Raw genomic sequence first — 144,179 nt, forward strand, 5'->3', positions numbered from 1 at the left:
ATATATGAAAAGGTAAAACATTCACCTATACTTCAACAGTTTGATAAGTAAAACATACATCTATATAAAGAACATTTACCAGAGTCATCTGATCTCAGTGGAAGTCTGTCTTCATTCACATAAGAGGCTTCTAGAATGAAGACCAGGAATCTCAGAATAAACCCACACAATTTGTGCTATTGTCTTGATCCCCTCATTGCTTTTATTTAAGGTCGAAAATCCCCAATGCTTTTTGAATAAAATAATCTGTTCATTTTTTAACTTAGGTTAGTCTTTGAGTGATAAAAATTAACTGACCTGTGAGAGAAGGTGATTCTGAGGGATTGCAACATAACTTTGGAAACTGGAGAGTGTAGAGCCCATGGTGTAGTAGAAACTGATTTCCCTAGAGAAACCCTGTTTCTAATGTCTAAAAACACTAAGTAGGAAGCATGAATTGGCCAACTAGCAATCTTTCTGTTTTCTTTCCCCCCACCAGGCCATACAATTATTTTGCCATTTACTTCTAGAGAGTTGAATGGGAGGAGGAGGCGGAGAGAGAGGGAGAGAGAGAGGGAGAGAAACATCCGCAAGAAAGAGACACATCAATTGCTTGCCTCCCTTATGTGCCCTGACATGGCCCTAGTATTCAACCTGAAACTGAGGTTGCCCTTGACCGTAATGGAACCAGAGACCATTCGCTCCTGGAGCCAAAGCTCTAACCACTGAGTTAACTGGCCAGGTCTTGTAGTCTATCAATGCCTATCAATGATTCTTTCTCATCAGTGATATTTCTATGTCTCTCTCTTCTCCTAACCTCTCTGAAATCAATAAAAACATTTTGAAATGTATTTTTAAAATCAGTAATATTTAAACAAAACTTTAAAGAAATATGTAACACCTGCATTTCCCAATTATTTTACTATTTTATTATAAACTGGAGGCCTGGTTCACAAAATGCATGCATGGGTAGCGTCCCTAGACCTGGCCAGCAATCACGGCTGATCGGGGCCTTCTTTCATTCCATGCCGCCCCCTGATGGTCAGCACATATCATAGTGAGCGATCAGTCTCCCAGTCAAACTCTCCTGGGGACAATTTGCATACTAGGCTTTTAGATATATAGATGTTTTTGCGGATACCGACTGCTACCTTATCATATGTGGGAAATAAAATATGATGATTTGCCTACTGAAATATCTTTTTTTTCAATTATAACTTTTTTTACAATTATAACTTTATTTTCTATATATTTTTATTGATTAAGATATTACATGTGTCCTTATCCCCACGTTACCCCCTATGCCCCCCCCCCCCCCGCTCATGCCCTCATCCCCCCCGTTGTCGGTGTCCATTGGTTAGACTTATATGTTTGCATGTAAGTCATCTGGTTAATCTTTCCCCTTCCCCCCCACCCTCCCCTACCTTCCCTCCAAGGCCCTACAGTCCGATCAATGCCTCTCCGTCTCTGGATCCGCCCTCGTTCATCAGTTTATGTTGTTCATTATATTCCACAAATGAGTGAGATCATGTGGTATTTATCCTTCTCTGACTGGCTTATTTCACTTAGCATAATGCTCTCTAGTTCCATCCATGCTGTGGCAAATGGTAACAGTTCCTTTTTCTTCTTCCTCTTCTTAAAGGATACCTTTCAGCATTTCATATAATGCTGGCTTGGTGGTGATGAACTCCTTTAGCTTTTGCTTATCTGTGAAGCTCTTTATCTGACCTTCAGTTCTGAATGATAGCTTTGCTGGATAAAGTAATCTTGGTTGTAGGTTCTTGCTATTCATCACTTTGAATATTTCTTGCCACTCTCTTCTGGCCTGCATGGTTTCTGCTGAGAAATCAGCTGACAGTCGTATGGGTACTCCCCTGTAGGTAATTGACTGTTTTTTTCTTGCTGCTTTTAAGACTCTCTCTTTGTCTTTTGCTCTTGGCATTTTAATTATGATGTGTGTTGGTGTAGTCCTCTTTGGATTCCTTTTGTTTGGGGTTCTCTGCGCTTCCTGGACTTGTAAGTCTATTTCTTTGACCAGGTAGGGGAAGTTTTCTGTCATTATTTCTTCAAATAGGTTTTCAATGTCTTGCCCTCTCTCTTCTTCTGGCACCCGTATAATTCTAATGTTGGTACGCTTGAAGTTGTCCCAGAGGCTCCTTACACTATCTTCATATTTTTGTATTCGTTTTTCTTTTTTCTTTTTCGCTTGGGTATTTTTTGTTTCTTCGTATTTCAAATCTTTGACTTGATTCTTGGGATCCTCTTGTCTGCTGTTGTATCTCTGTATATTAAACTTTTTCAGTCAGTGTATGCTTAATTTCTAGTTGGTCTTTTTTCATATCCTCCAGGGTCTCACTAAATTTATCGGCAGTTTCCATAAAATTCTTGAAAAACCTTATAAATGTGATTTTGAACTCTATATCCAGTCGTTCTCTTTCCTCCATTTCTGTCATTTGTGACCTGTTTCTTTGTCTCCGCATTTTGTATGCTTCCCTGTGTTGGTAGAGTGGTTTTGTGTGCTAGGTGTCCTATAGGGCCCAGTGGCTCAGCCTCCCCAGTTTCCTGAGGTGGACACTCTTGGTGCACCCCTTTGTGGGCTTTGTGCACAGTGTTGTGGTAGTGATGCCTTGATTGTTATAGGTATCATTGGGAGGAATTGACCTCCAGGCCAGTTGGCAGTGAGAATCAGCTGTGTCTGCAGTGGGAGAACTTCTGTGCTGAAGACACCCTTCTGGGGCAAGACTTGCTTCAGTGGGGCTTTGGTGATCACTGAGTCTGCCCCCTGAGTGTGTCCCTTATGGATCTGTGGCATTATAATCTGGATGGTCACACTGTGACCACTGGGTACACTGGCTCTTGGATCTAAGGAGGTGCTAATTTAGCCTCTGCCTGAGGTTACCCAGCAGGAGCTAGGAAGAGATCTGCAGATTCCCCTTCCTTTTTTGGGGGTTTGGAGGTGCCCAGATGAGGCCCAGCTGTGAAGCAATGCAAGCTGCTGTGTGGCCTTGGGCCTTCTCTTGGAAGTTCTGGGTCTGTCTCGCCCAGCTGCAATTTGTTAGGTAATTTTCAGGTTGCAAAAGTCCAGGACATTCATATGCAAAAGCCTCTGCCGCAGCCTGGGGGGGTGGGGGGTCTCAGGGAATCAAAGGGCAGAGCAAGCAGCTATGGTTGATCTTCAGCCCTGCCCTAAGGGGCCGTGCATCTCAGTGTCCCGGTAATTGCTCCAAGCACCTCTGAGGGAAAGCCGCCCTCAAGTTCCGAGTTCTGCCTGCTGCTAGACAGTCCAGTTTCTCCCCGTATGAGCCCTGGGTCCCAGGAAACTTCCTGGAACTGGAGTTCAGAGCAGTCGGGAGCTTGTGACTCCTTCCCGATTCAAAAAGGCAGCCGCGTCCTAAGGTACCAGCCCCTTTATGCGCACATTCGAGCCTCCCCTTTCCGCATGCACTCGAGCCTCCGTACCTCTGCACTTTACTTCCCCAGCTCCTCTGAGTCTCAGGGTGCTTTTCTCTTTTCTTCTACTTGTAGAATTAACACTCAGCCAGCCTTCCTGTACTTCTGGATGATGTCCATTTTGTCTTTTCGTTGTATTTTTGAAGTTGTTGTGGGAGGCAGCAATTTCCGGTGTTTATGCCGCCATCTTGGTTTCTACTGAAATATCTTATCATATCCTTATTCAGTGCCATCATTTTGGCATTTTGAAACTAACCACAACGAGGGTATTTACATGAGGGAAGTTAACAAAGATTACAAACCTAGACTTCACTTAATGTATTACTGAATGCTTATACTTAGAAAAGTGTGGTGGAGAATGTGAACAATGTATATAAAACCTGTAAGTATATGGTACATGTGGATTTAAATTGTACATAGGTTAAAAATTGAGAAAAACATTTTGCTTACAGTATTCAAAACCCATAGTTCCATACAGCAAGAGGTCATTCAGTTATTTAGGAATGAGTGAAATTCAAATATATGTCTTAGATTGTGAACTGTCCGGATATTGGTTAAAATAATAAGTAATTTTAAAAATAGGCAAATTTATAAGCCAACATCTCAACAGAGGAGATAAAGAAAATGAAAGTAAATGTACGAAAAAATGTTAACCACCAGAAAGTCTTAGGAAATGAAATGAAAGCAAAAGCAAGTTCATATATAGATAATTCCGGACCTACTACTTAAAAAGATTAACCATTGCCTGTCCTCGCACGGTTGAACAAAACTGGAATTTTTATATGCTGGGTATGGGTGGGAAGGCAAAGTGCATGACAATTTTAAATCACAGTTCTGCATATGTTAAAATGTGAAATATCCACGTACACTACAATAGTTTGATTAGTAGAATGCATGTCTATAAAGATAACTGAATGCAAATATTGCAAACAGATTTATCTCTAATACCCCAACCCTGAAAATAACCAATTTTATAGACAGATCAATAGATGTGGTAGTTATTCATAGAATGCAATACTAATCAGGAACAAAACAAATTCAATATTCACATAAGCATTTGTGTTGAATCTCAAAATATCTGTGTATCCCTGGCTGGTTTGACACAGTGGATAGAGAAACAGAAAGAGATAACAAATACTCTCATGTGTACAGCCAGACAGCACAAGTAGCTTTCACTTCACACAGACTCTCATCTTATATTCATACACCAGACAGTCCGAGTTTTTGACTTCCACCAATTTCTGACTAATTGCCTAAGGGAGCTCTATGGTTTCCCTGGAGGTGATCAAGCTCCCCTTCCACTCGCTTGGAGTGGGCCTGACTGATAGGGGGTCGACAAAGACGACTGACCCTAACCCATTTAGACAAAGACAAAGACAACAAAGAACAAAGACAAAACAAACTAGACAAATGCAACCGAAGGTTGTCCAGAACCTGCAGCTCGCTCTTTGAAGGCCTGCAAATTTTTCAAAAAACATTGCAGCGGGGTTCACACAGAACTAGATGATTTTTTGACAACAAACACCAAAATAACAAACACCAGACAGACAAACCCTGTCTAGTCTAAAGGCGCACAAACGAGAGACCCGGAACACCGTTGTGGCCGTGTGTCAGAACCAGGAGTACCGCTGCGTCCAGCACTCCGTATAGGTCCTTCCATGGGACGTCCCAATTCCTGTTTAACGACTGGTCTTCCTTACCTCTCTCGAGAGTCCAGGTGGCTCGGTTATCGAATTGAAAGTTTTGGGTGGAGTCTCCTCCGCCTTCCTGGAACCCGCAACAGAAACTGGAGGCCTCCTTGGTAGTTGTTCCCAACAGGGAATTGGGGTATCTCGCTGGGACCTCCAAATGTTATGGGTTCACTCAGCGAGACAGACCACTGACTCAGAATTTAAATTTAAGAGCTTTTATTTAGCTGGCCAGCTGGCTACAGTTACAGCACCCTGCCGAAGCAGTGGCTGAACTGCAGCCCCGAATTCCATGAGCAGCGACTAAGGTTACAGCACCCTGCCGGCGGAGAGGCCAAACTGCAGCCCAGACTACAAGAATTGCAGCATTTTCATTTGCAAAAAACACAAAGTTACAAAGCTTTGTTTACATAATTACTTCTCCACACAGTATATCATCATACAGTGACTACCTTCCTATATATGAGTTCTAGGAACAGAGAGTACAGAGTGCCGGGAAGGGGCCATGAGACCACATCTCAAGGCCTGTCCTGATGTCAGTACCTTCCTATCTATGTGTTTTAGGAACAGGCAGCACAGCGCGCCCCTTCTGGCCGAAATGCCAGATATGCAGCCCAGTACAGTGAGGGTTTGCACTGAAACAGATGTCTCCAACACGTGCATCACTACAGAATGCTTTCTGCTGAAAATATGCTACATCTGACTCAGTCAGGTGCAAAATATGTTGTAACACAGAGAAACACCGCTTACACAGAAGGGTCTTCTGGGTGGCTGGAGGTGTCTTAGAAGCCCTGACCTGTGACTCTCCTTCTATAGATACACTTTGACCAGAACAGGCCTCCTTATCACCCATGTTGTGCCAACAACCTGAAAAGTGAGAAAGGGTGAGGAAATGAATGTTCAATGTGGAGACAGGGGGAATTCCCATTGCAAAGTTTTGTTACACATCACAGTTGGTACATGCAATTCTACGAAAATAAGAGATGTGCAGGAAGGATTAATAAGAGGCTCTTGAAACTTTCTGGGCTAATGAAGATCACAAAACAGAAAGGCCTCGTCAGAAATATGACACAAAAATGGCAAACACCACATGGATTAGAATATGGAGCTCCGGGTAATCCTACAACGAACAGCATTCAAAAGGGCTTGTTGACTGGGGAAGGGGGTAAGCTGAGCAAGAGGTTGGTTCCCTGAAACTCCAAGTAATATTCAATAAAGGAGTAGCTGGTTTCGCGGACTAATTTCCACATATGTGCACCACATAACACATGTGCACGTCAATGTTGCAGATGATTGCAGAGGCACCAGTGAAGAAAAACAGGTCATGAAGAGGTGAGCAGTCATTACTGGGCCAGAGCTACACAGCTTGCTATAGTATTCAGGGAAGAGAATATTACAAACAATTGAATGAAAGCCTTAAAAGAACAGCCATAGTTCTTGTAAGTGAAGACCATAACATGACCCAGGTTGCCACAAAGAACCATTACCCAGAGAAAGAGTACAGAAGTTGAAGCCATGCATATGGACACTGTCAGCCTCCCATGAAGAGAAAGTACAAGCTGGGAACTATTAAGTTCACTGCAAGACTCCCTGACTCTCTGTTTCCTCTACTTTAGAGGAACCAGATGTTAGGGATGTTCATGGAGTCCTTTATTCAGGGCTCTCCATCCAGCTCATACCTGGCAGACACAGCACATTTGACAAGGCAGTGGGGAAAATTAATATTAGCACAGGCCATGTTCCCACTGTGGGAGAGAGAAAGCTCTGCCTGAGGAATAAAGGAAGAAAGGTCATCCCCTCAGGACACTGGGAGAACATCAAGGTCTTACCTACAGATGACACAAGTGCAAACACTTCCAGCATCATATCATAGTACAAAAGTCTCTGAGCCTCATCAAGGAGCCCCCATTCCTCCTGAGAGAAGACAATGGCCATGTCCACAAAGTTCATATCCCGTCATAATGGGGACAGTACAGCCCAAGATCAGCTTCACTCCTAAGATTCTTAGTCTGACATACTCCCCACCCTCCACATCCATCTGCTCTGTCCACTCCACATCAGAGAAAATACCAGGCCTTCATCCCATGAAAGCCATTGTCTTCTTATATTCCTACTGACATTTTGTCTTCCCACTATAATAAAGGCAGGTAAGACACCTGAGCTATGGACTCCTGTGTACACCACACTGACTTTTATCAGCAGAGTGGGTGTCAAAACCATAGGTTAAAGAGAGATGCTGGCCATAAAGATAGTGTGAATGATTTGATACTGCTCTTGTCAGGCAATCTCATAATATTGTTTCTCAAAGACACCAAATACATGGCATCACACTGCACCCTCTTGACCCCAATCCCAAGGTACTGAGGCCATGGCTTTGCACTACCTGTTGCACAGAGTTCTTTGAACCACACTTCTCACACACAGCTTCATTTTCAGACGCACAACTTCAAAGGTAATGGAAAATTGTCGTGGTGAGGACAAATTACTTCCTAATCACTTTTTTTCCAAAATTATAGTTCACTACATCCATAATCTCTTACCCCTTACCCTTCTCCCTTACCCATTCCGTGGAGATTTTGAAGCCTGGGTAATACTGATGTAGGCTAGCTCATTCCTATCAATCAGTGTGTCACCCCCAACAACAAAAGACAGATGGTTAGTGAAATGGCAACGAAGCTCTGTACCTAGAATGTAGCACCAAAACACCCCTCTTTACAGGCAATCACCCTAAAAGTCACTGTATTGGATCATCCAGACACCACCAGAAATGGACTCTCTCATCATTCACCCTTATGTCAATGTCAGGGTGCTGTGGCCATCAATTCACATTCCCTCTTCAAGTGCACATCACTCTTTTCCATACGTGGTTCACACCTGCACTCCCTCAGCCCAAGCCCCCATAGTGCTCTCCTTGTCCTCTGAGTTAACTCAGCATTTGTTGTCCAGACAATGCTTGCCAACATCTCTCACTTAACCGCAACTCAAGTCCCACACCCGATGGCGTTCTGACCAGGCCCAGTGAGTTTCACAGATGACCACTCAAGCCTCTAAGCTAATCCACAAGACTGCCTGCAACTCGACAAAACCAGGCCACACCAAGGGTCACAACAAAATCCTGGTGTTTAGAGAAGTTAATATATACCAGCCCTAGTCTCACTTCGTTTGAATAACTCTTCAGCCTCTAAATAATATCAGGTCCACTCTCTTTTAAAGGCCTTGGCCACTGCAAAATGATTACCTCTCCCCCACACTCTACATGACAACTTCTATCTCTCGGCTGTGTTGTGATACCCACCTTCCACAGTGGCCCCAGCAGGAAAGCTAGATCTCAGGCTCACACTGTCCCTTCTGAGCTACTACTACTGGTACCAACCTGACCATGATTTCCTATATATTTTTTAAAATATATTTTTATTGATTTCAGAGAGGGAGAGGGAGCGAGAGATAGAAACATCAATGATGAGAGAGAATTACTGATTGGCTGCCTCCTGCATGCTCTATACTGGGGATCAAGCCTGCAACCTGGGCATGTGCCCTTGACCAGAATTGAACCTGTGAGCCTTCAGTCCACAGGCCAATGTTCCATCCACTGAGCTAAACCGGCCAGGGCTCCTATATTCAAGTGATCTACAGTCCTGGCTGTTGTGTCTCAGTTGGTTGAGTACAGACCAGTGATGGCGAACCTATGACACGCGTGTCAGAGGTAACACGCGAACTCATTTTTTTTGGTTGATTTTTCTTTGTTAAATGGCAGTTAAATATATAAAATATCAAAAATATAAACCTTTGTTTTACTATGGTTGCAAATACCAAAAAATTTCTATATGTGACACAGCAGCAGAGTTAAGTTAGGGTTTTTCAAAATGCTGACACGCTGAGCTCAAAAGGTTCGCCATCACTGGTATAGACCCCATGCACTGGTGAAGTCACATGCCTTGGTAGGAGGCTAGATCCACAATAGGGGTTGTGCAGGCTGTAACCAATGCTTGTTTCTTGCTTATCAGCGTTTCTCTGTCCCTCTCCCTCTCCCTTCCTTTCTATATGGAAAATTTACACACACACACACACACACACACACACACACACACACACATATATATATTTAAGTATCTGCCAGTTCGTAAATAAGCTCACTCTTCCCTACAAGCCTTTGCACAATCTGTAACCAATGCCCTGCAGGACCTACCACTCATTACACTGGTTGCTAAATACAAGGTCACTACATGAAGCCCTAGGCATGACCTTAGGAGTCTGGGCTTAGTGTCTGTCACAGTCCCCAGGTGCAAGGGATACAAGAGCAGCGGGACAGCCCCTGGACACAACTATCTCAGAGGCCACAAGAGTATGAAGCCCTGAAATTATCTTCACCGTCCGGTACACCCAACTCATTCTGCATTTGTAGGAATTCTTGTAAAGAAAATGGTCTTTTGAGAGCCTGGCAAACACCGCCAACATCTATGGGCTCAGTCCTCAGTGCTCACTCTTGCCAGTTACCTGACCATTGACAGGACGTCACCTTCCTGTCCTCTGTCTTCTAGTCTGTCCTACCTCTGCGCAATATCAGGAAAAGTTAGAATCTTACCCCACAAAATGTCCCTCCTTTGTTCACAACCATCTATGCTCCGAGTGTTCTGAGAGTGAAAGTAAAACTCCTCGTGCAAAACCACACCTCATCTCTTTGTTGCCTTTAGACCCAAAACAGGCCCGGGTTTCCTAATCCTCCTGCCTCAGCCCCACCACCGTGTTCTTAGAAGGTGGCACTGCAGTCTGTAGCCCTCATCCCCCATCACACCCTGTGTCACCCAGGAGAGACTCACTGTTCTGGATGCGGCTTCCTGGGCGGCGGCACCTGAGAGGCGCAGGTCCCCAAGGCTGGGGGTTAAACGGGGTCAGGCTGCGGGGACGCTGTGGGACGAGAGGAGTCCCGGAGGCACGGAAGCCCCAATCCCGGCCTGTTGGTGCTCTACCAGCCTCAGACACACCCCGCACAGCAAGGACGCTGCCTCCTAGACCTCCTCCTACTCACGTCCAGTGAGCTGATGCCTGTGAGTCCTTGAACTGAAGAGGTCAAAATGCCCGCCAGGAGGAGGAAGGTGGAAGTCCCGCCCTAACGGGATGCACTGAAGCCAAAAACACCTGTTAGCTCCGCCCACGTGGGCCCATTCCTTTCTGGGTAATGTAGTTTTCTCAAACGCCAAGGGGAGGGCTAGCATCCAGGCCAATGACACTAGTGAATAAAGGTGATGTGGTTCAGCAAGTGGCCCTGGGGAAGGACAAGATGGGGCCAGAGGCCTGGTTAACTGGAACAGACTGGCAGATCTCCCAGGAGCGGGGCGTGGGGAGGACTGGGAGAGATCCCCCAAAGAATATATGCACAGGGGAAAATGGGAGACATCTGTAAACTAGCAACAATGAATACATTGTTTTTTTATTTTTATTTTTAAATAATATAGCGCAGCTGGTGTGACTCAATGGTTGATCGGCAACCTATGAACAGGAGGTCATGGTTCTATTCCTGGTCAGGGAACATACATGGGCTGTAGGTTCAATTCTCAGTAAGGGGAGAGGTACGTGCAGGAGGCAACTAATCAGTGATTCTCTCTCATCATAGATGTTTTTATCTCTCCTTCTCCCTCCCTCTCTCTAAAATCAATAAAACTATATTTTTAAAGAATAATCACATATGCATAGCCCAAGGACAGAGACAATAATGTGGTGAGGGCCTAGAAGCAGTGGGGGCAGGGTAGAGGGAGGCAAAGAGGATGGAGATGGGGGAAATTGGGAACATCTGTAATGGAGTCAATAATCAATAATAAAAAGAATAGTTTGCCACATGGCATGGTTCAGTGCTTGGACGTGGACCTATGAACCATGAGATCACTGGTTTGATTCCAGGTCAGGCACATGCCCAGGTTGGAGAGCTCATCCCGGCAGGGGCATGCATGAGGCAACTGATCAATGATTCTCTCTCATCATTGATGTTTCTCCATTTCCCTCTCTCTCTAAAAAAGCAATAAAAACATTTAAAAAAGAATAGTGTTAAGATTCATTTGATTCAACAACACCAAAGTGAAGAGGCACTTTTCATCTAATTCACTGCAATCTTTCACACTCACTATGAATGCAGTGTTTCTGTCGTACGGGTGGTAACATTTAAACCTCAGAGTCATACAAAAAATGACACCAGAGCCCAGTTGATAGAGCATCAACCTGCAGAATGAAGGGTCCCAGGTTCAATCATGGTCAGGGGCACACACCCGGATTGCAGGTTTGATCCCCAGTAGGGGGCATGCAGGAGGCAGCCAATCAATGATTCTCTCTCATCATTAATGTTTCTATCTCTCTCTCCCTCTCTGAAATCAATTAAAATAATAGATATAAAGACTGACACCAGTGTATGAAATTTCATACATCACAGGACATGGCTCCTTTAGTGTATGTGGGGAACAATTCCCCTAAACATTGTTGAGAATTATGAAATAATAATGTGACCAGAGACTATAATTAATATTTTGCACAGACACACCTCAGCTGGGTGGGTATCTTCCAGTGCACTGACACGTCCTGGTTCAATTCGAGGTCGGTCACAGCCACACCTGTGGCCCCAGTAGGGAGTGTGCAGGAGGCAGCTTATGTATTTTTATCTATCTATCTCCCCCTTCCCTCCTCTCTTCCTAAAAAAATAAAATAAAGGTATTTTTTAAAAGCAGAAGTGCTGCGATTTGTGTACTCATAACTGAAAGTTCACTTATGCCACACCTTGAATATAGTGACAGATAAAATTATTTCACCTGTGATGTTTCACAGCTTTATCTCTAGGTAAAGGCTCAGAAAATAACACACGTTAGAAAAGTGCGCTTTCTTGCATATCAGTGCTCATTTCCTGGGAGGAACAGCTTTGCCTCAGTGGCAGAAAATGTTGGCAAGCAGTGAATACTACTGCCATGGAATTCATAGGAACGTTGCAAGATAGAGACACATCAATGGCTTGCCTCCCTTATGTGCCCTGTCATGGCCCTGGTATTAAACCTGCAACTGAGGTCTTTGCCCTTGACCGTAATGGAACCAGAGGCAATTGGTTCCTGGAGGCAAAGCTCTAACCACTGCATTATCTGGCCAGGTATTGCAGTCTTCCTTAAAACACAGGAATCCAATAGGGGCATCTTGGAGGCTTATTTTGGCTTTCTAGAGATGATTTATTGAGCTTGAGTTATTGTGAATGTCCGAGGCTCCTCGGTATCTCAAATTTTATTGCTTTTATTCCATAACCTTCCCCATTGTTGTGAATTTTGGGCATATCCTCTGAAATTCTGTGGATGCTTGTCATCAATACGGCCTCTGTGTATGTCATTTTCTTCTGGGGTACTATCATTGTGGTGAGTATACTAAAGTACCTTACAGATACACCTTTAAGGAAAGTGTCAGCCACTGGACTTTTTATTTGCATTCAGTTCTGGAAATTTCCCTCTGCTACAAGTCCGTCCACAGTGCCCACAGTTCAGCCATGACCCCACTTTCTGATCCTGGCTGTCAAAACCAACCACAGTGACTATCGTCAGCTTCCTGGTCAAAGCACATACTGAACTGTGGGTTCCACCCCAGTCAGTGGCCTGTGGGAGGCAGCCTATCGATGATTCTCTCTCATCATTGATGTTTCTATCTCTCTCTCTCTCCCTAACCTCTCTGCACTCAATAAAAACATTTTCAAATGTATTTTTAAAATCAATAAATTGTAAACAAAACTTTAAAAGAAATATTTAAAACTTGCATTTCCCAATTACGTTACTATTTTATTATAAACTGGAGGCCTGGTGCACAGAATGCATACATGGGTAGTGTCCCCAGACCTGGCCAGCAATCAGGGCTGATAGGGGCCTTCCTTCATTCCAGGCCACCCCCTGGTGGTCAGCACATGTCATAGTGAGGGATCACTATCCCAGTCAAACTCTTGCGGGGACAACTTGCATATTAGGATTTTAGATATATAGATGTTCTTGGGGATACCAATTTCTACCTTATCAATATGTGGGAAATGAAATATGATGATTTGCAACTGAAATATCTTATCATATCTTTGTTCAGTGCCATCATTTCGGCATTTTGAAACTAACCACAACGAGGGTATTTACATGAGGGAGGTTAACAAAGATTACAAATCTAGACTTCACTTAATGTATTACTGAATGCTTATACTTAGAAAAGTGTGGTAGAGAATGTGAACAACGCATATAAAACCTGTAAGTATATGGTACATGTGGATTTAAATTGTACATAGGTGAAAAATTGAGAAAAACATTTTGCTTACAGTATTCAAATCCCATAGTTCCATACAGCAAGACGTCATTCCGTTATTGAGGAATGAGTGAAATTCACATATATAGTTTAGATTGTGAACTGTCCTTTTATTGGTAAAAAATAAAAAGAAATTTTAAAAATAGGCTAATTTCTGAGCCAACATCTTAACAAATGAGATAAAGAAAATGGAAGTAAATGTATGAAAAAAATGTTCAGCATAAAAAATTCTTGGGAAATGAAATGAAAGCAAAAGCAAGTTCAGATATAGATAATTCCGGACCTACTATTTAAAAAGATGAACCAGAATCCCAGCAACAACACAGCGCCGGTAACTAACTATTATGCAGCCAGCTCTGGGCAGTGAATTTCCACTGGACAGAGAGGCCCTATAGCCTTAGAGGCCAAGCCCAGAACACTGTCACCCAGAAGCTGACCCACAAACTGACTCTTTGCTAAACACAAAATAAGGCAGTATGGAAAACAAATGCGGCCTGCTTTAAAATAAGGACTGTGGTTTACAACACAGAGGAACAGTGTATCGCAGGGAAACTCAACACTCTCCTGAATACCTGGCAGGTCTAAGGCGAGCCACACTGAAGAAGAGAAGAACCGAAGGACCTTCACTACTGCAATTTTTTTTTCTTTTTTCACCTTTTAACTAAGAATCCAATTTTTTTTTCTTCTTTTTTTTTCTTTTTCCATTACCTGATTTTACCCTTTTAATTACTACCTTCTTATTTTTAACCAGTATTATTACTGCTACCATTTTATCATTTTTTAAAGTGCCATTTTATTTTCTCTTTATTTTATTTTGGGATAAGTGTTCTCCATTCTATTTTCATCATTATATTATTGGTTGTTTCTAGTTTGCATTCATCTCCAGGGAGCTGTTGCTGGAATTTGTTGGGATTAGTGGCTGTTCTATAGGAGTATTCTCCTCATATAAAAAGTCTCTTCCCCTCTTCCACTTCATTCTCTCTTTTCGCTCTTTTTTTTCTTTTGTTTTCTTTTCTCACTTTTATTTTCCACCCTCCTTTTTCCCAATTTCATTTTTGCACTCCTTTTTTTGGTCCCCACTTTTCTTTTTTCTCTTTTAACTTTTTCTCTTCCTTCTTCCTTATCCCCTAATTCTCTTAATTCGGGTGGTCACCTTTATTTGGGGTTATTAATATCGTGAATATATTTGTGTATAGTGCCTGGTACGTGGTGCCTTGTTGTGTTGTATTTTGTGCCTTTAAATCAACGCAGCAGATCCAAGCAACAGCAACCTCCTGAGCACCACACCCCCTGCTGAGGAACAGCAGCTGTACGTGAAACCTCGCCCCACCAGCCAGAAGAGCCACCACAGCTGTGAACAGCACCCACCAGAGGAGATGCTGCCAACTGAAGAGCAGCTGCTACCGCAACCATCCGAAGAGCAACCACAGACCAAGGAGTCACTGCCACCAAGGGAGCAACCACTGACCAACTCAACGTCTAGATATGTCAGTGAGATCAAACATGGGTAGACAAAGAAACCCCCAAGGAAAGAGAAAGAGGACTCTCCAGAAAAGCAGCTAAGTAATACAGAGGCATGCAACATGACAGAAAAAGAATTCAGAATAAGGGTCCTAGAGTGCATAAACTTGATGGAGGAAAAAATCAACAACCTCTGCAAGAGGCAAGAAGAAACAGATGAAAAAATTAATAACATATGGAAGAAGCTAGAAGAAACAGATGAAAAAATCAACAACTTAAGTAAGACCAAGAAGAAATGAAGAGTGATATAGCTTCAATGAAAAACTCCATTGAAAGTATCAACAGTAGACTAGGAGAAGCAGAGGACCGAATTAGTGAATTAGAAGACAAGGAAGCAAAACACACCCAAAATGTACTGCAATTGGAGAAAAAAATGAAAAGACAGGAGGAGAGCCTAAGGGAGCTTTGGGACAACATGAAACGAAACAACATACGAATAATAGGGGTACCAGAACAACAGAAAGATGAACAAGGATTAGAAAACCTATTAGAAGAAATAATATCAGAAAACTTCCCTGAGGTGGGGAAGAAAAAAGTCACACAAGCCCAGAGAGTCCCAAATAAGGTGAACCCGAAAAGACCCACACCAAGACACATCATAATTACCATGGCAAATGTTCAGGACAAAGAGAGAATCTTACAGGCTGCAAGAGACAGAAGGAAAGTTACATACAAGGGATCTCCCATTAGATTGTCAAATGATTTCTCAACAGAAACACATCAGGCCAGAAAAGAATGGACAGAAATTTACAAAGTGATGCAAAGCAAAGGACTGAATCCAAGAATACTCTATCCAGCAAGGCTATCATTCAAGCTTGAAGAGGAAATAAGATTCTTCACAGACAAAAAAAGGCTAAGGGAGTTTATCACCACAAAGCCAGCAATGCAAGGAATGCTAAAGGGACTGGTATAAAAAGAAGAAATAAAAAGCTCAGAAAGAAAACAGCCACACAAAAACAGAAATGGCTACAAACAAGTACCTTTCAATAATAACTTTAAACGTAAACGGACTAAATGCTCCAAACAAAAGACATCGAGTGGCTGAATGGATAAAAAAACATGACCCATACATCTGCTGTCTACAAGAAACCCACCTCATTAGAAGGGACTCACACGGACAGAAAGTGAAAGGATGGAAAAATATCTTTCAGGCAAATGAAAAGGAAAAGAAAGCTGGGGTAGCAATACTTATATCGGACAAAATAGACCTCAAAGTGAAGGCCTTAACAAGAGATAAGGAAGGCCACTTCATAATACTAAAGGGATCAATACAACAAGAAGATATAACCCTGGTAAACATATATGCACCCAATGCAGGAGCACCCAAATTCATAAAAAAACTCCTGCAAGATATCAAAGGAGAGATCGACAACAATACAATCATAGTAGGGGACTTTAATACACCACTGACAGCACTGGATAAGTCCTCGAGACAAACAATCAGCAATGATACAGCAATCCTAAATGACTCACTAGATCAGATGGACTTAATAGACATCTTCAGAACACTTCACCCCAATGCCACGGAATATACATTCTACTCAAGTGCTCATAACACATATTCAAAAATAGACCATATATTGGGACACAAGCAAAGTATCCCCAAATTCAAGAAGATTGAAATCATAAAAAGCATCTTCGCAGACCACGATGGCATAATATTAGAAATAAACTACAATAAAAACAACCCAAAATACTCAAACGCCTGGAAGCTGAATAGCATGCTATTAAATATTGATTGGGTTACCAATGAAATCAAAGAAGAAATTAAAAACATCCTGGAAACTAATGACAACGAAAACACAACAATCCAAAACCTATGGGACAATGAAAGCAGTCCTGAGAGGGAAGTTTATAGCTCTACAGGGCTATCTCAAAAAACAAGAAAAAATGGTAGTAAATCATCTAACTCTACAACTCAAAGAATTAGAAAGAGAGCAACAAGAAAACCCCAGAGTGAGCAGAAGGAAGGAGATAATAAAGATTAGAGCAGAAATAAATGACAGAGACCAAAAAAACAATACAGAAAATCAATGAAACCAAGAGCTGGTTCTTTGAAAGGATAAACAAAATTGACAAACCTCTAGCCAGACTCACCAAGAAGCAAAGAGAGAGGACCCAAATAAAAAAAATCAGAAATGATAGAGGCGAAATAACAACAGACCCCACAGAAATACAAATGATTGTTAAAAAATACTATGGAGAGCTCTACTCCAACAAACTAGACAACATGGAGGAAATGGACAAATTCCTAGAAAAATACAACATTCCAAAACTCAATCAGGAAGAATCTAAAAATCGCAACAGGCCAATAACTATGGAAGAAATTGAAGCAGTCATCAAAAAGCTTCCAGCAAACCAAAGCCCAGGACCAGACGGCTTCACAGGGGAGTTTTACCAAACATTCAAGGAAGAACTAAAACCTATCCTCCTCAGACTACCACAAAAAATTCAAGAGGAAGGAACACTTCCAAGATCATTCTATGAAGCCAGCATCACCCTAATACCAAAACCAGGTAAAGACAACATAATGAAAGAGAATTACAGGACAATATCCCTCATGAACATAGATGCCAAAATCCTCAACAAAATCTTAGCAAATCGGATCCAGCAGTACATCAGAAAGATCATACACCATGACCAAGTAGGATTTATCCCAGGGATGCAAGGATGGTACAATATCCGCAAATCAATAAACGTGATACATCACATAAACAAATTGAAAGAAAAAAACCACATGGTCATATCAATTGATGCAGAAAAAGCATTTGACAAAATTCAACACCCATTTTTGATAAAAACTCTCAGCAAGGTGGGAGTAGAAGGATCATACCTCAACATAATAAAAGCCATATATGACAGGCCAACAGCCAACATCATACTCAATGGACAAAAACTAACACCATTTCCCCTAAGAACAGGAACAAGACAGGGATGCCCACTCTCTCCACTCCTGTTCAACATAGTACTGGAAGTGTTAGCCATTGCAATTAGGCAAGAAGAAGAAATGAAAGGCATCCAAATTGGAAAAGAGGAAGTAAAACTGTCCTTATTTGCAGACGACATGATATTATACATACAAAACCCTAGAGACTCCATCAAAAAGCTACTAGACTTAATACATGAATTTGGCAATGTAGCAGGATACAAAATTAACCCCAAGAAATCTGAGGCATTTCTATACACCAATAGTGAACTTTCAGAAAGAGAGATTATAAAAACAATCCCGTTTACCATCGCACCAAAAAAATTAAGCTACCTAGGAATAAACTTAACTAAAGAGGTAAAAGACCTCTACTCAGAAAACTACAGGACGTTGAAAAAAGATATAGAGGAAGACATAAACAGATGGAAGAACATACCGTGTTCATGGATTGGTAGAATCAACATCATCAAAATGTCTATACTATCCAAAGCAATCTATAAATTCAATGCACTTCCCATTAAAATACCAACAGCATACTTCAGAGATCTAGAACGAACTCTCCAAAAATTCATCTGGAATAAAAAAAGACCCCGAATAGCTGCAGCAATCCTGAAAAAGAACAAAGTAGGTGGGATCTCAATACCAGATATCAAGTTGTATTACAAAGCCACTGTTCTCAAAACTGCCTGGTACTGGCACAAGAATAGGCATATAGATCAATGGAATAGAATAGAGAGCCCAGAAATCGGCCCGAACCAATATGCTCAATTAATATTTGACAACGGATGCAAGAACATACAATGCAGCCAAGATAGTCTCTTCAATAAATGGTGTTGGGAAAATTGGATAGATATATGCAAGAAAATGAAACTAGACCACCAACTTACACCATACACAAAAATAAACTCAAAATGGATAAAGGACTTAAATGTACGACACGAAACCATAAAAATTCTAGAAGAATCCAAAGGCAACAAAATCTCAGACATATGCCGAAGCAATTTCTTCACTGATACAGCTCCTGGGGCACTTGAAACTAAAGAAAAAATGAACAAATGGGACTACATCAAAATAAAAAGCTTCTGCACAGCAAAAGAAACCATCAACAAAACAACGAGAAAACCCACTGTGTGGGAAAACATATTTGCCAATGTCATATCTGATAAGGGCCTAATCTCCAAAATTTATAGGGAACTCATACAACTTAACAAAAGGAAGATAAACAATCCAATCAAAAAATGGGCAAAGGACCTAAATAGACACCTTTCAAAAGAGGACATCCAGAAAGCCAAGAGACATATGAAAACATGCTCAAAGTCACTAATCATCCGAGAGATGCAAATCAAAACAGCAATGAGGTACCATCTCACACCTGTCAGACTGGCTATCATCAAGAAATCATCAAACAACAAGTGTTGGAGAGGATGTGGAGAAAAAGGAACACTTGTGCACTGCTGGTGGGAATGCAGACTGGTGCAGCCACTATGGAAGACAGTATGGAGTTTCCTTAAAAAACTGAAAATGGAACTCCCATTTGACCCTGTGATCCCACTTCTAGGAATATATCCCAAGAAACCAGAAACACCAATCAGAAAGGATATATGCACCCCTATGTTCATAGCAGCACAATTCACCATAGCTAAGATCTGGAATCAGCCTAAGTGCCCATCAGTAGATGAATGGATTAGAAAACAGTGGTACATCTACACGATGGAATACTATGCTGCTCTAAAAAGGAAGGAACTCTTACCATTTGCAACGTCATGGATGGAACTGGAGAGCATTATGCTAAGTGAAATTAGCCAGTCAATGAAGGAAAAATACCACATGATCTCACTCATTCATGGTCAATAGAGACCATTATAAACTTTTGAACAATAATATATACAGAGGCAGAGCTGCCTCAAACAGATTGTCAAACTGCAGCGGGAAGGCCGGGTAGGGTTGGGGGGCAGGAGGTAGGGGGGTAAGAGATCAACTAAAGGACTTGTATGCATGCATATAAGCATAACCAATGGACATAAGACACTGGGGGATAGGGGAGGCTTGGGGACTGTCTAGGGCGGGGGGAAAAATGGACAATATGTAATACCCTTTGTAATACTTTAAGCAATAAAAAAAAAAAAAGATGAACCATCGCACGTCCTTGCCGAGTTGAACAAAAACTGGAATTTTTATATGCTGGGCATGGGTGGGAAGGCAAATTGCATGACAATTTTAAATCACAGTTCTGCATACGTTAAAATGTGAAACATGCACATACACTGCAACAGTTTCATTAGTAGAATGCATATCTTTAAAAATAACTGAATGCAAATAATCCAAGCAAATTTATTTATAACTAGAGGCTAGGTACACAAAGATTTGTGCACTCGGGGCGGGGGATGGGGTGGGTGTGGGTGCCTCAGCCTGGCCTGCACCCTCTCCAATCTGGGACCCCTGGAAGGATGTCCTACTGCCGGATTACAGGGATAAGGCCTAAATTAGCAGTCAGACATCCCTCTGACAATCTGGCACTTCTGGCTCCTAACCACTCACCTGTGTGTCTACCTGATTGACCCTAACCACTCTGCCTGCCAGCCTGCTTGCCCCAATTTCCACCCCGCCGCTGGCCTATTTGCCCCCAAATACCTCCCCGCCAGCCTGATCGCCTCCTACTGCATCTTCTACCAGTGTCCTCACCCCACTAGCCCCTCTACCAGCCTGCTTACCCCTAACTGTCTGCCCCTTCGGGCCTGCTTGCCCACAACTGCCCACCTGCGGCCTGCTCACTCCAAATGGCTCCATCTCCTATTTCAGTTGTGTCCTTTCCACCCCTAAGTTAATGTCATGTCCTTAATATGTGGTTATCAGATATCTCTGAGACTGAGCTGGGAAACCTTTCACATTTGTCTTTCCTTTCCTTTCATCTCAGGATAACTCAGCTCTGCGGTTTGTGTGGGACCAAAGGCCCTGGGAATACAATGCTGAGCCCTCTGAACTCATTTTATTCTTTATTATTTGATTCCTGGGGCTGAATTCAACATGAAAGCAGAAGAAAATATACCCTTAGATATAGAATCTGAGTCATTACCCAGAGATTTCTGTGGGAGTTGACACTGAGGCATGAGACACATGTGTTTATTGCTCAGTTTCCTCAACTATGGAACGGAGGTTGATCCTGCCCCTCGGATCCTTTGGAGGTTGGATATGCTGCATCCAGAGGGATTAACTGGCAGCTCTGAGAGTAAGATCAGAAGTCAGCAGACACTTGTTTCCTTTACCAAGACAGAGTTAGAAAAACACAACTCCTTTTATCATAACAGCAGCAAGGGCCATGCCTGTGGGAGGAGGAGCAGGGAACCAGTGCTTCCCCCATGCCCCTTCCCGGCCTCCCTCCCTGCACTGGTCCAGCTGCTATCACTATAGTGGAACCGATCAACTCAGGCTCTGGCCCCGCACATGTCACAGGAGGAGCATGTGTAGTTTCTTGCACACACAGAAGCAGCTGTGGAGTAGGGAGGTGGCGGTTTTTCTCTGAGCAGACGCTGAAGGCCTTGCTGAAGTGTCCACTCTGGAACCTGCAAGTCCGAGTCCTGGGAGGTGGCAAGGTGGAGGCGCCACATTCCTTTCAGTAGAAACGGAAGATCCATAGGAGCCTGCTGGCTGAGGGGAAGGACCAGGAAGTCGGCCTTGCGCCTATTCACCAATCCCCAGTCCTGCTTTACTGATCGCACATCCTAAGCCCTGCGCCGCCCTGGGCCGCTCACGGGCGCCTGGATGGTGCTGCAGCTGTACTTCCCTGCCTAAAGTATGAAAGTTAACCGCCAACTTTATTGGTGGCAAATTTGCACATCTCTCTGATTTGCCAATGTGAGGCATAGCGAAGTACAGTCAATTACTACGTTTGTCTATTATTAGATAGGATACCCCTAACCTGGAAATAACCAATTTTATAGACAGACCAATAGTTGAAGTAGTTACTCATAGAATGCAATACTAATCAAGAAAAAAAACAAATTCAATATTCACATAAGCATTTGTGTTCAATCTCAAAATATTTGTGTAGCACTGTCTGGTTTGGCTCAGTGGATAGAGGAGCGTCGGCCCGTGGACTGAAGTGTCACAGGACAAATTCCAGTCTGGGGCACATGCCTGGGTTGAAAGCTTGATCCCCAGTAGGGAGCATGCAGGAGGCAGCTGATCAATGATTCTCTCTCATCATTGATGTAAATCTCTCTCCCTCTCTCTTCTCCACCCTCTGTCTCTCCCTCCCTTCCGCTCTGAACACAAACAAAATAAATTTTAAAATATATCTGTGTAGCATTATGAACACCAGTGTTGGTTCAAAAGTACACACCATATAGCACGTAGTAAACTATGAAGAATATGAACTAATCTAATGTAAATGATGGAAAATTAATGATTGCATGAAAGACTGGGCAAGTCAGAAAAAGGAATTATAAAAGGGCAAAAAGAAAATGAAGAGTGTGGAAATTGTAGGGTTAGAGTTGGTATGGAAAATAATAACAAATAAAAATACAGGAATAAACTCTGCTTTCACCTTGTGCTTCAGTTGGGTGGGTGACATCCAGTGAACTACAAGGTTCCTGGTTGGATTCCAGGTCAGTGCACAGACCCGCCTGGGTCCGGAGGAAGGGGTGTGTGGGACAGAGCTCATGGATGTTTATCTCTCTCTCCCCTCAGAGGCTTCCTCTTTTCCTAAGTAAACTGAAACAAAGGTATTTCTAAAAATATTTTTTAAAAGAACAAGAGCTGTGTTTTCTGTACTCACAACTGAAAGTCTACTTTTGCCACACTTTGAATATAGTAACAGATAAGAGTATTTCACGTGTGATGGCTTCACAGCTTCAGTGCACTTTCTTGCATGTCAGTTTCTATATCCTGAGAGGAACATCATTTTCTCAGCAGAAGCAAATATTGGCAGGCAGTGAAGACTACTGTCTTGGAATCCAAAGGATGGATGACTTGTTACAAAAGACACCTCCTGGGACTGTTTACAGGATTATCCTTCTTTTAGCTTTGAGTTCTTACATATTGAGAAATGATTTTGTGGTGAACACCTTACAGAGACCAGGGGAATCCACAAATTCATTACATAATTTTCTCTGACAATGACTTCAGCTACAGGAAACATTTTTGGGGGTGTTGAGAATGTCTGTACACAAAGGTCACACAAGAGACAGGCCCAGGAACATTTGTGGATTTATGTTCAGAAGAGACACTTTCAATAAAATTTACTGCAGTCTCTCTCATCACTATGAATACAGTGTTTCTGTCTCAATGGTGGGTTAACCTCAGAGTCTTACAACAAATGTCACAAGACTATGAAATTTCGTACTTCATGGCACTCCGCTTCTTTGCAGTATGTGGGGAGGAATTCCCCTAAACACTGATAATATTTAAGTAATACATATTGTGAACAAAGAACATAATTCATAATTCACAGAAAGAGAGCAAAGGCCTCCTCTTCTGGGTGACCATTGACCTCACTCATAACTAAGGTACCAGGATATAAATTAATACCACAAAGGTATGCAATCTTTCTTTCAACACCTTGGGCAGAAATGCAAAACAAGCCAGTTTTGGATGAAGAATGATTTTCTGCCGGCATATTCTCCTTTCAAAAGCACTGAAGGTTTGATGTCCCCACAATATTGGTTCACATCTACATGCTGACAAATCACAACAGTGCTTTCAAAACATTGCAGGCAGTGAATAGAAACATCACAATTAAAGGTTCAACAGGAAAAACACCTTTAACAAAATATCATAAACCTTAGCAAGAGATGTTCAGATTGGTGAAATAGAACCTAAGCCAATAATCACAGCATACTGTGAGAACCATGAACTCCCTGAAAGAGGTACCACTTCTTTTCTGAGGATAGGTATTCTGAACAAACCATGGACCAGGCCCATTCCCTAGTCAGAGAGAAAGGAATGAAGATCCTGCCAAGAGTTTACAGTATTCAGAATTTATTCAAGCTCAAGGGAGCACACAGGGATTGTGACTGATTCACACTTTTCAGTTGAGCCAGGTGGTAGATGTGAAATCACTTCAGCCACAATCACTCATAGTGACACCAATCGAATAGGAGGCCTGGACAGAATGGCCAGTTCAAGTAGCTCCTTAAAGACTCACTTGTACCTAAAACTTATGAAGAATCTACCAGAGTGTCTGTCCTGATAAAAAGGGATCATATTAAGGCAACTGTGCATCATAGAGTCTCTTTCAGTGTTGTTATTCTGAGTAAGAAAAATGAAACCTTCCCTTCACATTTACCGCTTTCCTCCACTGTGAAGTCGCAGGTGTCTCATCAGTCTATATTTTCGACTAAAATATTTACCAAATCCGTACACTCATAAGGCTTTTCCCCAAAGTGAACTTGCTTGTGGATAAGGAGGTGAGCATTTTGCCTAAAAGAATTACCACATTCACTACACACATAAGGCTTTTCTCAATTGTGAACTCTCTTATGGATAAGGAGCTGACAATTTTCACTAAAGCACTTCCCACATTCACCACATTCATAATGTTTTTCTCCAGTGTGAAGTCTCTTGTGGAAACGGAGGTGACTATTTTGCCTAAAGGACTTTCCACATTCACCACATTTATAAGGTTTTTCTCCAGTGTGAACTCTGCTGTGGATAAGGAGGTGACTATTTTTCCTAAAAGACTTCCCACATTCACTACATTCATACGGTTTTTCTCCAGTGTGAACTCTCTTGTGGATAAGGAGCTGACTATTATCCCGAAAAGACTTCCCACATTCACCACACTCGTAAGGTTTTTCTCCAGTGTGAACTCTCTTGTGGATAAGGAGCTGCTTATTATCCCTAAAAGACTTCCCACATTCACCACATTTATAAGGTTTTTCTCCAGTGTGAACTCTGGTGTGGATAAGGAGGTGACTATTTTGCCTAAAAGACCTCTCACATTTACCACATTCATAAGGTTTTTCTCCAGTGTGAACTCTCTTGTGGATAAGAAGAGAATAATTGCAGTTAAAAGCTTTCCCACATTCACTACACACATGAGGCTTTCCTCCAGTGTGAACACTCTTGTGGATAAGGAGCTGCCTGTTATCCCTAAAAGACTTCCCACATTCACCACATTCATAAGGTTTTTCTCCAGTGTGAACTCTCCTGTGGATAAGGAGGTGATTATTTTGCCTAAAAGTCTTCCCACATTCACTACATTCATAAGGTTTTTCTCCAGTGTGAACTCTCTTGTGGATAAGGAGATGACTATTATTCCTAAAAGACTTCCCACATTCACCACATTCATAAGGTTTTTCTCCAGTGTGAACTCTGTTGTGGATAAGGAGGTGACTATTTTGCCTAAATGTCTTCCCACATTCACTACATTCATAAGGTTTTTCTCCTGTATGAACTCTCTTGTGTACAAGAAAGGAATTATTGCGGGTAAAAGCTTTCCCACATTCACAACACTCATAAGGCTTTTCTCCAGTGTGAATTCTCTGATGTCGAATGATCTTGGAACTCTCACTGAAGGACTTCCCAGAATCTGTGCACTCATACCGCTTTCCTCGAGAGTGAACTCTGTTATGTCGAGTGAGGTTAAAGATTCCTCCATAATTTTTCCTACATTTGCCACACTCTCCAGAACACACATCCTGACATCCAACAACTTTCAAGTTGTGGCTAGCAGCGTTTTCACATTCACTCCACTGGTGAAGACTTTTTCCACTGAAAAATTCCTGTGAAATCTCACTGCCACAGTGTAGCTCCTCAGTGTTATGAGTTGCCTGGTGCTGGAGAAGCTCTGAGGAAGTTTGGGAATGTTCCTCAACCGCCCTGTTGGTTGAAGTCAGCTCTGATAAGTAAAAGCTGCAGCTGGTCGCAAATGAGGCCTTATCCGTGGCTTCTTTCCAGGATATCTTTTCCCTGGCATGCCTCTGTTGCTGGTGAGAGTTTTCACTGGAACAGACCTCTCTCACAAATGCCTCACTTATGAAGCCTTTGTGCTCTAAGTGTGCTGCTTGTAACTCATTCAGGTGCAAAATATCTTTTAACACCAAGAAACACTGCTTACATGGATGGTTATTCTGGGTTGCAGGAGCTGTCTTAGAATCCCTGACCTGTGACTCTCCTTCTATATATACATTCTGAGAAGCCCAGGTCTCCTCATCATCCTTTTTATGCCAACAATCTGAAAACAGAAAAAGGGTGAGGAAATGAATGTTGATTTTGGTGACAGAGGGAAGTTGTATTACAAAAGTGTTTTGGACAGGACACCTCGGCTTCATGCAATTTGCTGAAAAGAGATGTTCAGGAAGGTTTATAACAGGCTTCAGCGAAGTTCTGGGCCTGGGAAGATCATAAAGGAAGGAAGACCACACCAGGAATATGTCACAAAAATGGCAAACACCACATGGAAGAGAGATAAGACTTCCAGCCCTTCCTTACGCTAACAGTGCTTAGTAGGGCCTGTCTGCAGGTGACATAGACTAGCTCTGCAGAATTTTGTTTATATCTTATTCCAAAAAAAATTCAATAAACGAGTAGCTGTTTTTTGAGGACTACTTAAGTATGTATGTAAAACTCAAAACACATGTGCAGGTCAAATTTGATGAATACTGCAGAGACAACAGTGCAGACGAGCAGGTGATAGAAAAATGCCACAGAAGTGAACATGACTGAATGCTAGGAAGTCATATGTGAAATGACATGTCAGAAAGTGTAATGTATTTAAAAGGAAAGGTAAAAATGAGGTGTAGGCAGTAGCACCTCCATCTGAGCAGTGATGAAATCTAGCTGATTCCTGGTATAATTTGAAAAGAGCCCTTGTGTCACACGTTCTCCTGGTTTCCACTCAGCTGGGCCAGGCATCCACTAAAACCATCCTACATGTTTACCCTTTAAAAAAAAAAAACTAGGATTCTCCCTGTACCACTTTCTCTACAAATACATAAAACCGAAATATTCCAAGTGTTAATGAAAAATGACAGAGGGTACCATCCAACCCAGGTTTAGAGTAAATCCACTAGGAATAGTTTTGAGGGAAGGTAATATGACAAACACCAATTGAAGGAGGGTCTTACAAGAACAGCCCATGGTTCATGTAAGTAAAGAACATAATCAGGCACAGGCAGTCACCCAGAACCTTTATCTGGAGGAAAGGTGCAGAAGTGGAAGCCATGGATCTAGACATAGTCAGTCTCCCAGTTAGATAAACAGCAGGTGGGACCCATTAAGCTGTCTGTAAGACGACTGGCTCCCAGAGGCATCCTGAAGTTTCTGTGGAAAATAATGTTAAAGAAGATTGTGGAGTTTATTTCTCAGGGCTCTCCACACAGCTCAGAACTGGCATCTACAGCACATTTCACATGAGGTTGAGGAAAATTTGCAGAGCCCAAGGTCTGGCTGCAGCAGAGAGAAAGGTACTGGTGGAATATAAAGGAGGAGATGCCATCACCTCAGTCTATTAGGAGAGATGCGAGGGTCTTACCTACAGATGATACAAGTGCAAATACTTCCAGCATCACTTTGCAGTACAGAAGTCTCTGTGCCTCATCAAGGATTCCCCACTCCTCTGGAGAGAAGGCAATGGCCACATCCTCAAAGTTCATATCCTGTCATAATGGGGATAGTTTAATCCATTATCAGCTTCTCTCCAAGGATTTTGCATTGATCATATACCACAACTTCCATATCCATCTGCTCCGTAGACTTCTGACTACGAAGAAGATATCAGGCCTTTGTTTCATCAAAGACACTCACTACTTATATTCCTACTGATACAGTGTCTTCCCACGACAATAAGGGCAATGAGCATATAGATCCTACCCGCTCTCTACTACAAACATGTTGTCCACACTGCGCCTTTCAATACAGTGGGAGTCAGGAACATAGGGTATGGAGAGATGATGTCCATAATGAGATTGTGAGTGATTTGACACTGTTCTTGTAAGGCAATAACCTTGTTGTTCCTTAGATTCTCATTCCAAGACCCTGAACATTTTGACCTCACACTTTACCCGTGTGACACCAATCCTAGGGTGCTGAGCCATCACTTTGCACTTCCTGCTGCACATAAATCTTTGCACCACACTTCTCTCACACAGCTTCATTCCCAGAGGCATAATGCCAATGGTAACACAAATACGTCGTAACTTGGACCATTTTTCTTAATCATCTTCTTTTGCAATACTCCAATTCACCCCTTCAGTAATGTATTTCTCTCTTACCCTTCACTCTTCCCAACGCCAGCCAAGATGACACTGATGTATGCTCTCTCATTCCTATTGTTAACTGTGACTGCCCTCCACACCAAAAGGCAGGCTGCACATAGATTTCACCTAATCTCTGGACCAAGAAAGTACCACTGCAATACACCCTCTTTTCAGGAATTAATCTGAAATTCACCATATCACATTATCCAGGTATCACCAGAAATGAACTCCACTTTCATTCCCTCTTATGTTGATTTCAGTGGCCCTGCAGCCATGAATGCACATGCCCTATCCAAGTACACATTAGTCTTTCTACCATAACTATCTCAAACCTACACTCCCACAATCCCAGCACCAATAGTCATCTCCCTGACTTCCTACTCATTACTCAGTAAGTGTGGCTTGGTTAACGCCTGGAAAATTCAAACTCAATTAAGTTCTACACCAACATCATAGTCCACACTCAATGAGGCGCCTTCAGTCTTTCCGTCCACAATCAATGAGGAGCCTTCAGTGGTTCTATGAAAACCTCCTTCCCTGATTGTTTTTTTTCCTTCAACCTCACCTCTTGAGAACCACATCAAATCTCAGATATCCATAGCCCACCTCTTCTGGTGCTGCACTTGATGTCCCTTCACAGGTCACAGCCATCAGCACTCAGGTCCTGTCACCTGTGGCCCTCTCTCCCAGGTCCAGTGTGTCTCACATATGACCACTCATTCCTGTATGTAAATTATTCAGAGTACTGACCACACCAAAGCTCTCAACACAATCGCGGTGTGTGATTCACAAGTAAAGTTGCAATAGCTGCATTCTCACTTTGTTTTAATTGCTCTTTGTCTCCAATTAAACAGGAAAAAAAAGTTTTTAAAAAGATCATCTACAGCACTACCCTGCTCACTATACCTCGACTTTAAAGAAGTTTTCAACCTGAACTTCTCCTCAGAGTACCAGATGCTCATGAAGTAATCTCTGAAATATCGCACACCAAAACAGATAAAAAATAAGTTTGGTATCCTCAAGGAATATTACACTTGTACTCTGAATATCTGCATCACAGTGGATGGTGCTTCCATACCTGCAGCTCCAAATGCAAACCTTCAAGTCATCCCTGGCTCTTACCTCTCTCTCAGCCTGAAAATTAGAAAATCCGCTTCGCTGCACATAAAACACAAACCCAGAATCCAACAGCTTATTTCACCGCCACAGTCACCAGCATGGGCCACTAAGCATCATGCTCACCACAGCAACCTCCTTCCTAGACTTTCTACCACCTCCCTCACAGCCATTTGTTTTGTTATTCTTCAGCCACCGGAAGTCTAATGAAACCTAGGTCAGATCACCTTCCTCTGCTGCTCGAAATCTTCCATTACTCCCATCACCTGCAGAACAGACGCCAAAGGCATCACAAGCTCCTCTAGACCTCACTCCTGTCCCATTGTTACCAGTTCCTATTTTTTTAAAAATGGACACAAGCCCCAACTGGTTTGCTCAGTGGATAGAGCACCAGCCTGTGAACTGAAGGGTCTCGGGTTTCATTCTCGTCAGGGACACATGCCAGGCTTCTGGGCTTGATCCCCAGTGGGGGGCTTGCAGGAGTCAGCCCACCAATGATTCTCTGTGATCATTCTGGTTTCTATTTCTGCTTTTCCCTTTCTTTCAGGAATCAATAAAAACTTTATTTTTAAAGGACGCCGGATGGTTCCTGAATGAGCTCAGTCTTCATTCTAAGCCTTTGCACATAAAGGAACCTATGACTGGAAGGTCTACTCACAACTGATTCCACTGTTTGCCAAAAACAGGGACCATTTCAGACAAACTTAGACATGTACTTTAAATTCTGGGCTTGGTGTCTCATCAAGGTCCCCAGATATAAGTGCCAGAAGAGAGGCCAGACAATCCCAGGATAACACTATCTCAGAAGTTGTAAGACTGTGAGGCCCTGATATCAGTTCCACAAAACAGCATCCTTAAACCACCCTGCATTTGCAGGAATCTGTGTTCAGAGAAAGATCTGTTGAGACTCTGGCCACCAACCCCAGGATCCATGGGCTCAGACTGCTCAGTACTGTTTCCCAGTCAACAGGCCCATGTGTCCTGGAGATGACCACATTACTTCAAGACTCAGTCTTCAGTGCACATTCTTGCCAGTTACCTTATCTTTTATAGGACTTCTGCCTCCTGTCCCCAACTGCTATCATCTCTCTTCTAGTCTGTTCCTTCTTTGAGCTGCTTTCGGAAAAGTTTAAAGAACTACCTTACACAATGTCCCTCTTTTGGTCAGGACCATTCATGTCCCCAGTTTCCTGAGAATGAAAGTAAACAACTTGTGCCAAACTCTGCCTCATCTTCTTTGTTCCTTTAGACACAAAACAAGCACTGGGTTTCCCAAATTCTCCCGGTTCGGTCACACCGTCACGTCCTCACATGGAGGTATTGCAGCCTATGAACCTCTTTTCCCCATCACACCTTTTGTCACATGGGCAAGGATGTGACCTGTTCTCCAGGGACCAGGAGTTCATAGGACTGTCCCTGTCCTCTCCAGGGATGTCCAGTTCCCTATTCCTAAAAGGGATAATTATGGTCCTAAGAGTTCTTCCCCTCAGCGTTGCCTCATATTCATCCATAGTCATCAGATTATGAATTAGGGTTCATGGAAGGCAGATTTCTCAGAAAGGCACAGCTGCGACCTGTAAGGACTGAGTGTGTGGACACTGATGATTCGGGAAGTATCTAGTTCTCTCTCTTTGGGAGCTAGAGTTCTAGTGGGGGACATCCCAAAAACAATGGGGCAGGGTTGGTACAACAGATGATAAGACAGAAATGTGAAGTGAGGGGGGTCACTATAGTCTCCCAGAAAAAGCCTGGGAAGAGGTGGTAGGGCCAGGAGAAGTGCATACGGGGCATATGTTCTCTGAGCACAGTTCTGCATATATGAAAAGGTAAAACATTCACCTATACTTCAACAGTTTGATAAGTAAAACATACAACTATATAAAGAACATTTACCAGAATCATCTGATCTCAGTGGAAGTCTGTCTTCTTTCACATAAGAGGCTACTAGAATGAAGACCAGGAATCTCAGAATAAACCCACAGAATTTGTGCTATCGTCATGATCCCCTCATTGCTTTCATTTAAGGACAAAAATCCCCAATGCTTTTTGAATAAAATAATCTGTTCCTTTCTTAAGTTAGGTTAGTGTTTGAGTGATAAATATTAACTTACCTGTGAGAGAAGGTGATTCTGAGGGATTGCAACATAACTTTGGAAACTGCAGAGTGTAGAGCCCATGCTGTAGTAGGAACTGCTTTCCCTAGAGAAACCCTGTTTCTATTGTCTAAAAACACTAAGTTGGAAGCATGAATCGGCCAACTAGCAGTCTTTCTGTTTTCTTTTCCCCCCCAGACCCTACAATTCTTTTTCCATTTACTTCTAGAGAGAGTTGAATGGTAGGAGGATGTGGAGAGAGAGAAAGAGAGAGAGGGAGAGAAACATCCGCAAGAGAGAGACACTTCAATGGCTTGCCTCCCTTATGTGCCCTGACATGGCCCTGTTATTCAACCTGAAACTGAGGTCTTTGCCCTTGACCGTAATGGAACCAGAGACCATTGTCTCGTAAGCCAAAGCTCTAAGCAATGAGTTAACTGGCCAGGTCTTGCAGTCTTACTTAAAAAACAGGAATGCAATAGCGGCATCTTGGAGGCTGATTTTGGCTTTCTAAATATGATTTATTGAGCCTGATTTATTGTGAATGTCTGAGGCTGTTCATTATCTCAAATTTTGTCTCTTTTATTCCATGTCCTGTCCCATTGTTGTGAATTTTGGGTAGATCCTCTGAACTTCTGTGGATGCCTTTGTGTAAGTCATTTTCTTCTGGGGTACTATCATTGTGGTGTGTATACTAAAGAACCTTACAGATACACCTTGAAGCAAAAGTGACAGCAACTGGACTTTTTATTTGTATTCAGTTCTGAAAAGTTCCCTCTGGTACAGAGGTACCCATCAGAAGGCAGTCTGGGCCTCAAGGCAAACTGTGAGGCCTCCTGCAGTGAAGGACAAGACTGTCAACAATACCCACAGTTCAGCCATGACCCCACTTTCTCATCCGGGTTGTCAAAACCAACCACGGTGACTATCGTCAGCTTCCTGGTCAAAGCACATGCTGAACGGTGGGTTCCACCCCAGTCAGTGGTCTGTGGGAGGCAGCCTATCAATGATTCTCTCTCATCATTGATATTTCTATGTCTCTCTCTTTCCCTAACCTCTCTGAAATCAATAAAAACATTTTGAAATGTATTTTTAAAATCAATAATATGTAAACAAAACTATAAAGAAATATTTACCACCTGCATTTCCCAATTAGTTTACTATTTTATTATAAACTGGAGGCCTGGTGCACAAAATGCATGCATGAGTAGCGTCCCAAACCTGGGCAGCAGTCAGTGCTGATCGGGGCCTTCAGGCTGCCAGCCAGGGGACTTCCTACATTCCATGCTGGCCTCTGGTGGTCATCACATGTCATATGAGTGGCCAGTCTCCCAGTCAAACTCTTGTGGGGACAATTTGCATATTAGGCTTTTAGATATATAGTTGTTTTTGCGGATACCGACTGCTAGTTTATCATATGTGGGAAATAAAATATGATGATTTGCTACTGAAATATCTTATCATATCCTTGTTCATGGACATCATTTTGGCATTTTGAAACTAACCACAAAGAGGGTATTTACATGAGGGAAGTCAACAAAGATCACAAACCTAGACTTCACTTAATGTGTTACTGAATGCTTATACTTAGAAAAGTGTGGTGGAGAATGTGAACAATGCATATGAAACCTGTAAGTATATGATACATGTGGATTTAAACTGTACATAGGTGAAAAATTGAGAAAAACATTTTCCTTACAATATTCAAAACCCATAGTTCCATACAGCAAGAAGTCATTCAGTTATGGAGGAATGCGTGAAATTCAATTATATGTCTTAGATTGTGAACTGTCCTGATATTGGTTAAAATAATGAGTAATTTTAAAAATAGTCATATTTATAAGTCAACATCTGAAGAGAGGAGATAAAGAAAATGAAAGTAAATGTATGAAAAAATGTTCACCACCAAAAATTCTTCAGAAATGAAATGAAAGCAAAAGCAAGTTCATATATAGATAATTGCAGACCTACTATTTTAAAAGATTAACCATTGCCTGTCCTTGCACGGTTGAACAAAACTGGAATTTTTATATGCTGGGTATGGGTGGGAAGGCAAGGTGCGTGACAATTTTAAATCACAGTTCTGCATATGTTAAAATGTGAAATATCCACCTATACTACAACAGTCTGATTAGTCGAATGCATATCTATAAAGATAACTGAATGCAAATATTGCAAACAGATTGATTTCTAATACCCCAAACCTGGAAATAACCAATTTTATCGACAGATCAATAGATGAGGTAGTTTTTCATAGAATACAATACTAATCAAGAACAAAACAAATTCAATATTCACATAAGCTTCTGTGTTGAATCTCAAAATATCTGTGTAGCCCTGGCTGGTTTGGCTCAGTGGATAGAGAAACAGAAAGAGATAACAAATACTCTCATGTGTACAGCCAGACAGCACAAAGTAGCTTTCGCTTCACACAGACTCTCATCTTATATTCATACACCAGACAGTGTGAGTTTTTGACTTCCACCAATTCCTGACTAATTGCCTAAGGGAGCTCTATGGCTTCCCGGGAGGTGATCAAGCTCCGCTTCCACTCGCTTGGAGTGGGCCTAATTGATAGGGGGTCGAAGAAGACGACTGACCCTAACCCATTTAGACAAAGACAAAGACAACAAAGAACAAAGACAAAACAAACTAGACAAATGCAAACGAAGGTTGTCCAGAACCTGCAGCTCGCTCCTTGAAGTCCTGAAAATTTTTCAAAAAACATTGCAGCGGGGTGCACACAGACGCAGCTGACTTTTTGACAACAAATACCAAAATAACAAACACCAGACAGACAAACCCGGTGCAGCCTAAAGCGGCACAAACCAGAGACCCGGAACACCGTCGTGGGGCACATCAGGACCAGGACTACTGCTGCATCAAGACCTCCGTATAGGTCCTTCCATGGGACGTCCCAATTCCTGCTTAACGACAGGTCTTCCTTACCTCTCTCTCGAGTCCAGGTGGCTCGGTTTCCGAATTGAAAGTTTTGGGTGGAGTCTCCTCAGCCTCCCTGGATCCCAAAACGGAGACTTGAGGCCTCCTTGGTAGTCGTTCCCCACAGGGAATTGGGGTATCTCGCTGGGACCTCCAAACGTTATGGGTTCACTCAGTGAGATAGACTACCGAATCAGAATTTAAATTTAAGAGTCTTTATTACGCTGGCCAGCTGGCTACAGTTACAGCACCCTTCCGAAGCAGAGGCTGAACTGCAGCCCCGATTTCCATAAACACCGACTACAGTTACAGCACCATGCCGGAGCAGAGGCCGAACTGCAGCCCAGACTACAAGAATTACAGCATTTTTATTTGCAAAAACCACAAAGTTACAAAGCTGTGTTTACATAATTACTTTTCGACACAGTATAGCATCATACAGTGACTACCTTCCTATCTATGTGTTCTAGGAACAGACAGTACAGAGTGCCGGGAAGGGGCCATGAGACCATATCTCAAGGCTTGGCCTGATGTCAGTACCTTCCTATCTATGTGTTTTAGGAACAGACAGCACAGCACGCCCATTCTGGCCCAAATGCCAGATATGCAGCCCAGTACAGTGAGGGTTTGCACTGAAACAGATGTCTCCAACACGTGCATCACTACAGAATGCTTTCTGCTGAAAATATGCTACATCTGACTCAGTCAGGTGCAAAATATGTTGTAACACAGAGAAACACCGCTTACACAGAAGGGTCTTCTGGGTGGCTGGAGCTGTCATAGAAGCCCTGACCTGTGACTCTCCTTGTATAGATACACTTTGACCAGAACAGGCCTCCTTATCACCCATGTTGTGCCAACAACCTGAAAAGTGAGAAAGGGTGAGAAAATGAATGTTGAATGTGGAGACAGGGGGAATTCCCATTGCAAAGTTGTGTTACACATCACAGTTGGTACATGCAATTCTCTGAAAATCAGAGATGTGCAGGAAGGATTAATAAGAGGCTCTTGAAACTTTCTGGGCTAATGAAGATCACAAAACAGAAAGGACTCGCCAGATATACGACACAAAATATGGCAAGCACCACATGGATTAGAATATGAAGCTCCGGCTAATCCTTCAACGAACAGCATTCAAAAGGGCTTGTTGACTGGGGAAGGGGGCAAGCTGAGCAAGAGGTTGGCTCCCTCTTACTCCAAGTGAAATTCAAGAAAGGAGTAGCTGGTTTTGAGGACTAATTACCACATATGTGCACCACATAACACATGTGCACGTCAATGTTGCAGATGATTGCAGAGGCACCAGTGAAGAAAAACAGGTGATGAAGAGGTGAGCAGTCATCACTGGGCCAGAGCTACACAACTTGCTATAGTATTCAGAGAAGAGAATATTACCAACAATTGAATGAAAGCCTTAAAAGAACAGTCATAGTTCATGTAAGTGAAGACCATAACATGACCCAGGTTGCCATAAAGAACCGTTACCCAGAGAAAGAGTACAGAAGTTGAAGCCATGCATATGGACACTGTCAGCCTCCCATGAAGAGAAAGTGCAAGCTGGGACCTATTAGGTTCACTGCAAGACTCCTGACTCTCTGTTTCCTCTACTTTTGAGGAAATAGATGTTAGGGATGTTCATGGAGTCCTTTGTTCAGGGCTCTCCATCCAGCTCATCCCTGGCAGCCACAGCACATTTGACAAGGCAGTGGGGAAAATTAATATTAGCACAGGCCATGTTCCCACTGTGGGAGAGAGAAAGCTCTGCCTGAGGAATAAAGGAAGAGAGGTCATCACCTCAGGACACTAGGAGAACATCAAGGTCTTACCTACAGATGACACAAGTGCAAACACTTCCAGCATCATATCATAGTACAGAAGTCTCTGAGCCTCATCAAGGAGCGCCCATTCCTCCTGAGAGAAGACAATGGCCACGTCCTCAAAGTTCGTATCCCGTCATAATGGGGACAGTACAGCCCAAGATCAGCTTCACTCCTAAGATTCTTAGTCTGTCATACTCCCCACCCTCCACATCCATCTGCTCTGTCCACTCCACACATCAGAGAAAATACCAGGCCTTCATCCCATGAAAGTCACTGTCTTCTTATATTCTTACTGACATTTTGTCTTCCCAGTATAATAAAGGCAGGTAAGACACCTGAGCTATGGACTCCTGTGTACACCACACTGACTTTTATCAGCAGAGTGGGTGTCAAAACCATAGGTTAAAGAGAGATGCTGGCCATAAAGACAGTGTGAGCGATTTGATACTGGTTTTGTCAGGCAATACCCTCATATTATTTCTCAAAGACACCAAATACATGGCATCACACTGCACCCTCTTGAACCCAATAACAGGGTACGGAGGCCATGGCTTCGCACTACCTGTTGCACAGAGTTCTTTCAACAACACTTGTCTCACACAGCTTCACTTTCAGAAGCACAACTTCAAAGGTAATGCAAATTTGCTGTGGTGAGGACAAATAGTTTCCTAATCACTTTTTTCCAAAATTATATTTCACCACATCCACAATCTCTTACCCCTTACCCTTCTCCCTTACCCATTCCGTGGAGATTTTGAAGCCTGGGTAATACTGGTGTAGGCTAGCTCATTCCTATCAATCTGTGTGTCACCCTCAACAACAAAAGGCAGGTGGTTATTTAAATGGCAACGAAGCTCTGTACCTAGAATGTAGCACCAAAACACCCCTCTTTACAGGCAATCACCCTAAAAGTCACTGTACTGAATCATCCAGACACCACTAGAAATGGACTCTCTCATCATTCACTCTTATGTCAATGTCAGGGTGCTGTGGCCATCAATTGACATTCCCTCTTCAAGTGCACATCACTCTTTTCCACACGTGGTTTACACCTGCACTCCCTCAGCCCCAGGCCCCACTGTGCTCTCCTTGGCATCTGAGTTAACTCAGCATTTGTTGTCCAGAGAATGCTTACCAACATCTCTCACTTAACCGCAACTCAAGTCCCACACCCAATGGTGTTCTGACCATGCCCAGTGAGTTTCACAGATGACCACTCAAGCCTCTAAGCTAATCCACAAGACTGTCTGCAACTCGCCAAAACCAGGCTACACCAAGGGTCACAACAAAATCCTGGTGAGTGTTTAGAGAAGTTAATATGTACCAGCCCCAGTCTCACTTTGTTTGAATAACTCTTCAGCCTCTAAATAATATCAGGTCCATTCTCTTTTAAAGGCCTTGGCCACTGCAAAATGATTACCTCTCCCCCACACTCCACATGACAACTTCTATCTCTCTGCTGTGTCGTGATACCCACCTTCCACAGTGGCCCCAGCAGGAATGCTAGACCTCAGGCTCACACTGCCCTTCTGAGCTACCACAACTGTTACCAACCTGATCATGATTTAATATATATTTTTTAAAATATATTTTTATTGATTTCAGAGAGGGAGAGGGAGCGAGAGATAGAAACATCAATGATGAGAGAGAATCACTGATTGGCTGCCTCCTGCATGCTCTCTACTGGGGATCAAGCCTGCAACATGGGCATGTGCCCTTGACCAGAACTGAACCTGGGAGCCTTCAGTCCACAGGCCGACACTCCATCCACTGAGCTAGACCAGCCAGGTCTCCTATATTAAAGTGATCTACAGTCCTGGCTGATGTGTCTCTGTTGGTTGACTATAGACCAGTGATGGAGAACCTATGACACGCGAACTCATTTTTTTGGTTGATTTTTCTTTGTTAAATGGCACTTAAATATATAAAATAAATATCAAAAATATAAATCTTTGTTTTACTATGGTTGCAAATACCAAAAAATTTCTATATGTGACACGGCACCAGAGTTAAGTTAGGGTTTTTCAAAATGCTCACACGCTGAGCTCAAAAGGTTCGCCAGCACTGCTATAGACCCACGCGGTGGTGAAGTCACATGCCTTGGTTATAGGCTAGATCCACAATAGGGATTGTGAAGGCTGTAACCAATCCTTGTTTCTTGCTTATCAGCGTTTCTCTGTCCCTCTCCCTCTCCCTTCCTTTCTATATCGAAAATTTACACACAGATATATATATTTAAGTATCTGCCGGTTCCCAAATCAGCTCACTCTTCCCTACAAGCCTTTGCACAATCTGTAACCAATGCCCTGCAGGACCTACCACTCATTACACTGGTTGCTAAAAACAAGGTCCACTACATGAAGCCCTAGTCATGACCTTAAAAGTCTGGGCTTAGTGTCTGTTCACAGTCCCCAGGTCCAAGGGATACAAGAGCAGCGGGACAGCCCCTGGACACAACTATCTCAGAGGCCACAAGAGTGTGAAGCCCTGAAATTATCTTCACCGTGCAGTACACCCAACTCATTCTGCATTTGTAGGAATTCCTGTAAAGAAAATGGTCTGTTGAAAGCCTGGCAAACACCGCCAGGACTATGGGCTCAGGCTGCTCAGTGCCCTTGCCCAGCCCACAGGCCAGGTGCCCTCCAGATGCCTGTGTTATCTCAGGGCTCAGTCCTCAGTGCTCACTCTTGCCAGTTACCTGATCATTTACAGGACTTCACCTTCCTGTCCTCTGTCTTCTAGTCTGTCCTTCCTCTGAGAAATGTCAGGAAAAGTTAGAATCTTACCCCACAAAATGTCCCTCCTTTTTTCACAACCATCTATGCTCCCAGCGTTCTGAGAGTGAAAGTAAAACTCCTCGTGCAAAACCACACCTCATCTCTTTGTTGCCTTTACACCCAAAACAGGCCCGGGTTTTCCTAATCCTCCTGCCTCAGCCCCACCACCGTGTCCTTAAAGGTGGCATTGCAGCCTGTGGCCCTCATCCCCCATCACACCCTGTGTCACCCAGGAGAGACTCACTGTTCTGGATGCGGCTTCCTGGGCGGCGGCACCTGAGAGGCGCAGGTCCCCAAGGCTGGGGGGTTAAACGGGGTCAGGCTGCGGGGACGCTGTGGGCAGAGAGGAGTCCCGGAGGCTCGGAGGCCCCAATCCCGGCCTGTTGGTGCCCAACCAGCCTCAGACACACGCTGCACAGCAAGGACGCTGCCTCCTAGGCCTCCCCCTACTCATGACCAGTGGGCTGAAGCCTGTGAGTCCTTGAACTGAAGAGGTCAAAATGCCCGCCAGGAGGAGGAAGGTGGAAGTCCCGCCCTAACCGGATGCACTAACACCAAAAACACCTGTTAGCTCCGCCCACGTGGGCCCATTCCTTTCTGGGTAATGTAGTTTTCTCAAATGCCAAGGGGAGGGCTAGCATCCAGGCCAATGACAGTAGTGAATAAAGGTGATGTGGTTCAGCAAGTGGCCCTGGGGAAGGACAAGATGGGGCCAGAGGCCTGGTTAACTGGAACAGACTGGCAGGTCTCCCAGGAGTGGGGCCTGGGGAGGACTGGGAGAGATCCCCCAAAGAATATATGCACAGGGGGAAATAGGAGACATCTGTAATACTAGCAACAATAAATACATTGTTTTTTTAATTTTTAAATAATATAGCACAGCTGGTGTGACTCAATGGTTGAGCGGCAACCTATGAACCAGGAGGTCATGGTTCTATTCCTGGTCAGGGAACATACATGGGCTGTAGGTTCAATTCTCAGATAGGGGAGAGGTATGTGCAGGAGGCAGCTAATCAGTGATTCTCTCTCATCATAGATGTTTTTATCTCTCCTTCTCCCTCCCTCTCTCTAAAATCAGTAGAACTATATTTTTAAAGTGTAATCATATATGCATAGCCCAAGGACAGAGACAATAATGTGGTGAGGGCCTAGAAGCAGTGGGGCCAGGGTAGAGGGAGGCAAAGGGGATGGAGACGGGGGAAATTGGCAACATCTGTAATAGAGTCAATAATCAATAATAAAAAGAATAGGTTGCCACATGGCATGGTTCAGTGCTTTGACTTGGACCCATGAACCATGGGATCACTGGTTTGATTACAGCTCAGGCACAGGCCGAGGTTGCAGAGCTCCATCCCTGCAGGGTGCATGCAGGAGGCAACTGATCAATGATTCTCCCTCATCATTGATGTTTCTCCATCTCCCTCACTCTCTAAAAATGCAATAAAAACATTTAAAAAACAATCGTGTTAATATTGATTTGATTCCACAACACCAAAGTGAAGAGGCACTTTTCATCTAATTCACTGCAATCTTTCACACTCACTATGAAGGCAGTGTTTCTGTCATACTGGTGGTTATACTTAAACCTCAGAGTCATACAAAAAATGACACCAGGGTCCATCTGATAGAGCATCAACCTGCAGAATGAAGGGTCCCAGGTACAATTCTGGTCAGGGGCACACTCTCAGATTGCAGGCTTGATCCCCAGTAGGGGGCATGCAGGAGGCAGCAAAACAATGATTCTCTCTCATCATTAATGTTTCTATCTCTCTTTCCCTCTCCCTTCCTCTCTGAAATCAATTAAAAAAGTAGATATAAAGAATGACACCAGTGTATGAAATTTCATACATCACAGGACATGGCTCCTTTAGTGTATGTGGGGAAGAATTCCCCTAAACATTGTTGAGAATTATGTAATACTTATTGTGACCAGAGACTATAATTAATATTGTGCACAGAAACACAACAAAGGCCTCCTTTCCAGTGTGAACGATGACCTCACCAATAATAGAGGCACCAGGCTGCAAATTTGAACCACAAAGTCATGGAGATAATTTTTCAAAGCTTTGGGAACAAGTTATAAAAAAAGCCAAAATTGGACAAACTGATTTTCTGCCATTACTATGTGCCTTCCAAAGCACAGAATATTTGGGACCCCATCACATCTGTTCACCTCTCCAACTTTCCATTCTAGTCATCCCAGGCAGTGAATATAATCCCCAAAATTAAAGGTGCAAAGCAAAAAAAAAACACACCTTTACTGAATTATCATAATCTAGAACAGAGGACAGCAAGCGGATTGCAGGTTGGTGAATTAGAACCTGAAACAATTCATCACAGCATAATGTGCAAACCACAATGTCCCTGACAGAGGTAGCACTTTTTTGCTCAGGATGAGTGCCCTGTATGAAGCTTGTATCAGGTGCATTCTCTAGTTAGACATAAAGAAATGAAGATACTGCCAAGAGCTCAGAGTTATCACAATTTTCTGAAGCACAAGTGAGAACACAGAATACATTTCCCCTGATCACACAGGGGTTGTGACTGATGCACACTCCTCAGGTGAGCCAGGTGTTAGAGGTGAAATCTCTTCAGCCAGAAATACTCGCTGTGACACCATTCGAGTACTAGGATTGTGAAGTTCTTATCTATAGAATACAATACTAGTCAGCAATAAAAAAAATTCAATATTCACATAAGCATTTGTATTGAATCTCAAAATATCTGTAGCATTAAGGAAACCAGTATTTGTTTAAAAGTACACACCTTATAGTGCCTATAAAATTATGAAAAATATGAACTAGTCTAATGAAAAGAATGGAAAATGAATGATTGCATGGAACACTGGGAAAGTCAGAAAGAGGAATTATAAAAGGGCAAGGGGGATTATAAAATGTAGAGTGTGGGAAATGTAGGTTTAGAGTTGATGGTATGGAAAATAATACATAAAAATACCGGAATAAACTCTGCTTTCATCGTGTACCTCAGCTCGGTGGGTATCATCCAGTGCAGTGAAACGTCCTGGATCAATTCCAGGTCGGTGTACAGCCCCACCTGTGGCCCCAGTAGGGAGTGTGCAGGAGGCAGCTCATGTATTTTTACCTATATATCTCCCCCTTCTCTCCTCTTTTCCTAAAAAAATAACATAAAGGTATTTTTTAAAGAACAAATGCTGTGGTTTATGTACTCATAACTGAAAGTCCACTTATGCCACACCTTGAATATTGAATCAATTTATTTCACCTGTAATGTTTCACAACTTTATCTCTCGGTCAAGGCTCACAAAATAACACACATTAGAAAAGTGTGCTTTCTTGCATGTCAGGACTCATTTCCTGGGAGGAACACATTTGCCTCAGTGGCAGCAAATGTTGGAAAGCAGTGAAGACTACTGCCATGGAATCAACCGGAATGCTGACTGGTTACAAAAGACACATCCTGGGAATGATTACAGGATTATCCTTCCTTTAGCTTTGAGTTCTTACATATTGAGAAATGACTTTGTGGTGAACACCTTACAGAGACCAGGGGAATCCACAGACCCATTAAATTATTTTCTCTGCCAATGAGTGCAGCTACAGGAAGCATTTTTGAAGGTACTGAGAAAGTCTGTACATAAAGGTCACACAAGCCACAGGCCAGGAACATTTGTGGATTTACGTTCAAAAGAGACACTTTCCATATAATTGACTGCAGTCTCTCTCATCACTATGAATACAGTGTTTCTGTCTCAATGGTAGGTTAACCTCAGAGTCTTACAACAAATGCCACAAGAGTATGAAATTTGGGACTTCATGGCACTTGATTCTTTGCAGTACGTGGGGAGGAGTTCCCCTAAACATTGATAAGAATTAAGTAATACATATTGTGAACAAAGAACATAATTCATATTCTTCACAGAAAGACAGCAAAGGCCTATTCTTCTGGGTGATCATTGACCTCACACATAACCAAGGTACCAGGTTATAAATTAAGACCACAAAGGTATGCAATCATTCATTCATCACCTTGGGCAGCAATGCAAAATAAGCCAATTTTGGATGAAGAAAGATTTTCTGCCATCATGTTCTCCTTTCCTAAGTACTGAAGGTTTGACATACCCACAATATTGGTTCACATCTACATGCTGACAAATCTCAACAGTGTTTTCAAAACATTGCAGGCAGTGAATAGAACCATCACAATTAAAGGTACAACAGGAAAAACATCTTTACCAAAATATCATAAACCATAGTCAGCAGTGTTCAAATTGGTGAAATGGAACATAAGCCAATCATCACATCATCATGTGAGAACCACGAACTCCCTGAGAGAGATACCACTTCTTTTCTGAGGATGGCTGTTCTGGACAAACTCTGGACCAGGCCCACACCTTAGTCAGACAGAAAGGAATAAAGATCCTGCCAAGAGTTAAGAGTATTTAGAATTTATTAAAGCACAAGAGAGCACACAGGGATTGTGACTGATCCACACTCTTCAGGTGAGCCTGGTGTTAGAGGTGAAATCACTTCAGCCACAATCACTCATAGTGACACCAATCAAATAGGAGGCCTGGGCAGAATGGCAAGTTCAAGTAGCTCCTTAAAGCCTCACTTGTACCTGAAACTTAGGAGGAATCTAGCAGAGTGTCTGTCCTGATAAAAAGGGATCATATTTCGGCAACTGTGTATCATAGAGTCTCCTTCATGGTTGTTATTCTGAGTAAGATTAAGGAAACATTCCCTTCACATTTAAGACTTTTCTGCTGTGTGAACTCGCAGGTGTCTCATAAGGCCATATCTTTGACTAAAATATTTCCCACAATCCGTATACTCATAAGGCTTTTCCCCAGTGTGAACAAGCTTGTAGATAATGAGATGTCTATTTTGCCTAAAAGACTTTCCACATTCACTACACACATAAGGCTTTTCTCCAGTGTGAACTCTATTGTGGATAAGGAGCTGACTATTATCCCTAAAGTACTTCCCACATTCACTATACCCATAAGGTTTTTCTCCAGTGTGAACTCTCTTGTGGATAAGGAGCTGACTATATTGGCTAAAGAACTTCCCACATTCAAAACGTTCATAAGGTTTTTCTCCAGTGTGAACTCTCTTGTGGATAAGGAACTGACTATTTTGCCTAAAGGATTTCCCACATTCACCACATCCATAAGGTTTTTCTCCAGTGTGAACTCTCTTGTGGATAAAGAGCTGACTATTGCAGGTAAAAGATTTCCTACATTCACTACACTCATAAGGCTTTTCTCTGCTGTGAACTCTGTGGTGTTGAATGAGGGTGGAACTCCGACTGAAGGACTTCCCACATTCTGAACATTCATATGGCTTTTCTCCATTGTGAACTCTCTGATGTCGAATGAGGGTGGAACTCTTACTGAAGGACTACCCGCAATCTGTACACTCATACCGCTTTTCTCCCGTGTGAACTCTTTTATGTCGAACGAGGTTAAAGATTCGTCTATAATTTTTCCTACATTTTCCACACTCTCCAGAGCACACACCCTGACATTCAACAACGTTGAGGCTGTGGCTGGCAGCGTTTTCACATCTCCCCACAGGTGAGGACTTTTTCCACTGAGAAATTCCTGTGAATTCTCACTGCCACAGTGTTGCTCCTTATTTTATGAGTTCCCTGTTGCTGGAGAAGCTCTGAGGGAGTTTGGGAATCTTCCCCAACCACCCTGCTGTTTGAAGGCACCTTTGATAAGTTGAAGCTGCACCTGGTCACAAATGAGGCCTTGTCCATAGCTTCTTTCCAGAACATCTTTCCCCTGGCATCCCTGTGTTGCTGGTGAGGGTTTGCACTGAAACAGAAGTCTCTCACACATGCCTCACTGAAGAAGTCTTTGTGCTCCAAGTGTGCTGCTTGTAAGTCATTCAGGTGCAAAATATCTTTTAACACCGAGAAACACTGCTTACAAGGATGGTTCTTCTGGGGTGCTGGAGGTGTCTTAGAAGCTCTGACTTGTGACTCTCCTTCTATAGATACGCTCTGAATAAAACAGGCCTCATCATCATCCTTTTTATTCCAACAACCTGAAAACAGAAAAAAGGTCAGAGAATGAATATTGATTGTGGTGACAGAGGGATTTTGCATTACAAAAGTGTGTTGCCCATGACACCGTGGCTCCATGAAATTATCTGAAAAGAGGACATATGCAGGAAGAATTAATAAGAGGCTTCTGTGACATTCTGGGCCTCTGAAGATCATAAAGGAAGGACGACCACACCAGGAATATGACACAGAGATGGCACCACATGGAAGAGAGGTAAGACTTCCAGCCCTTCCTCAGGCTAACAGTGTTCAGTAGGACTTGTCTGCTGGTGTCATAGGCAAGCTCTGCAGAATTTTGTTTTTGTCTTATTCGAAGAAAATATCAGTAAATGAGTAGCTGTTTTTCAGGACTACTTTAGTATGGATGTGCACCTCATAACACAGGTGCAGGTCAATGTTGAGGAATACTGTGGAGGTAGCAGTGCAGAGGAGCAGGTGATGTAAAAATGCCACGAAGGTGAACATGGCGGAATGCTAGGAAATCACAGGTGAAATGACATGTCAGAAAGTGTAAAGTAGGTAAAGGGAAAGGTAAAAATGTGGTGTGGGCAGTGGCACCTGCATCTCAGCAGTAATGGAATCGATCTGGTTCCAGGTATAACTTGAAAACAGCCCTTGTGTCATACATTCTGCTAGTTTCCACTCAGCTGGGCCAGGCCTCCTCTAAGACCATCCTGCTTATTCACCCTGTGGAAAAAAAAAAACTAGGGTTCTCCCTGTACCACCTTCTCTACAAATACATAAAATGGAAATATTCCAAGTATTAATGAAAGATGATAGAGGTGACCATCCAGCCCTGTTCCAGTGCAAATCCACTTGGTTTAGTATTCAGGGAAGGTAATATTACAAACACCAAATTAAAGGAGGGTCTTACAAGAACAGCCCATAATTCATGTAAGTAAAAAACATAACCTGGCACAGGCAGTCACCCAGAACCTTAATACAGAGGAAAGGTGCAGAAGCGGAAGCCATGGATCTAGACAAGTCACCATCCCCGGGAGACAAACAGCAAGTGGGACCCATTAAGTTGTCTCTAAGATTTGTGGCTCCCAGACACATCGTGCACTTTCTGAGGAAAATAGTGTTAAATAATTTTGTGGCGTTGATTTCTCAGGGCTCTCCACATAGCTCAGCACTGGTATCCATAGCACATTTCCCATGAGAGTGAGGAAAGTTTTCTGAGTCCATGGTCTGGCTGTAGGAGAGAGAAAGCTACAGGTGGAATATAAAGGAAGAGATGCAATCATCTCAGTCCATTAGGAGAGATGTGAGGGTCTTACCTACAGATGATACAAGTGCAAATACTTCCAGCATCACTTTGCAGTACAGAAGTCTCTGAGCCTCATCAAGGATTCCCCACTCCTCTGGAGAGAAGGCAATGGCCACATCCTCAAAGTTCATATCCTGTCATATAATGGGGAAAGTTTAGTCCGTTATCAGATTGTCTCCTAGGATTTTACATTCATCATACACCCCCACTTCCATATCCATCTGCTCCCTTCACTTCTGACTACAAAGAAGATATCAGGCCTTTGTTTCATCAAAGACACTCACTCCTTATATTCCTACTGATGCAGTGTCTTCCCACGACAATAAGGGCAATGAGCGTATAGATCCTACCCGCTCTCTAGTACAAATATGTTTTCCACACTGCGCCTTTCAATACAGTGGGAGTCATGAACATAGGATATGGGTAGATGTTGTCCATAATGACAGTGTGAGTGATCAGACGCTGTTCTTGTCAGGCAATAACTTTGTTGTTCCCTAGGTTCTAATTCCAAGACCATGAAAATTTTGGCATCAGACTTTACACTTTTGACACGAAGCCTAGGGTGCTGAGCCATCACTTTGCACTTCCTGCCAAACATAAAACTTTGCACCACACAGCTTCATTCCCAGAGCCATAATGCCAAAGGTATGACAAATACATCATGACTTGGATGACTTATCTTTTTTGGGGGGAGGGGGATGACTTATCTTAATCATCTTTTTTTTCCAATACTCCAATTCACCCCTTCAGTAGTGTATTTCTCTCTTACACTTCACCTTACCCAACGCCAGCCAAAATGACACTGATGTATGCTCTCTCATTCCTATTGATCACTGTGACTGCCCTCCACAACAAAAGGCAGGTTGCACATATATTTCACCTAATCTCTGGACCAAGATAGTAACACTGGAATAGACCCTCTTTTCAGAAATTAATCTGAAATTCACCATATCACATTATCCAGATATCACCAGAAATGAACTCCACCTTCATTTCCTCTTATGTTGATTTCAGTGGCCCTGCAGCCATGAATGCACATGCCCTCTCCAAGTACACATCACTCTTTCTACCATAACTCTCTCAAACCTACACTCCCACAATCCCAGCACACATAGTCATCTCCCTGACTTCCTAATCATTACTCAGTAAGTGTGGTTTTGTTAATGCCTGGAAAATTCAAACTGAATTAAGTTCTACACCAACTCTCATTGTCCACACTCAATGAGGCGCCTTCAGTCCTTTTATGATAACCTCCCTCCCTGATTGTTTTTTTCCTTCAACCTCACCTATTGAGAACCACATCAAATCTCAGATCCAGAGCCCACCTCTTCTGGTGCTGCACTTGAGGTCCCTTCACCAGTCACAGCCTTCAACACTCAAGTCCCATCACCTATGGCCCTCTCTCCCAGTTCCAGTGTGTATCACATATGACCACTAATTCCCGTTTGTATATCAGTCAGACTACTGACCCCACCGAGGCTCTCAACACTATCCCGGTGTGCGATTCACAAGTAAAGATGCAAGAGGTGCCATCTCTTCTTGTTTTAATTGCTCTTTGCTCTCCAATTAAACAGAAATAAAAGTTTTTAAAAAGATGATCTAATACTCTACCCTGCTCACTACACCCCCGACTTTAAGTAGTTTTCCACCTAAACTTCTCCTCAGAGTACCAGATGCTCATGAAATGCTCTCTGAAATATCGCACCCCAAAACAGATAAAAAACAAGTTTGGTATACCCAATGAACATTACACTTCTACTCTGAATATCTGCATCTCAGTTGTTGGTGCTTCCATACCTGCAGCTCCAAATGCAAAACTTCAAGTCAATCCTGGCTCTTACCTCTCTCTCAGCCTCAAAATATGAAAATCCAGTTGGCCCCAGATAAAACACCAATCCAGAATCCAAAAGCTTATTTCACCCCCACAGTCACCAGCATGGGCCAGTTACCATCATGCTCACCACAGCAACCTCCAACCTAGACTTTCTACCACCTCCCTCACAGACATATGGTTTGTTATGCTCCAGCCACAGAAAGTCTAAGGAGACATAGGTCAGTTCACCTGCCTCTGCTGCTCCAAATCTTCCATTACTCCAATCACCTGCAGACCAGACTCCAAAGGTATCCCAAGTTCCTCTAGAACTCATTCCTGTCCCATTGTTACCAGTTCTGATTTTAAAAAATGAACAGAAGCCCTAGCTGTTTTTTCTCAGTGGGTAGAGAGCCAGCCTGTGATCTGAAGGATCCCGGGTTTGATTCTGGTCAGGGACACATGCCAGGGTTGTGGCTTGATCCCCAGTGGGGGGCTTGCAGGAGTCAGCCCACCAATGATTCTTTCTGATCATTGATGTTTCTATCTCTCTCTCGTTCTCACTTCCTCTCTGGAATCAATAAAATCATATATATTTTTTAAAAGGACACCAGTTGGTTCCTGAATGAGCTCAGCCTTCACTCTAATCCTTTGCACATATAGGAACCTATGACTGGAAGGTCTTCTCACATATGATTCCACTGACTGCCAAAAACAGGGACCATTTCATATAAACTTAGACATGTACTTAGAATTCTAGGCTTGGTGTCTTATTAAGGTCCCCAGTTATAAGGACTAGAAGCGAGGCAAGACAATCCCAGGATATCACGATCTCAGATGTTGTAAGAATGTGAGGCCCTGATATCAATTCCACAAAACGGTACCCTTAAATCACTCTGCAGGGGTACGATTCTGTGTTCAGAGAAAGATCTGTTGAGACTCTGGCCACCAAACCCAGGATCCATGGGCTCAGACTGCTCAGAACCCTCTCCCAGTCAATAGGCCCATGTATCCTGGAGATGACCACATTATCTCAAGACTCAGTCCTCAGTGCACACTCTTGCCAGTTACCTTATCTTTTATAGGACTTTTGCCTCCTGTCTTCAACTGCTATCATCTGTCTTCTAGTCTGTTCCTCTCCTGAGCTGCATTGGGAAAAGTTTAAAGAACTACCTCACACAATGTCCCTCTTTTGGTCAGGACCATTCAAGTCCCCAATTTCCTGAGAATGAAAGTAAAACTCCTCATGCAAAACTTTGCCTCATCTTCTTTGTTCCTTTATTTTTTAAAAAAATATATTTTATTGATTTTTTACAGAGAGGAAGGGAGAGAGATAGAGAGTCAGAAACATCGATGAGAGAGAAACATCTTTCAGCTGCCTCCTGCACACCTCCCACTGGGGATGTGCCCGCAATCCAGGTACATGCCCTTGACCGGAATCGAACCCGGGACCCTTCAGTCCGCAGGCCGATGCTCCATCCACTGAGCCAAACCGGTTTCAGCTTCTTTGTGCCTTTAAACACAAAACAAGTCTTGGGTTTCCCGAATTCTCCTGGTTCGGTCACACCATCACGTCCTCGCATGGAAGTATTGCAGCCTATGTACCTCTTTCCCCATCAAACATTTTGTCACACAGGAGGTACTCACTGTTCCTGGCAGTGTGACCTGGACTACAGGATCCCAGAGGAGTCCACACCCCAGGCTGGAGGGTTAACTCCAGTGAGGCTGCTTGGAATTCTGTAAGCAGAGAGGAGTCCAGGAGTCACAAAATCCCAAATTCTGGCATGTTGGGTCTCAGAAAACGTCAGACACACCACTGCATAGGGAGATACTGCCTCCGATGCCTTGTCCTAATGGGGACCTGACGCTGGGAAGCCTCAGTCTCTGTGAACAGACCAAAGAGGTCAACATGAGTTCCAGGTAGATGCACAGAGTCCCACCCTCACCCACGTACACCTGGATAATATGCCCCTCCTGGGTTTTCATTGGCTAAATCCAGCCATCATTAGGCGCATAGTCCTTTGGGTAATATACCTTTCCAGGCCTCCCAGATGTAAGCAGGATCCCAATCACTCACTGAACATTGTGAATATTGGTGTTTGGAAGCCAGAATGTTGATGGGAAATGATAATATTAGGATCGTGTGGCTGGTGGTAGTTTCTGGGGTTTGTTCTCTCTAACTGATTTTTTGGTAAAGTTGATTTTTGAGAGATAGGATGGGACAGGAAAAAGAGAAATATGGATCAGCTGCCTCCTGTCAACCCCTCACCCGCCCACTGGGAATCCAGCCAGAACACCAGGCTTCTGCCTCATAAACAACTTAACCAGAAACCTTCCCAGCACGGGAAGATGCTCAAACATCTGGGCTATTCCAGCTGTCAGATTTTTATATTTCATATAAACATATCACATTATTAAGAGACAAATCAGGCTATGAGAGAATATATACAATCCAATTTCATTTGTTTATAAACAACATTTGAAATGCTACAAAGAACAAAACGTTAACCCTTCGTAAATTGTTAGAATGTTTGTATTCAGTACACATTGTGGAACTATGGAGCTAATAGCTACCGCATGTTTACTACATGTGCCAGGCCTGGAATTCAATGCTTTACATGCAGTATTATGTCATTTATTCCTCTCTGCAACCTGAGATTTTATGTACAGCAAATTGAGGCTCAGAGGCTTTATGTAAATTGCCTGTTAGTAGAGTTAAATAAAGGCAGGGCTGGAAGGCAAACCCAAGTGTTTCTAATAACAGAGCTCTGACTAATATTATTAGGCTCTGCTGTTTTCTGGAGAGCAGAATTGTTAATACACACCCATTAGGACCAGCTAGATCAGTGGTTCTCAACCTTCCTAATGCTGCGACCCTTAAATAGAGTTCTTCATGTTGTGGTGACCCCCAATCATAAAATTATTTTTGATGCTACCTCATGACTGTAGTTTTACTCCTTTTATGAATCGTAATGTAAATATCTGATATGCAGGATGTGTTTTCATTGTTACAAATTGAACATAATGAAAGCATAGTGATTCATCACAAAAACAATATGTAATTACATATGTGTTTTCGGATGGTCTTAGGCAACCCCTGTGAAAGGGTCGTGTCATTCGACCTCCAAAAGGGGTCTCGACCCACATGTTGAGAACCACTGGGCTAGATGTTATGGTGAATATCAAACAGGCCCAAAGCTTCAGTAGCTTATACTAAAGAAGGTCTCTTTCATGTTCATGCCACCAGGATAAAGGTGCAGGCACCATGTAGGTACCTGCTAGGTGTTAGTTGCAATGAACAGAGAGAATGCCAGTCCCTGGTTCCAAACTTTTGTATTAGGATATAAAGCAACTGGAGCCCTAGCCAGCAGGTGGACATCCCCTGAGGGGTCCCAGTCTGTGAGATGGCGCAGTCCGGCTGAGGGGCCACCACCCTCCCTTCTATAAACGCCCTCTCCCCCTCCACTGCACATTGTCGTGCACTGTGCCTGTAGTAAACACATAATCCCTTTGACCTGTACAATTCACTGACATCTCCAAGAAATGCATTATATTTGTATTTGTGTGTGTGTGTGTGTGTGTGTGTATATATATATATATATATATATATATATCCATGCACATACATATTTTTTAAACCAGAAGGCACATATAAAATATTCACAGAATCATTATTTATTATAGTCCAAAATCAGAAACAACCCAAACAATAGTAGAATGAATAAACTGTAGTATATTCAAGCAATATTTATAGAAATGTTGCTATACAGAAAAATATAGATGATTCTCACAAATATCATGTTGAAAGAAGCCAGATAAAACAGTAATGCTGTATGATGTAATTTATATAAAGTTAAAATATTTATTAAGTTAAAAATTGATAGTGTTAAAAGTCAGGACAGTGAAAAAAAAAAAAGTGAAACTAAAAGACGGAACGGACATCACCCAGAACCACAGGAACCATGGCTGAGTGGAAGTCCTACAACTAGGAGGAAAGAGAAACGCCATCCCGCCTGCCCTGCCGCTATCTGGGCCTGCTATCTGCGATCCTAGGCGGGGGGGGCGGGGGGGGGGGGGGTTGGGGGGGGCGGTGGTCCCATGTGCGACTGGACCCGAGGCTGCCGGGTGGGGCAGCAGTGATCTGAGGGCCCACCCGGGCGTCCCATGTGCGACCCAGTGAGGAGCCCCAACCCCCGGATCCGCCCTGCCCTGTGTGCGACTGGGAGCAGGTCCCCAACCCCCAGATCCGCCCTGCCGAGTGTGTGACCCAGGGCGGCGCCCCAACCCCCGGATCAGCCCTGCCCCGTGCGGGACCAGGGGTGGCGCCACAACCCCCTGATCGGCCCTGCCCTGTGTGCAACCTGGGGAGGCAGGGCAGGCACCTAGGGATCGGCCTGCCATCTGCCACCTGGGGAGCGGGCTTAAGCCAGCAGGTGGTTATCTCCCAAGGGGTCCCAGACTGTGAGAGGGCACAAGTGGGGCTGAGGGACACCCCTCTATCCTCCATCCCCCATCCCGCCAGTGCACAAATTTTTGTGCACCAGGCCTCTAGTCATAGGATAAAAGATAGAGAATCAGACTTAGTCTAGGTAAGTGGTAAATGGTACTAGAAATATTAAGAACCCCAAATAAATATGATAAAAATAGTCATACTGTCTTTGTAACTGTAGTTTTGTAATATAATCAGTAAAGTTTTTTAAAAAAAATTTAAAAAGAAAAAATCTGGTAAAACAAAGTTTCATACTTGAGTATTTTTAAATGGTAGCCTTACAAATATGTATAATATATACCACATTGGCAAAATCAAGCTCTTTTACCAATCAGCATTAAAAGCACTGTAATTGCTCAATATTTTAAAACACATTGCAATCAGAAAACATTTTTCTTTTACTTTACTTACTCAGTGTATTGTGGTCTGTGTGAATACCTTGTACAACAGATGTTCTGAGCAACAATTCCACATCAGAACCTATTTTTATTAGCTGTTATGAAAACCAAACACAGAATAAATCCTTCGGGTGTTTTTCAATGGTTCATATGAATGTACTGTTTTTGAAAAGTATAGGTTTACTACAAAGTTTTTATGTAATAATCTGCCTTTAACTTTTTATAACCATTCTAAGTGTGCAGAAAGCTCAGACAGGCATATACTTTTAACTTTTATCCACCCGTTTATATTTTGATCCAAAGCAGGTTTGGAGTATTTTTTTGTTGTACATATATATTTTACAATGTGTTTAAAACACATAGTTTTTTTGGGGTGGTGGTAGTGAATCTTTCTTTTATAGACTTGGATGTTCTGAACACTAGAAAGAGTGTTGGATTAGGAGTCAGAATACTTGGATTCCAATTCTGGTTCTGTCATTAAGTGTATGGCCTTGGTTTAATAACCTACTCTGATTTTCAGACCTCATTATTTGCAAAATGAAGAAATGGACTAGAACAGCAATTCTCAACACTGTGGACCCCTTGAGGCACCTTAACACCCTTTCAGAGGATCCATGATGTCAAATTCATTTTCATGATACTAGAGCCTAGACCAGTGGTCGGCAAACTGCGGCTCGCAAGCCACATGCAGCTCTTTGGCCCCTTGAGTGTGGCTCTTCCACAAAATACCGACTTCTGCGCATGGGCCACGAAGTTTCAATCGCACTGTACGTGCGCACCCGCATGTGGTATTTGGTGGAAGAGCCACACTCAAGGGGCCAAAGAGCCGCATGTGGCTCACGAGCCACAGTTTGCTGACCACTGGCCTAGACCCTTCTTCACTGTTTGAGTTGTGAGAAGTAGAGTTTTCTCTATGAAATACCATTTGTACTTGAATGAACCACTGATAGGCAGACAAACTATGATTATTCAGACTTGGTATTTGCTAGATTTTTTTCTTGAAAATGAGTGAAGTGAGGAGGGAAGTTAACAGAGGTCAGATGATATGCTCTTATAGGTCATGGGATGAGGAGTCATGGAGGTTGTGAGCAGAGGAAGGATAGAATATGCCTTAAAAAAAAAAAAAAGGTTCACTCTGCCTTTAAAAGTATTGAGACCAGGCTGTAGGAATTTAGGGCAAAAGAAGAAAGACCCAGGAGGAGGCTGTTGTAACAACTCAGTGAGAAATGATGGTAACTTGAACCTGGAGATAATGATGAGGAGGGGGAGAAGTGGTTGAATTCTACGTATATTTTGAAGGTTAAGCCAATAGGATCTGCTGCCAGATTAAAGTGTGAGAGAAGGAAAGCAGTCAAGACAGCACAAAGGATATTGGTCTGAACATCAAGAGGAGGGAGCTGCCATTAATTGACATGAAAGCCTGTGGGTGACCAAAACCTCACACGCTAACAGACTTGAGAAGCTTCTTGGCAAGGCAGAGAAAGGGGAAAAAGGGCCTCCTCCTTGGAGGTGCAGAAGCTGATTGGAGTCCTAGGTCTAAGGCTGGGAACAAGGATAAATGAGGAGCAAGGGATTAGAGGAGACCGAGAGGTGGTGTGTATGAATTCTAGAGCCAAAATATATATATATATTTTTAAATATATAACTTCCATTGGACTAATAGGAATAGAGTTCTACATTGAAACTAACCTTTAAGGAAATTTATCACTTGGTGATGTATAGTTTCAGAGAATATTCACAATTTTTGGAAAAGGCTATTATATGCTCCTTTACCTTTCCAACTACTTGTGTGAGACTGAATTTTCTTCATATACTTCAACCTAAAAAACATGCTGAATGAGGAAGCAGATAGGATATAGCTGACTTCTATTAAGCCAGACATTAAAGAGATTTAAAAAATGTAAAGCATGCCATTCTTCTAACTAAATTATTTTGAAAATGTAGTATTTTTCATAAATAATGTATTTTTTAACATGTAATGGGTTTATTGTTTTCAAATGATTCAATCAATATCTATTTTAAATTTTTCAGCTTTAAATTCTAATATAGTAAATACTGATAAGTATAACACACAAACAGCACTTTTTAGGGAACTCAATTTTTAAGAAGGTAAAGGGGTCTTGAGACCAAAAAGTTGGAAAACTGCTGGTATAGAGGATGCTTAAGTTTCCTTTTGGTGCCAAGTCTAACAAACCCTCTAATATATGACAATGTAATTATCCAAAAGCTACTAAATATTTAACATATGAAGAGTTGTAGAAAGTACCATATGCATTTATATATAACAAATATCTAATTTCTAGATTGCTTAATGTTAAATTAGTACTCTAAAAGTAAAATGAACTTGGGAGATTGTAGTTCATTTTCTCAGTTTAGTTGATATGAACAATTTAAAATGTAAAAAATTTTAGAAGTTTAAATCATGATTTAAAAATTTAGAAATTGCCAAATTGTTATCAGTTTACTAAATAACAAATAGGACAAACCTCCATATATACCTTTTAACTTCAATTCATAACTTTACTCTAATGTCATCTTAACTTCTACATGAATAAAAATTTCATAGTCCCTGTTTGCCCTATCATATGCTTAAGGGAAATCTTTCCCTTTTTTGTTTCTATTACAGGAATAGAAATTCTTAAGCTATTTCATTTTGTCTCATTGGCTTATCATAGATATTTACTATTTCAAAAATACATTTTTCAAAATATAAATGATTTTCATAAAAAAATTAACATTCGGAAATTTTATTTAAACACAGAAGAATTTCTCTAATTTATACTTTCCTTTTTATCAAACCAATTCTGGAATCATAACTACCCCTGCAAATAGTTTTCCATTTTTCTTTTTCTTCCTATGGGTCCTTTCCCTATATTTATCCAAGGTTAGAAACAGGAATATTTAGGAAGCTCAAAACTGAGATAGTGTATATACGCAGCATGATTTTATACAGGAAACAAATCATTGTGAATGTTTTCAATGAATATGCATTGGGAGTACCAGGGAGCTCACGGACTAATTTCAGTAGACTGTCTTAAACAATTGACTAAAATGCAAATAGTAAAGGCAAACCAAGAGTGTTCATGAACTGTGGCTGGTTAACTTCCATTGCCAAGACAGGAATTTAAAAAAAAAAAAAATCTGTCTAGTTGAGCTAAATGAGTAGGAGTTTCCTCTATAGTTCTGAGGTACCACAGCACTCATTCTTTTCAGTTTCAGTCAGTTGCCTTAAGTGAAGATAGCACTTCTGTGGGTGTCTGAGTTGATTCAGCTGCTCTTGTTTTGACCAGGGCTACCATCCTTGTTCTTTTTACCAGGCAACTTGTTTTCTTATGGCTGTAGGCAGATGACCAGAGGAGGTGAGCCATACCAAACAAGTGAAGGTTATCTACAGTTGCTTTAACTATCGGGTTTTTATTTCACATAACCCCTCTATTTTCATCATTTCCTCTAGTTCAGCGGTTCTCAACCTGTGGGTCGCGACCCCTTTGGCGTTGAACGACCCTTTCACAGGGGTGGCCTAAGACCATCCTGCATATCAGATATTTACATGACGATTCATAACAGTAGCAACATTGCAGTTATGAAGTAGCAACAAAAATAATGTTATGGTTGGGTCACAACACGAGGAACTGTATTGAAAGGGCCAGAAGGTTGAGAACCACTGCTCTAGTTGCTAATACAATTTACAAGCATTTTATTGTAAAATTGAAAAATTCAATTACTGTACCTCTTCTATTTTCTTAGAAGAAGCTTCATTTTTATTATTTTTGAATTCTTCATTTATTTTTATTCTGGCTGCTACAGTAAGAAAAATACATAAAGTTATTTGCTTTTCTAATTTGTAATTCCTGCCCCAATAATTTACATGTTATTCATTATGAATGACTACTTCTCTAGTAGAGGAAATATATTTGCTCCATGGAAAACAAAGTATAAAAATCAGAAATTTATTAAAGAAGTCTCTTGGAGAACTTATGACAGGCGGGCAAGTTTGTAATGAAATCTAATATAAACCTTCAGCACTCTAATACTTTTGTTTCCTGCTTTTCACTTCCAATTTCATTGGTGTACTTCAAGATATTAGATTCAATAAATCCAATGTAATTCTTTGTTTCTATAAATCTAAGAATTTAACTTAAAATGTTTTTAAGATGGCAAAACTCAATACTTACAAGCACATTAACCCAGACATACATATACAAATTAAAATAAATATATAGCAGCTCTGAGCACCGTGGCTGACATGTAAAGTAAATGATAAATAAAACTTTTGTTCATGTACACCACAGAGACTTCAGCATCATTACAGCAGCATCATTCAGTTTAACCGGACAAACTGCCTTACCGTATTGCTGTAAGCATTTAATGGAATGATCCATATAAAGTGCTTAGTGAACATACAATGTTACCTGTTCTTATAATTACTTCACTTAAAAACATTTAAAGCAACAAAAATATGCTATTTTGATGGGAGAATAGTCATAAAACCTTCCTTTTATGCTTCAGAATTTCAATATGCAAGGTGGTTCAGAGTTTGGGCATTGGAACCAGACTGCTTAGGCTGAATCCTAGCTCTACCTCTTGCTAAGTAAATGTGGGGCAAATTCTTTCACATTTTTTAGTTTCTTATCTTAACAGAAATCATACAGTAAAACCTCGATATAATGGACTAATTCAGGTGAGGCAGGGTGTCTGTTAAAGCTGACAGTCCATTTTATAATAAAACTAGAGGTCTGGTGCACGAAATTGGTGCACACGTAGGGACCCTAGATCTGGCTGGTGATCAGAGCCGATTGGGGCCTTCTGGCTGCTGGCCGGGGCCTTCCTTTGTTCTGTGCTGCCTCCTGCTGGTCAGTGCACAACATAGTGAGTGATTGAACTCCCGAGGGGACACTATGCATATATATATATATATATATATATATATATATATATATATATATATATATATTATATATGTAGTAGACAGGTTTTCCAAATGTCTATGTTAAAAAATTGACAAATGTAGATGCATTTGTGTAATTAAAATTATGTATGAAAGTTTAATTTCACAGAAAACTTTTCTACATGTATGACTGTAATTTTAAATTTATACTAAATAGGTCTAGTAAATGTGTGCATTCACCAGTCACTGTGAATAAACAAATGCACACATCTGGGGCAGGCATGGCTTAGCTCATGTCGGAAGATGGGTGGCATGCGTTAAAACTGCTGCAGAAAGTCAAGCCATGCAACAACAGAACCAATTACCCCGTGGGATGTTACAAAGGAAAAACAAACAAAAACTTAACTTCTAATGCGTTGGTATCTGTGATCAATTGCTAATCATTTGATGAACATTGTTCACGAGCAATCACTCTTGGATTTAAATATGCAGACTATGGTTGTAGATATGTAACATTTATTTATGTTGGTGAAATTACTAGTATTTTTCAAACATATGGCTTATTCACTAAAATTTGTTAAAAATAATTTTTTTAATAACAAATAAACAAAACAATAAATTTATCAATTTAATTATAAACAAATCTTGGTTTAAAGCATTTTAAAATTAATAGGGTGTTAAATTAATTTCACATGAGATACAGGCTAGAAATTATTTTTTAAATATATTTTACTGATTTTTTACAGAGAGGAAGGGAGAGAGATAGAGAGTCAGAAACACCGATGAGAGAGAAACATTGATCAGCTGCCCCCTGCACATCTCCTACTGGGGATGTGCCCGCAACCCAGATACATGCCCTTGACCGGAACCGAACCTGGGACCCTTTAGTCCGCAGGCCAACGCTCCATTCACTGAGCCAAACCGGTTTTGGCCAGGCTAGAAATTTTTCCATTAAATCCTAATTCTGTTAAATCAATCTCCACAAAATCAAGGGTTTACTGTAAATAGCAACTATATCACAGGGTTGTTATAATAATTAAATGAGGAATTTGTGTAAAGTACAATATAAGGCATATATTTTAATATTCAAGAAATTCTTATTGGTGAATTACAAAAACTAGAATTTCCTGGGACAGTGGAGACACTTAACCTAGGTAAAGAGGTTTAGAAATGTATGAGGATTGGAAGTGAACATGACCAACACAGAACCAGGTAAGATAGAAATCACTTAAAACAGTGAAATGCTAAATGTGGAATTGCTTGGAATAGATTCTCTTTCTTAGGTGCTGTCACTTCTAGAATGACACAAGGCATTAACAATATGGTAGTATCTAGTCCTAGAGTGTGTGAAATTGTGATAATAAAATAGAGAAAGGACTTTAATTTTCTTTAAGTGTATACTCCTCAAAAGAGTGTAATTGTAAACTAATCTTCATAACACATAACAACATCAGGGAAGAGGTAGTGAAGGCCATTCCCTAAGATGAGGCTTGACTATACAGGGTCTCTTGGATATATGAGCAGCCATCTGAAGAATAGACTTGTTCCAAAGGAAAATAAGTCAGCTTACCTTCTAATGCTCTGGGATCATTTTTAAAAACTGGTTGTCTGGTCCTGTGCAATCTTTTAAAGAGCTGTAAAACCTATCAAGAAAATAAGAAGTCAGACAGCAAAAGAAAAAAAAATCACATTTTACATAATTACAAGTATGTAATTACATAATTACATAAGTAGTAATTCTGTTCTGTTCGTTTCATTGACTATTTTTCAAAGTAGCTGATGAAAACCAGGGTTTCTGGAAATACCTTTACATTGATTATTTATCTTTAAATTAAAAACCTTTATTTACAAAAATAATACCCAGGTCTTTGAAACAAAACAATATAAAGATAGTTAAAAAGTTAGTAATTCCCCTGCAAAACCAGTCTGCCAAGGTAAACAACTTTACCTGTCTGGTATGTTTTATCATTTTTCTTAAGATATGGAGGCCTTCTTCTGTTCTTAAAGTGAAGCACACACTAGTATACACAAATTCGTGAACTTATTAAATCTTAAGAGAGCTCAGAAGGAAGATGTTTTGGGTAATTCAGGCAAGTTCAATTGTGATTTCTCAAAAAATAAGTAGAATGCTGACACCCGATTTTTACAAGATTATGTTAAAAAAATGGAGAGAAAAGAGCCTGGCACTTTGGTAGGAGTCAGATTTAGCGATAGACTGAGGCCACCTCGCACTTCTTTAAAAAACACACAAACTAGTCCCAAAAGGCGGAGCGGAGCCTGGCAGAGCCCAGCTGAGCCCTAACCCCAACAGCTGTAGCCAGTCCTGACTGGGGAGCCCAGCCCTAAAGAGCCCAGCCAGGAACAGCCAACCCCTGTCTGGAGGGCGGAACCTCACCCCAAAGGCCCAGCCCTTAAGCAATACCTGTTCTTCCCGCAGGCCCAAGGAACCCAGCCTGTGTCAGTGATTTCCACAGGCACCTCTCCTTGAGAGTCAGCAGCCCTTTCAACCTCTGGCTCCTAGGCCAGGATGCTCCCTGATGGGTCCTTTCCTGTAAGGCACTCTGGTGGAGACCGGGGCTTCCCCCAGGCCCGGATCAATATGATTGTCATGGCCCTAGCCCGGACTAGCCCAGCTAAGGCCTAAGGGCTGGCACTAGTTCCGAAGTGCCGAGCCTAGACTCTAAGACCCAACCTAGTCCCGCATAGCCAGTCAGTACTGAAGGGCGGAGCCTAGCCAAAAGCCACCTCATACTTCTCAAGTCCAAAAGAATACTCAATGTTATTCCCCCAATACTGCTTTTTCTCCTGTCTTCTCAATTTCAGTAATGGAAGACACAGTCTTTCTCAAGCCAGAAATTTTAAAATCATCTCTAAATCTACCTTACACTTCATGTGGGAACTTTAGGATGTCTAATTTTTGTATATCCACCATAGCCCCAAACAATTTAAGTTCAGATGCTCCCCATCCGTTTCTTTCTTTCTTTTTTAAAAATATATTTCATTGAACTTTTACAGAGAGGAAGGGAGAGGGATAGAGAGTTAGAAACATGGATGAGAGAGAAACATAGATCAGCTGCCTCCTGCACGCCCCCTACTGGGGATGTGCCCACAACCCAGGTACATGCCCTTGACCAGAATCGAACCTGGGACCTTTCAGTCCGCAGGCTGACGCTCTATCCACTGAGCCAAACCGGTTAGGGCCCCATCCGTTTCTTAGACTACTTAAAAAGGTTTGTTACTCTGTCACCATTCCTCCTTTTCTCCAGTCCATTCACCAGACAATATCTAACATTTACTGAGTATATCATGTGTGCTAGGTACTGTTTTAAATATTTTATATATTTTTGAACTCCTCTAACTTCAAAGGCATACAGGAAAACAGAAACAGGAAACAAGGAGCAGAAAACAGAGACAACTACACTTAACTCCCAAGTTATTGCAAACATGCAATAAAAACAAAAAGAAAAATTTAAAAAGGAGCCTTTAGGCCCTGGCCGGGTGGCTCAGTTGGTTGAAGCATCGTCCTGCACACCAGAAAGCTTCAGGTTCTATTTCCCGTTGGAGCAGATGCTTGGTTTTGGATTTGATCCCCGGTCAGGGAGAGTGTGGGAGGCAGCCCGACTGACGTCTATCTTTCACGTTGACGTTTCTCTCTTTCTCTCCTCCCTCTCTAAAAAATCAGCAAACATATCCTCAGATGAGGATTTTTTAAAAAGGAATGTTCAGTAACTCCCAAAAGCTTACGGATGTCAAGTTAGGAAAAGCAGAGATTAAGTTGACAAATACAAATTGAGGAAGAAAAGATAATTAAGGGAGTGATCTAGATGGCTCCAACAAGAGAGAACAGAGAAAACAGAAATTAAAAGGGAGAATAAATTAAGGAAATTTCACCAAGTGAGGTGCTTGAGTTACTAGATTGAAAGGGCTCCACCAAGTGCCCAACACAAAACCCATACTATGTAAGGTCAGCACAATGCTGATAAAAAGAAAAATCGGAGAGAAAAAAACAGTTCACATACACTGGCATGTGATCAGAATGGCACCTGACTTCTCAGGTCAGTGTGAGAAGACAATAGTATATTATATTCAAGTTTTGAAAAAAAAAAATCCAGGAATCTCCTTACTTCAAGATCCTTAACTTAATTACACAAGCAAAACCCCATTACCATATAAAGTAACATACTCATAGGCTCCTGAGATTAGGACATGGCCATCTATATGATAGTAGCTTGGGTTAAGGTGGTGGAGTAGAGGTGAGAAATGATTACACGCATGAAATGTGCTGAAAGTACAGACAGAAGAGTTAAGGCTGATTTCAAGGCTTTTGGCTTGAGCAATTCCATGAATGGCATTACAATAGATATGGAATTCTGCAGGAGGGGCTTTTTGTTGGATTGTTTATTGTGACACAAACAATTGAAAGCAAAAATAAATTTGAAGTGCCTAACAGACACCCAAATGGAGGTGGTGAGTGGGCAGTAATATATACCATAGACCAAATTGGAATTAAGAGAAGAATAGGTTAGATGATAAATACTGGAGAGTCATTAAGTCTCAGCCCTCAGACTTAATGAAAGGTGACCATATCATTTATTATCTCAACCAGTACATATTTTTCTTTTTACTTTTTGACAATTTCAGACTTACAGGAAATTGCAATAGAATTTGCATATACCTTCCACTCATGTTCCCCAAATGTTAATATTTTACCACAATTGCTTTAGTTTTTTAATCTATATACGGATGTGGGTTTTTAAAAAATCTCTTTCATGCAAACATGAAACCCCTATACTCCTAAATATTTTAGTGGATTGTTTCCTATAAAAAAGGCCACTCTCTTACATCAGTGGTTCTCAAAGTATGGTTTCAGGCCCAGCAGCAACTGCATCACTGGGAAACATTTTAGAAACTTAAGTTATAGAGCCCCAGCATATATCAACTGATTTTGATAATTTTGCTGTGGACATGTGAAGAAATTAGCATGATTTTCAAAACTATTATATAATTTACAGGCATTATTTAGATTTTACCAATTGCCCTATTAATTTTGACAGCAAAAATAACAAATGGGGAACTGTTGATATGAAAGGGGGCCGCTATCAGTCATTCTGCCAAGACAGAGTGGTAAAATACAATAATTGAGGGTCGTCCGGGAGGTGTGGTTAATTCTTCTTAATAAGGACACTTGGAGACTGCTAGCTAGAGAAGAGGGCCAAGAACAGACTGCACGAGAGGCTGGAACAGGAGGCTCCCTGTGAAGGAGAAACAGCACCCAGAGAGGGTGGGGAGAGGTAATGGCCAACAGTGGCCAATGACGCCAAGAGGTCCAGTATGATAACTGCAATTACCTATAGGATTTTGTAAGCAGCGGTCCTCAATGGTTTCAACAAGAGGGAAATGAGCTCCAAAAAGATGAGAAATATATATATATCTTAAAAAGGAGCAAAAATGCGAAGGAGGATGTGGGGTTAGGGCAGGTTTAGGTACTTTAAGGTCGGGCATTTGACATCAAGTGGGTGACTGCTGGGAAAGAGTCTTTGTACATCAGGGTGGGGAGGCTTACCTTACCGCCGATGCCTGGGTCTTACCCCAGAGTCTGGTTGAGTTGACCTGGGTTGCAGCCAGGTTTTGTTAAAAACTCTCCAAGTGATTTTAACGCGCAGTTCAGGTTGAGAATCACTGTTGGAGGGAGAAAAATAAAAATGATGCAAGGAGGGCTTATGTCCTGGAGCCAAGACCTCCCGTAGCTGAGAAATGAAAGGGCCAGGGCGCCTCACCCCGCAAACCCTGCCTGGATTAGCGGATCTTCCCAGGCACAGCCTCCAGTGTTCCCCGCAAGGGTCCTTAAAGCCAGCGAGAGCCGGCTTACACTAGCAACTCCACTCTGAGAGACAGGAAAAGAATAAAGAAGCCCTGACCGGTTTGGCTCAGTGGATAGAGCCTCGGCCTTTGGACTCAAGGGTTCCAGGTTCGATTCCGGCCAAGGGCATGCACCTTGGTTGCGGGCACATCCCCAGGAGGGGGTGTGCAGGAGGCAACTGATGGATGTTTCTCTCTCATCGTTGTTTCTCTCTATCCCTCTCCCTCTCCCTTCCTCTCTGTAAGACGTCAATAAAAACATATTAAAAAATAAATAAATAAATTTAAAAAAAGAATAAAGAAAACGGTCTCCCCCGGCTCCTGAAGCCCGGGATGGAGGACCTCCCCCAGGCTGGGTCTTGGGCCGGCTCCCAGCTCCTCCCTCCGCCCGCGCTGCGCCCCTGGTAGCCTGGCGGAATCGAGGCCACGAAGGCAGATGAGATCGCCAAGGCTCAGGCCGCTCTGCCTGGTGGCGACAGGATCTTCGGGAAGATCATTCGCAAGGAAATCCCCGCCAAAATCATTTTTTGAGGACGACCAGGTAGGCCCCGGGCGCCGCCTCGCTCGTGGGCACGTCGGTTTCCCCGGGGGGGGGGGGGGGGGGGGAGAGAAGGGTCAGCGGCGCCGCGGGAAAGAGAAGGAACCGGACCGGCCGCTCAACCAACTCATCCCAACTATGAGCAGTCACATCGCAAAGCAAGAGGATAAGGATTTTCTACCAGCAGGGTGGACAAGGCCTGCAGACCCAAGGCCCAAGTTGTCAGTCAAAACTGCAACTTCAAAAGAGCAGCGATAGGAACTTTTGAGCAATGCGGATACAAACTCACTCAAGCATCTGGCCTGGCTTATCCAACAGTTATTCTGAGTTTCTTTCCCACATTCAGCCATCCAAGAGCACCACCCAGGAAGGAATGTTTCCCAACTTCCGTGAGACACAATCAAGGAGAAAAGGGCTCAGCCTAGGGCAACTGACTCCTTCCCATCACTGGAGTGAACTGCAGGGAGAACTGCCTCTAGACCAGCGGTTCTCAACCTGTGGGTCGCGACCCCTTTGGGGGTCGAATGACCCTTTCACAGGGGTCGCCTGAGACCATCGGAAAACACATCTATAATTACATATTGTTTACAGTAGCAAAATTACAGTGATGAAGTAGCAACGAAAATGATTTTATGGTTGGGGGTCACCACAACATGAGGAACTGTATGAAAGGGTCGCGGCATTAGGAAGGTTGAGAACCACTGCTTTAGCTGGTGGAACGCCTTGCCCTGAGATCCTCAACCCTCGAGGACTCTTACCTCACTTTATCTAAGAGCCACACAGGTGTAATAAAATCTTCAATGGGAATGAAAAGAAAAGAGATGTCTCCACCACAAGAGCAGGAAATGGAGGAAAGCCAGACCCCCTCCCCGCCGCCCCCCACTCTGCTTCACTTCCAATGAATTCAGGAGATGGAGAGCAGGTGAGCCCTGGGGGAGAGAGAGCTCCAAGCATGAGAAAACCCGCTGTCAGGAAAACGCACACTCAGTCGACCGTTGCCTCTCAAAACAACCCTGCAGGTCAGGTCTGTCCCCTTTACCTCTGTATGAGTCAGAGTTCTCCAGGGGAACAGAGCCCGTTGAGAAACTATAGATAAATAGATAAACATATGTAAGAGGAGATTTATTATAGGAATTGACTCACCGTGGTATGGAGGCCGAGAAGTCCCATGATCTGCCGTCTGCAAGCTTAGAGAACCAGGAAAGCGGTTGTATAATTCAGCCCAATGTGAAGGCCTGAGAACCAGGGCTGCTAGTGTAAGTCCCAGAGTCTGAAGGCTGGAGAACCAGGAGCTCCAATGTCTGATACTCAGAGAAAGACAAGAGAAAGTGGACATCCCAGCTCCAGAAGAGAAACAGAATTTTCCCCTCCACCTTCTGTTCTATTCGGGCCCTCAAAATGCATTGGGTGATACCTGTCCACATTGGTGAGGGTAGATCCTCTGTACTCAGTCTAATACACAATTTAAATGCTAATCTCTTCTGGCAACAGCCTCCAGAATTCACCCAGAAATAATGTTTTACCAGCTATCTGGGCCTCCCTCAGCTCAGCCAAGTGAACACAAACATTAACTATCACAGCTCTCTAGGGAGAAACACCCCTAGGGGTGTAATCCCCAGCTTTGAAGTTTCTAAGTTACTGCTATGGTCAGCTAGTCGCCACTTATTTGTCTCATCCTCTCAGAAGCATAGGATTCAGAGCTAACCTAATTTTAATCCTGAGGACACCTGGACCACAGGCTCCTGGCAAAAGCTTAACAACCGGCTGGGGGTTGTTAGTGTGGCGCCCTTGCTTATAGCATTCACTAATTTTCGTGGTATAAATACTCCCACTGATTTCCAGCTTCCAACTGAATGTAGATTTTTGAGGGGTGATGTGCAACACTAGAGAAGTACAAGAGACTTAAAAAAATCTCAAGAATACAGTTCATTGCAAATCGTAGTAAAATAATTAGGAAATGATGATTTTTGAGTATTGTTTAAAAAACATTTTTATCTAGAAATAATTATAAACTCACAAGAAATTGCAAAATAGCACAGGAAGTTTCTGTACCCATCACCCAGTGCCCCCAATGGTAATACCCTACCTATATATCATATATTGCCAAAACAGGAAATTGAGATTCTATTGCTTCTGCTTCTAAAAAAAATTTTTTTTAAACTTTTAATTGTGGTCAAGTACACATGACATACAATTTATTACCTTAACTATTTTTAAAAGGTTGCAGTTCAGTATTATTAACTATATTCACACTTTTGTGTAACCAACCCCCAGAATTTTTTCCTTGCAAAACTGAAACTATACCTTGAACTGCCCATTCCTCCTACCACCAACCCATGACAACCACCAAATCTATTTTCTGAGGTTGACTAGGTACCTCATATAAGTGGAATCATACAGTATCTGTGTTTTTGTGTCTGACATATTTCACTTAGGATAATTTTCTCAAGGTTTATTTGTATTGTAGCAGGTGAACAGACCTACCCACGTCTTGGCCGAGTGAGCTGTCGTTAGCCGTCCTCCCCTCAGGTTCTGGCATGTGAGCGGCGGTGAACTGACCTCCCCTCGCTTTTGGTCTAGTGTGCTGTGGTGTACTGTCCGGTCATGGTCTCACTCAGTTCATTGTCTTCTCTTTAGTCTGTGGCCAATTTAACCCTCTTTTCCTCTTGGTCTTGGTGTGTGAAGCGTGGCCACCGACACTCCATGTTTGAATGTTAAATCGGTACCACCCGCGTAATTTTTACGCGTGGTTTTTTATTTTCTCCTGTGCAGCAGCAGCATCTTTTTAAAAATCCTAAAAGCCTCCTCACCATCCCTTTTCTGCGCTGGCTATGGTCAGGTGAAGAGGCTCGGGTCTCCTCACAAGATGGCCTAGCTTCGCCTTTGTTGGTGGTTCTCTCTGTGCCTCCACTGCAGCTTCTGGGGCTGCTACTGTTCTGGGTGACAGGAAACACGTTACTGTCACCTTGGAGTTCTGGCTTCAGTTTCTGTTTCCTTAATTCCCCCCTGGTGTCTGGCTGGGAAGTACTCTTCAATTGTTCTCTGCCAGCCTGGCTGATGTTCTGCAGGAGCGCACTGCCAGCCTGGCTGATGTTCTGCAGGTGCGCACTGCCAGCCTGGCTGATGTTCTGCAGGTGCGCACTGCCAGCCTGGCTGATGTTCTGCCGGTGCGCACTGCCAGGCTGGCTGATGTTCTGCAGGTGCGCACTGCCAGCCTGGCTGATGTTCTGCCGGTGCGCACTGCCAGCCTGGCTGATGTTCTGCCGGTGCGCACTGCCAGCCTGGCTGATGTTCTGCAGGTGCGCACTGCCAGCCTGGCTGATGTTCTGCAGGTGCGCACTGCCAGCCTGGCTGATGTTCTGCCGGTGCGCACTGCCAGCCTGGCTGATGTTCTGCAGGTGCGCACTGCCAGCCTGGCTGATGTTCTGCAGGTGCGCACTGCCAGCCTGGCTGATGTTCTGCAGGTGCGCACTGCCAGCCTGGCTGATGTTCTGCAGGTGCGCACTGCCAGGCTGGCTGATGTTCTGCAGGTGCGCACTGCCAGCCTGGCTGATGTTCTGCAGGTGCGCACTGCCAGCCTGGCTGATGTTCTGCAAGTGCGCACTGCGTGACCGGATGACCCTCTTCACCTCCACTCTAATTGGAGGGGTGGCAATACCCCAGTCCAGGCCCCCCGGTGGTGTGGTGGTGGGCACACTGAACTCTGGGCTCGTTGGTGTATTCCGAGGGTCGCTGCCTTCCGTCTCTGATCTCCAAGTCCCCTCCGATGTATAAACTGTTATGTTGGAGTCACAGGAGGACCTGGGGCTTACTTTTACTGTTTGGATGCCGGTGTTAAGTTGCATGTTTAATATCCTGTACGTGCCCATCACACTATTAAACTTCTTCTCCGTGAGGGATGACTCTATCTCTTCCTGCTCATACCCAAGTGTCCGCATGATTTCAGTGACCTGGGGGTCGATGTCAGTGCAGGCTGGTTCAATGTATGGGGTCATTTGGTCAGCCTCCCCGATATTCACCCAGGCATCTTGTAGAAGAAATCCCACGTTGGGTCTTCGGCTGGGGTCGATGTCGATCATCGTCTTTAAGAGTGTGTGGCACGGTACAGATAAAAAAGCCGGAAGAGAAAAGTGCCCACTCAAGATGTGCTCCTCCAGTTCTTCTAAGGTTTTTCCCCCAAACGGACGTACTCCGGTCAGCATCTTGTATAGCACGACCCCCATGCTCCAGACGTCCACCTTCGGGCCCTCGTATGGTTCAAGCCCGAACAGTTCTGGGGCCTTGTAGTTGGGAGTGCCACAGAAGATGCTGAGTTTTTCCTCCTTGCAGAACACAGCACTCAGTCCGAAGTCAGCCAGTTTGATATTCAACCCCATGTCCAGCAGGATGTTTTCGGGTTTTATGTCATGGTGGACAATATGTTTTTGGTGACAGTAGTGGACAGCCGACAGCAGCTGCCGGAATGGGGCTTGTGCTTCCGTCTCCAAGATAGGACCCCACTTCTTTAGATAATTGTATAAGGTACCTCCCCGGGCATATTCCATAAACATGTATACCTGGTGGTTGGTGTTGACCACCTCAAATAGTTTTATGATGTTCGGGTGGTTTAGTTCTTTCAGACAATCAATTTCTTCGGCCACGTCTGTGGGATCTTCACAGTTGACTATTTTCACCGCCACCTTCATGCTGGTTATGAGGTGCCGGGCCAGTCTCACCTGGCCAAAGGAGCCCCTCCCGATTTTACTGAGGAGGGCATAATTGCCAAACTGGCAGTCCACTTTGGCCGGGATGTCTTCAAAAAAATCACACATGGTGATTTAAAAATTTCCACTGAAGGGGATCAGTGGTAGGAGGGGAGCAGGAGGAGGAGGGCGAGGAAGAGGAAGAGGAGGAGGAGGGGGAAGAGGAGAATGAGGAGAAGGAAGAGGTCAAAAGCAACAACCAATCAATCCGCCAATCCACTACTAACAACAAATCCAAACAACCACGTCTACCCACAGCTTCCTGGGCTCAGCCAGCACCTTATATAGGGTTGGTTGGCAATCGGATCACAATGGCGCCTTATGAGGTCAGAGCAAGAAATGGACCAATCAGGGCTGGGGATGGACCACAGTGGTTTTCTCTCTTTGTGGTCCCATGACCCTTAAACTTTGGTAAAAAAGTAAAAGCACCACGAAAGAGTTGTTTGTTTTTTTTAATGTGGGATATTAAAGATTGATATTAACTTTATTAGAAATGAAAGTCTCTTATGGTTTCTAGTGGGCAGAGTACTTCTTTGTATTAATTGAGTGTGCAAATAAACAAGTGTTGGGGTTACAAACAAACCCCATGTTTAGTATTTCAGGCAGAAGGAATAAATGTAAAGGAAGGGATAACTACAACAGCCTTCTCACCAGTTTTCTATCCTTTAGTTATTTCTTTCACTCCCCCTTTTTACTCTCATAGTGGTGAATTTTGTGGATTTGATAGCAGAATCTTGGAACAGGGATACAGTGAACAGAAGTAATACAGTGAAGCCCATTAAGGAAATTATTAATATCTATAGAAGAGGATCTAACCTGTGAGATGAAGCCCCTATCCATTGAATATGTTCCCAACTCTAGTAGAAAAGAATTTCCAGTAGTTAGAACCCTGCTGTTTACCACTGAGATGTTTTGTTGCACAATCTGAATTACACTTGAGTTTAATGCAGAATTCATAGTTAAAAAAAATGTCCCAGTGCCTTCATAATCATAATAGCTTTTACCATATAGTCCCATAAAAATATGATCAAAGGAAAAACCCAGAAATATAAAAGAAGATTTATCTTTAATTTTTCACCCTATTGCTATTTACTATAATAAAAGTAACATATTCTCTGTGTGTCAAACAAAAGAGCATGGAGTGAATGGTTTATGGAAAACACATATGACATCATATCAGTGCAGCATTTTACAATTACATTTTCAAAGATTTTTTTTTACTAGCATGGAAAAATATTCCTGACCTAAGTTTAAACACAAGCTAAACAACAAACACCAGGTGTAAAATCTATATATGCACATAACTGTGTCAAACTAAACACAAAGAAAAGAGAGCCAAATGATGGCAGAGGAACAGGGGTCATTTCTGGGTGGGGATCTTAGGTAATTTTTATTGTCTATTTTAGTCTTTTGTTTTTAAGTGCATTGGTTTCTTTTATGTTCAGAAAAAAATAACTTATTATATATTTTTAAAAGCAATATGACAGGTGGAAGGAGTCATAATATGGGTTTTTAGCTCCTCCTTTGACATGACTAGATTTGTGAATTTAGAACAGCCACTTAACTCCTCAGAGACTGTTTCCCCACTCATACGTTTGGAAATTGCCCTCTCTCACAGAATTGGGGGCAAACAGAGAAGTTGTAAATAAGAATGCTTCAACAATAAAAATGTGGGAGCTGCAAAACAACATAGTTGAGAACTCAGTGCTGTCATTCACAGTGTTGGACAATGAACAATTTCCCAAGAACCTTGACCTCTGATTCCTTGGCATCTAAGATGAAAAACCACAGGAAGCACAGAAATGCACTCGGTAAGTAACTAATGTATCACAATAGTCAGTGAAGGTTGGCATTCCCTCTCAGTGGGTAATAATGATCTCTGATCCCTCTATATGCCCTCACACTGTTTTCCCAGTGTAGAGGTTCTGTTTCAATGATGCATATTTCATTTTTAAAACATCCCTTTAATAAATTCTCAAGATTTTCACGGAATTGGCCAGAGCTTTCCTTTCATCATTTTTTAAAAGATGAGTATTTAACAGGTCAAACATGTTTCCAGCTGAATATAAAAAGAGTTGTGTGAGAGAACCATGGCAGGCATAACTCAATGAGTGGGTAGCTACTGTAGCTTTCTGAAGGGAATAAGTTTGGCAAATTTCACTGTATACGCTTAGCAGCCATGAAAGTTCCTTATCGACTTCTACCTTTTCTGAGGGAGATGGCTGTTAGCCCTGCTTTTCTGAGTAGCAGCAGCTGTCTATGCTTCTAGTTGAAGTTCAGTCAATTTAGTTACTGGTATAAAAGAGCTCCCACGAAACTCTTCTGAAATTTGTCAGCACAGATGCATGGTTAGGGAAAAGTGCCTCCCAGATGAAACTGTGCCCATCTGTAACAGGTAGCCCCGAACTGGCAATCTTCACACTGGGGGAAAGAACCAGCTTCCCTTCTGACCTTGAATATAATAACCAAGCAGACCACACTCTTTTGAAAGAAATAGAGTTCCTCATAAGAAGTGCAGGGGACAAGCATAGACTGGAGGTGCCCCCACGTCATAGCTTTGGGACCCTGAGGGAGTCATTAACTTCTCTGGGCTTCTAATCTTTTATCTGAAAACAGGAGAAGACACACTTCAAAAGTTTGTCATGTGGATAAATGAGATATAGAAAGCATTTTGTAAATTCACAAGCACTAATCAAATAATGAGATGTTAGACAGGGCCAGAGATGATGATTATTTTAAAATCAGAAGACTTTTTGCCTAATTGGTCCTTCATAAAATAATGAATTTGGGGTTTCCTGCTGTGGTGGATTGAAAATAATCACAATTTCTTTGCAGCTTCTCTCATTCAGAGATGTAGTGTGTTTCTCCACTACTTGAATTGGGATTGGTCTTGTGACCTGCTTTGACCTACAGACTATGGCTGAGGTGACAATGTGGGACTTCTGAGCTTAGGTCTCAAGTGGCCTCACCGCTTCCGTTCTCATCATCTTAGAACCCAGTACCCACAGGGAGAACCTGAGCTGGCTCCCTGGCCTCCTGGAGGATGAGAGATCTTGAGGTAAGACAGGGCCAGTCTTCCCAGCCATCTCCGAGGTCCCAGCTTAAGTCTGCAAGTGACACAAGTGGAGCAAGAATAAGACCTCAGTGGAGCCTGACTTCTGATCCACAGAATCATAAATGAACAAATAAACAAAAGATTGTGACTTTAAACGCCTGTTTCACAGTGACTTGTTGAGTAACAAAAGCTACCTGATACATCTTCCATGCCTCCTCTCTGACAAGACTCTGATGTATATATCTACACAAAAATAGAACTCAGTGATTTCCAGTGATTTCTGCCGAGATGATGAACAGTTCATGTGAGAGGGAAAGCAGCTGAGGAAGTTGAGTAAAATTTGAGAGAAATAAAATGTGTTTCTGAACGCAGTAACATTTCCTGTGTCTGGAGGATAACCTTGTCATTTCAAAATACAACACAAAACTGGTTTTATAGGAGGAAAAGTGATGCCTTGCACTGAGATGTACGGACTGTACTCACAACCAAATCCCTCTTCACTCTTGCTTTACACTTAGTTTTAACCAGCTTCATTTCCTTGTTTCTAAGGCAACATAAAAATAGAAGAGGGATACATTGTGCAGACATGAGTTTAGTAATGAGAAATGAGAGATAACTACTCAAAAAAAAAAAAAAAAGAAACAGGGAAGGGGAGAATGCCAAAAATTACATATGGACTCAAGTGGTACAGGGATTAGTATAGAATCAAACATGTCCATGTGTCCCAAGAAATAAGCATTGAGGACACCACTGCATTATATCTTGATACAGAAAATTAAATCATATCAGTTCACTTGAGAAAAGGTTTTCAACCAAAAAAAAAAAAAATAAACTCAGTTTGGATGCTTAGCTTGGCCAGCCTTCAGTGAGCTGGTCAGCTCAGCCCACACAGTTCCACAGGATCTATCCAGCCTAACTGCTCCAGACCCTCAGTGAGCGCAGACTTGCTCCTCAAACTGCCTGTCACGGCTCCCTGGCTTACTTGCTTATGGGTGTCTTTCATTTTTTTTTCCTACTTCTCTGGGGAATGCTCCCTTAACACCTGGAAGCTTGAAAGGAAAGTAGGTCTAGAACAGGGGTGGGCAACCTTTTTGTGAGTGCGTGCCAAAACCAGCAAAATCTCTGACTCAAAATTCTTCTGCGTGCCAACCCTAATTTTTTGAGAACATTTTATGCCTACTTGGTATCTCTTAAGGTGTACGTATATGAAGAACCTTGAAGAAATAATAAAATTCACTCGAGCGACAAAAACACAGTATATAATGATGAAAAATACATTTATTTTTTAATGTATACGTGTACACTGATAGTCCGACAGAAAACTTTATGACTCCGTTTGACATTATCAGTGGGGCTTTTGCTGCTGCATCACTGATGACAGAGATTTTACATCAGGTTTATATTTCATGACCTTCATAGATATGCACAAGCTACTACTTTCATCCGTCAGGCTACTCCTATTACGAGACTTAACAAAATGCATCACTTAGAACAAAGATTCACAAGCGTACGTGGATGAAAACATGGAGAGTAACGCTGTTGCAAAGTTTTTTAAACAGAAACAATTTTCTGGAATGGCATTGGAAGTCCTCAATAGTTTATTTTCGACACTTCTCTCTGGTACTCCTGTTCTTAATCGCTTTTTTTCAATGTTTTCCAAGTCAAGTCTAAGGTCAATAAATTTCTGCTTCCAAATTGAGCTACTCCTGAAATTCAATCAACTGCATTTCAAAGTCAGCCATGTCTATTCATGAAAGCATTTTTAAATTTAGCTCCTCCAGTTTCATGCTGTCTGGAAACCTCATGAATTTTGCTGTCTCTTCCAGGTCTCTGAATTTCGCAAATCTTGAGAAGAACTGCTCAATAGTTCACTCGATGATGTTTAAAACCAGCTTTTGAAGGCTTTGACAGTCTGTTCTGTCATCTTGTGGGAGGTCTTTGATGTGCCTCTTGAGGTTTGGGAAATATCTAAATCTCTCACCATCCACATCCCTCTTAAAGACTTCCAGTTTCTTTTCAAAAGCCTTTATGTAACCAAACATAACATCAAGTGTCTTGCCAGTTCCTTGTAATTTAACATCGAAGTCATTCAAATGTTCACAAAAATTGCAAATTGAAGATTATAAGAGAGGGTTTAGCATGCCAGCAAAACTACTGGCGTGCCATGTTTGGCACAGGAGCCAGGGGTTGCCCACCTCTAGTCTAGAAGGAATATAAGTGATGTTAGTAGAAAGATCAAGGTCAAAATTCTTGTTTCAGATGGGGTCTGAGTTTGCATTCTCTGACTAAAACCATAGAAACTTATTCTGGCAAACCAGTAGAAAGGGAATTTTCTAAAAGGCTCTGGGGTTGCTTACAGGATCAAACTGAAGGCTCAAGGGCTTGGTTTGAAATATTCCATTGCAAAATGGGAGGACACACAACCTAGATTTGCCACCATATCTTGATTGCACACTATGGCATGAAACAATTCCCCCCCAAAAGTAATTGGGTGCTCTTAGGAATAAATGACTAGTGGTAGAAAACCCCATCAAAAGCCCTGCACACTCAGGGCAGTCTATTTAGGCCTTCACTATGTCCAGCTTGGAATTCTGAAGGGTCCTGGAAGTGCCCACCTACCTTGAGGGCTGAAGATGGTAGGTGAAGGCAAGCTCTCTCTTTCATCACTGACTCTGTCAATTTCACATGGCAGCTCAACTGTATGCCCAGAAGCCAGGCATCTGGAAAGGGGGGCATTCCTCTTTGAACCTGGTAACTCGGATTATATGCAGTTTTTCTGTTTTGGTCTCTGTTATGCCTCTTTCCTCATCTCCCCAGCTACCGCTTTCACAGCCACAGCAGAGGATGACCTAATCAGAGGGTCAGTCACATAGGTATCCAAAACCAGAGAAAGGAAAGGTTTCTATCTCCTTTGCTGCCTTGGCTCACTTGAACCTAGAGGAGCCGTTTGGGATGAAAAGAAACAGCTGGAACAGCAGCTGGATTGGTAGCAGAGTACCACAAGACCAAGGTTTGACTGGATTACACTGTGCAATTATGTATACTTACAGTTTCACAGAGCTCAAAGCACCCCCCGCCATAACTGACCTAGTATTTGGGGCTTAACAGACCTTAATGAAGCTTCCCATTGTCTCAGCCAGATAGTCATTCTGATTTCTTTCCTTCATTCCTCACTCTGTTATTCTTCAGTAGCGATGATGGGTATGGACTTTTCCAGGTTTTATTTAGGTTGAGCTATTAAAAAAATAAATATATTTCTTTGTGACTCATGCGTATTTAAATAAAACACTGTGTATATCTGTGAACCCAATCTTCCTACTTTGTCTATAATCTTTTCATTGTTTTGAGTATCTGAGACCTTCACTCCAAAAAGGGCTAGAAGCAACTTAAATATTAAGGAAGAGTATAATGGAGAAAAGTTAAATTTGACAAGTGTTCATTGTACCTATGTGTGAGAAATTATGAAAAGCACTGTGGAGGATTGGGACCATGAACGAGACATGTTTCTTCAGTGGAGATCTCCTGGCATAATGTACATAATACTGTTCTCAGGCACTCTGCTCAATGGTTTCCTTTACAGATAGCAAACCAGTGACTGTGTCACCATGAGGGAAGCTAAATAATGAAGAAGCTGTTTTAGTCCCTTCACTTGACAGACGAGAAAGCCTAGGCTTATAAAGAGACCACATAAGCAAAAGCAAGAGGCAGGACTGGATGGAGGCCGTGTGCCTGGACTCCTGACCATGATGCTACACAGCCTCCCTGCCAATATCCATAATGAACAGGAGAACTGGAGTATGAACGAAGCAACAAACAAAAGGATGTCAGGTGAGGAGAGGACTCTTCTTTCTGGAATCATCAAAGCAATCTTCAATAAAAAAGCATCAATTGCCTCTCATTAAGAGATGGAGTGAAGCAGGGGATCCCTCGGGGGTGAGGACGATGGGGCCCCAACGCACTAGGGCGTCTGCATGCACGACCCCGGGGACCAGGTTCATTGACGCAGATCCGTTTAATTGAGGAACTACAGGGGTATATATCGCATGAGGGGACCAATCAGAGGGAGACACGTTGCTATAGGCGACCGATCAGAGGGAGACACGTTGCTCTAGGCGAACAATCAGAGGGAGACACGTTGCTATAGGCGACCAATGGCTGAAAGGCTGGGGTACTGTGCACGTGGCTCTAGGAGTTAGTTCAGGCGGGCGTTGCTACTTCCTGGTGTGCCAAGGAAGCATGTCATGGTGGAGTGTGCTCACACCATTGCAACAGCCACAGCGCTGAGACATACTTCCTGAGCTCTACTACATCTCCCCCTTCCTTTCTAATTAGCACCAAAGCAAAGGAGTTGTCACTACTCAGAAGGAGATAGAAGGGTGGCCTTATAGACGGGTAAAAGGAGTAGCAGAGGCACATGCCACTGGAAACTGGGAAACACTAACTGGCATGAGAACGCCAGGGTGAGGTATCACAGTCCACAGTCCTTATCTGTGTGCACCTGTGCTATTACCAGTGATGATAGCACACATTAATAAGAATAACGTTCCTGCCGAAGGGTTCCCCTCTGGCGCCATGCGCGCAGCTTGGTCCTGTAGAGCCTTGACGTCACCCCAGGTGATGGGGTGAGCTCATCGGTGTCCAGGTCGTCTCCACCGTCGGGGCTGGTTCTCTTCTATGGTCAGGTCCTCCATTTCCTCCACGGGGGGCAATGGTGGCGATCTACGGCTCATCGTTGATGGTGTAGGGTTTGACGACACGAGCAGGGATCCACGCGGGACTTTTGTCGCCTTCTGGAAAAATACAAGCAAACCCTCTCCTCTGGGTTAAGAGTGGGTCGGGGCCTTTCCAGGCTCCGGTGAGTGGGTCTCTCCACCGGACCAAAGGAAGAGGTGTTGGTATGTCCCGGAGTCCTCCCCAATGTTTATACATAGGGGTTAATCCATGCTCATCAACATGAAAATAATTGAGTGTAGTTAAGGCTTGGGTTAGCAGTGTATGAGGATTTCTCCCTATCACTCCCCCTTTTTCTTTAATCAGTTGGGCCTTGAGTTCCCTGTGTAGTCTTTCAATAATTGCCTGTCCCTGGGGGTTATAGGGGATGCCCATGGTATGCTTGATGTCATGTGATTTTAAGAAGTCTTGAAATAGAGTGCTGGTGTAGCATGGTCCATTGTCAGTTTTTACCTCCCACGGGAATCCAAGGATGAGAAAGGCAGCCTTGAAGGTGGCAATGCTATGTTTGACTTTTTCCCCCGTTTGGGCCTGGGCGAACGTAGCTCCTGAGCAAGTATCTATGACTGTGTGGACATATTTCGATTTGCCAAATGCTGGGACATGCGTGACATTTGCTTGCCATATGGCATTGGGCTGTAGTCCTTGGGGATTGGCCCCTCTGGGTTGTAAAGGCCCGAGGGGTAGTAGAGGGCCACAGGATCGGCAAGCACGTATGAGGTGCTTGCACTGAGCTAGGGGAAGATGGGGGAAGAGCTTATGGAGAGAGGAGGCTGACATATGAAATTTGGTGTGTAGGAGTCTGGCCTCTTCTATGGGTTGTAGGGTAAGAACTAGTTTGTCCGCTTCTGCGTTGCCTAGGGAAAGTGGGCCTGGTAGGCCAGTATGAGACCGTAAGTGTTGGATATATCAGGGCTGTTTACGGTTCTCTAGGATGTCCTTTAGGAGTTGGAGGCTCTGATCTAGCGGGGTATCTTTAACTCTTAAGGTGGAATACCCTATATTTTTTTTGCCGTATGCACCGTGTAAGCACTATCTGAGAATAAGTTAACTGGACTATTTTGACAGTAGAGAAGGGCGTATATTATAGCTCTGAGTTCTCCTACTTATGCTGAGCCTTGATAAGTATATCTAAGATAAGTGGGGTTGGTGGACGTTTTAGGGGACTTTATTATTGCTGCACAGTAATGCTTCCCCGCGTCAGTGAAGGCACTGGGTGCCCTTTGAGGGAGCCGTTGACAGTTGGAGGTGGAATGCGGGAGTTGGTGCCCTTTGCAGCAGCCGTTGACAGTTGACGGTGGAATGGAGGAGTTGGTGGTGCCTTTTGCAAATCCCACCAACAGTAACAAAACCATGACGGTTTGGGAGCTGAGCCCAGGGTGGAGGGAGGGATGGAGACATGGCTTCCGGGCGACGAGGCCGGAATGTCAGAGAAGGGGGTAACGGTTTTTCCTCGTGGACTTCAGCGGGTCGAATCCTTTTCAAGACCTTCTCCCAAGTGGAGGGGTCCCCAATGGGGGCCTTGATTAACCACAGATTGGACTTTAATAGATACTCCCAATGAGTTTGGAGTTCCTTTTCAGAGACCTTAACTTGCCTGCTCTGCAGTAAGGCGTGGAGCGCGCGCGCTTGTGGCGCTCTCGCCAAAGGGGGAAAGATTCCCATTTTACTGTAGAGGGTCGCTCACCCTTCCAGCCATTCCGGGGGGGCCCCACGTTCGGGCTCCAGATGAAGCAGGGGATCCCTCGGGGGTGAGGATGACGGGGCTCCAACGCACTAGGGCGTCTGCATGCACGACCCCGGGGACCAGGTTCATTGATGCAGATCCGTTTAATTGAGGAACTACAGGGGTATATATAGCATGAGGGGACCAATCAGAAGGAGACACGTTTCTATAGGCGACCAATCAGAGGGAGACACATTGCTATAGGCGACCAGTGGCTGAAAGGCTGGGGTACTGTGCACGTGGCTCTAGGAGTTAGTTCAGGCGGGCGTTGCTACTTCCTGGTGTGCCAAGGAAGCATGTCATGGTGGAGTGTGCTCACACCATTGCAACAGCCACAGCGCTGAGACATACTTCCTGAGCTCTACTACAATGGAGTGTATTTCTTAATACACACATCCTTGGATTTCAAAAGGTACAAATGACCAATGAGGATAGCAGTAATGGGGGCCCAGCCAGAAAATGTGGGAGAGGTATAGGGACAGTTAGAAAGCACCAGCAACAGCTCAGAGCAGTTGGCTGGGTAGAGAGGTGGGATTCCAAAGGGACTGGATGCTGGGAAGCCATTATTCAAGAGAAGAAATATGGGCGAAGGAAGAAGCCTTGGTGGGGAAGAAAACAATGAGTCAGGCCTGCAGTGTCCTTTCTGCAGTGAGACATGCAGAGGTGAGCAAGTCCTGGAAGAGTAAATGAGAGACCCACTTCAATGAGGACATGGCTAATGCTGGGAGCAGATGCCCAGTAAAACCCCTGTAGTGCAGTTAAAATCTACAGTCTCTTGTCCACCATTCAGAAATGCAAAGAGCTCTAAAAATGAGCTCGCTTATTTATTTATTTATTTATTTATTTATTTATTTATTTGTAGTGTCAAGCAAATTCACTTCATCACAAAACCTGATATGAGGCTTATTATCTCTAGATATCCCACTGAGATTAAAAAGTCTGCCCTGACCGGTTTGGCTCAGTGGATAGAGCGTTGGCCTGCGACTGAAAGGTCCCAGGTTCGATTCCGGTCAAGGGCATGTACCTTGGTTGCAGACACATCCCCAGTAGGAGGTGTGCAGAAGGCGGCTGATCGATGTTTCTCTCTCCTCGATGTTTCTAACTCTCTATCCCTCTCCATTCCTCTCTGTAAAAAATCAATAAGATATATTTTTTAAAAAAAGTCATACATATCCCTGTCCCAAATCCCACGTGTTATGTGACTTTCATAACACGTGTCCAGTCTAGATGCCCTGTTTCCTTTCTAAAAATCCCCCAAATTCTAATTCCAAAGTATATCTGGCTACAAGAATTTTAGGTGTAACATTATGAAACAATACTTAATTTCTAAAGAAAGCAAGGTAACAGTTAATTGAGGGCTTTCCCATGCCCAGGACACTTCCAAGTATTTGAATTTTCACAGCAGTCGTCTGAAGTGGGAGCTATATTCTACAGATCAAGTGTCTGAGGGTCAGGCAGATTAGCTGTAGGAGCCAAGGCTGGTAGTTTTCCCTGGCAGGCTGGCTCCAGAGGCACTGCCTCCAAATTCATTTGTAAAGCTAGTTAGAAATGAATTAAATCATTCCTTGCATTAGATTAGTGAATAGCAGGAAACCAATACCTTTTACCACATTTCCACAAATAATTCCAGGACATGGTTGACCCAGGTTATTTTCTCATTTACATTCCAGCAAAGCAGAGAGAACAGTATTAGAGGATATCCCAGGGAAAGTGTTTCTGTGTGGGCCCTACAGTCCCCGGAGAGTTTTAATAGTGTTCATTGCCCAGTAATTTCATCCCCATAAGGCAGCAAAGCAAATCTGATAAGAGGACAGGCTCTGGGGTCATACTTCTTTGATTCTACCACTTACTAGCTTTAGACCCTGGTCAAGTTATTTAGCCTCTTTGTGCCTCAATTTTCCCTTCTATAGAATGGGATTAACCGCAAACTGTACCATAGAGTCATTGGATGGTTTAAATGAGATAATTCTTATCAAGTTTTTGTAGAGTGCCAGGCTGATAGTGAATCTTCAATATGTTTTGAATAATTGTATTTGACATAACCCCCATAGGGCCAGAAATCCTGGTGGGAATTTCTGATGCTAGTACTTTTTGCGCATTTCTCTGAAAGTGGAGTTGTTATTTGCCAAGTGTCATCCTGTTCTCTTCCAGGTTTTTGAGGTTCTTGGATGGCAGTCCAATTTAAGGGCCCTTTCCAATTACATTGTCAAAAGACAGACTGTGGTAGGTCTATCTGAGCCCTGACTTGGAAGGATGCTTCTGGCTTGGTTTTTCTTCACAGCATTTCCTCTGCCTGTGCAATCAATCAGACACATACATGTCTGTGTCCATACTTCATCCCTTAGAGTGAACAGATGCAGGCCCACCTAAAGCATCAGGACGATGTCTGATGTGTTCTGTCCCGTTTGAAACTGATACCTATATACCAGGTGTACCGGTTAATAAGGTGGATTTTGTAATCAAAAAATGATAATTTCAAGAGAAACATCAAAAATGCTTTATTCAAAGTAATGTACATCACTAGCTACACATTTCCCCCATCTTTCAGGTAATTTGTGGATACTGTCTCAATAGAACTTTTCTTGTTTTGAGACCCAATTTTCCACTTCTTCATACGTTTTGAAGTGCTGCTCAGAAAGTGCATGTGCCATCGATTGGAACAAGTGGTAATCTTAAGGATCAAGGTCTGGTGAATACAGTGGGTGGCTTAATACTTGCCAGGCAAGTATTGTAGGTTGGAATACAAATTAGAGGCCAAGTGCCTGATATCTGGATTTGTTGTGATTTTAAAAATGTAAATTGTAAACATTTGGGAAATAACTTTTTCAATAAGACTTCACACTGTCACGTCACATTTATTTCCTTATGTACCTTCATTGCAAGTGCATCTATAGCTAGAGAATGCTTAAACAATTCTGCAAGCAATTGGTATTGTAACAGACAAACTCTGCTTAGCCTTCTGCAGGTTTCTCTAATAGCATCCCTGATTGTTTGAGATGAAGAAATGCAATCTTCCCTCCCATGCCGTAGATCCTGTGTCTGGGATCCTGTGTGTAGGACCCTTAGAGAAAGAAGAATGCAGCCTCATTTCTGACAAAAGAAAAAGAAAGTCCCCTTGAACTCTTATACCCTACTGTAACCAACATTTTAAGTAAACACCTATCCCCAACCACTACTCTTTACTAGAAAAACTTCTGTCTCCTTATGTCTTTCTGCATCAAGTTTGAATTTCATCCAGCCTTACATGACTGTTTTACCTAGGCCAGTGATGGTGAACCTTTTGAGCTCGGCGTGTCAGCGTTTTGAAAAACCCTAACTTAACTCTGGTGCCGTGTCACATATAGAAATTTTTTGATATTTGCAACCATAGTAAAACAAAGACTTATATTTTTGATATTTATTTTGTATATTTAAATGCCATTTAACAAAGAAAAATCAACCAAAAAATGAGTTTGCGTGTCACCTCTGACATGCGTGTCACGGGTTCGCCATCACTGACCTAGGCTGTTATATCAGCCAGCCTCACTCCCCATGACCTTGCAAAGTGCATTCTCTCTGTCCAGCTGGTCTTTTCCTGTCCTCATATTCATCTCTGCTACTGCTGATCCTCTCAGCTGGAATGGTTCCTCCCCACCACCCATCATGGTAAGTGGCCATCTACCAGAAAGGCTGGACATTTTCCATGCTGTATCTCAATATATGCAATCATCTGTCATATAGCATTATTATTCCTATTGTATAGATAAGGAAATGAAGGCTCAGACTCAGGAACCTGACAAACCTCACAAAATGTGGAACCAGGATTTGAACCCAGGTATGTTGCATGCCAGAATCTGAGCATTTAATAACTGCTTTTCCTCCCATATCTGTGGTATAACTTCTGGGGTCCCACTGAGACCTAACGCTTTTTGGAAACTCAGACTGACAGCCAGGCTCACATTGTTCCCACCTATCCTATTGGTCAGAACCATAGAGCTGAACACTGAATTGTGATCTGATTGCTCTGTTTGTATCTGGTTCATCTCACAAATGAATTTTCAATTCAAGGGAACTAACTGATAAGACTCCTGACACAAAACACACACGTAGAGCACTTAGGTTACTGGTATATATTTTATTAAGGATCTGGGTATGCTCCCTGAGGGGGGATCACTCACCCCTCCCTATTCTCCTACTCTGAGAAGAGGAAACAGTAATCTGATTGGACTGGTTTCCAAGACTAGTGAGTGGGATCAGTGTGAAATTCCAGGATGCCCCACTTTATTCCTTCTTTTCTCCTTGTGGCTTATGTGGCAAAGTAAGACAAAATGAACTCCCAGGTGAGAGGTACTCTTTTTTAATATATATATATATATATATATATATATATATATATATATATATATATATATATATATATATATATATATATATATATATATATATATACACACACACACACACACACACTAGAGTCCCAGTGCACAAAAATTTGTGCACTCGGGTGGAAGGGGGAGTCCCTCAGCCAGGCCTGTGCCCTCTCGCAGTCTGGGACCCCTCGGGAGATAACGCCCTGCTGGCTTAGGCCTGCTCCCAGGTGGCAGAGGGCAGGCCCAATCCCTAGGTGCAGCCCCTGGTCGGGCTCAGAGCAGGGCCGAGTGGGGAGTTGGGGTGCCGCCCCCTGTCATGCACAGAGCAGGGTGGATTGGGAGGTTGCGATGCCACCCCCAGTCAAGCTCAGGGTAGGGCCGATTGGGGGGTTGGGGCACCACCCCCTGTCACACTCAAGGCAGGGTCGATGGGGAGGTTGCGGCGCCACCCCCTGTCATGCACAGAGCAGGGCCCATAAGGGGGGTTGGGGCTCCTTACCCTGTCACGCACAGAGCAGGGTCGATCAGGGGGTTGGGGAGCTCCCCCTTGTCACGCACAGAGCAGGGCCCGTCAGGGGGTTGAGGAGCTCCCCCGTCACGCACAGAGCAGGGCCCATCAGGGGGTTGAGGAGCTCCCCCCTGTCACTCACAGAGTAGGGCCTATAGGGGAGTTGGGGCACCGCTCCCTGTCACACACAGAGCAGGGCGGATCATGGGGTTGGGGCGCTGCCCTCTATCACCCATAGAGCAGGGCTGATCAGGGGTTTGGGACGCCACCACTGTCACATTCAGGGCAGGGCCAATGGGGAGGTTATGGCTCTACCCTGTCAAACACCGAGCAGGGCCCATGGAGGGGGGGGGGGGGTGTGGCGCCACACCCTGTCACACACAGAGCCGCAGGGCGATCAGAGGTTGGGGAGCTCCCCCGTATCAGGCCCAGAGCAGGACTGATCAGGAGGTTGGGGCACCTTCCCCTGTCACGAACAGAGCAGGGCGGATAGGGAGGTTGGGGCCCCACCCCCTGTCACACACAGAGCCGCAGTGCGATTAGGGGGTTTGGGCGCTGCCCCCTGTCACGCTGATCCCGGTGCTGGGAGGATAGAGGCCTGGTGCATGGGTGGGGCTGGCTGGTTTGCCCTGAAGGGTGTCCTGGATCAGGGTGGGGGTCTCCACTGGGGTGCCTGGCCAGCCTGGGTGAGGGGATGATGGCTGTTTGCAGCTGGTCACACACCCTCCAGGGTAGGATTCCCCACTGGGGTGCCTGGCCAGCCTGGGTGAGGGGCTGAGGGCTGTTTTCAGGCTGGTGGGTGTCGGAAGCTCCCAACCGCTCCTTTTTATCTTTTTTTTTTCTTCTAAATTCTGGGCCAGCTTTAACTCTGAGGCTCCAGCTCTTAGGCCTCCTCTGCTGAAAGTAGGTATCTGGTTTGTTTCGGTTCTATTATCGAAACAATGTAGAACTCCAGCTCTGACTCCAGCTCTGAGATCCCAGCTCGCTGAAAGCTGGTTTCTGGGTGTTTTTTTTTTAGCTTCTATATTTGTTACAATGTGCAAACTGCAGGCTCAGAGGCCTGCAAGGGAGGCGGGGAACGTTGGAGTCCTCCGTCACTGAAGCAAGCAAGCCTCATGTTAGTTTCAAGCTGCCTGGCTGCCGGCCACCATCTTGGCTTTCAGTTAATTTGCATATCTCGCTGATTAGCCAATGGGAAGGGTAGCGGTCGTACGCCCATTACCATGTTTCTCTTTTATTAGATAAGGCGATATATATATACTAGAGGCCTGGTGCACAAAAATTTGTGCACTTAGGGGGGAGAGGGGGGGTCCCTCAGCCTGGCCTGTGCCCTCTCGCAGTCTGGGACCCCTCAGGGGATGACCACCTGCTGGCTTAGGCCCGCTCCCCAGGGGATTGGGCCTAAGATGGCAATCAGACATCCCTCTGGCAGCCCGGCAGCCCTCGGGGGATGTCTACTTGCCAGCGGGAAGCAGGCCTAAACTGCAGTCAGACATCCTTAGCGCTGCTGAGGAGGCAAGACAGGCTCCCACCACCACTGCTGTACTGGCAGCCATCAGCCTGGCTTGTGGCTGAGCAGAGGTCCTCCCATGTGAGAGTACCCTGACCACCAGAGGGAAGCTTCTGCATTGAGCGTCTGCCCCTTGGTGGTCAGTGTGTGTCATAGAGATCAGTCATTCCCAGTCCTTCTGCTGTTAGGGTCAGTTTCCATATTACCCGTTTACTATATAGGATAGAGGCCTGGTGCATGGGTGGGGGCCAGCTGGTTTGCCCTGAAGGATGTCCCGGATCAGGTTGGGGGTCCCGCTTGGGTGCCTGGCCAGCCTGGATGAGGGGATGATGGCTGTTTGCAGATGGTCACACCCTCTTCAGGGTGAGGGTCCCCACTGGGGTGCCTGGCCAGCCTAGATGATGGGATGATGGCTGTCTTCAGCTGCTCACACCCCCTTCAGGGTGGGGGTCCCCACTGGGGTTCCTGGCCAGTCTGGGTGAGGGGCTGAGGGCTGTTTTCAGGCTGATGGGCGACTGAAGCTCCCAGCCTCTCCTTTTTTCTTTTCTTTATTTTTTATTCTGGGATTAATTTACCTTCTATAGCTGTCACTGGAGCTGAGAGCAGGCTCCAGCTCTGAGGCTGTTGCCGGCTGAATGCAGGTACCTGGGTTTGTTTAGATTCTATAATTGAAATCCTGTTGCCATCACTGGCTGCTCTAAGCTCTGAGGCCGCGCTGGCTGAAAGCAGGTTTCTGGGGTTTGTTTAGGTTCTATAATTGCAACATTGTTTCATCCGGAGCTCAGAGCTGAGCTGCGGCAGGTAGGGAAGGTTGACTTCCTCCATCACTGGAGTAAGCAAGCCTCATGTTCATGTTCGCTTCAGCTGCCTGGCTGGCAGTTAATTTGCATATCTCACTGATTGGCCAATGGGAAGGGTAGCGAAGTTATGGCTAATTACCATGTTTCTCTATTATTAGATAGGATATATATATATATATATATATATATATATATATATATATATATATATATTTCTTTCAGAGGGAAAAGGAGAGGGAGATATAGAAACATCAGTAATGGGAGAGAATAATTGATCAAATGTCTCCTGCACACCCCCTACTGGGTATGGAGCCTGCAACCCGGCATGTGCCCTGACCCAGAATGAACTAAGACCTCCTGGTTCCCATATTTCCATCTTGCCCTCAGTGGTTGATGTTCAACCACTCAGAAACACTGGCTGAACTGAGCTTAGGTAATCTTGCTGTCTCCTATCTTATGTGTCTGGATGTAGGGTAGGTGGATCCTGAAATTTAGGTTTGAGCTAAAGATTTTGAAGAGTCTATTAGATCTTTAGAGTAGGTTAGGTTGGGTGCTCAAGCCCAACCCAGCCCAGCCTACTAGGGAGTTCTTCATTGAGCTTGAGCCAGCCAATAATAAATATTAAAGTGGTACACTATTACCCACTTGCTATTGTTTCCTGTACATGTTCTTTTCTTGAGGACCTCTAGAGATAGAATTCAGACTCCCTGGTTCCCCTAGCCAAATACCACTCTCCAGTACCCCCAAGGATCATGAGCTCTCCAACATCCCTCTTCACAGGTTCTTGGACTGACCTTCCTGGAAATTTGTGGCATGCAAATGTTTGTATATGTGTTTCCTTTTCAAGTCATAGTCAACAAAGTAATATTAAGCATGAGCTTTTGTGTCAGTCTGGGTCTGACACAAAATGCCCACATAAAAAGAAATAAGGAAGAAGCCAGGATAGGCTTTGAGGAACATCAGACTGTGACACAAGTCATATCTCAGGTGAGAGAGAAAAAGAAAGTTGGGAAGAAGTGTCTGATTTTTTCATAAAGTCAAGGGAAAGTTCAGCAAATGCATCAGGGAGATCTTGAGCCAAAGGTGGCTGTCAGAAGCAGAGAATTGCTCATGGGAAGTGTGGCCTCAGTGCAAAACCAAAACAGTTTTCAAAGAGTAGTATCTGGCCCTTCATTATTCTCTTTAAAGTAAGAGGACGGTAAAATCACTTTCATTCCATCACAGCTTCCATGCCTTGTCAATAATTGCTGCCTGCCTTGACCTGTCATTGTAAAACCATTTTCATTTCTTTCTTAGACTTCTATTTTCAACCAGTAAGAGGAAACATCTTTGAGACAAGATATATTTTGAATGAAAAATAGAAGAACCACAGTTTATTCCGGGAGGCTTCCAGCTGAGCACATGCAGACTGTCCAGAGCCTATTATCTTGGCAAGTCTTAGGAAAATTCCAAAGACATTATACCTTTTTCTAATGTTTCATACTCTGAAAACAAATTGGGTTCTCATATTCCTCATGTCTATGCCTATCACCTAACAACTTTTTTGTTGGAAAGGTGTGAGCCAGGCCCAGTACTTAAGGACTGTATCATATGTGAGGCCACGATTCTCTGAAGAATTGTGGAAGTTGCTTGTGATCCTGTCACTCTCTGGTGGGAGCCACAAACAGGATGCTGAGTCTCTAGAGCAGCAGTTCTCAACCTGTGGGTCGCGACCCCTTTGGCGGTCAAACGACCCTTTCACAGGGGTTGCCTAAAACCATCCTGCATATCAAATATTTACATTATGATTCATAACAGTAGCAACATTACAGTTATGAAGTAGCAATGAAAATAATTGTATGGTTGGGTCAAAACATGAGTAACTGTACTTAAAGGACCAGAAGGTTGAGGCTACTGCTCTAGAGCATTCTTTTTTTGATTTTTTAAAAGTGATTTGAGAGAGAGAAAAACATAGATGCATCCACATTGATTAGCTGCCTCCTGCATGCCCCCTGCTGGGGATTGAGTCTGAAACTCAGCTGTGTGCCCTGATCAGGAATCAAACCAGGGTCCTCCTGGTGCATGGGTCAGTTCTTAACCACTGAGCAAAACTGGCTGGGCTCTAGAACATTCTCGTAGTAGACAGACATTATAGGCTCTGACTCTAGCACAATGCCTTGTTAGAGTCCATAATGGTTTGCCAATTTAGTTAACTATATAGATGCCTTTTTGTTATAACTGTGTAGAGAAAGCTGGTTCCTCAACAAAATTCTTACTTCCTTGGCATAAAGTTTGGCATGAAACTAATCTGGTCCTATGATTAGTTCTGCCCAGTAGAAGCTGAGTGGAAGTGAAGTGAGCCACTTTCAATCCAGCCCTTACTTCCAACATGTGTTCCTCTCTCTTCTTCTCCATTGACTTGTGTGCTGAACAAAACTTACAGGATCCAAAGGAGCATGGTTCCTGGGTCCCTCTCCCACCTGCATCAGATCATTACATAAGAGAGAAATAAACTGTAATGTGTAAAGGCACTGGGAGTTTAGAGTTATCAGTCATAAATATTTTCACTATTAATAGCACAGCTTTTTTTTTCCCTTAAGCGTCATGACCTGTTCTAGTCAGACTTTTCTTTTTCTTTTAATTTCTTTTTAAGTATTGTTGAAAGTATTACATATGTCCCCTTTTTTCCCCATTGCCCACTTCTAACCTGATCCTGCCCACTGCTCCAGGCCTTAACCATCCTATAGTCTATGTCCATGGGTTATGCATAAATGCATACAAGTTCTTTGGTTGATCTCTTCCCACCTACCCACCCCCACCTTCCTGAGATTTGATACTCTGTTCTCTCAACTTTGTCCTCACCATGGGGGCTATCTTTGTCCTCAGGCTGCCTTCCCTTATGGTACCAAAGTAAGTACAGAAGTTTCTCTCTTCATATCTACAGCTTCTACATCCAGAAAAGGTTGGGGGGGGGGGGAGGGAAGCTGTCACGCTTGCTGGCTAGCTCTTGAGAGGAAATTTCTTTCTCAAAGTCCCTGTTGGACTTCTTTTCATTGGACTTAATTGAACCATGTGCCCCTTCCTGAACCATTCAGTTTGGCAAGGATATGGAATTACCCCATTTAAAACCTTATAATGCAAAAATACCCATAATTACAGTTTGTAGAAGTGGGTTACCTGTGGCATTACCAGCTCTTGCCAGTCCTGGACAATGATATCCATGAAGTTGTGGGTGTGATGTGATCATTTGCTTATTCCCTAATACATACTTGTTTCAACTTTATATCTTAAAGTTATTTAAAGTTTTGCCTAATACCTAATTATATTATATTACACTAGAGATATACACACATCACACTTTGGCAATACTGGCTTTGATAGAAGAGGGAAAGAAAGTGAATGGTGTTAGAGGATGAGCCATGGATGAACAAAGGGTGGAGTTTGTTACAGGGACAATGAATCCCCCTAGTATGTAAAAGAGGATTCACTGAGAAATGTTGGGAAATGAGAATGAAAAATTGGTGGATTGTGAATGACCTTGAGTTCCAGGCTGAGGAATTTGGGTATTATTACATAGATAAATGATAGCCTTTCTGAGCTTTTCATCATGAGGTGATGAAAGAATTGTTTTAATAATATTAAACTGACAGGTCTATAAAGAATTTATTGGAGTGAAAGTTCTTTGCCATTACAAAGAAATAAAGGTAGCATGACTTAAAGTAGAAGAAGGGAAACATAGGATGGGAACATTTCAAGGAGTGAAGAAATCTGATGTGCAGCATGAAAAGAATGCATAGTCTAGAGTGATTCCAAGGTTGTTAGAATAGGTTCTCTAATACAGGAGCCCATTGAGCCTGGAGACATTGAGTGTGTGTGTGTTGGGAGAGGTTCTGATTCAGATTTTTGGCTGACCCAGAGGCAAGTTCCTTATTCAGCAGACTTCTGAGTCTTTCCTAATACATCACTGCATCAGGAGTGGGAAAGTTTGACCCTAAAAGGGCAATGACACCACTGAGTAAGTGGTTTCAACACATCAGTCCTGAATGTCAGACCCCATAATCTATGCTGAACCTCCTTCCCCATCAAGACTAGAGCTAGACACCTCCCTTCTGACAAAAAAACCCTGCCCCACTTCTGCCCCTGCCCCTTAGTGGTGTCACATCCCTCCTCCCTTTAGAAGTCCCAGCCAGACCCTGCACCACAAAACTGTGACTGGTTTTTCATGTAAAGGACTATCAGAGTCCTATTTCTGGAGCATAAAATCTTCCTGATATCTGTTGGGCATCATCTTAGAAGAGTGGACAAAAGGAGCAGGTGACGGAGAGAAACTGCTGTGGGACAGTCAATCTTGGCACAGAACAGCATTGGCGGCCTTCGTACTCACTCACCGTAGGGTATTTTACAATCATTTCCACCCTATATCCTAGACCAGCCGTGGGCAAACTATGGCCCGCGGGCCGGATCCGGGCGGTTTGAAATGAATAAAACTAAAAAAAAAAAAAAGACCGTACCCTTTTATGTAATGATGTTTACTTTGAATTTATATTAGTTTACACAAACACTCCATCCATGCTTTAGTTCCGGCCCTCCGGTCCAGTTTAAGAACCCATTGTGGCCCTCGAGTCAAAAAGTTTGCCCACCCCTGGGATAGACGCTCAATTCAGGAACTGCCCCCTGGTGGTCAGTGCGCTCCCACAGCCAACCTCCTGCAGCTGGCCAACCTCTCGTGGGCCCTCCCCCCAGCCAGCTGGCCTGATCAGGACTGTGCGAGAAGGTCCCCAGAGGCCCCTATCACCGGCCAGGCTGAGGGACCCTACCTGTGCACAAATTCATGCACTGGGCCTCTAGGCCTATCTAATAAAAGAGAAACATGGTAATTGGCATACAACCGCTACCCTTCCCATAGGCTAATCAGGGTGATATGCAAATTTACTGCCAACTAAGATGGCGGTTAACCACCAACAAAGATGGCGGCTAATTTGCATACTGCAGGCAGGATGGGACAGCGCCATTCTGCCTGACCCTCCGCCATCCAGGCCTGCTATCTGTGACCTGGATGGCGGGCGACCCAACCCAGGGCTGGCGGGGCATGACCGCAGCTGTCCCCCACTGGCCAAGACCCCAACCCGCTCCCCGCTGGCAGACCAGGGCTGGCGGGGCAGCTGCAGCGTCTGCCTGCAGTCACGCCCCCAACCCGCTCTCCGGGTAGAGCCGGTTGGGGCATGACTGCAGGCAGACGCCCCGACCGCTTTCACCGGCAGACCACCAAGCCCCCTGTGTGCACGCTGGGCGGCAGGGGAGGGGGGCGTGAGGGGGGGTTGGGGGGGGCTTGGTGGCACGAACAAGCCGCCTAAACCACACCCCCAGCCGGGACCCCAGTGTGGGGCCCAGGGCGGGTGGGGCCTCCGCAGCTGCAGTGTTTGGACCCAGGCCTCCAGCCTGCCCTGAGCTCTGCTCAAGGAGGGGCTGGGGGCCTGGGGTTTACTAAACTTTTCTGGAGCTGCTCCCCACACTCCCGCTCCTGCCCCAGAACCACACTGCCCGCATCAAGGCTCCTGGCAGCTTCCTTACAGGTGGGCGGCAGGAGAGCTGAGTAGAGCAGGGGCTGCAGGGTTAGTGAAATTTTCTATGAGGGGTCATATCTATACTAATAAAAGCCTTGGGGGTGATCTGGCCAGCAGGGGAGGGCAGTTGGGGATGATCAGGCCGGCAGGGGAGCTGTTAGGGGGCGATCAGGCTGGCAGGCTGAAGCACTTAGGGGCAATCAGGCAGGCACACAGGTGAGTGGTTAGGAGACAGCGGTCCAGGATTGTGAAAGGGATGTCCAACTGCCGGTTTAGGCCCGATCCCGGCAGTCGGACATCCTGGGATCAGGCCTAAACCAACAGTCGACATCCCCCAAAGGGTCCGAGATTGGAGAGGGTGCAGGTTGGGCTGAGGGACACCTCCTCCCGTGCACGAATTTCATGCACCGGGCCACTAGTTAATATATAATACAATACATAATTACGCTTTATTATTTTTATAATTTAGTCAGCATCATTTTTCTTCCAATGTTAAAAATAGAGAAAAAAACATGTAATTGTCAGATGTAGTCATGATACTTTTTCTTTATTCCATTTTGATAGGCCTTTCTTAACATCGGTCTGGTAAGTGGTTTTTCTTTAGAGGCATAAACCAACATCTTTGTGTAAGTAAAAGAAAGGCTGCCTTGGGAGTTAGGGACTTGGACTCAGATTGTGACTTATTTGAGCAGTGCTCTGGGGCCCTGGGAATCTCCTTCTATATATACACTCTGAGAAGCACAGGTCTCCTCATCATCCTTTTTATGCCAACAATCTGAAAACAGAAAAAAGGTGAGGAAATGAATGTTGATTGTGGTGACAGAGCGAAGTTGCATTACAAAACTGTTTTGCCCATGATACCTCGGCTTCATGCAATTTTCTGAAAAGAAGAGATGTGCAGGAAGGTTTAGAAGAGGCTTCTGCGAAGTTCTGGGCCTCTGAAGATCATAAAGGAAGGAAGACCACACCAGGAATATGACACAGAGATGGCAAAGGCAAACACCACATGGAAGAGAGGTAAGACTTCCAGCCCTTCCTTACGCTAACAGTGTTCAGTAGGGCTTGTCTGCAGGTGACATAGACAAGCTCTGCAGAAATTTGTTTATGTCTTATTCAAAGAAAAATTTAATAAATGAGTAGCATTTTATTGAGGACTACTTAAGTATGTATGGGCACTTCATAACACATGTGCAGGTCAATGTTGAAGAATACTGAGGAGTCAGCAGTGCAGAGGAGCAGGTGATATAAAAATGCCACGAAGGTAACATGGCAGAATGATAGGAAATGACAGGTGAAGTAACATGTCAAAAAGTGTAAAATAGTTAAAATGAAAGATTAAAATGAGGTGCAGGCAGTGGCATCTGCATGTGATCAGTGATGGAATCGAGCTGGTTCCTGGTATAATTTGAGCACAGCCCTTGTGTCATACATTCTGCTAGTTTCCACTCAGCTGGGCCAGGTCTCCTCTGAGACAATCCTGCATGTTCACCCTGTGGAAAAAAAACTAGGGTTCTCCCGGTAGCACCTTCTCTACAAATACATAAAACCTAAATATTCCAAGTATTAATGAAACATGACAGAGGTGACCATCCAGCCCTGGTCCAGAGCAAATACACTTGGAATAGTATTCAGGGAAGGTAATGTTACAAACACCAATTGAAGGATGGTCTTACAAGAAGAGCCCATCATTCATGTAAGTAAAAAAACATAACCTGGCACAGGCAGTCACCCAGAATCTTTATCTAGAGGAAAGGTGCAGAAGTGGAAGCCATAGATCTAGACATAGTCATCCGCCCAGGGAGAAAAACAGCAAGGGGGACCCAATAAGCTGTCTGTAAGATGCCTGGTTCCCAGACACATCCAGCACTTTCTGAGGAAAAGAGTGTTAAAGAAGTTTGTGGAGTCTATTCCTCAGGGCTCTCCACACAGCTCAGCACTGGCATCCATAGCACATTTCACATGAGAGTGAGGACAATTTTCAGAGCCCAAGGTCTGGCTGCAGGAGAGAGAAAGCTACAGGTGGAATATAAAGGAAGACAGGCCATCATCTCAGTCCATTAGGAGAGATGTGAGGGTCTTACCTACAGATGATACAAGTGCAAATACTTCCAGTATCAGTTTGCAATACAGAAGTCTCTGATCCTCATCAAGGATTCCCCACTCCTCTGGAGAGAAGGCAATGGCCACATCCTCAAAGTTCATATCCTGTCATAATGGGGACAGTTTAGTCCATTATCAGCTTCTCTCCAAGGATTTTGCATTGATCATACACCACAACTTCCATATCCATCTGCTCCCTAGACTTCTGACTACGAAGAAGATATCAGGCCTTTGTTTCATCAAAGACACTCACTCCTTATATTCCTACTGATGCAGTGTCTTCCCACGACAATAAGGGCAATGAGCATATAGATCATACCCGCTCTCTACTACAAACATGTTGTGCACACTGCACCTTTCAAAACAGTGGGAGTCATGAACATAGGGTGCGGAGAGATGATGTCCATAATGAGAGTGTGATTGATTTGACACTGTTCTTGTCGGGCAATAGCCTTGTTGTTCCCTAGATTATTATTGCAAGTCCCTGAACATTTTGGCCTCACACTTTACCCATTTGACACCAATCCAAGGGTGCTGAGCCATCACTTTGCACTTCCTGCCGCACATAAATCTTTGCACCACACTTCTCTCACACAGCTTCATTCCCAGAGGCATAATGCCAAAGGTTAGACAAAAACATCGTGACTTGGACAGCTTATCTAAATCATCTTCTTTTCCAATACTCCAATTCACCCCTTCAGTAATGTATTTCTCTCTTACCCTCCACCCTTCCCAACGCCAGCCAAGATGACACTGATGTATGCTCTCAGATTCCTATTAATCACTGTCACTGCCCTCCACAACAAAAGGCAAGTAGCACATATATTTCACCAAATCTCTGGACCAAGCAAGTACCACTGTAATCAACCCTGTTTTCAGGAATTAATCTGAAATTCACCATATCACATTATCCAGACATCACCAGAAGTGAACTCCATCTTCATTTCCTGTTAAGTTGAGTTCAGTGGCCCTGCAGCCATGAATGCACATGCCCTCTCCAAGTACACATCACTCTTTCTACCATAACTCTCTCAATCCTACACTACCTTAGTTGCAGACCCCATAGTCATCTCCCTGACTTCCTACTCATTACTCAGTAAGTGTGGTTTTGTTAATGCCTGGAAAATTCAAACTGAATTAAGGTCTACACCAACTCTCATAGTCCACAATCAATGAGGCTCCCTCAGTCCTTCAGTCCACACTCAATAAGGCGCCTTCAATCCTGATTACTTCCCTCCCTAATTGTTTTTTTCCTTCAACCTCACCTATTGAGAACCACATCAAATCTCAGATATCCAGAGCCCACCTCTTCTGGTGCTGCACTTGATGTCCCTTCACCAGTCACAGCCATCAGCACTCAAGTCCCATCACCTATGGCCCTCTCTCCCAGGTCCAGTGTGTCTCACATATGACCACTCATTCCTGTATATAAATCAGTCAGACTACTGAGCACACCAAGGCTCTCAACACAATCCTGGTGTGCGATTCACAAGTAAAGATGCAACAGCTACATTCTCATCTTGTTTTAATTGCTCTTTGGTCTCCAATTAAACAGAAAAAAAAGTTTTTAAATAGATGATCTACAACTCTGCCCTGGTCACTTTCCCCCCGACTTTAAAGGAGTTTTCAACCTGAACTTCTCCTCAGAGTACCAGATGCTCATGAAGATCTCTCCGAAATATCGCACACCAAAACAGATAAAAATAAAAGTTTGGTATCCCCAATGAACATTACACTTCTACTCTGAATATCTGCATCTCAATTGATGGTGCTTCCATACCTGCAGCTGCCAAATGCAAACCTTCAGTCCATGGCTCTTACTTCTCTGTCAGCCTCAAATTTAGAAAATCCAGTTGGCCGAACATAAAACACCAACCCAGAATCCAACAGCTTATTTCAACCGCTCAGACACCATCATGGGCCACTAACCATCATGCTCACCACAGCAACCTCCATCCTAGACGTTCTACCACCTCCCTCACAGCCATATGGTTTGTTATCCTTCAGCCACCAGAAGTCTAATGAGACCTGGGTCAGATCACCTGCCTCTGCTGCTCCAAATATTCCATTACTCCCATCACCTGCAGAACAGACTCCAAAGGTAGCACAAGCTCCTCTAGACCTCACCACTGTCCCATTGTTACCAGTTCCTATTTTAAAAAAGGGACACAAGCCCCAGCTGGTTTGGCTCAGTGGATAGAGCACCAGCCTGTGAACTGAACGGTCCCGGGTTTGATTCTCGTCAGGGACACATGCCAGGCTTGTGGGCTTGATCCCCAGAGGGTAGGCGTGCAGGAGTCAGCCCACCAGTGATTCTCTCTGATCATTCTTGTTTCTATTTCTCCTTCTCCCTTCCTCTCTGGAATCAATTAAAACATATATTTTTTAAAAAGGACACCAGTTGGTTCCTGAATGAGCTCAGTCTTCACTCTAAGCCAGGGGTGGGCAAACTTTTTGACTTGAGGTTCACAATGGGTTCTTAAACTGGATCGGAGGGCCGGAACTAAAGCATGGATGGACTGTTTGTGCGAACTAATATAAATTCAAAGGAAACATCATTACATAAAAGGGTACAGTGTTTTTTTTGTTTTTTGTTTTGTTTTGTTTTTTAGTATTATTTATTTCAAAGGGGCCGGATCCGCCACGCAGGCTGTACTTTGCCACGGCTGCTCTAAGCCATTGCACACATAGGAACCTATGACTGGAAGGTCTTCTCACATCTGATTCCACTGTTGGCTAAAAAGAGGGACCATTTCATACAACCATAGACATTTACTTAGAATTCTGGACTTGGTATCTCATCAAGGTCCCCAGATATAAGGGCCAGAAGAGAGGCAAGACAATCCCAGGACACCACTATCTCAGAAGTTGTAAGAGTGTGAGGCCCTGATATCAGTTCCAGAAAACAGCATCCTTAAACCACTCTGCATTTGCAAGAATCTGTGTTCAGAGAAAGATCTGTTGAGACTCTGGCCACCAAACCCAGGACCCATGGGCTCAGACTGCTCAGTACCGTTTCCCAGCCAATAGGCCCATGTGTCCTGGAGATGACCACATTATCTCAAGACTCAGTCCTCAGTACACACTCTTGCCAGTTACCTTATCTTTTATAGGACTGCTGCCTCCTGTCCTCTACTGCTATCATCTCTCTACTAGTCTGTTCTTCTTCTGAGCTGCTTTGGGAAATGTTTAAAGAACTACCTCACACAATGTCCCTCTTTTGGTCAGGACCATTCATGTCCCCATTTTCCTGAGAATGAAAGTAAAACTCCTCGTGCAAAACTCCGCCTCATCTGCTTTGTTCCATTAGACACGAAACAAGTCCTGGGTTTCCCAAATTCTCCTGGTTCGGTCACACCATCACGTCCTCACATGGAAGTATTGCAGCCTATTAACCTCTTTCCCCCATGACACCTTTTGTCACACATGAGCTACTCACTGTTACTGGCAGTGTGACCTGGACTGCAGGATCCCAGAGGAGTCCACATCCCAGGCTGGAGGGTTACCTCCAGTGAGGCTGCGTCCGACTCTGTAAGCAGAGAGGAGTCCAGGAGTCACAAAAGCCCAAATTCTGGCCTGTTGGGGCTCAGCAAACCTCAGGCACAACACTGCATAGGGAGATACTGCCTCTGATGCCTTGTCCTACTGGAGACCTGGCGCTGGGAAGCCTCACTCTCTGTGAACAGACCAAAGTGGTCAACAGGAGCATCAGGTAAATGCAGGAAGTCCCACCCTCACCCACGTACACCTGGATAATATGCCTCTCCTGGGTTTTCATTGGCTAAATCCAGCCATCATTAGGCGCATAGCCCTTTGGGTAATATACCTTTCCAGGCCTCCCAGATGTAAGTAGGATCCCAATCACTCACTGAACATTGTGAATATTGGTGTTTGGAAGCCAGAATGTTGCTTGAAAATGACATTAGGATCGTGTGGCTGGTGGTAGTTTCTGGGGTTTGTTCTCTCCAACTGATTTTTTGGTAAAGTTGATTTTTGAGAGATAGGGTGGGACAGGAAAAAGAGAAATATGGATCAGCTGCCTCCTGTCAACCCCTCACCCTCCCACTGGGAATCCAGCCATAACACCAGGCTTGTGCCTCATAAACAACTTAACCAGAAACCTTCCCAGCATGGGAAGATGCTCAAACATCTGAGCTATTCCAGCTGTCAGATTTTTTATATTTCATATAAACATACCACATTATTGAGAGACAAATCAGGCTATGAGAAAATATATACAATCCAATTTTATATGTTTAAAAACAACATTTGAAATGCTACAAAGAACAAAACGTTAACACTTCGTAAATTGTTGGAATGTTTGTATTCAGTACACATTGTGGAACTATGGAGCTAACAGCTACCGAACGTTTCCTACATGTGCCAGGCCTGGAATTCAATGCTTTACATGCATCATTATGTCATTTAGTCCTCTCTGCCACCTGAGATTTTATGAAGAGCAATTTGAGGCTCAGAGGCTTTATGTAAATTGCCTGTTAGTAGAGTTAAATAAAGGCAGGGCTGGAAGGCAAACCCAAGTGTTTCTAATAACAGAGCTTTGACTTATATCATTAGGCTCTGCTGCCTCCTGGAGAGCAGAATTGTTAATACACACCCATTAGGACCAGCTAAATCAGTGGTTCTCAACCTTCCTAATGCTGCGACCCTTTAATAGAGTTCTTCATGTTGTGGTCACCCCCAATCATAAAATTATTTTCGATGCTACTTCATGACTGTAGTTTTACTCCTTTCATGAATCATAATGTAGATATCTGATATGCAGGATGTATTTTCATTGTTACAAATTGAACATATTGAAAGCTTAGTGATTCATCACAAAAACAATATGTAATTACTTATGTGTTTCCCGATGGTCTTAGGCAACCTCTGTGAAAGGGTCATGTCGTTCGACCCCCAAAGGGGTCTCGACCCACAGGTTGAGAACCACTGGGCTAGATGTTATGGTGAGTATCAAACAGGCCCAAAGCTTCAGTGGCTTATACTAAAGAAGGTCTCTTTCTTGTTCATGCCACATGTCCTCCATGGTTCTCAGGGACCAGGATAAAGGTGCAGCCACCATGTAGGTACCTGCTAGGTGTTAGTCGCAATGAACAGAGAGAATGCCAGTCCCTGGTTCCAGACTCTTGTATTACTAGTGACAGTCTTCACTCCAACACTCTTCATTGGTCAAAGCGCATCACGGGGCTGCAGCCAAATTCATGGGGTCTGTAGGGGAACGAACCTGATAAACGTAATGCGACCCTTGAAGGACACCGCATGGTGCCAATCAATCTGGGGGACTTTGCAGGGTGAAGGAGAGGAACGTGCATTGGTAGGAAATAACTGCATGAGTCAGCATGGATTGCTTTCTCTTCATCCAGGTGCACTTTTTCCCTTAGATTCCCTAAGCCCGTGGTCGGCAAACTGCGGCTCGCGAGCCACATGCAGCTTTTAGACCCCTTGAGTGTGGCTCTTCCTAAGCCTGAGGAGGACCCTAATTGAGTTAGTAACAATGTACCTACCTATATAGTTTAAGTTTAAAAAATGTGGCTCTAAAAGAAATTTCAATCGTTGTACTGTTGATATTTGGCTCTGGTGACTAATGACTTTGCAGACCACTGCCCTAAGCCATCAGGGGCAAGATTCAAAGGCGTGAACTTCAAAAAAAGGTGTTTGGTCATTGTTCACTGGCAGTAAACTCAGAACTACTACTGAGTGAGAAGTTGTTTAAATCCCTGGCTGTCTCAGTTCCTACACTGTGGTGAGGGAGACGACACACATGATAAGAGAGTTGATCAGGAAGCACACAGGACTGCAAGCATTCCAGCATCCATGTTCTTTTACATCAACATCAGTCACTACCCTGCCTCCAAGTCTCTTTATCATTTCAATTGCCCTGGTGGGCACTCCCATTGGGGATCACAGTAAAATATGCTGACTTTTACATCAATGGTAATCCTGTGCTTTCCAATCATTCTGTGCATGAACATGTGCTAAATGTGGTTTCTCCATTGTTCACCCCATCCCCACTGGGGTTCCTTCCTCCTGCTGGTCAAAGTGCTCTTGGATGGCCATTCACTCCCACTAATTACCAGGACGCAGAAGTTCTGGAGTAATGCACTGAGCATACCTAGGTACCTTCCTCTATTAGGTGTCAGCAGAGATTTCACATGGGAAGGGTGTGACCTGTTCTCCAGGGAAGAGGAGTCTCGCAGGACTGTCCCTGTCCTCTCCATGGGTGTCCAGTCCCTTATTCCTAAAAGGGATAATTATGGGCCTAAGAGTTCTTCCCATCAGCGTTACCCCATATTTATCCATATGCATCAGAAAATGAATCAGGCTGCACAGAGGGCAGTAGTGAAGGGCAGGCACTCCTATGACCTGTAAGGACTGAGAGTGTGGACACTGAAGACTCAGGAAGTATCAAGTTGTCTGTCCTTTGGAGCTATTGTTCTAGTGGAGGACATCCCAAAAACAATGGGGCAGGGTTGCTACAACAGGTGATAAGACAGGAATGTGAAGACAGCGTGGTCACTGGAGTCTCCCAGAGAAAGTCTGGGAAGAGGTGGTACGGCCAGGATAAGTGCATACAGGGCATATGTTCTCTGAGCACAGTTCTGCATATATTAGAATGTAAAACATTCACCTATACTGCAACAGTTTGATGAGTAAAACAGACATCTACATGAAGAACATTTACCAGAATCATCTGATCTCAGTGGAAGTCTGTGTTCTTTCACATGAGAGGCTTCTAGAAACAATGCTTTTTCAATAAAATAATTTATTTTTTAACTTAGATTGCTCTTTGAGTGATAAAAATTAACTTACCTGTGAGAGAAGGTGATTCTGAGGAATTGCAACATAACTTTGGAAACTGGAGAGTGTAGAGCCCATGGTGAACTAGAAACTGCTTTCCCTAGAGAAACCGTTTCTAATGTCTAAAAACACTAAGTGGGAAGCATGAATCGGCCAACTCACAGTATTTCCTTTTCTTTTTGCCCCCCTCACCCTACGATTCTTTTTCCATTTACTTCTAGAGAGAGTTGAATGGTGGGAGGAGTTGGAGAGACAGGGAGAGAGGGAAAGGAACATCCACAAGGGAGAGACACATCAATGGCTTGCCTCCCTTATGTGCCCTGACATGGCCCTGGTATTAAACCTGCAACTGAGGTCTTTGCCCTTGACCATAATGGAACCAGAGACCTTTGGCTCCTGGAGGCAAAGCTCTAACCACTGCATTATCTGGCCAGGTCTTGCAGTCTTGCTTAAAACACAGGAATCCAATAGGGGCATCTTGGAGGCTGATTTTGGCTTTCTAGAGAAGATTTATTGAGCTTGATTTATTGTGAAAGTCTGAAGCTCCTCAGTATCTCAAATTTTATCTCTTTTATTCCATATCTTTTCTCTTTGTTGTAAATTTTGGGCATATCCTCTGAAATTCTGTGGATGCTTATCAACATGGCTTCTGTGTATGTCATTTCCTTCTGGGGTACTATCATTGTGGTGTGTATATTAAAGTACCTTACAGATACACCTTTAAGCAAAGTGTCAGCCACTGGACTTTTTATTTGCATTCAGTTCTGGAAATTTCCCTCTGGTACAGAGGAACCCATCAGAAGGGAATCTGGGGCTCAAGGCAAAATGTGAGGCCACCTGCAGAGAAGGTCAAGTCCGTCCACAGTGCCCATAGTTCAGCTATGATCCCACTTTCTGATCCTGGCTGTCAAAACCAACCACAGTGACTATCATCAGCTTCCTGGTCAAAGAACATGCTGAACTGTGGGTTCCACCCCAGTCAGTGGCCTGTGGGAGGCAGCCTATCGATGATTCTCTCTCATCATTGATGTTTCTATCTCTCTCTCCCTCTCCCTAATCTCTCTGAAATCAATAAAAACATTTTCAAATGTATTTTTAAAATCAATAACATGTAAACAAAACTTTAAAAGAAATATTTAAAACTTGCATTTCCCAATTATTTTACTATTTTATGATAAACTGGAGGCCTGGGGCACAAAATGCATGCATAGGTAGCATCCCCAGACCTGGCCAGCAATCAGGGCTGATGGGGGCCTTCCTTCACTCCATGCCGCCCCCTGGTGGTCAGCACATGTCATAGTGAGGGATCAGTATCCCAGTCAAACTCTTATGGGGACAACTTGCATATTAGGATTTTAGATATATAGATGTTCTTGGGGATACCGATTGCTGCCTTATCAATATGTGGGAAATAAAATATGATGATTTGCTACTGAAATATCTTATCATATCCTTTTTCAGTGCCATCATTTTGGCATTTTGAAACTAACCACAACGAGGGTATTTACATGAGGGAAGTTAACAAAGATTACAAACCTAGACTTCATTTAATGTATTACTGAATGCTTATACTTAGAAATGTGTGGTGGAGAATGTGAACAATGCATATAAAACCTGTAAGTATATGTTACATGTGGATTTAAATTGTACATAGGTCAAAAATTGAGAAAAATATTTTCCTTACAGTATTCAAAACCCATAGTTCCATACAGTAAGAAGTTATTCCATTACTGAGGAATGAGTGAAATTCAAATATATAGCTTAGATTGTGAACTGTCCTCTTATTGGTAAAAAATAAAAGGAAATTTTAAAAATAGGCAAATTTCTGAGCCAACATCTTAACAAAGGAGATAAAGAAAATGGAAGTAAATGTATGAAAAAAATGTTCACCACAAAAAATTCTTGGGAAATGAAATGAAACCAAAAGCAAGTTCATATACAGATAATTCCAGACCTACTATTTAAAAAGATTAACCACTGCATGTCCTTGCAGGGTTGAACAAAAACTGGAATTTCTGTATGCTGGGCATGGGTGGGAAGGCAAATTGCATGACAATTTTAAATCACAGTTCTGCATATGTTAAAATGTGAAACATTCACATACACCGCAACAGTTTGATTAGTAGAATGCATATCTTTAAAAATAACTGAATGCAAATAATCCAAGCAGATTTATTTATAACTTGGGGCCTGGTACACAAAAATTTGTGCACTCGGGGTGGGGGTCCCTCAGCCCAGCCAGCACCCTCTCCAATCTGGGACCCCTGGAAGGATGTCCTACTGCAGGTTTACAGGGATAAGGCCTAAACTGGCAGTCGGACATCCCTCTGACACTCTGGGACTTCTGGCTCCTAACCACTCACCTGTGTGTCTACCTGACTGCACCTAACCACTCTGCCTGCCAGCCTGCTTGCCCCCATCCCCCTCCCCCCCGGCCGCTGGCCTATTTGCCACCAAATGCCGCCCCGCCAGCCTGATCACATCCTACTGCCTCCTGCACCAGTGTCCTCACCCCACAACACCCTTTACCAGCCTGCTCACCCCTAACTGTCCCACCCTTCTGGCCTGCTTGCCCACAACTGCCCGCCTGCGGCCTGCTCACTCCAAATGGCTCCATCTCCTATTTCAGTTGTGTCCTTTCCTACCCTAAGTTAATGTCATGTCCTTAATATGTGGTTATCAGATGTCTCTGTGACTGAGCTGGGAAACCTGTCACATTTCTCTTTCCTTTCCTTTCATCTTGGGATAACTGAGCTCTGCGGTTTGTGTGGGACCAAATGCTCTGGGAATACAATGCTGAGCCCTCTGAACTCATTTTATTCTTTATTATATTATTTGATTCCTGGGGCTGAATTCAACATGAAAGCAGAAGAAAATATACCCTTAGATATAGAATCTGATTCATTACCCAGAGATTTCTGTGGGAGTTGACACTGAGGCATGAGACACATGTGTTTATTGCTCAGTTTCCTCAGCTATGGAACGGAGGTTGATCCTGCCCCTCGGATCCTTTGGAGGTTGGATATGCTGCATCCAGAGGGATTAACTGGCAGCTCTGAGAGTAAGATCAGAAGTCAGCAGACACTTGTTTCCTTTACCCAGACAGAGTTAGAAAAACACAACTCCTTTTATCATAACAGCACCAAGGGCCATGCCTGTGGGAGGAGGAGCAGGGAACCAGTGCTTCCCCCATGCCCCTTTCCCACCCTCCCTCCCTGCACTGGTCCAGCTGCTATCACTATAGTGGAACCGATCAACTCAGGCTCTGACCCCCCCATGTCACAGGAGGAGCATGTGTAGTTTCTTGCAGACACTGAAGCAGCTGTGGAGTAGGGAGGTGGCAGTTTTTTTCTGAGCAGACACTAAAGGCCTTGCTGAAGTGTCCACTCTGGAACCTGCAAGTCCGAGTCCTGGGAGGTGGCACAGTGGAGGCGCCACACTCCTTTCAGTAGAAACTGAAGATTGATAGGAGCCTGCTGGCTGAAGGGAAGGACCAGGAGGTTTGCCTTGCGCCTATTCACCAATCCCCAGTCCAGCTTTACTGATCGCACATCCTAAGCCCCACGCCACCCTGGGCCACACATGGAGCGGGGCCCCCACATTCGCCATGCCAAGCCTGAGCCCCGCACCCCCTGGGGCCGCACACAGGCGCCTGGATGGTCGCTCCCACTGTACTTCCCTGCCTAAAGTATGAAAGTTAACCGCCAACTTTATTGTTGGCAAATTTGCACAACGCTCTGATTTGCCAATGTGAGGCATAGTTAAGTACAATCAATTACTACGTTTGTCTATTATTAGATAGGATACCCATTTCCTGGAAATAAACAATTTTATGGACAGACCAATAGTTGAAGTAGTTACTCATAGAATGCAATACTAATCAGGAAAAAAAAACAAATTCAATATTCACATAACATTTGTGTTGAATCTCAAAATATCTGTGTAGCCCTGGCTGGTTTGGCTCAGTGGACAGAGGAGCGTCGGCCCGTGGACTGAAGTGTCACAGGACAAATTCCAGTCAAGGGCACATGCCTGGGTTGAAAGCTTGATCCCCAGTAGGGAGAATGCAGGAGGCAGCTGATCAATGATTCTCTCTCATCATTGATGTAAATCTCTCTCCCTTTCTTCCCCATCCTCTCTCTCTGTCCCTCCCTTCCTCTCTGAACACAAATAAAATGTTTTAAAATATATCTGTGTAGCATTATGAACACCAGTGTTGGTTCAAAAGTACACACCATATAGCACGTAGTAAACTATGAAGAATATGAACTAATCTAATGTAAATGATGGAAAATTAATGATTGCATGAAAGACTGGGCAAGTCAGAAAAAGGAATTATAAAAGGGCAAGAAGAAAATGAAGAGTGTGGAAATTGTAGGGTTAGAGTTGGTATGGAAAATAATAACAAATAAAAATACAGGAATAAACTCTGCTTTCACCTTGTGCTTCAGTTGGGTGGGTGACATCCAGTGAACTACAAGGTTCCTGGTTAAATTCCAGGTCAGTGCACAGACCCGCCTGGGTCCGCAGGAAGGGGTGTGTGGGACAGAGCTCATGGATGTTTATCTCTCTCTCCCCTCAGAGGCTTCCTCTTTTCCTAAGTAAACTGAAACAAAGGTATTTCTAAAAATATTTTTTAAAAGAACAAGAGCTGTGTTTTCTGTACTCACAACTGAAAGTCTACTTTTGCCACACTTTGAATATAGTAACAGATAAGAGTATTTCACGTGTGATGGCTTCACAGCTTCAGTGCACTTTCTTGCATGTCAGTTTCTATATCCTGAGAGGAACATCATTTTCTCAGCGGAAGCAAATATTGGCAGGCAGTGAAGACTACTGTCTTGGAATCCAAAGGATTGATGACTGGTTACAAAAGACACCTCCTGGGACTGTTTACAGGATTATCCTTCTTTTAGCTTTGAGTTCTTACATATTGAGAAATGACTTTGTGGTGAACACCTTACAGAGACCAGGGGAATCCACAAATTCATTACATAATTTTCTCTGACAATGACTTCAGCTACAGCAAACATTTTTGGGGGTGCTGAGAATGTCTGCACACAAAGGTCACACAAGAGACAGGCCCAGGAATATTTGTGGATTTATGTTCAGAAGAGCCACTTTCCATATAATTGACTGCAGTCTCTCTCATCACTATGAATACAGTGTTTCTGTCTCAATGGTATGTCAACCTCAAACTCTTACAACAAATGCCACAAGACTATGAAATTTCGTACTTCATGGGACTTGGCATCTTTGCAGTATGTGGGGAGGAGTTCCCCTAAATATTGATAAGATTTAAGTAATCCATACTGTGAACAAAGAACATAATTCATATTGTTCACGGAAGGAGAGCAAAGGCCTCCTCTTCTGGGTGACCATTGACCCAAGGTACCAGGGTATAAATTAATACCACAAAGGTATGCAATCTATCTTTCAACACCTTGGGCAGCAATGCAAAATAAGCCAGTTTTGGATGAAGAATGATTTTCTGCCGGCATATTCTCCTTTCCAAAGCACTGAAGGTTTGACATCCCCACAATATTGGTTCACATCTACATGCTGACAAATCACAACAGTGCTTTCAAAACATTGAAGGCAGTGAATAGAACCATCACAATTAAAGGTTCAACAGGAAAAACACCTTTAACAAAATATCATAAACCACAGCCAGAGCTGTTCAGATTGGTGAAATAGAACCTAAGCCAATCATCACAGCATACTGTGAGAACCATGAACTCCCTGAAAGAGGTACCACTTCTTTTCTGAGGATGGGTGTTCTGAACAAACCATGGACCAGGCCCATTCCCTAGTCAGAGAGAAATGAATGAAGATCCTGCCAAGAGTTCAGAGTATTCAGTATTTATTCAAGCTCAAGGGAGCACACAGAGATTGTGACTGATTCACACTTTTCAGTTGGGCCAGGTGGTAGAGGAGAAATCACTTCAGCCACAATCACTCATAGTGACATCAATTGAATAGGACGCCTGGACAGAATGGCAAGTTCAAGTAGCTCCTTAAAGACTCACTTGTACCTGAAACTTATGAGGAATCTAGCAGAGTGTCCGTCCTGATAAAAAGGGATCATATTAAGGGAACTGTGTATCATAGAGTCTCTTTCAGTGTGGTTATTCTGAGTAAGAAAAATGAAACATTCCCTTCACATTTATGGCTTTTCTCCAGTGTGAAGTTGCAGGTGTCTCATCAGTCTATATTTTCAACTAAAATATTTCCCAAATCCGTACACTCATAAGGCTTTTCCTCAAGGTGAACATGCGTGTGGATAAGGAGCTGCTTATAATCCCTAAAAGACTTCCCACATTCACCACATTCATAAGGTTTTTCTCCAGTGTGAACTCTCTTATGGAAAAGGAGCTGACAATTTTGACTAAAGCACTTCCCACATTCTCAACATTCATAAGGTTTTTCTCCAGTGTGAAATCTCTTGTGGCTAAGAAGGGAATTATAGTGGGTAAAAGACTTCCCACATTCACCACATTCATAATGTTTTTCTCCAGTGTGAAGTCTCTTGTGGATACGGAGGTGACTATTTTGCCTAAAGGACTTTCCACATTCACCACATTTGTAAGGTTTTTCTCCAGTGTGAACTCTGTTGTGGATAAGGAGGTGACTATTTTGCCTAAAAGGCTTCCCACATTCACCACATTCATAAGGTTTTTCTCCAGTGTGAACTCTCTTGTGGATAAGGAGCTGACTATTATCCCTAAAAGACTTCCCACATTCACCACACTCGTAAGGTTTTTCTCCAGTGTGAACTCTTTTGTGGATAAGGAGCTGCGTATTATCCCTAAAAGACTTCCCACATTCACCACATTCATAAGGTTTTTCTCCAGTGTGAACTCTCTTGTGGATAACAAGGGATTTATTGTGGGTAAAACCTTTTCCACATTCACTACACACATGAGGCTTTCCTCCACTGTGAACTGCCTTGTGGATAAGGAGCTGACTATTATACCTAAAAGACTTGCCACATTCACCACATTCATATGGTTTTTCTCCAGTGTGAACTCTCTTGTGGATAAGGAGCTGACTATTTTCCCTAAAAGACTTCCCACATTCACCACATTCATAAGGTTTTTCTCCAGTGTGAACTCTCTTGTGTACAAGAAGGGAATTATTGCGGGTAAAAGTCTTCCCACATTCACAACACTCATAAGGCTTTTCTCCAGTGTGAATTCTCTGATGTCGAATGAGGTTGGAACTCTGACTGAAGGACTTCCCACAATCTGTGCACTCATACCGCTTTCCTCCAGAGTGAACTCCTTTATGTCGAGTGAGGTTAAAGATTCCTCCATAATTTTTCCTACATTTGCCACACTCTCCAGAACACACATCCTGACATCCAACAACTTTCAAGTTGTGGCTAGCAGCGTTTTCACATTCATCCCACTGGTGATGACTTTTTCCACTGAGAAATTCCTGTGAAATCTCACTGCCACAGTGTAGCAACTCAGTGTTATGAGTTGCCTGGTGCTGTAGAAGCTCTGAGGAAGTTTGGGAATGTTCCTCAACGACCCTGTTGGTTGAAGTCAGCTCTGATAAGTAAAAGCTGCACCTCGTCACAAATGAGGCCTTGTCTGTAGCTTCTTTCCAGGATATCTTTCCCGTGGTATATCTCTGTTGCTGGTGAGAGTTTTCTATGGAACAGAACTCACTCACAAATGCCTCACTTATGAAGCCTTTGTGCTCCAACTGTGCTTCTTGTAACTCATTCAGGTGCAAAATATCTTTTAACACCGAGAAACACTGCTTACAAGGATGGTTCTTCTGGGTTGATGGAGCTGTCTTAGAAGCCATGACCTGTGACTCTCCTTCCATATATACACTCTGAGAAGCACAGGTCTCTTCATCATCCTTTTTATGCCAACAATCTGAAAACAGAAAAAAGGTGAGGAAATGAATGTGGATTTTGGTGACAGAGCGAAGTTCCATTACAAAAGTGTTTTGCCCATGACACCTCGGCTTCCTGCAATTTTCTGAAAAGAAGAGATGTGCAGGAATCGTTATAACAGGCTGATGCGAAGTTCTGGGCCTCTGAAGATCATACAGGAAGGAAGACCACACCAGGAATATGACACAAAGATGGCAAACACCACATGGAAGAGAGGTAAGACTTCCAGCCCTTCCTTACGCTAACAGTGTTTAGTAGGGCTTGTCTGCAGGTGACATAGACATGCTCTGCAGAATTTTGTTTATATCTTATTCCAAAAAAAATTCAATAAACGAGTAGCTGTTTTTTGAGGACTACTTAAGTATGTATGTAAACCTCATAACACATGTGCAGGCAAAGTTGATGAATACTGCAGGGGCAACAGTGCAGAGGAGCAGGCGATGGAAAAATGCCACAGAGGTGAACATGACTGAATGCTAGGAAGTCATATGTGAAATGACATGTCAGAAAGTGTAATGTAGTTAAAAGGAAAGGTAAAAATGAGGTGTAGGCAGTAGCACCTCCATCTGAGCAGTGATGAAATCTAGCTGATTCCTAGTATAATTTCAAATGAGCCCTTGTGTCATACGTTCTGCTAGTTTCCACTAAGGTGGGACAGGCCTCCACTAAGACCATCCTGCATGTTCACACTGTGAAAAAAAACACGGTTCTTCTTGTACCACCTTCTCTACAAATACCCAAAACTGAAATATTCCAAGAATTAATGAAAGATGACAGAGGGTACAATCCAGCCCTGGTTTAGAGCAAATACACTTGGAATAGTTTTGAGGGAAGGTAATATTACAAACACCAATTGAAGAAGGGTCTTACAAGAACAGCCCATGGTTCATGTAAGTAAAGAACATAATCAGGCACAGGCAGTCACCCAGAACCTTTATCTGGAGGAAAGGTGCAGAAGTGGAAGCCATGGATCTGGACATAGTCACTCTCCCAGGGAGAGAAACAGCAAGTGGGACCCATTAAGCTGTCTGTAAGACGACTGGCTCCCAGAGGCATCCTGAAGTTTCTGTGGAAAATAATGTTAAAGAAGTTTGTGGAGTTTATTTCTCAGGGCTCTCCACACAGCTCAGAACGGGCATCCAAAGCACATTTCATATGAGGTTGAGGAAAATTTGCAGATCCCATGGTGTGGCTTCAGGAGAGAGAAAGATAAAGGTGGAATATAAAGGAAGAGAGGCCATCACCACAATCCATTAGGTGAGATGTGAGGGTCTTACCTACAGATGATACAAGAGCAAATACTTCCAGCATCACTTTGCAGTACAGAAGTCTCTGAGCCTCATCAAGGATTCCCCACTCCTCTGGAGAGAAGGCAATGGCCACATCCTCAAAGTTCATATCCTGTCATAATGGGGATAGTTTAGTCCATTATCAGCTTCTCTCCTAAGATTTAGCATTGATCATACACCACAACTTCCATATCCATCTGCTCCCTAGACTTCTGACTACAAAGAAGATATCAGGCCTTTGTTTCACCAAAGACACTCAACCTTATATTCCTACTGATGCAGTGTCTTCCCACGACAATAAGGGCAATGAGCATATAGATCCTACCTGCTCTCTACTACAAACATGTTTTCCACACTGCGTCTTTCAATACAGTGGGAGTCAGGAACATAGGGTACGGAGAGATGATGTCCATAATGAGAGTGTGAGTTATTTGACACTGTTTTTGTCAGGCAATTACCTTGTTGTTCCCTAGTTTCTCATTCCAAGACCCTGAACAATTTGGCAACAGACTTTACCCGTTTGACACCAATCCTAGGGTGGTGAGCCATCACTTTGCACTTCCTGCTGCACAGAAATCTTTGCACCACACTTCTCTCACACAGCTTCATTCCCAGAGTCATAATGCCAAAGGTAACACAAATACGTCGTGACTTGGATGGTTCATCTTAATCATCTTCTTTGCAATACTCCAATTCACCCCTTCAGTAATGTATTCTCTCTTACGCTTCACCCTTCCCAACGCCAGCCAAGATGACACTGATGTAGGCTCTCTCATTCCTATTGATCACTGTAACTCTCCTCTACAACAAAAGGCAGGTTGCACCTATATTTCACCTAATATCTGGGACAAGAAAGTTCAACTGTAATCTACCCTCTTTTCAGGAATTAATCTGAAATTCACCATATCACATTATCGAGGTATCACCAGAAATGAACTCCACTTTCATTCCTTCTTATGTTGATTTCAGTGGCCCTGCAGCCATGAATGCACATGCCCTATCCAAGTACACATCACTCTTCCTACCATAACTCTCTCAAACCTACACTCCCACAGACCCAGCCCCCATAGTCATCTCCCTGACTTCCTACTCATTACTCAGTAAGTGTGGTTTGGTTAATGCCTGGAAAATTCAAACTCAATTAAGTTCTATAACAACTCTCATAGTCCACACTCAATGAGGCGCCTTCAGTCCTTCCGTCCACACTCAATCAGATGCCTACAGTCCTTCCATCCACAATCATTGAGGAGCCTTCAGTGCTTCTATGAAAACCTCTTTCCCTGATTGTTTTTTTCCCTTCAACCTCACCTACTGAGAACCACATCAAATCTCAGATATTCAGAGCCAACCCATTCTGGTGCTGCACTTGATATCCCTTCACCAGTCACAGCCTTCAGCACTCAAGTTCCATCACCTATGGCCCTCTCTGCCACGTCCAGTGTGTCTCACATATGACCACTGACTCCTGTATGTAATTTAGTCAGACTACTGACAACACCAGAGCTCTCAACACAATCATGGTTTGTGATTCACAAGTAAAGATGCAACAGCTGCCTTCCTATCTTGTTTTAATTGCTCTTTGTCTCCAAGTAAAGAGAAAAAAAAGTTTTTAAGATGATGTACTACTCTACCGTGGTCACTACACCCATGATTTTAAGTAGTTTTCTACCTGAATTTCTCCTCAGAGTACCAGATGCTCATGAAATGCTCTCTGTAATATCGCACACCAAACAGACAAAAAATGAAAGTTTGCTATCCTCAATGAACATTACACTTCTACTCTGAATATCTGCATCTCAGTTGATGGTGCTTCCATACCTGCAGGTCCAAATGCAAACCTTCAAGTCATCCCTGGCTCTTACCTCTCTCTCAGCCTGAAAATTAGAAAATCCACTTGGTTGCACATAAAACACCAACCCAGATTCCAACACCTTATTTCAACCCCACAGTCACCAGCATGGGCCACTAACCATCATGCTCGCCACAGCAACCTCCATCATAGAATTTGTACCCCCTCCCTCACATCCATTTGCTTTGTTATTCTTTAACCACCAGAAGCCAAATGAGACCTGGGTCAGATCACCTGCCTCTGCTGCTCCAACTCTTCCATTACTCCCATCACCTGCAGAAGAGACTCCAAAGGTAGCACAAGCTCCTCTAGACGTCACCACTGTTCCATTGTTACCAGTTCCTATTTTAAAAAAATGGACACAAGCCCCAGCTGGTTTGCTCAGCTGGATAGGGCACCAGCCTGTGAACTGAAGGGTCTCGGGTTTGATTCGGGTCAGGGGCACATGCCAGGCTTGTGGCCCTGATCTCCAGGGGCGGGCCTGCAGGTGTCAACCCACCAATGATTCTCTCTGATCATTCTGGTTTCTATTTCTCCTTCTCCCTTCCTCTCTGGAATCAATGAAAACTATTTTTTTTAAAGGACGCCAGTTGGTTCCTGAAGGAGCTGTCTTCAATCTAAGCCTTTGCGCATAAAGGAACCTATGACTGGAAAGTCTACTCACATCTTATTCCACTGTTTGCCAAAAACTGGGATCATTTCAGACAAACTTAGACATGTACTTAGAATTCTGGGCTTTGTGTCTTATCAAGGTCCCCAGATATAAGGGCCAGAAGAGAGGGAAGACAATCCCATGATACCACTATCTCAGAAGTTGTAAGAGTGTGAGGCCCTGATATCAGTTCCACAAAACAGCATCCTTAAACCACCCTGCATTTGCAGGAATCTGTGTTCAGAGAAAGATCTGTTGAGACTCTGGCCACCAACCCCAGGACCCATGGGCTCAGACTGCTCAGTACCGTTTCCCAGTCAATACGTCCATGTGTCCAGGAGATGAGCACATTACTTCAAGACTCAGTCCTCAGTGCACACTCTTGCCAGTTACCTTATCTTTTATAGGACTTCTGCCTCCTGTCCCCAACTGCTATCATCTCTCTTCTAGTTGGTTCCCCTTTTGAGCTGCTTTTGGAAAAGTTTAAAGAACTACCTCACACAATGTCCCTCTTTAGGTCACGAACATTCCTGTCCCCAGTTTCCCGAGAATGAAAGTAAAACTCCTCGTGCAAAACTCTGCCTCATGTTCTTTGTTCCTTTAGACACAAAACAAGCACTGGGTTTCCCAAATTCTCCGAGTTTGGTCACACCGTCTCGACCTCGCATGGAGGTATTGCAGCCTATGAACCTCTTTTCCCCATCACACCTTTTGTCACATGGGCAAGGATGTGACCTGTTTTACAGGGACCAGGAGTTCACAGGACTGTCCGTGTCCTCTCCAGGAATGTCCAGTTCCCTATTCCTAAAAGGGATAATTATGGTCCTAAGAGTTCTACCCCTCAGTGTTGTCTCATATTCATCCATATGCATCAGAAAATGAATTAGGCTTCACAGAAGGCATCTTTCTCAATAAGTCACCGCTGTGACCTGTAAGGACTGAGTGTGTGGACATTGATAATTCGGGAAGTATCTAGTTCTCTTTCCTTGGGAGCTAAAGTTCTAGTGGCGGACACCCCAAAAACAATGGGGCAAGGTTGGTACAACAGGTGATAAGACAGAAACGTGAAGCCAGGGGGGTCACTGGAGTCCTCCAGAAAAAGACTGGGAAGAGGTGGTAGGGCCAGGATAAGTGCATACGGGGCATATGTTCTCTGAGCACAGTTCTGCATATATGAAAAGGTAAAACATTCACCTATACTTCAACAGTTTGATAAGTAAAACATACAACAATATGAAGAACATTTACCAGAATCATCTGATCTCAGTGGAAGTCTGTCTTCATTCACATAAGAGGCTACTAGAATGAAGACCAGGAATGTCAGAATAAACCCACACAATTTGTGCTATCATCTTGATCCCCTCATTGCTTTTATTTAAGGACAAAAATCCCCAATGCTTTTTGAATAAAATAATCTGTTCATTTTTTAACTTAGGTTAGTCTTTGAGTGATAAAAATTAACTGACCTGTGAGAGAAGGTGATTCTGAGGGATTGCAACATAACTTTGGAAACTGGAGAGTGTAGAGCCCATGGTGTAGTAGAAACTGCTTTCCCTAGAGAAACCCTGTTTCTAATGTCTAAAAACACTAAGTAGGAAGCATGAATCGGCCAACTAGCAGACTTTCTGTTTTCCTCCCAGACCCTACAATTCTTTTTCCATTTACTTCTAGAGAGAGTTGAATGGTAGGAGGAGTTGGAGAGAGAGGGAGAGGGAGAGAAACATCCGCAAGAAAGAGAAACATCGATGGCTTGCCTCCCTTATGTGCCCTGACATGGCCCTATTATTCAACCTGAAACTGAGGTCTTTGCCCTTGACCGTAATGGAACCAGAGACCATTTGCTCCTTGAGTCAAAGCTATAACCACTGAGTTAACTGGCCAGGTCTTGTAGTCTTACTTAAAAAACAGGAATCCAATAGGGGCATCTTCGAGGCTGATTTTGGCTTTCTAAAGATGATTTATTGAGCTTGATTTATTGTGAATGTCTGAGGCTGCTCATTATCTCAAATTTTGTCTCTTTTATTCCATATCCTGTCCCATTGTTGTGAATTTTGGGCAGATCCTCTGAACTTCTGTGGATGCCTCTGTGTAAGTCATTTCCTTCTGGGGTACTATCATTGTGGTGTGTATACTAAAGTACCTTACAGACACACCTTTAACCAAAAGTGTCAGCACCTGGACATTTTATTTGTATTCAGTTCAGGAAAGTTCCCTTGGTACAGAGGAACCCATCAGAAGGGAATCTAGGGCTCAAGGCAAAATGTGAGGCCTCCTGCAGAGAAGGTCAAGTCCGTCCACAGTGCCCACAGTTCAACCATGACCCCACTTTCTGATCCTGGCTGTCAAAACCCACCACAGTGACTATCGTCAGCTTCCTGGTCAAAGCACATGCTGAACTGTGGGTTCCACCCCAGTCAGTGGCCTGTGGGAGGCAGCCTATCGATGATTCTTTCTCATCATTGATATTTCTACCTCTCTCTCTTTCCATAACCTCTCTGAAATCAATAAAAACATTTTGAAATGTATTTTTTAAATCAATAATATGTAAAAAAACTTTAAAGAAATATTTACCACCTGCATTTCCCAATTATTTTACTATTTTATTATAAACTGGAGGCCTGGTGCACAAAATGCATGCATGGGGAGCGTCCCTAGACCTGGCCACCAATCAGGGCTGATCAGGGCCTTCAGGCTGCCAGCCGGGGACTTCCTTCATTCCATGCCGCCCCCTAGTGGTCAACACATGTCATATGAGTGATCAGTCTCCCAGTCAAACTCTAGTGGGGATAATTTGCATAGTAGGCTTTTAGATATACAGATGTTCTTGGGGTTATTGATTCCTACCTTATCATATGTGGGAAATAAAATATGATGATTTGCCTACTGAAATATCTTATCATATCCTTGTTCAGTGCCATCATTTTGCCATTTTGAAACTAACCACAACGAGGGTATTTACATGAGGGAAGTTAACAAAGATTACAAACCTAGACTTCACTTAATGTATTACTGAATGCTTATACTTAGAAAAGTGTGGTGGAGAATGGGAACAACGCATATAAAACCTGTAAGTATATGGTACATATGGATTTAAATTGTACATAGGTTACAAATTGAGAAAAACATTTTCCTTACAGTATTCAAAACCCATAGTTCCATACAGCAAGAAGTCATTCAGTTATGGAGGAATGAGTGAAATTCAAATATATGTCTTAGATTGTGAACTGTCCGGATATTGCTTAAAATAATAAGTAATTTTAAAAATAGGCAAATTTACAAGCCAACATCTCAACAGAGGAGATAAAGAAAATGAAAGAAAATGTATGAAAAAATGTTCACCACCAAAAATTCTTCAGAAATGAAATGAAAGCAAAAGCAAGTTCATATATAGATAATTCCGGACCTACTATTTAAAAAAATTAACCATTGCCTATCCTTGCAGGGTTGAACAAAACTGGAATTTTTATATGCTGGGTGTGGGTGGGAAGGCAAAGTGCATGACAATTTTAAATGACAGTTCTGCATATGTTAAAATGTGAAATATCCACCTACACTACAATAGTTTGATTAGTCGAATGCATATCTATAAAGATAACTGAATGTAAATATTGCAAACAGATTGATTTATCATACCCCAAACCTCGAAATAACCAATTTTAGAGACAGATCCATAGATGAGGTAGTTATTCATAGAATGCAATACTAATCAGGAACAAAACAAATTCAATATTCACATAAGCTTTTGTGTTGAATCTCAAAATATCTGTGTAGCCCTGGCTCTTTTGGCTCAGTGGCTAGAGAAACAGAAAGAGATAACAAATACTCTCATGTGTACAGCCAGACAGCACAAAGTAGCTTTCGCTTCACACAGACTCTCATCTTATATTCATACACCAGACAGTCCGAGTTTTTGACTTCCACCAATTCCTGACTAATTGCCTAAGGGAGCTCTATGGCTTCCCGGGAGGTGATCAAGCTCCCCTTCCACTCGCTTGGCGTGGGCCTAAATGATAGGGGGTCGACGAAGACGACTGACCCTAACCCATTTTGACAAAGACAAAGACAACAAAGAACAAAGACAAAACAAACTAGACAAATGCAACCGAAGGTTACCCAGAACCTGCAGCTCGCTCCTTGAAGTCATGAAAATTTTTCAAAAAACATTGCAGCGGGGTGCACACAGAAGCGGATCACTTTTTGACAACAAACACCAAGATAACAAACACCAGACAGACAAACCCGGTGCAGCCTAAAGCAGCACAAACCAGAGACCCCGGCCACCATCCTGGCCGCGCGTCAGGAGCAGGAGTACTGCTGAATCCAGCCCTCCGTATAGGTCCTTCCAGGGGACGTCCCAATTCCTGCTTAATGACAGGTCTTCCTTACCTCTCTCCCGAGTCCAGGTGGCTCGGTTTCCTTATTGAAACTTTTGGGTGGAGTCTCCTCCGCCTCCCGGGAACACAGAACGGAGACTGGAGGCCTCCTTGGTATTCGTTCCCCATTGGGATGTGGGTATCTCACTGGGACCTCCAAATGTTATGGGTTCACTCAGCGAGATAGACTACCGAATCAGAATTTAAATTTAAGAGCCTTTATTACGCTGGCCAGCTGTCTACAGTTACAGCACCCTGATAGAGCAGAGGCCGAACTGCAGCCCAGACTACAAGAATTACAGCATTTTTATTTGCAAAAACCACAAAGTTACAAAGCCTTGTTTACATAATTACTTCTCGACACAGTATAGCATCATACAGTGACTACCTTCCTATCTATGTGATCTAGGAACAGAGAGTACAGACTGCCGGGAAGGGGCCATGAGACCATACGTCAAGGCCTGGCCTGATGTCAGTACCTTCCTATCTATGTGTTTTAGGAACAGGCAGCACAGAGCGCCCCTTCTGGCCAAAGTGCCAGATATGCAGCCGAGTACAGTGAGGGTTTGCACTGAAACAAATGTCTCCAACACGTGCATCACTACAGAATGTTTTCTGCTTAAAATATGCTACATCTGACTCAGTCAGGTGCAAAATATGTTGTAACACAGAGAAACACCGCTTACACAGAAGGGTCTTCTGGGTGGCTGGAGCTGTCTTAGAAGCCCTGACCTGTGACTCTCCTTGTATAGATACACTTTGACCAGAACAGGCCTCCTTATCACCCATGTTATGCCAACAACCTGCAAAGTGAGAAGGGGTGAAGAAATGAATGTTCAATGTGGAGACAGGGGGAATTCCCATTGCAAAGGTGTGTTAAACATCACAGTTGGTACATGCAATTCTCTGAAAACAAGAGATGTGCAGGAAGGATTAATAAGAGGCTCTTATAACTTTCTGGGCTAATGAAGATCACAAACAGAAAGGCCTCGCCAGAAATATGAAACAAAAATGGCAAGCACCACATGGATTAGAATATGGTGCTCCGGCTAATCCTTCAACTAACAGCATTCAACAGGGCTTGTTGACTGGGGAAGGGGGCAAGCTGAGCAAGAGGTTGGTTCCGTCTTACTCCAAGTAAAATTCAATAAAGGAGTAGCTGGTTTCGAGGACTAATTACCACATATGTGCACCACATAACACATGTGCACGTCAATGTTGCAGATGATTACAGGGGCACCAGTGCAGAGAAACAGGTGATGAAGAGGTGAGCAGTCATCACTGGGCCAGAGCTATACAGCTTGCTATAGTATTCAGGGAAGAGAATATTACAAACAATTGAATGAAAGCCTTAAAACAACAGCCATAGTTCATGTAAGTGAAGACCATAACATGACCCAGGTTGCCACAAAGAACCATTACCCAGAGAAAGAGCGCAGAAGTTGAAGCCATGCATATGGACACTGTCAGCCTCCCATGAAGTGAAAGTGCAAGCTGGGACCTATTAGGTTCACTGCAAGACTCCTGACTCTCTGTTTCCTCTACTTTTTGAGGTAACAGGTGTTAGGGATGTTCATGGAGACCTGTATTCAGGGCTCTCCATCCAGCTCGTCCCTGGCAACCACAGCACATTTGACAAGGCAGTGGGGAAAATTAGCACAGGCCATGTTCCCACTGTGGGAGAGAGAAAGCTCTGCCTGAGGAATAAAGGAAGAGAGGTCATCACCTCAGGACACTGGGAGAACATCAAGGTCTTACCTACAGATGACACAAGTGCAAACACTTCCATCCTCACATCATAGTACAGAAGTCTCTGAGCCTCATCAAGGAGCACCTATTCCTCCTGAGAGAAGACAATGGCCACGTCCTCAAAGTTCATATCCTGTCATAATGGGGACAGTACAGCCCAAGATCAGCTTCACTCCTAAGATTCTTAGTCTGTCATACTCCCCACCCTCCACATCCATCTGCTCTGTCCACTCCACACATCAGAGAAAATACCAGGCCTTCATCCCATGAAAGCCACTGTCTTCTTATATTCCTACTGACATTTTGTCTTCCCACTATAATAAAGGCAGATAAGACACCTGAGCTATGGACTCCTGTGTACACCACACTGACTTTTATCAGCAAAGTGGGTGTCAAAACCATAGGTTAAACAGAGTTGCTGGCCATAAAGATAGTGTGAGTGATTTGATACTGGCCTTGTCAAGCAATACCCTCATATTGTTTCTCAAAGACACCAAATACATGGCATCACACTGCACCCTCTTGACGCCAATACCAAGGTACGGAGGCCATGTCTTTGCACTACCTGCTGCACAGAGTTCTTTGAACAACACTTCTCTCACACAGCTTCATTCTCAGAAGCACAACTTCAAAGGTAATGAAAATTTACTGTGGTGAGGACAAATTACTTCCTAATCACTTTTTTCCAAAATTATAGTTCACCACATCCATAATCTCTTAGCCCTTACCCTTCTCCCTTACCCACTCCAGTGGAGATTTTGAAGCCTGGGTAATATTGATGTAGGCTAGCTCATTCCTATCAAGCTGTGTGTCACCCCCAACAACAAAAGACAGATGGTTAGTTAAATGGCAACGAAGCTCTGTACCTAGAATGTAGCACCAAAACACCCCTCTTTACAGGCAATCACCCTCAAAGTCACTGTACTGAATCATCCAGACACCACCAGAAATGGACTCTCTCGTCATTCACTCTTATGTCAATGTCAGGGGGCTGTGGCCATCATTCACATTCCCTCTTCAAGTGCACATCACTCTTTTCCACACGTGGTTTACACCTGCACTCCCTCAGCCCCAGCCCCCACTGTTCTCTCCTTGTCCTCTGAGTTAACTCAGCATTTGCTGTCCAGAGAATGCTTGCCAACATCTCTCACTTAACCGCAACTCAAGTCCCACACCCGATGGCGTTCTGACCATGCCCAGTGAGTTTCGCAGATGACCACTCAAGCCTCTAAGCTAATCCACAAGACTGCCTGCAACTCGCCAAAACCAGGCCACACCAAGGGTCACAACAAAATCCTGGTGAGTGTTTAGAGAAGTTAATATGTACCAGCACTAGTCTTACTTTGTTGGAATACCTCTTCAGCCTCTAAATAATATAAGGTCCACTCATCTTTTAAAGGCCCTGGCCACTGCAAAATGATTACCTCTCCCCCACACTCTACATGATAACTTCTATCTCTCTGCTGTGTCGTGATACCCACCTTCCACAGTGGCCCCAGCAGGAAAGCTAGACCTCAGGCTCACACTGTCCCTTCTGAGCTACTACTACTGGTACCAACCTGACCATGATTTCCTATATATTTTTTAAAATATATTTTTATTGATATCAGAGAGCGAGAGGGAGCAAGAGATAGAAACATCAATGATGAGAGAGAATCACTGATTGGCTGCCTCCTGCATGCTCTCTACTGGGGATCAAGCCTGCAACCAGGGAATGTGCCCTTGACCAGAACTGAACCTGGGAGCCTTCAGTCCACAGGCCGACGATCCATCCACTGAGCTAAACAGGCCAGGGCTCCTATATTAAAGTGATCTACAGTCCTGGCTGATTTGTCTCAGTTGGGTGAGTATAGACCAGTGATGTGGAACCTATGACACGCGTGTCAGAGTTGACGGGCGAACTCATTTTTTTGGTTGATTTTTCTTTGTTAAATGGCATTTAAATATATAAAATAAATATCAAAAATATAAATCTTTGTTTTACTATGGTTGCAAATACCAAAAAATTTCTATATGTGAGACCGCAACCAGGGTTAAGTTAGGGTTTTTCAAAATGCTGACAGGCTGAGCTCAAAAGGTTCACCATCACTGGTATAGACCCATGCACTGGTGAAGTCACATGCCTTGGTTGTGGGCTGGATCCACAATAGGGGTTGTGCAGGCTGCAACCAATCCTTGTCTCTTGCTCATCAGTGCTTCTCCTTCCCTCTCCCTCTCCCTTCCTTTCTATATCTAAAATCTACATATATATATGTTTATTTAAGTATCTGTGGGTTCCTAAGTCAGCTCACTCTTCCCTACAAGCCTTTGCACAATCTGTAACCAATGCCCTGCAGGACCTACCACTCAGTACACTGGTTGCTAAATACATGGTCCACTACAGGAAGCCCTAGTCATGACCTTAGGAGTCTGGGCTTAGTGTCTGTTCAAAGTCCCCAGGTCCAAGGGATACAAGAGCAGCGGGACAGCCCCTGGACACAACTATCTCAGAGGCCACAAGACTCTGAAGCCCTGAAATTATCTTCACCGTCCGGTACACCCAACTCATTCTGCATTAGTAGGAATTCCTGTAAAGAAAATGGTCTGTTGAGAGCCTGGCAAACACCGCCAGGATCTGTGGGCTCAGGCTGCTCAGTGCCCTTGTCCAGCCCAGAGGCCAGGTGCCCTCCAGATGCCGGTGTTATCTCTGAGCTCAGTCCTCAGTGCTCACTCTTGCCAGTTACCTGACCATTGACAGGACTTCACCTTCCTGTTCTCTGTCTTCTAGTCTGTCCTTCCTCTGAGCAATGTCAGGAAAAGTTAGAATCTTACCCCACAAAATGTCCCTCCTTTTTCACAACCATCTATGCTCCCAGCGTTCTGAGAGTGAAAGTAAACCTCCTCGTGCAAAACCCACACCTCATCTCTTTGTTGCCTTTAGACCCAAAACAGGCCCGGGTTTTCCTAATCCTCCTGCCTCAGCCCCACCACCGTGTCCTTAAAGGTGGCACTGCAGCCTGTAGCCCTCATCCCCCATCACACCCTGTGTCACCCAGGAGAGACTCACTGTTCTGGATGCGGCTTCCTGGGCAGCGGGACCTGAGTGGCTCCGGTCCCCAAGGCTGGGGGGTTAAACGGGGTCAGGCTGCGGGGACGCTGTGGGCAGAGAGGAGTCCCGGAGGCACGGAGGCCCCACTCCCGGCCTGTTGGTGCTCAACCAGCCTCAGACACACCCCGCACAGCAAGGACGCTGCCTCCCAGGCCTCCTCCTACTCACGTCCAGTGTACTGAAGCCTGTGAGTCCTTGAACTGAAGAGGTCAAAATGCCCACCAGGAGGAGGAAGGTGGAAGTCCCGCCTTAACGGGATGCACTGACACCAAAAACACCCGTTAGCTCCGCCCACGTCGGCCCATTCCTTTCTGGGTAATGTAGTTTTCTCAAACGCCAAGGGGAGGGCTAGCATTCAGGCCAATGACACTAGTGAATAAAGGTGATGTGGTACAGCAAGTGGTCCTGGGGAAGGACAAGATGGGGCCAGAGGCCTGGTTAACTGGAACAGACTGGCAGATCTCCCAGGAGTGGGGCGTGGGGAGGACTGGGAGAGATCCCCCAACGAATATATGCACAGGGGAGAATGGGAGACATCTGTAAACTAGCAACAATAAATACACTGTTTTTTATTTTTATTTTTAAATAATATAGCGCAGCTGCTGTGACTCAATGGTTGAGCGGCAACCTATGAACCAGGAGGTCATGGTTCTATTCCTGGTCAGGGAACATACACGGGCTGTAGGTTCAATTCTCAGTTAGGATAGAGGTACGTGCAGGAGGCAGCTAATCAGTGATTCTCTCTCATCATTGATATTTTTATCTCTCCTTATCCCTCCCTTTCTCTAAAATCAATAAAACTATATTTTTAAAGTATAATCATATATGCATAGCCCAAGGACAGAGACAATAATGTGGTGAGGGCCTAGAAGCAGTGGGGGCAGGGTAGAGGGAGGCAAAGGGGATGGAGATGGGGGAAATTGGGAACATCTGTAATGGAGTCAATAATCAATAATAAAAAGAATAGTTTGCCTACATGGCATGGTTCAGTGCTTGGACGTGGACCCATGAACCATGAGATCACTGGTTTGATTCCAGGTCAGGCACATGCCCAGGTTGGAGAGCTCATCCCGGCAGGGGGCATGCATGAGGCAACTGATCAATGATTCTCTCTCATCATTGATGTTTCTCCTTCTCGCTCACTCTCTAAAACAGCAATAAGAACATTTTAAAAAGAATAGTGTTAAGATTGATTTGATTCAACAACACCAAAGTGAAGAGGCACTTTTCATCTAATTCACTGCAATCTTTCACAATCCCTATAAATGCAATGTTTCTGTCATACTTGTTGTAACATTGAAACCTCAGAGTCATACAAAAAATGACACCAGGTCCCAGTTGATAGAGCATCAACCTGCAGACTGAAGGGTCCCAGGTACAATTCTGGTCAGGGGTACACTCTCAGATTGCAGGGTTGATCCCCAGTAGGGGGCATGCAGGAGGCAGCCAATCAATGATTCTCTCTCATCTTTAATGTTTCTATCTCTCTCTCCCTCTCCCTACCTCTCTGAAATCAATTAAAAAAATAGATATAAAGAATGACACCAGTGTATGAAATTTCATACATCACAGGACATGGCTCCTTTAGTGTATGTGGGGAACAATTCCCCTAAACATTGTTGAGAATTATGTAATACTTATTGTGACCAGAGACTATAATTAATATTGTGCACAGAAACACAACAAAGGCCTCCTTTCCAGTGTTAACGTTAACCTCACCAATAATAGAGGCACCAGGCTGCAAATTAGAACCACAAAGTCATGCAGATAATTTTACAAGACCTTGGGCAGAAGTTAAAAAAAAGCCAAAATTGGAGAAACTGATTTTCTGCCATTACTATGTGCCTTCCAAAGCACAGAATATTTGGGACCCCATTATATCTGTTCACCTCTCCAACTTTCCTTTCTAGTCATCCCAGGCAGTGAATATAATCCCCAAAATTAAAGGTGCAAAAGAAAAAAAAAACACCTTTACTGAATGATCATAATCCAGAACAGAGGACAGCAAGCAGTTTGCAGGTTGGTGAATTAGAACCTGAAACAATTCATCACAGCATAATGTGCAAACCACAATATCCGTGACAGAGGCAGCACTTTTTAGCTGAGGATGAGTGCCCTGGATGAAGCCTGTATCAGGTGTATTACCTCGTCAGAGATAAAGAAATGAAGATACTGCCAAGAGCTCAGAGTTATCACAATTTTCTGAAGCACAAGTGAGAACACAGAATATATTTCCCCTGATCACACAGGGGTTGTGACTGATGCACACTCTTCAGGTGAGCCAGGTGTTAGAGGTGAAATCTCTTCAGCCAGAAATACTCGCTGTGACACCATTTGAGTAGTAGGTTTGTGAAGTTGTTATCCATAGAATACAATACTAGTCAGCAATAAAAAAAATTCAATATTCACATAAGCATTTGCATTGAATCTCAAAATATCTGTAGCATTAAGGAAACCAGTATTTGTTTAAAAGTACACTCCTTATAGCGCCTGTAAAATTATGAAAAATATGAACTAATCTAATGTAAAAATGGAAAATGAATGATTGCATGGAAGACTGGGAAAAATCAGACAGAGGAATTATAAAAGGGAAAGAGGAATTATAAAATGTAGAGAGTGGGAAATGTAGGTTTAGAGTTGTTGGTATGGAAAATAATACATAAAAAAAGCGGAATAAACTCTGCTTTCACCGTGTACCTCAGCTGGGTGGGTATCATACAGTGCACTGAAACATCCTGGTTCAATTCCAGGTCGGTGCACAGACCCAACTGTGGCCCCAGTAGGGAGGGTGCAAGAGGCAGCTCATGTATATTTATCTATCTCTCTCCCCCTTCCCACCTATTTTCCTAAAAAAATAACAAAAACATAAAGGTATTTTTTAAAGAACAAGTGCTGTGGTTTATGTTCTCATAACTGAAAGTCCACTTATGCCACACCTTGAATACTGAATCAATTTATTTCACCTGTGATGTTTCACAGCTTTATCTCTAGATCAAGGCTCACAAAATAACACACATTAGAAAAGTGCTCTTTCTTGCATGTCAGGGCTCATTTCCTGGGAGGAACAGATTTGCCTCAGTGGCAGCAAATGTTGGCAAGCAGTGAAGACTACTGCCATGGAATCAACCGGAATGCTGACTGGTTACAAAAGACACATCCTGGGAATGATTACAGGATTTTCCTTCCTTTAGCTTTGAGTTCTTACATATTGAGAAATGACTTTGTGGTGAACCCCTTACAGAGACCAGGGGAATCCACAAACCCATTAAATTATTTTCTCTGCCAATGACTGCAGCTACAGGAAACATTTTTGGGGGTGCTGAGAATATCTGTACACAAAGATCACACAAGACACAGGCCAGGAACATTTGTGGATTTATGTTCAGAAGAGACACTTTCCATATAACTTACTGCAGTCTCTCTTATCACTATGAATACAGTGTTTCTGTCTCAATGGTAGGTTAACCTCAGAGTCTTACAACAAATGTCACAAGACTATGAAATTTCGTACTTCATGGCACTTGGCTTCTTTGCAGTATGTGGGGAGGAGTTCCCCTAAACATTGATAAGAATTAAGTAATACATATTGTGAACAAAGAACATAATACATATTCTACACAGAAGGACAGCAAAGGACTATTCTTCTGGGTGATCATTGACCTCACACATAACCAAGGTACCAGGTTATAAATTAAGACCACAAAGGTATGCAATCTCTCTTTCAACACCTTGGGCAGCAATGAAAATAAGCCAGTTTTGGATGAAGAATGATTTTCTGCCGTCATATTCTCCTTTCCAAAGCACTGAAGGTTTGACATCCCCACAATATTGGTTCACATCTACATGCTGACAAATCTCAACAGTGTTTTCAAAACACTGCAGGCAGTGAATAGAACCATCACAATTAAAGGTACAGCAGGAAAAACATCTTTACCAAAATATCATACACCATAGTCAGCGGTGTTCAAATTGGTGAAATGGAACATAAGACAATCATCACATCATAACGTGAGAACCACGAACTCCCTGAGAGAGATACCACTTCTTTTCTGAGGATGGCTGTTCTGGACAAACTCTGGACCAGGCCCACACCTTAGTCAGACATAAAGGAATGAAGATCCTGCCAAGAGTTAAGAGTATTTAGAATTTATTAAAGCACAAGAGAGCACACAGGGATTGTGACTGATTCACACTCTTCAGGTGAGCCAGGTGTTAGGGGTGAAATCAATTCAGCCACAATCACTCATAGTGACAGTAATCGAATAGGAGGCCTGGACAGAATGGCAAGTTCAAGTAGCTCCTTAAAGACTCACTTGTACCTGAAACTTATGAGGAATCTAGCAGAGTGTCTGTCCTGATAAAAAGGGATCATATTATGGCAAATGTGTATCATAGAGTCTCCTTCATGGTTGTTAATCTGAGTAAGAAAAATGAAACATTCCCTTCACAGTTATGGCTTTTCTCCAGTGTGAATGAAGTCTCAGGTGTCTCATAAGGCCATATCTCTGACTAAAATATTTCCCACAATCCGTACACTCATAAGGCTTTTCCCCATTGTGAACATGCTTGTGGATAAGGAGATGACTATTTTGCCTAAAAGACTTCCCACATTCACTACACACATAAGGCTTTTCTCCAGTGTGAACTCTATTGTGGATAAGGAGCTGACTATTATCCCTAAAGGACTCCCCACATTCACTGTACCCATAAGGTTTTTCTACAGTGTGAACTGTCTTGTGGATGAGGAGCTGACTATTATCCCTAAAGGACTTCCCACATTCACTATACCCATAAGGTTTTTCTCCAGTGTGAACTCTCTTGTGGATAAGGAGCTGACTATTTTGACCAAAGGACTTCCACATTCAAAACATTCACAAGGTTTTTCTCCAGTGTGAACTCTCTTGTGGATAAGGAGCTGACTATTTTGCCTAAAAGACTTCCCACATTCACTACACACATAAGGTTTTACTCCGGTGTGAACTCCCTTGTGGATAAGGAGCTGACTGTTATCCCTAAAAGAATTCCCACATTCATTACACCCATTAGGTTTTTCTCCAGTGTGAACTCTCTTGTGGACAAAGAGCTGACTATTTTGCCTAAAGGATTTACCACATTCACCACATTCATAAGGTTGTTCTCCAGTGTGAACTCTCTTGTGGATAAAGAGCTGACTATTGCGGGTAAAAGATTTCCTATATTCACTACACTCATAAGGCTTTTCTCTGCTGTGAACTCTGTGGTGTTGAATGAGGGTGGAATTCTGACTGAAGGACTTTCCACAATCTGTACACTCATACCGCTTTTCTCCAGTGTGAACTCTTATGTCGAATGAGGTTAAAGATTCGTCTATAATTTTTCCTACATTTTCCACACTCTCCAGAGCACACACCCTGACATTCAACAACGTTGAGGTTGTGGCTGGCAGCATTTTCACATCTCCCCACGGGTGAGGACTTTTTCCACTGAGAAATTCCTGTGAATTCTCACTGCCACAGTGTTGCTCCTTATTTTATGAGTTGCCTGGTGCTGAAGAAGCTCTGAGGGAGTTTGGAAATCTTCCCCTACCACCCTGCTGTTTGAAGGCACCTCTGATAAGTCGAAGCTGCACCTGGTCACAAATGATGCCTTGTCCATAGCTTCTTTCCAGAACGTCTTTCCACTGGCATCCCTCTGTTGCTGGTGAGGGTTTGCACTGAAACAGAAGTCTCTCAAAAATGCCTCAATGAAGAAGTCTTTGTGCTCCAAATGTGCTGCTTGTAAGTCATTCAGGAGCAAAATATCTTTTAACACCGAGAAACACTGATTACAAGGATGGTTCTTCTGGGTTGATGGAGCTGTCTTAGAAGCTCTGACTTGTGACTCTCCTTCTATAGATACGCTCTGAATAAAACAGGCCTCATCATCATCCTTTTTATTCCAACAACCTGAAAGCTGAAAAAAGGTCAGGGAATGAATATTGATTGTGGTGACAGAGGGATTTTGCATTACAAAAGTGTGTTGCCCATGACACCGTGGCTCCATGAAATTACCTGAAAAGAGGACATATGCAGGAAGGATTAATAAGAGGCTTCTGTGACGTTCTGGGTCTCTGAAGATCATAAAGGAAGGAAGACCACACCAGGAATATGACACAGAGATGGCAAGCACCACATGGAAGAGAGGTAAGACTTCCAGCCCTTCCTCAGGCTAACAGTGTTCAGTAGGACTTGTCTGCTGGTGTCATAGGCAAGCTCTGCAGAATTTTGTTTTTGTTTTATTCTAAGAAAATATCAGTAAATGAGTAGCTGTTTTTCAGGACTACTTTAGTATGGATGTGCACCTCATAACACAGGTGCAGGTCAATGTTGAAGAATACTGTGGAGGCAGCAGTGCAGAGGAGCAGGTGATGTAAAAATGCCACGAAGGTGAACATGGCGGAATGCTAGGAAATCACAGGTGAAATGACATGTCAGAAAGTGTAAAGTAGGTAAAGGGAAAGGTAAAAATGTGGTGTGGGCAGTGGCACCTGCATCTCAGCAGTAATGGAATCGATCTGGTTCCGGGTATAACTTGAAAACAGCCCTTGTGTCATACATTCTGCTAGTTTCCACTCAGCTGGGCCAGGCCTCCTCTAAGACCATCCTGCATGTTCACCTTGTGGGAAAATAAAACTAGGGTTCTCCCTGTACCTTCTCTACAAATACATAAAACGGAAATATTCCAAGTATTAATGAAAGATGACAGAGGTGACCATCCAGCCCTGTTCCAGAGGAAATCTACTTGGTTTAGTATTCAGGGAAGGTAATATGACAAACACCAAATTAAAGGAGGGTCTTACAAGAACAGCCCATAGTTCATGTAAGTAAAAAACATAACCTGGCACAGGCAGTCACCCAGAACCTTAATACAGAGGAAAGGTGCAGAAGTGGAAGCCATGGATCTAGACAAGTCACCATCCCAGGAAGACAAACAGCAAGTGGGACCCATTAAGTTGTCTCTAAGATGTGTGGCTCCCAGACACATCCTGCACTTTCTGAGGAAAATAGTGTTAAATAATTTTGTGAAGTTTATTTCTTAGGGCTCTCCACATAGCTCAGCACTGGTATCCATAGCACATTTCCCATGAGAGTGAAGAAAGTTTTCTGAGTCCATGGTCTGGCTGTAGGAGAGAAAAAGCTACAGGTGGAATATAAAGGAAGAGAAGCCATCACCTCAGTCCATTAGGAGAGATGTGAGGGTCTTACCTCCAGATGATACAAGAGCAAATACTTCCAGCATCACATTGCAGTACAGAACTCCCTGAGCCTCATCAAGGATTCCCCACCCTTCTGGAGAGAAGGCAATGGCCACATCCTCAAAGTTCATATCCTGTCATATAATGGGGAAAGTTTAGTCCGTTATCAGATTGTCTCCTAGGATTTTACATTCATCACACACCCCCACTTCCATATCCATCTGCTCCCTAGACCTCTGACTACGAAGAAGATATCAGGCCTTTGTTTCATCAGAGACACTCACTCCTTATATTCCTACTGATGCAGTGTCTTCCCACGACAATAAGGGCAATGAGCATAAAGATCCTACCTGCTCTCTTGAACAATCACGTTTTCCACACTGCGCGTTTTCAATACAGTGGGTGTCATGAACATAGGATATGGGTAGATGTTGTCCATAATGACAGTGTGAGTGATCAGACACTGTTCTTGTCAGGCAATAACCTTGTTGTTCCCTAGGTTCTCATTCCAAGACCATGAACATTTTGGTATCAGACTTTACCCTTTTGACACCAAGCCTAGGGTGCTGAGCCATCACTTTGCACTTCCTGCCGAACATAAAACTTTGCACCACACATCTTCATTCCCAGAGGCATAATGCCAAAGGTATAACAAATACATCGTGACTTGGACGGCTTATCTTAATCATCTTTTTTTCCAATACTCCAATTCACCCCTTCAGTAGTGTATTTCTCTCTTATACTTCACCCTACCCAACACCAGCCAAAAAGACTCTGATGTATGCTCTCTCATTCCTATTGATCACTGTGACGGCCCTCCACAACAAAAGGCAGGTTGCACATATATTTCACCAAATCTCTGGACCAAGATAGTAACACTGGAATAGACCCTCTTTTCAGAAATTAATCTGAAATTCACCATATCACATTATCCAGATATCACCAGAAATGAACTCCACCTTCATTTCCTCTTATGTTGATTTCAGTGGCCCTGCAGCCATGAATGCACATGCCCTCTCCAAGTACACATCACTCTTTCTACCATAACTCTCTCAAACCTACACTCCCACAATCCCAGCACACATAGTCATCTCCCTGACTTCCTAATCATTACTCAGTAAGTGTGGTTTGTTAATGCCTGGAAAATTCAAACTGAATTAAGTTCTACACCAACTCTCATTGTCCACACTCAATGAGGCGCCTTCAGTCCTTCTATGATAACTTCCCTCCCTGATTGTTTTTTTCCTTCAACCTCACCTATTGAGAACCACATTAAATCTCAGATCCAGAGCCCACCTCTTCTGGTGCTGCACTTGAGGTCCCTTCACCAGTCACAGCCTTCAACACTCAAGTCCCATCACCTATGGCCCTCTCTCCCAGGTCCAGTGTGTCTCACATATGACCACTAATTCCCGTTTGTATATCAGTCAGACTACTGACCCCACCGAGGCTCTCAACACTATCCTGGTGTGCGATTCACAAGTAAAGATGCAAGAGCTGCCATCTCTTCTTGTTTTAATTGCTCTTTGCTCTCCAATTAAACAGAAATAAAAGTTTTTAAAAAGATGATCTACTACTCTACCCTGCTCACTACACCCCCGACTTTAAGTAGTTTTCCACCTGAACTTCTCCTCAGAGTACCAGATGCTCATGAAATGCTCTCTGAAATATCGCACCCGAAAACAGATAAAAAACAAGTTTGGTATACCCAATGAACATTACACTTCTACTCTGAATATCTGCATCTCAGTTGTTGGTGCTTCCATACCTGCAGCTCCAAATGCAAAACTTCAAGTCAATCCTGGCTCTTACCTCTCTCTCAGCCTCAAAATATGAAAATCCAGTTGGCCCCAGATAAAACACCAATCCAGAATCCAAAAGCTTATTTCACCCCCACAGTCACCAGCATGGGCCAGTTACCATCATGCTCACCACAGCAACCTCCATCCTAGACTTTCTACCACCTCCCTCACAGACATATGGTTTGTTATGCTCCAGCCACAGAAAGTCTAATGAGACATAGGTCAGATCACCTGCCTCTGCTGCTCCAAATCTTCCATTACTCCCATCTCCTGCAGACCAGACTCCAAAGGTATAACAAGTTCCTCTAGAACTCATTCCTGTCCCATTGTTACCAGTTCTGATTTTTAAAAATGAACAGAAGCCCTAGCTGTTTTTTCTCAGTGGGTAGAGAGCCAGCCTGTGACCTGAAGGATCCCGGGTTTGATTCTGGTCAGGGACACATGCCAGGGTTGTGGCTTGATCCCCAGTGGGTCTGCCCACCAATGATTCTCTCTGATCCTTTTTTTAAAAATACATTTTATTAATTTTTTTACAAAGAGGACGGAGAAGGATAGAGAAATAGAAACATCGCTGAGAGAGAAACATCGATCAGCTGCCTCCAGCACACTCCCTACTGGGGATGTGCCTGCAGCCAAGGTACATGCTCTTGACCTGAATTGAACCTGGGACCTTTGAGTCCGCAGGCTGGCACTCTCCACTGAGCCAAACTGGTTAGGGCTCTCTCTGATAATTGATGTTTCTATTTCTCTCTCCTTCTCCCTTCCTCTCTGGAATCAATAAAAACATATATTTTTTAAAAAGGACACCAGTTGGTTCCTGAATGAGCTCAGTCTTCACTCTAAGCCATTGCACATATAGGAACCTCTGACTGGAAGGTCTTCTCACATCTGATTCCGCTGTTGGCCAAAAACAGGGACCATTTCATACAACCTTAGACATGTACTTAGAATTCTGGGCTTGGTGTCTTATTGAGGTCCCCAGATATAGGGGCTAGAAGAAAGGCAAGACAATCCCAAGATACCACTGTCTCAGAAGTTGTAAGACTGTGAGGCCCTGATATCAGTTCCACAAAACGGCACCCTTAAACCACTCTGCATGGGCAGCAATCTGTGTTCAGAGAAAGATCTGTTGAGACTCTGGCCACCAACCCCAGGACCCATGGGCTCAGACTGCTCAGTACCGTCTCCCAGTCAATAGGCCCATGTGTCCTGGAGATGACCACATTACTTCAAGACTCAGTCCTCAGTGCACACTCTTGCCAGTTAGCTTATCTCTTATACGACTTTTGCCTCCTGTCTTCAACTGCTATCATCTATCTTATAGTCTCTTCCTCTTCTGAGCTGCTTAGGGAAAACTTTAAAGAACTACCTCACACAATGTCCCTCTTTTGTTCAGGACCATTCATGTCCCCAGTTTCCTGAGAATGAAAGTGAAACTCCTCATGCAAAACTTTGCCGCATCTTCTTTGTTCCTTTAGACACAAAACAAGTCCTGGGTTTCCCGAATTCTCCTGGTTTGGTAACACCATCACGTCCTCACATGGAGGTATTGCCGCCTATTACCCTCTTTCCCCCATCACACCTTTTGTCACACATGAGCTACTCACTGTTCCTGGCAGAGCAACCTGGACTGCAGGATCCCAGAGGTGTCCACATCCCAGGCTGAAGGGTTAAATTTAGTGAGGCAGCTTCGAACTCTGTAGGCAGGGAGAAATCCCGGAGTCACAAGAGCCCAAATTCTGGCGTGTTGGGGCTCAGAAAACCTCAGACACACCACTGCATAGGGAGATACTGCCTCTGATGCCTTGTCCTACTGGAGACCTGGCGCTGGGAAGCCTCAGTCTCTGTGAACAGACCAAAGAGGTCAACATGAGCACCAGGTAGATGCAGGAAGTCCCACCCTAACCCATGTACAACTGGATAATATGCCTCTCCTGGTTTTTCATTGGCTAAATCCAGCCATCATTATGGGCATAGCCCTTTAGGCAATATACCTTTATAGGCCTCCCAGATGTAAATAGGATCCCAATCACTCACTGAACATTGTGAATATTGGTGTTTGGAAGCCAGAATGTTGCTGGGAAATGACAACATTAGGATCATGTGGCTGGTGGTAGATTCTGGGGTTTATTCTCCAACTGATATTTTGGTTAGGTTGATTTTTGGGAGGTAGGATGGGACAGGAAAGAGAGAAACATGCATCAGCTGCCTCATGTCAACCCCTCACCTTCCCACCGGGAATCCAGCCAGAACAGCAGGCTTCTGCCTCATAAACAACTTAACCAGACACCTTCCCAGCACAGGAAGATGCTCAAACATCTGAGCTATTCCAGCTGTCAGATTTTTTATATTTCATATAAACATATCACATTATTAAGAGACAAATCAGGCTATGAGAGAATATATACAATCCAATTTCATTTGTTTATAAACAACATTTGAAATGCTACAAAGAACAAAAAGTTAACACTTCGTAAATTGTTAGAATGTTTGTATTCAGTACACATTGTGGAACTAGGAGCTAATAGCTACCGCATGTTTACTACATGTGCCAGGCCTGGAATTAATTCAGTGCTTTACATGCAGTATTACGTCATTTATTCCTCTCTGCAACCTGAGATTTTATGTACAGCAAGTTGAGGCTCAGAAGAGGCTTTATGTAAATTGCCTGATAGTAGAGTTACATAAAGGCAGGGCTGGAAGGCAAACCCAAGTGTTTTTGGTAAGAGAGCTCTGACTTATATCATTAGGCTCTGCTGTCTCCTGGAGGGCAGAATTGTTAATACACACCCATTAGGACCAGCTAGATCAGTGGTTCTCAACCTTCCTAATGCTGCGATCCTTTAATAGAGTTCTTCATGTTGTGGTCAGCCCCAATCATAAAATTATTTTTGATGCTACCTCATTTTTGTAGTTTTACTCCTTTTATGAATCGTAATTTAAATATCTGATATGCAGGATGTATTTTCATTGTTATAAATTGAACATAATGAAAGCATAGTGATTCATCACAAAAACAATATGTAATTACATATGTGTTTCCCGATGGTCTTAGGCAACCCCTGTGAAAGGGTCGTGTCGTTCGACGTCCAAAGGGGTCTCGACCCACAGGTTGAGAACCACTGGGCTAGATGTTATGGTGAGTATCAAACAGGCCCAAAGCTTCAGTGTCTTATACTAAAGAAGGTCTCTTTCATGTTTATGCCACATGTCCTCCCTGGTTCTCCAGGGACCAGGATAAAGGTGCAGGCACCATGTAGGTACCTGCTAGGTGTTAGTTTCAATGAACAGAGAGAATGCCTGTCCCTGGTTCAATGAACAGAGAGAATACTCTTGTATTAGGATATAAAGCAACTGGAGCCCTAGCCAGCAGGTGGACATCCCCTAAGGGGTCGCAGACTTTGAGATGGCGCAGTCCGGCTGAGGGGCCACCACCCTCCCTTCTCTAAACGCCTCCCCCCCAACTCCGCCAGTGCACATTGTCGTGCACTGTGCCTGTAGTAAACACATAATCCCTTTGACCTGGACAATTCACTGATATCTCCAAGAAATGCATTATATTTGTATTTGTGTGTGTGTGTGTGTGTGTTTGTATATATATATATATATATATATATATATATATATATATATATATATCCATGCACATACATATTTTTTAAACCAGAAGGCACATATAAAATATTCACAGAATCATTATTTATTATAGTCCATAATCAGAAACAACCCAAACAATAGTAGAATGAATAAACTATAGTATATTCAAGCAATATTTATAGAAATGTTGCTATACACAACAATATAGATGATTCTCACAAATATATTGAAAGAAGCCAGATAAAACAGTAATGCTGGAGAAACTTAGATGGCGGCATAGGTTAATTCCGGAGATTGCTGCCTCGAACAACCACTTCAGAGATATAACTAAAGGACATAACAGACATCATCCAGAACCACAGGAAGGCTGGCTGAGTGGAAATTCTACAACTAGGAGGAAAGAGAATATCATACCCAGACTCAGAGGAGGCGCAGTGCTGAAGTGAAATACTCAGGTGCGGAGTGCGCGCGCGGAGCGGGCTGGCGGCAGAGGGCGAGGTTGTTGTTTTCAATTGGGAGGGAGTTTCAGACTCTGAGCTCCAGATCCCGGTGAGTCTCTGGGGACCCAGACTCAAACGGGAGAAGCGGGACTGTCTGGCTTCGGTCGGAACTCGAAGGCAGCTTTCTCTCTGAGGTTTGCAGCAGTTGCTGGGACTCTGAGAGGCAGAGCCCCTAGGGACAGAACTGAGAGCAGCCCTGTAGATCCCCGGGGACCCGCCATGCCCAAGCCCTGCGCAGAACCATTTGCTGGATAGCCTCAGGCAAAGGCTAGATTAGCCCGCCCTAGAGATCCAGCACAGAAGCTCTCCCACTGCAGACACAGCTGACTCTCATAGCCAGTTAGCCTGGAGGTCAAATGACCCCTGGTATTCCCAACAACAATCAAGGCTTAACTACAAGACTGTGCACAAAGACCACTAGGGGGTGCACCAAGAAAAGATAAAAAAATGCGGAGACAAAGAAACAGGACGCAAATGTCAGAAATGGAAGATATAGAGCTAAAAACCACACTTTTAAGGTCTCTCAAGAACTGTCTAGAAGCTGCCGATAAACTTAGTAAGGCCCTCGAAAAGACTGGTGAGACCGCCGATAAATGTAGTGAGATCCTCAAGAAATCTAATGAGACCCTCGATGTTGTGATAAAGAACCAACTAGAAATTAAGCATACACTGACTGAAATAAAGAATATTATACAGACACCCAACAGCAGACCAGGGGAGCGCAAGAATCAAGTCAAAGATTCAAAACGCGAAGAAGCAAAAAACACCCAACTGGAAAAGCAAAATGAAAAAAGAATCCGTAAATACGAAGATAGTAAAGGAGCCTCTGGGACAGCTTCAAGCGTACCAACATCAGAATTATAGGGGTGCCAGAAGATGAGAGAGACCAAGATATTGAAAACCTATTTGAAGAAATAATGACAGAAAACTTCCCCCACCTGGTGAAAGAAATAGACTTACAGGTCCAGGAAGCGCAGAGAAACCCAAACAAAAGGAATCCAAAGAGGACCACACCAAGACACATCATAATTAAAATGCCAAGAGAAAAAGACAAAGAGAGAATCTTAAAAGCGGCAAGAGAAAGAAACTCAGTTACCTACAAGGGAATACCCATACGACTGTCAGCTGATTTCTCAACAGAAACTTTGCAGGCCAGAAGGGAGTGGCAAGAAATATTCAAAGTGATGAATACCAAGAACCTACAACCACGATTACTTTATCCAGCAAAGCTATCATTCAGAATTGAAGGTCAGATAAAGAGCTTCACAGATAAGGAAAAGCTAAAGGAGTTCATCACCACCAAACCAGGATTATATGAAATGGTGAAAGGAAGAGGAAGAGGAAGAAAAAGGTAAAGATACAAATTATGAACAACAAATATGCATCTATCAACAAGTGAATCTAAGAATCAAGTGAATAAATAATCTGGTGATCATAATAGAATCAGGGACATAGAAAGGGAATGGACTGATTATTCTTGGGGGGGAAAGGGGTGTGGGAGATGCAGAAAGAGACTGGACAAAAATCGTGCACCTATGGAAGAGGACAGTGGGTGGGGAGTGAGGGCGGAGGGTGGGGCAGGAACTGGGAGGAGGGGAGTAATGGGGGAAAAAAGAGGAACAAATGTAATAATCTGAACAATAAAGATTTAATTAAAAAACAAACAAACAGTAATGCTGTATGATGTAATTTATATAAAGTTAAAATATTTATTAAGTTAAAAATTGATAGTGTTAAAAGTCAGGACAGTGGTCATGCTTGTGGGGTGGGAATGATCGGGAGGGGCATAAGGTCATGTGGGGGATTTTGAGGTATGGTAGTACTGTATAGCTTGATATGGATGTTGGTTACATGAGTATTTCACTTTGTGAAAATTCAGTGGGCTATACAGTTATACATTGGGCACTTTTCTGTTTGCATGTTATACTTGAAAGAAAAAAGCCTTTCAAACAATGCTAATGTCATCTTCTTTGTTGTTATTGTTGTCCCCACAGAAACTTTAGGGAATAAAAACAAATCCCATCCCCTGATCGCCTGACCAGTCACCTCCCTCAGAGGGAGGTGGTGGGTGGCAGCATAGTGGCAGGGTGATTCAGGGAGGGGCCGGCCACTCAACATCCCCAGATTGGCCTGCCAGGGTTGCCTGCCACAGAGGGAGGCCATCGGTGATGGCGGCGGTGTGATCCGGGGCGGGGCCGGCCACTTGCTGTCCACAGATCGGCCTGCTGGTCACCTCCTGCAGAGGGAGGCCAGACTGCGGCTTAAGCCCACTTCCTGTATGTTGGACATCCCCTGAGGGCTCCCGGACTGTGAGAGGGCGCAAGCCGGGCTGAGGGACCCCTTTGATTTCACGGACTTTCATGCACCGGGCCTCTAGTGTAATATAAAATGAGATTCTGCCGGAGCCCCACCAGGAGTCTTGAGGTCTAATGACGGATCCTATACTCTATTTTTATTTCTTATAATCCCAATTGTTCTGAATTAAAATAACTCTAATCCTATCTAATAATAGTCAAAAACAGTCATTGACTGTACCTTCGCTACACCTCCCATGGACTAATCAGCGTGATATGCAAATTAACCACCAACAAAGATGGCGGCTAATTTGCATACTGCAGGCAGGGCGGGACAGCGCCATCCTGCCTGCCCTGCCGCCATCCGGGCCTGCTATCTGCGATCCTGGGCGGGGGGGGGGGGGTTCCATGTGCGACCCAGGGAGGAGCCCCAACCCCCGGATCCGCCCTGCCCTATGCCCGACAGGGGCCGCGCTCCAACCCCCGGATCCGCCCTGCCCTCTGTGTGACTGGGAGCGGGGCCCCAAACCCTGGATCGGCCCTGCCGAGTGTGCCACCCAGGGCGGCACCCCAACCCCCTGATCATCCCTGCCCTGAGCGCAACCTGGGGAGGCAGGGCAGGCACCTAGGGATCGGCCTGCCATCTGCCACCCAGGCAGGCACCTAGGGATTGGGCCTGCCATCTGCCACCTGGGGAGCGGGCTTAAGCCAGCAGGTGGTTATCTCCCAAGGGGTCCCAGACTGTGAGAGGGCACAAGTGGGGCTGAGGGACACCCCTCTATCCTCCATCCCCCACCCCACCAGTGCACAAATTTTTGTGCACCAGGCCTCTAGTCATAGGATAAAAGATAGAGAAACAGACTTAGTCTAGGTAAGTGGTAAATGGTACTAGAAATATTAAGAACCCCAAATAAATATGATAAAAATAGTCATACTGTCTTTGTAACTGTAGTTTTGTAATATAATCAGTAAACTTTTTTAAAAAAAAATTAAAAAGAAAAAATCTGGTCAAACAAAGTTTCATACTTGAGTATTTTTAAATGGTAGCCTTACAAATATGTATAATATATACCACATTGGCAAAATCAAGCTCTTTTACCAATCAGCATTAAAAGCACTGTAATTGCTCAATATTTTAAAACACATTGCAATCAGAAAACATTTTTCTTTTACTTTACTTACTCAGTGTATGGTGGTCTGTGTGAATACCTTGTACAACAGATGTTCTGAGCAACCATTCCACATCAGAACCTATTTTTATTAGCTGTTAAGAAAACCAAACACAGAATAAATCCTTCGGGTGTTTTTCAATGGTTCATATGAATGTACTGTTTTTGAAAAGTATAGGTTTACTACAAAGTTTTTATGTAATAATCTGCCTTTAAATTTTATAACCATTCTAAGTGTGCAGAAAGCTCAGACAGGCATATACTTTTAACTTTTATCCACCCGTTTATATTTTGATCCAAAATAGGTTTGGAGTATTTTTCTGTTGTACATATATATTTTACAATGTGTTTAAAACACATAGTTTTTTTGGGGTGGTGGTAGTGAATCTTTCTTTTATAGACGTGGATGTTCTGAACACTAGAAAGAGTGTTGGATTAGGAGTCAGAATACTTGGATTCCAATTCTGGTTCTGTCATTAAGTGTATGGCCTTGGTTTAATAACCTGCTCTGATTTTCAGACCTCATTATTTGCAAAATGAAGAAATGGACTAGAACAGCAATTCTCAACACTGTGGACCCCTTGAGGCACCTTAACACCCTTTCAGAGGATCCATGATGTCAAATTTATTTTCATGATACTAGAGCCTAGACCAGTGGTCGGCAAACTGCGGCTCGCAAGCCACATGCAGCTCTTTGGCCCCTTGAGTGTGGCTCTTCCACAAAATACCGACTTCTGCGCATTGGCCACAAAGTTTCAATCGCACTGTACGTGTGCACCCACATGTGGTATTTGGTGGAAGAGCCACACTCAAGGGGCCAAAGAGCCGCATGTGGCTCGCGAGCCGCAGTTTGCTGACCACTGGCCTAGACACTTCTACACTGTTTGAGTTGTGAGAAGTAGAGTTTTCTCTATGAAATACCATTTGTACTTGAATGAACCACTGATAGGCAGACAAACTATGATTATTCAGACTTGGGTATTTGCTAGATTTTTTTCTTGAAAATGAGTGAAGTGAGGAGGGAAGTTAACAGAGGTCAGATGATATGCTCTTATAGGTCATTGGATGAGGAGTCATGGAGGTTGTGAGCAGAGGAAGGATAGAATATGCCTTAAAAAAAAAAAAAGGTTCACTCTGCCTTTAAAAGTATTGAGACCAGGCTGTAGGAATTTAGGGCAAAAGAAGAAAGACCCAGGAGGAGGCTGTTGTAACAACTCAGTGAGAAATGATGGTAACTTGAACCTGGAGATAATGATGAGGAGGGGGAGAAGTGGTTGAATTCTACGTATATTTTGAAGGTTAAGCCAATAGGATCTGCTGCCAGATTAAAGTGTGAGAGAAGGAAAGCAGTCAAGACAGCACAAAGGATATTAGTCTGAACATCAAGAGGAGGGAGCTGCCATTAATTGACACGAAAGCCTGTGGGTGACCAAAACCTCACCCGCTGACAGACTTGAGAAGCTTCTTGGCAAGGCAGAGAAAGGGGGAAAAGGGCCTCCTCCTTGGAGGTGCAGAAGCTGAGTGGAGTCCTAGGTCTAAGGCTGGGAACAAGGATAAATGAGGAGCAAGGGACTAGAGGAGACCAAGAGGTGGTGTGTATGAATTCTAGAGCCAAAAAAATATATATTTTTTAAATATGTAACTTCCATTGGACTAATAGGAATAGAGTTCTACATAGAAACTAACCTTTAAGGCAATTTATCACTTGGTGATGTATAGTTTCAAAGAATATTCACAATTTTTAGAAAAGGCTATTATATACTCCTTTACCTTTCCAACTACTTGTGTGAGAGTGAATTTTCTTCATATACTTCAACCTAAAAAACATGTTGAATGAGGAAGCAGATAGGATATAGCTGACTTCTATTAAGCCAGACATGAAAGAGATTTAAAAAATGTAAAGCATGCCATTCTTCTAACTAAATTATTTTGAAAATGTAGTATTTTTCATAAATAATGTATTTTTTTAACATGTAATGGGTCTATTGTTTTCAAATGATTCAATCAATATCTATTTTAAATTTTTCAGCTTTAAATTCTAATATAGTAAATACTGATAAGTATAACACATAAACAGCACTTTTTAGGGTACTCAATTTTTAAGAAGGTGAAGGGGTCTTGAGACCAAAAAGTTTGAAAACTGCTGGTATAGAGGATGCTTAAGTTTCCTTTTGGTGCCAAGTCTAACAAACCCTCTAATCTATGACAATGTAATTATCCAAAAGCTACTAAATATTTAACATATGAAGAGTTGTAGAAAGTACCATATGTATTTATATATAACAAATATCTAATTTCTAGATTGCTTAATGTTAAATTAGTACTCTAAAAGTAAAATGAACTTGGGAGGTTGTAGTTCATTTTCTCAGTTTAGTTGATATAAACAATTTAAAACGTAAAAAATTTTAGAAGTTTAAATCATGATTTAAAAATTTAGAAATGGCCAAATTGTTATCAGTTTACTAAATAACAAATAGGACAAACCTCCATATATACCTTTTAACATTGTGCAATTCATAACTTTACTCTAATGTCATCTTAACTTCTACATGAGTAAAAATTTCATAGTCCCTGTTTGCCCTATCATATGCTTAAGGGAAATCTTTCCCTTTTTTGTTTATATTACAGGAATAGAAATTCTTAAGCTATTTCATTTTGTCTCGTTGGCTTATTATAGTAAATATCTATTTCAAAAATACATTTTTCAAAATATAAATGATTTTCATAAAAAAAACTTATCATTCGGAAATTTTATTTAAACACAGAAGAATTTGTCTAATTTATACTTTCCTTTTTATCAAACCAATTCTTGGAATCATAACTACCCCTGCAAATAGTTTTCCATTTTTTTTTGCTTCCTACGGGTCCTTTCCCTATATTTATCCAAGGTTAGAAACAGGAATATTTAGGAAGCTCAAAACTGAGATAGTGTATATAAGCAGCATGATTTTATACAGGAAACAAATCATTGTGAATTTTTTCAATGAATATGCATTGGGAGTACCAGGGAGCTCACGGGCTAATTTCAGTAGACTGTCTGAAACAATTGACTAAAATGCCAATATTAAAGGCAAACCAAGAGTGTTCATGAACTGTGACTGGTTAACTTCTATTGCCAAGACAGGAATTAAAAAAAAAAAAAAATCTGTCTAGTTGAGCTAAATGAGTAGGTGTTTCCTCTATAGTTCTGAGGTACCACAGCACTCATTCTTTTCAGTTTCAGTCAGTTGCCTTAAGTGAAGATAGCACTTCTGTGGGTGTCTGAGTTGATTCAGCTGCTCTTGTTTTGAACAGGGCTACCATTCTTGTTCTTTTTACCAGGCAACTTGTTTTTTTATGGCTGTAGGCAGATGACCCAGAGGAGGTGAGCCATACCAAACAAGTGAAGGTTATCTACAGTTGCTTTAACTATCGGGTTTTTATTTCACATAACCCCTCTATTTTCATCATTTCCTCTAGTTCAGCGGTTCTCAACCTGTGGGTCGCGACCCCTTTGGCGTTGAACGACCCTTTCACAGGGGTGGCCTAAGACCATCCTGCATATCAGATATTTACATGACGATTCATAACAGTAGCAACATTACAGTTGTGAAGTAGCAACAAAAATAATGTTATGGTTGGGTCACAACATGAGGAACTGTATTGAAAGGGCCAGAAGGTTGAGAACCACTGCTCTAGTTGCTAATACAATTTACAAGCATTTTATTGTAAAATTGAAAAATTCAATTACTGTACCTCTTCTATTTTCTTAGAAGAAGCTTCATTTTTATTATTTTTGAATTCTTCATTTATTTTTATTCTGGCTGCTACAGAAAGAAAAATACATAAAGTTATTTGCTTTTCTAATTTATAATTCCTTCCCCAATAATTTACATGTTATTCATTATGAATGACTACTTCTCTAGTAGAGGAAATATATTTGCTCCATGGGAAACAAAGTATAAAAATCAGAAATTTATTAAAGCAGTCTCTTGGAGAACTTATGACAGGCGGGCAAGTTTGTAATTAAATCTAATATAAACCTTCAGCACTCTAATACTTTTGTTTCCTGCTTTTCACTTCCAATTTCATTGGTGTACTTCAAGATATTAGATTCAATAAATCCAATGTAATTCTTTGTTTCTATAAATCTAAGAATTTAACTTAAAATGTTTTTAAGATGGCAAAACTCAATACTTACAAGCACATTAACCCAGACATACATACACAAATTAAAATAAATATATAGCAGCTCTGAGCACCGTGGCTGACATGTAAAGTAAATGATAAATAAAACTTTTGTTCATGTACACCACTGAGGCTTCAGCATCATTACAGCAGCATCATTCAGTTGAACCTGACAAACTGCCTTACCGTATTGCTGTAAGCATTTAATGGAATGATCCATATAAAGTGCTTAGTGAACATACAATGTTACCTGTTCTTATAATTACTTCACTTAAAAACATTTAAAGCAACAAAAATATGCTATGTTGATGGGAGAATAGTCATAAAACCTTCCTTTTATGCTTCAGAATTTCAATATGCAAGGTGGTTCAGAGTTTGGCCATTGGAACCAGACTGCTTAGGCTGAATCCTAGCTCTACCTCTTGCTAAGTAAATGTGGGGCAAATTCTTTCACATTTTTTAGTTTCTTATCTTAACAGAAATCATACAGTAAAACCTCGATATAATGGACTAATTCAGGTGAGGCAGGGTGTCTGTTAAAGCTGACAGTCCATTTTATAATAAAACTAGAGGTCTGGTGCACGAAATTCGTGCACAGGTAGGGTCCCTAGATCTGGCTGGTGATCAGAGCCGATTGGGGCCTTCCGGCTGCTGGCCAGGGCCTTCCTTTGTTCCGTGCTGCCTCCTGGTGGTCAGTGCATGACATAGTGAGTGATTGAACTCCCGGTCTCCTGGTTAAACGCCCGAGGGGACACTATGCATATTAGCCTTTTATATATATGTAGTAGACAGGTTTTCCAAATGTCTATGTTAAAAAATTGACAAATGTAGATGCATTTGTGTAATTAAAATTATGTATGAAAGTTTAATTTCACTGAAAACTTTTCTACATGTATGACTGTAATTTTAAATTTATACTAAATAGGTCTAGTAAATGTGTGCATTCACCAGTCACTGTGAATAAACAAATGCACACGTCTGGGGCAGGCATGGCTTAGCTCATGTCGGAAGATGGGTGGCATGTGTTAAAACTGCTGCAGAAAGTCACGCCATGCAACAATAGAATCAATTACCCCGTGGGATGTTACAAAGGAAAAACAAACAAAAACTTAACTTCTAATGCTTTGGTATCTGTGATCAAATGCTAATCATTTGCTGAACATTGTTTAAGAGCAATCACTCTTGGATTTAAATATGCAGACTATGGTTGTATATATGTAACATTTATTTACGTTGGTGAAATTACTAGTATTTTTCAAACATATGGCTTATTCACTAAAATTTGTTAAAAATAAATTTTTAATAACAAATAAACAAAACAACAAATTGATCAATTTAATTATAAACAAATCTTGGTTTAAAGCATTTTAAAATTAATAGGGTGTTAAATTAATTTCACATGAGATACAGACTAGAAATTTTTTTTTAATATATTTTACTGATTTTTTACAGAGAGGAAGGGAGAGAGATAGAGAGTCAGAAACATCGATGAGAGAGAAACATCGATCAGCTGCCCCCTGCACATCTCCTACTGGGGATGTGCCCGCAACCCAGATACATGCCCTTGACCGGAACCGAACCTGGGACCCTTCAGTCCGCAGGCCAACGCTCCATTCACTGAGCCAAACCGGTTTTGGCCAGGCTAGAAATTTTTCCATTAAATCCTAATTCTGTTAAATCAATCTCCACAAAATCAAGGGTTTTCTGTAATAGCAACGATATCACAGGGTTGTTATAATAGTTAAATGAGGAATTTGTGTAAAGTACAATATAAGGCATATATTTTAATATTCAAGAAATTCTTTTTGGTGAATTACAAAAACTAGAATTTCCTGGGACAGTGGAGACACTTAACCTAGGTAAAGAGGTTTAGAAATGTATGAGGATTGGAAGTGAACATGACCAACACAGAACCAGGTAAGATAGAAATCACTTAAAACAGTGAAATGCTAAATGTGGAATTGCTTGGAATAGATTCTCTTTCTTAGGTGCTGTCACTTCTAGAATGACACAAGGCATTAACAATATGGTAGTATCTAGTCCTAGAGTGTGTGAAATTGTGATAATAAAATAGAGAAAGGACTTTAATTTTCTTTAAGTGTATACTCCTCAAAAAAGTGTAATTGTAAACTAATCTTCATAACACATAACAACATCAGGGAAGAGGTAGTGAAGGCCATTCCCTAAGATGAGGCTTGACTATACAGGGTCTCTTGGATATATGAGCAGCCATCTGAAGAATAGACTTGTTCCAAAGGAAAAGGAAAATAAGTAAGCTTACCTTCTAATGCTCTGGTATCATTTTTAAAAACTGGTTGTCTGGTCCTGTGCAATCTTTTAAAGAGCTGTAAAACCTATCAAGAAAATAAGAAGTCAGACAGCAAAAGAAAAAAAAATCACATTTTACATAATTACAAGTATGTAATTACATAATTACATAAGTAGTAATTCTGTTCTGTTCGTTTCATTGACTATTTTTCAAAGTAGCTGATGAAAACCAGGAAATACCTTTACATTGATTATTTATCTTTAAATTAAAAA

Source organism: Myotis daubentonii, chromosome 21, assembly GCF_963259705.1.
Source record: "Myotis daubentonii chromosome 21, mMyoDau2.1, whole genome shotgun sequence".
NCBI classification, from domain to species: Eukaryota; Metazoa; Chordata; class Mammalia; order Chiroptera; family Vespertilionidae; genus Myotis; species Myotis daubentonii.